This window comes from Dermacentor variabilis, chromosome 2 (genome assembly GCF_050947875.1).
Source record: "Dermacentor variabilis isolate Ectoservices chromosome 2, ASM5094787v1, whole genome shotgun sequence".
NCBI classification, from domain to species: Eukaryota; Metazoa; Arthropoda; class Arachnida; order Ixodida; family Ixodidae; genus Dermacentor; species Dermacentor variabilis.
The window spans coordinates 243,620,772-243,764,950 of record NC_134569.1 but is presented as its reverse complement, the minus strand read 5'-3'; the positions used below and the strand labels follow the sequence as shown (position 1 = coordinate 243,764,950).

The window sequence follows — 144,179 nt, the reverse complement described above, 5'->3', positions numbered from 1 at the left end:
CAGATACAATGAACGGGTTAAACTCTGCAAACTTGGCAAACATAGCCTGCACAATTTCAGTCGTTTCATTCTGCAAAAAGGCATAACACACAGGTCTCCCACGACCTCCACCATCTTCAACCAATATAGAGTACAAGATATAGCCTTCAATGTTTACTTTATATGTTCCATCAATAAATAAAATCTCTGGGTACTTTTCCAAAATCTCACGCATGTGCGTTGTCTGAAGTAACACAAATTGCAGGTTATTACTTTGATTCTTTTCATAGTGAATGACCCAGTTTGGATTATTTGCTAACAAGGTGTCTATTTTTTCCAAAACCATTTCTCCGTGAGCCTGCTCGTTGCGAATAGGAATAGAAAACCTTTGCTTGTAATTGTTAACATCTTTTGTAGTTAATTTCTTGCCCGTTTTCTGTTCGACCAAACTTTTAAAATACTTTGGGCCAATATTACATTTGGCAAAATCAAAGAATTCTACCTTCTCTGCATCGTTTAGAAGCCTGCTTTGAGGATACAAGTCATAATACTTCGTGGCGTGGTTATGCTTAGCTTGCAGCTTGGTTATTTTGTAGTGAAGAGTAGGTGATTTGCACAGGCTTACTGAAACTGCCATTTCACAACCAGTACCATTGTATGCTTGCTTGGGTCGCTTTCCTGTGCCTCTTGGTTTTATAGCACGACCATGAACACAGCTATATGAAATCCTAATATACTCAAACTCTTTAGATTCTGTTGCAAATGGACTTCTATGAGACCTACTTATTGTGACTATGTGCTTGCCCTCCCTGCACCATTCATCAAAGCTTTGCCTGAAAGAAATAAAATTATCAAATGTTGCATTTAAATAAACTTTGCTGCCTCCACCATGCAATAAAGTGACAGTGTTAGGAACTCTGGTTGTGTTAGCACCAGCTCCTTCACAAACAGCCTGGGCATCAGAGCTGGCAGGCCTGCAGCTGGATGTCAAAGCAGCCTCACAACACCTACGTCGCGTGGGAGCAATGCACGCAGCTTTGTCAAGGTCACCAGCCTCTGTGCCAGGATTGCTCGTCATCTGCCCTCCATCTTGCATTGTTTCTGACCTACAGCATTTGCAGACAATGACCTCATTTGGAACACCATTTATGACAGGTCTGCACTCAGCCATAGCAACTACCAAGCAGTCTTTATTCTGCCTGCTAGCCACATGCTGCACCTTGCCAAAACTATCACAAATGGCGTCATGAGGGGCACTGGCTTGTCCTTCAAGCTTGCTACCAGAGACAGCAGAAGGAGCAGACTCAGACTTTATACTGTTAATGCATGTCTGTTTCTGGCTAACAACTGCTTTCAAAGGTGAAGCGAACTTCAAGAACTTGGCAGCTGTCACAGCAAGAACTTTGCCTTTCCTGTCTGCAGCCAGGTCACAGCTCCATTCTTGCTTGTGCAGTGCTGCAGCCTTCCGCCTCCTCCTCGATACTACCACTTTCCACTCCCTGTCGCCACAGTGGGAGACAGCCTCTGGCACAGCTGCTTCTTGAGCACTGGCCTCTCCTTCCCCCACAGGTGAGCACACAACAGGAGCACTCTCATGCTTTTGTGTGGCTCTCCTAGTTTTCCAGACACAAGTGGTGCTTGCACCTCGACCAGGGATCATTGGCTCAGCAGACCTCCCCTCGGCTTTTCCCCTACTTGGTACACTTGTGCCATGGAAAGTGGGGGAAGGCAGGCTGTCCCAGGTGAACCAAGCCTTGCTTCCCTTGCAACGGACACGGACACCGCCAACAAGTGAAAATCCAGCACCTTGAAGGGTTCTGGTAGGCTGGTTGGTGCCGTGCCGCTGCAAGGGAGCAGTGCTGGCTTTCCAGACAGGAGCTGGTGCTGTGGAAGGTCCACTTGCTGCATGCGAAGAAATTAAAATATGCAAACCAAGCGGGGGAAAGTCAGCCTCGGAGATGGCAGGGATGCTGTCCTGCAGAGTCCAACTGGTCCATGAAGAAGGTGCCTGGGTCTCCTTGTAGGACTGCTGGATGCGGCTTCTCTCCAGATGGATGGACAGGGTGCAGGCCCCCTGGTACAGGAAGTCTGCCAGCACCTTGTTGCCAAAGCGGCTCGGGTGGACACCATCTCTGCTCAGGCAACTGGGCCAGTTGTCCACGAGACCACCCAGGAATGTGTAGCCGCACTCGTGGCAGTACTGCATCAGGGCACTGTTAATCCTTTTGTAGTTACCATTCAGGTCATGCAACCATGAGGACTGAGCTTCCCATGAGCTGTACTGATTCTGCCCCCGAGGAAGAATGGCAGAAAAAGCTACATGCACCATGGGATTTCTCTCAATGATCCCCTGAGCGAGCTGGCGATACTTGTCCATGCACACGCTGACACTGTCAACAGTGTTGTTAGTGCCAACGTGCACAATGACAACATCAAAACCAGCTAGCTTGTCAGCAATCATTGACAGCAAATGCTCAATCCTTACTCCTCTATGCGCGGCAACACTGACTGACAAACTACGACGCGATGGGAAATACTGGTCCGCGTATTTCACCATCGAGTCACCGGCAACCAAAACACGTGTCATGTTGCAAGCAGTGCAATCTAAAATGACACCTAGAAGAAAAAAAAAGACTGCGAGAAAATAAATCTGAGCTTTTTAACAAACCAAAGGAGGCTACCTTCTAGTCAGCACTATATATACGTTGAATCAGGGAAATCCGCGCTAGGGTTGAACAAAGCAAGAGGTCGCGAACAAGGACAGCAAGATCGGCAAATACGCGACTAACACAATCAAAATACCATCAAAATACTTATTAGAATAGATATATATAACGTTAGCAAATATAAGATAACCCTGCAAAGCAGCTTTCGCGCATATAAAAGGATGATGTCAAAGGCTTGCGAGAATGCAGCAGAACCAGGCCTTGGGTCCAGCACCAGCGGCAGCAGAAAAGCACGACCCGCAAGCGCGGCTGACGGGATGCGTACTGAATGTCACGTGCGATGCGAACAAACAATCAAACCACGCGCCCTCGAAAAAACGGAAATACGCGTGCATGTGACGTTGACATTTAGTGACGTCACTTCCGTGCGTTGCAGGAGTCGATTCTGTGTGGGGTCGTCTGGGGAGCACCGCGTTGCAGCAGTCTTTGCCAAAAAAAATCTGCCTTGAAACTTGACGTGGTGACGCGGCAAATTGTGAGTATATGATTGAAAATAATTGCTATAGTGTGTTCGTGTATGAGTAAGCTTCTCAAAAGGAGTTTCAAGTGTTTCCATGGTATGGTAAGCTTATATCTTGATTCCTCAAGTTTTTTTTTTATTCATATAGGTCAATTATGTTTAAAAAGCGAATTGGAAATCCCAATGGTTTTGTTTTTACCGGGGGAACACAGAGTTGAGCCACTGTTTTGAAACAAACTTTTATTTAAAGTAGTTACAAGTAACACCGACACCCTCGCTCATAACAAAACAACTTTCACTCACTGTGTCCAGACACTTGGTTCAAGTTGCATGTAATGCTTCATCTCCAAGCTTTGCGTGGTTTCTTAAAGGCATTGTGAAATCTACACGGTGTTTTTATTTTACACCTCCTCATCTCATAGTACAAGATCTGAAATGCGTGAACAAGAAGAATCAGGCCAGCACATATTCACAGAAATGAACTCTTCACAGTGCAGTTGACAAGTGCAAAAATTACAGCAGAAACTGCCAGTCACATGATATGAGCAAAACATAACTGTTCTTTTTGCGGGAAAGCCTCCGTCCCATGCCGACATTAACCCATATGGTGGTCATCACTGGCAATGTTTGAAAGATTTTCATAAAATAGAGACTGAATGTCTGTAGTATTTATCATAAGGGAAGTAGAAACTCGCACGTCTTCTAAGCAGCCCTTTGCAGTGCTAAATGTATGCTGGCTATTGATAGTAATAAATAGTATGACTGTTACAACTGTTAAACAAGACAAAAGCTCACAGGAATATGAAGGCTTGAAGTGATAAACAGTGTTTGGAGGGAGAATGTAGCTGGAGTGAACCTTTTGACAAAGATTTGTCTTCGTCAGTGCCGCAATTAAGTTCGGCACAGCAATCTTTATGCACCTTTAGCTCACTTTCCCACACCCTCAATGTAGGATGAAGAGGAGAATAAGATAGTGCGTAGAATGAAGTTGAAGTGTAGAAAAGAAATGGGGATAGAGAAGGTAGGAGCACTGTTGTAGATTATTCTTCCAAGGTTACTCTTCCAAAAGAAAGAAAGAAAAATATTAAATGTGTAAGGAAGCATTGCCAATTGTTATTATGCCTACTCAAGTAAGAGATGCACCATAAGGGATGCAATATAAAACTGATCTGATATGTAGGGTGGCCTAAAGCTTTCTGCATAGTCTTTACAATCATTATGACACTGTCGGCTGCAGCTAAATATGCAGAAGTTTTAATTGAGTGCTCATGACCAGAGCAACTTATCCAGACTGCACACAATACCATTGCATATGCCCTCTATTTTGGTAATCTGAAAAATAAAAGTTTATTCAAATGGGCAATAAGAACATCACATGGAACACAAAATCTAGATCGAATTATGAGGCATGCCACAGTGCGGGACTCAGTATTATTTTTGACCACCTTGGGTTTTGTGATGTGCACTTAAATTCAACTACACACTTTTTTTTTTTTCATTTCACCACCACTGAAATGCAGCCACCTTTGCTGGGATTGAACCCGCAAGCTCGAGCTCAGCAATGCAACATCATAACTACTGCGCTACTGAGTGTTTACACAAATTTATAAGTAGCAAAACACATTGGAGGCTTTTGCACACTGAAGCACTACACACCATCCAATGCACTTCCTTACATCTATGTACAGACATACTTACCAACGGTTCATATGACAAGCATGGAGGCGTGCTCTAACACACTACCATCCAACAGCTGCCACATACCAGAGATGACAACTGGGTTTGTACCTATTTTCACAGAACACTTACCAGCAGCTCATACAACAAGCATGGTGGCCTCTCTCGTGCTCTAACACACATACCATCCAGCTGTGACATATGGCTGCACACCACAGACAAAAACAGACGGGCTAATCATCAGAGACCACATGTCATGATTTGTTAACATGCGAGCCCTCAACCTGCTTCAATAAGGCATGACAGCACAGCACTACTGCACCACTTCGCTCTTCCTAACTGCACTGGAGGCTTGTTACCAGTAATCGTGCCCTGCTGACGTGGTTATCTCTTCAGTTTCTATGTTGCTGTCCCTAAGCTGTTATTTAAGGACTTCCTTTTGAGCTTCAGTGGGCCTTGAAAGGCTAGATGATGGCTGCCACAATCTAGGGTTTTTTGTAGAGTGAAACCTTAACAGGCGCACAACTTTTTTGTTGGCTGGTTTATTTGAATGGTCTGGCATCTTTCTTTTTGGGTCACTTTCACTTTCAACAAGCATGAAAACTGGCTCAAACAAATTGTTTGCCTTCTCAGCCACACCCTCAGAGACTTCACCATCTGATATTTCCTGTCTGACTGAGTCCATTTTTGCTCTTAAGAGTGCTGAGCTGGACACTGCTTTGGCTGCTTCCAGCTTTGTTATACTCTGTACAATGTGCAATGCCCGACTTGCCTCACATGCTTCTTCGGGTGAGCTCTCATGGGCCTTGTTGCTGCTAGTTGGATTAGCGTTGACCACAAAGTGAATGTGCTTGCACACTGTAAAGTGTATAAGATGGTCATAGCAAGTGCACATATAAGTATGCACACACACTGCGCATTCCTTGCACCTCAAAGGACAGCAAGCACCATCTCCCACTTTTGACACTTTATATGAGAGCCCTTTAATAGACTGAGATGGCACAGCCCATATGCCATCTTCATTTAATTTGGCACAAGCTGCCATCTCACTGCCAGACCTGTAGTTCTTCTGAATTCTGCTCAGCTTCTTACCCTTTGCGCCTTTCATCATCTGGATAGCCCTTTTCATTAAAAAATGATTTGTCAAGTCCATGAGGACAGAAATTAGTTTGTCACCATGCTTATTCTGTTTTCTCTCCAGCATAGTATGCTTTAACGTCCTGTGCTTGCTCTCAACGTGCATGTTAGTGTTGACAGCTGCTCTAGTCCTAAAGCAATAGGCCCACTCTTGCGGCCTAACTGCATAGTGGTCATTGAAGTACTTCAGGAAGTCCCTCAGTTTTTCTTCCTCACTAGAAAGGAATTGCTTAAAATAATCTTCAAATGCCTTTTCCGCGAGGAACTCTAAGAGTAGCCACACACTATGGTAAACATGTGGCCTTAGCTGTTTCTCTACACACTCGAGTATCTTCTTACGCCAATTGTTATCCACATGCCAGGCACAGAGAAGTTTCTGTTGTGCAGCACCCATGACCATGGACCATGCTTTGTAGAATTGCGACGCATCATCAGATATCAATGTCTTAGCAGCCACTTTTTTGGCCATGGCTGACTCCAGATATTTGAAGAATGCTGTCAAAGTTTGCTCGTTCATCCGGTTGCAGATGAAATAAGCTATAGCTACACCTGATCCTACTTTATCTAGCACCAGAAGAGTGGTCAGCTCAAACTGGTACTCTGTAGTTCCATGTGTGGATTCAAGACATACAGTACCTGCAGGGCCCAATTTTTCTAGTAGCTCCTTCTGAGGCTCTGTCATCAGAACAAGAGCAAAGTCTGCTGAAGGAAATGTACCACTTGGGTCCACTGCACCTTGTGCCTTGTACAGGCGGACAAGTGTTTCACCTTTTTCTTTCATCACAAGCACCCACGTGTCTACACTGATAGCGTCATTAGTGTGACAATGTTATGGAGCAGCAATGTTAAACTGCTGTTTGATGTTATGCAGGGTTGAGCACTCTGCCAAGTGCACTGGCCTCAGCTTGGATGCCACAGATGTTCTTACTCGCTTTAGAATGGTTTTCATGGGCACACCCCTTTCTAGGTTCTCTGCTACGCTGGCCTTTTCCTTGTCGCTCATTCTCAAGTGCTGAATTTCTGGCTTATGACCGTAATGGTTTCTTTGATACCCGACTTTTATGGTGGTGCCTTCAGGTGTCGGACTCTGAGTATTGTCCATTGTGACGGTAATAAATGAAAGACATATCTTACCAGACCTACAGCTCCCCCGACTTTTCTCCCGACGGTCACTATGACCTTCCTTTTTCCTTGCCTCGCCTGATCTATTACAGTGATAGTGGATCCTTGTCCCTCCACTGGCCAGCTTTTCGGAGCCCGTGCGCAAAATGACCCAGCAGTTCTGGCTACTCTCTTCTTCTGCTTTCCATTCATGAAATTCTGTAATAAACGCACAAAATAACATTAGATAGTGACAAGTACCTTGGGGAGAGAGATACAAACAAAAATAATCACATTGAAGGTCTTGGACATGGGCTAATGTAGCATTTATTTTACTCCCTCACCTTCAATTCGACCGTGTCATGAGGTCATCCTTGATATTGCTTAAGTTTCTGTTGTAATTGAATTTCAAACGCGGTGCACCATAACTTCAAAAAATTTATCATATTAGTTTTGTTTTAATAAGAAACAAATATGAAACTTAAGCATGATCTATGCTCACTCCTTCCTCAATATTGAATAAGACTGTACATTCACAGCAATGCTGTTACAATAAGACAAAGACGAACTGAGAGCACGTGGTGCAAGCTACGCCCCAGAACAGTGTGAATCCCTTCCCTCAGTTTCTTCTTGAAAAGCTCCTTCTTTTCAAGAAGAGCTTGATTTTTTACTGTACATAGGGGCTTGGCGAGGGAGTGTTCCATCGTCACGCGGTTATGATCTGGCTTGGGCATGCGCCTGGTTCGAAGAGGCAGCATTATGTGCCATTTCAATAAACCAGTTGCTAGTCTGCGTTCTTCCTGTCTTCTTGTACGTTGGTGTCTTTTCCCAAGCGCAGTTTACGTTCACAAAAAGATGTCTTACCAAGTAACCTCTCCTAACACACTCTTCTTAAAGAAAAAAGGATTGCGCGTGCGTCAAATTTCGCTCTACCTTATGAAATCTACAACCAGAGTCCTTCAATTGAAGGACTGTGGTACTACTAAAGAATTTTCCCAAAGTACGCCGGGAGACCAAGCCGCTGACAGCCGCAATTGCAAGTGTGGTCCTGGACCTACGTCGGCCTGCATTCGGACCTATTGCGGCCTGCACTGAGGCGAAGACTACACCACGCACGCAAGTAGCGCAGAGCAACGTCAGAACGCAGAGCAAATTCCTCCTCTTGTTTAAGTAAAAAAAAAAGGGGGGGGGGGTTGCGCGAGCGTCACATTTCGCTCTATTCTATGAAATGTACTGCTAAAGAGCTTGCCCACAATACGCTGGGAAACCATCCCGGCGACATCCGCAAATTCAACTGTGGTCCCGGTTCTGCGTCTCTGCCGCATTGCGACGTGCATTGAGGCGAAGACTAGGCCACGCACGCACGTGGCACAAAGCAACGTCAGAAAGCAAAACAGCTTACTCCTGTCGCTTAAAAAAATATGTACAAACGTCAAATTTCACTCCACTTGCTGTGCAGAAAAGCAGACCATGCCAAACGTATGTGTTGTAGTGCATCGCGGAGAGCGCGCACACGACTAACTAGAGATGGATAAACAAAGAATTAAATTATATTTAACGAGGATACAAACTTCAATATGCCCCAAGGAAATAGATTAGGCACCTGCGCAAAAGCTGCTCTTCGCGAAACAGATGGAGAGAGAGAAAACAAAGGCGCAAGGCATAACCAACTACTTTTTAGAGGCACACTGCGCAACAAGAAATTAAAAAAAAGTCCGAGATATAATATTGCGTTTCAACATCATTTGCTCACGATGAATGAGAATAAACTTAATAAAACTGTTCCTCACCCTTATCGTTCCGGAACACCAGGTGCACGTACTCAGCATCGAAGCTGTGCGCTGCGATATGGTGCTCCGAATACTTCTCCATTGTAGGCAGGGAAGTGCCACATACGTCGCATTTCATCAATTTCTTGACATCCACGGCCATTTTGTGAACATTCCTGATGTGTTGCAGCATGTTCTTCCTCTGTATGAATAGTTTGCTGCAAAATTCGCAGCGACGATCGTCATCGCCGATGGCAGCTCGATCACAGACCTGCGCCACGTGGTTTCCGTGTCATTGCACGCACGTGGGTTGTTGTATATTCCGGCGGCAATACAGGGAAGAAGCCTCCCCAATCACTTGACACACTAGGTATTCTGTGGCCTCATAGGGACATTTGGAAACCGACTTAGGGAACCAACATCCGGGAACGCAGGGTCACGTGGATGCTGCCTTCTATTGTTCACCGGCCTCAGCCGGCCTGCGGGGAGACGCTCGTGAACACACTGCCCCTATTCTAGACCTGAACATCGCCCCCGAGGGCTCCGTGGTCGCTGCGCATGCGTGAGCTGAGAGAAGGTGGAAAGGAGAACAACTCTTTTTCGCAAGATGTGACGTCACATTGTTGCTTGTTTTTAGTTTTCTGAAAGAGCTACTCTCGAACGTAGATTAGCCATTGCCTTCGTGTCGGCTGCAAGACGTTCTGCGCGCGCTTGGCGTGCTTTTGTGCGTGTCGAAAGCGTATAACGTGCGCGATATTCGTGCGAGCGCAGTTTGACTTCAGCAATCGTGGGCTTGGACTCCGTGACATTTGCTTTCGTCATATGCGACTTAGGGGCTTGCCGACAGGTAAACCGCCGCTGTATTTAGGTGCATACCTTGTTTTTCGTGGTCCTGAAATAAATAGCGCGTCGCTGCGATGGTGACTTCAATCGAGTGCGGTAATTGCTGTGCATTACGGGCGATTTAATTGCACAATACGTGCTGCATTAGCGGTGCAGACAGAGAAAACTTATGTTGTGAGCCTTACTTCCGTCAGTCAGTCGGTTAGATGTCTCGCTCTTATTTCTTTATATTCACTAACGATCTGCTTCAAATATCGACAAAGTGTCTATTGATTGTGCAGATGTTTTTTTTTTTATTATTCACACAACTGGCGATGGGCAGCAGCGTTACGGCCGTGAGTTTTCCTTTCGAGCAAACCTTTTCAAATTGAAGTTTTCGCTCCTGTTCGCGAGATAGCAAATTTAAATGTTACACCCGCTGCTGTATTTTTCGATTCCATGTGGCCTAGATTTAAGCTGCCTCAGGTTGTATTAACGCGCGCAGAGGCTTTTAGAAGAATAGTTGTCACCTGAGAAATCAATGCAGTGTGCCAGTTCTTTTGGAATGGTGCATGCTATTTGTGAAATTGATTATATTTCCCTAGTAATGCTCAACTACTTACTGGTCAGATGCTTGAACTTCCGAAGAAGTATTTGTAAAGTTTCCCTTCCAACTCAGCATTGTAACCGACGCTTCTCGGAAGTATGAGTGGTATTTGCCCCTGCAACACTGCCATGAGTTCAAGTTCAAATTGTGCCCACCGACTGTCTATCCGTGTGCCACTAGAAAGCAAAGAACTCAATTGTCGCAACATTTCTTTTTCATTGCATCTTCAAGAAATTTGTTTACTTCTTTTCCTGGTCATTGTGGATTTGCACACATTGAAGTTTCCGATAGTTTGGCAAAAGCATTGCATAGTGGGCCTGTAGGTTTTTTTGTATTTAGCGCATTGCCCTTCTGACTGGACAAATTAAGTAACTGCATTACAAATATTTCACTTCCTTGGAATGTCTGTTCCATGTGCCTCATAACAGTACACGGTTGAATTCGGCGCATGCACCTTCATATGACCAAGTGTAGGTTTGCATTGCAATGGAAATAAGAACATGAGTGCTTCTTCAATTGTCTTCATCACATTGCTTATGGCTTCTTCAATGTGTGAAAATGGCTTGTAACAATATTGCTGTGTTTCATGCGAGGATATGGAATAGAATAACTTTCTTCTTTTATGCTGAAGGTATTCACCCCTTTTGCCTGTTGGGCTTCAAATCTTGTAGAACATGGTGTGAGCAGCCTGGGGTGTGCCTGAAGAGTAATGCTAGTTTGTGCATGATCATACTGTTGCTGCTGGGAAGATGACATCTTAGGCACATTTTTTTTTCATACAATTAACACAAGTGTTTCCATCTTTCCCCTTGTGGCTCAATCGTAGTAGACCTGTTCGTTTTTCAGTTACTTTGTTGTTTATTTTTGTTACATATCAGTATTACCTACTATCAAGTTAGTGGGAATATAAAGCTATTTGATGTTGTATTCATGGGGAATCCTAGCCGATCCCTCGTCATGGGTATGTGCCATATGTCACAGGCAACAGTCATTCTAGTCTCTCTTCTTGTGGTAAAAGTATCCCAAAGCTTATTTTGTATGCTTGCAGATGAGTTGAGATTTACACATCAATGCCAGCTCACAAAGCATCTAATACGGCAATCAGCCAGCCACCTCCGCAGATGGAGAATTCTGCAGTTTCCAATCATACTGTTTCTGTTGTCCTTGGCAGAGATGTTGATTGTACACAGAGGGCATATACTGTAGGACAATAAAAATAACTTGTCATGACAAGGGCCATATATGGTAGAAATTATAGTAGACTATGACCAGCATTAGCGCAAGCCCTGTGGTATCTAAAAAATGAGTAGTGCTGGTTTTCATATGCTATAGCTGCTGTGTGCATTAAACTCAAAACTCCCTTCTTGGCAACATCACCCAGGAATGCCCACTCCAAACACTCTGTCACATGCACTTTGACAGCATCTGCTTTGATCTACCTAATTGCATATCAGCAAAGATGGGTCTAGTTCACTAAAGACTGACAATGCTGCATTCGAATGAAACCAAACTGTTCTCGAAAAGTTCTTGAAACTAGTCAAGCAGGTTGTTGAGAACTTTTAATCTGGCAAAATGACAAAATGAAAGTTATTTGAAATAAGTGATGCAATGCTGATGAGGTTTGGGCATGCATTTCAAGGTGCTCAGTAAACCTGCCAAATTGGCAAGGGTCTTGAATTAATTCTTCACTAGGCCCAACTATTTTGTTGCTGTCCTATATTGTCTCTATAGGAAGAGTGCACAACAAAAATCTTGTGGCTTCCTGTTATCATAACACCCTATAACTTCCTTAGATGTAGGGCCATTTGATATTCACCAATAAATACTTACACAGGATTTAGATAATGCCTTTAAAGATGTGTCCCTCATGCTTACATGTAAAGGAGCACTGACATTAAACTTTTGGACTGAATTTTTTAATATTAATCTGGTTCCAAATGGCAGCTTTTATGACCACACCATGCCACTGAAAGCTGCATGTGCTTTGAGCGACTCTTAATGTGTGCTAAGACTTGCTTCACTAAATAAATTTTCTTATGTTCTCAAACGTCTAAACTAAATTTAATTCTAGTGTTCTATAAGTCACAACTACGATACGATTACGAGGCATGCCATAGTTGCAGACTCCGGCTTAACTTTAATCGCCTGAGGTTTTTAACATGCACCCACTCCACAGTGTGCACCAAGACAGAAAGACCAATGTTGTGCTGCACAGTGGTCCTAACATGCTCAGTTTTCAATGACCTAATAATGGCATGGCTTACTCATGAACAACTGCAGCATGCATCATTTGTTTGTGACCTACCACGCAATGTTGTCACCAGGTTATAGGGCCACACTGCCTTTGGCACATGTTTAAATGTTTGTGTTAAGGATATATTTGTTGCACATAGAAGGAATTTGAAGTTTTGTAGTGTAGTTAACTTAATGACAGCTACACAAGCATAAGAAAAAAATTGTGCCAGGACTACTTAAACTCTGCAGTATTTGAGTTTGACCAATTCTTGCGATTTTACACATTTCGGATGACTGCAGGTCATTCATTACAGTTCTACCAGCTTTTGTACTTTTTTGACATGCTGTTTGCCCCGGTTTTATACAGTGATCATAGATAGCCACACCACACCATGTTGGTAGAAGAATTCAGAATTTTAATAAAATCAGGTTGCTCCATGTTGAGGTGCACCAGCATGTCATAGTAAATGGAAGCCAGAAGCAGCAGCATTTTAAGGTATTGTGCCGCACCATGTAAAGTCAAATTATTGTGCCCCCCTCCACTCTCGCTGGCAAAACCTGCTGGTGAAGCATTGTGAGGAAGCTTTCGAGGTACGCTGCGCTCTTTCCAAAACAGCGTCCGAGGCAGCCATCTATTTTGCCTACAGAACGAAAAGTCCCTGGCCAGGAGTGCATCAGACATACGGAAATAGCTGTCAATTGTGCTGCTGAACTTCTAGAAATTTATAGTTTTGACCTCAGGTTGCAGAACACAGCAATGCTATAGCAAGCAGTGTGGTGAACGCTGTTTCACGGCTCTACCACGGCATAGCCAGCACTGCATGCATATACTATACACAAGCATGAGGTTTTAGCAGCAATACTTAACAGTAAATTGTATTTGTACAACTTCACTCTGTCTTTAACACTGTCAGGCTTTAAAATACATGAGAAGAGGTCACTGCCTTTCATTTGAGGTGTTTATACAAAAAAAAGTGTGTGCATGGAAGGGGTTAAGGTTCCTTTGTCAAGCCAAAATGCTTCCTGGCATGATAAAGTGAAGCCTTGTGCATTTCAGTCTGCAGTTGCTCACTGCACTTTCAAAAGTGCAATCAGCACAGAGAGCACAGGAAAACACACAAGCAATACTTCAGCAATTTATTTGAAACAAATGCAACTTTGTTTTACAGAAAGACCACATTCCAAAAAAGCAACCACATGCTATATATGCAGACAATACAGCCAACTTATGTTAATTGTAGAGATGTTAACATGCCCTACCTTTATATGTGGAAATGTTTCAAGTCTCAAAGTGTGCCCCTACTTTGTAGCTTGTTCTTGGAACAATGGATGATTCAAACAAATGCTAAATTTAGCACCATTGCCACACTGATAGAAGAAAACTACATATTAAAATGGCAACTTCTTGGAGAACAGAAAACGGTGTATAGTAAACTTCCAATAATCTGAATCCGGTTAATTTAATTTTTTCAGTTAATTCGATCCTGGCTGACCCCCATCATTTTTATGGGATTAAACATTCATCATTTCGATCCTAAAACTGGCATTCGCCGGATAATGCGAACTTGACCAGACCCCAATAATGACCCCTTCTAGTGGCAGCGTATGTCTCAGTAGAGCTTAGGGGACAGTGAATGCATTAAACAAATGCCATCTCCTCTCTGAAATGCCTATTTTTTACCCACCCGAGAAAGATTTTCAAGCAGTAACAGTAGCTGACAATGTCCGATTGTGGTACTTACCTGATTCTAACGAACACTTTTTGTTTTTGAAAGACATTGAGACAAAAGTTGCCTAGCTGTGCAATTGATTGCGAAACTAAAACCGTGGTTGTAGCATTCATATGCTTTACCACATATCATGGCTGTAATACGGCGAAGCTGGCTTTAGAAAATCAGCTGCCATTCTAAAAAATGAGGTACGCGTAGGTTTCTACTTTGGTTTGGAGTTAAGTCATTTCTACTTTAGTATTTTACTGTGGACAAATAGAAATTTGATGCACGTTCGTTTCAGAGGCGTGTTACTCAAGCACATATTGCCAAATGAATCAACGGTGCTTCAGCAGGTTTTTGCATCTTAATTCGACCCGTCATTCTCGTGAGGGTAGAATTAATCGAAGCTGACTGTATAAACTGCGTGATGAAGCACCAAGAAAGTTACCTTGCTCAGGTAGTGAAAAAACATGGAAAAAGTGCGTCACACAACATCCACCGATGTTCTGTTGCAGATGCAAAAGCTGCCTCCCTTATCTGGAACAGAATAAATTCCTTTCAAAGGCAAAATAAAAAACAGAAAGAGAAGTCATCAAGGCATTCCACATCCATCTTATTCAGTCGTTACAGTGTTGCTACATCACCATTTGCTTAGCCTCCTATGCCAAAAAAGGTTGTCAAAAATAAAACGACCTCATACCCGTGTTTTTCACCATCCAAGCAGTGTTTACTGTCAATTATTACTGCTTTCTGTAACCTCACCTGTAAATACTGTATGTTAACCTGTATGTTAACACTGAGCTATATGATACGCTTAGTGAAAGTTAAAAAAGAATACTGGGTGTTCATTTCTATTTTTCTTTAGACATAAGAAGGGGTGCTTAAAAGCGAGCTGCATTTGCAAAATGCTTGAATAAATAGCAACTACCCCGGTCATGCGCTAATTGTGGCCATGCTGTCCCTGCAAACTTCTTAATCTCATCCGCCCACCTAACTTTCTGCTGCCCCCTGCTACGCTTCCCCTCTGTTGGAATCCAGTCCATACCCCTTAATGACCATCGGTTACCTTCCCTCCTCATTACATGCCCTGCCCATGCCCATTTTTCTTGATTTCAAGTAAGATATCATTAACTCGCGTTTGTTCCCTCACCCCATCTGCTCTCATCTTATCCCCTTAACGGTACACCCATCATTCTTCTTTCCATAGCTCGATGTGTCGTCCTCAGTTTAAGTAGAACCCTTTTTCTAAGCCTCCAGGTTTCTGCCCCGTAGGTGAGTACTGGTAAGACACACCAGTTATACACTTTTCTCTTCAGGCATAGTGGCAACCTGTTGTTCATGATCTGAGAATGCTTGCCAAACGCACCCCAGCCCAGTCTTATTCTTCTGATTATTTCGGTCTCATGATCCGGACTCGCAGTCACTGCCTGCCCTAAGTAGATGTATTCCCTTAACACTTCCAGTGCCTCACTACCTATCGTAAACTGCTGTTCTTTTCCAAGACTGTTAAACATTACTTTAGTTTTCTGCAGATTAATTTTTAGACCCACTCTTCTGCTTTGCCTCTCCAGGTGAGTGAGCATGCATTGCAATTGGTCCCCTGAGTTACTAAGCAAGGCAATATCATCAGCGAGTCGCAAATTACTAAGGTATTCTCCATTAACTCTTATCCCCAATTCTTCCCAATCCAGGTCTCTGAATACCTCCTGTAAACATGCTGTGAATAGCATTGGAGAGTTCGTATCTTCCTGCCTGACGCCCTCCTTTATTGGGATTTTGTTGCTTTCTTTATGAAGTACTACGGTGGCTGTGGAGCCGTTGTAGATATCTTTCAGTATTTTTGCATACGGCTCGTCTACACCCCAATTCCATAATGCCGGCATGACTGCTGAGGTTTCGACTGAATCAAACACTTTCTTGTAATCAATGAAAGCTATGTATAAGGGTTGGTATTAAAATTAGATCTTTCGTCTCCTGCGATAGCTTACTGGTATCTTGTCTAACGAAGTTACAACCGACTTCTGTTGCATACTCCTTAATGATGCCCATAAGATTTTCGTTCATTGCTTCAACACTAAGGTTCTCTTCCTGAGTTAAAGCCCTATACCTCTTCTGTAGCTTGATCCGAAATTCCTCTATTTTCCTTCTTACCACTAACTCATTGATCGGCTTCTTATGTACAAGTTTTTTCCATTCCTTCCTCAAGTCTAGGCTAATTCGAGATCTTACCATCCTATGGTCACTGCAGCGCACCTTGCCGAGCACGTACACATATTGTATGATGTCAGGGTTAGCACAGGGTATGAGGTCTATTTCATTTCTAGTCTCGCCATTAGGGCTCCTCCATGTCCACTTTCGGTTATCCCGCTTGCAGAAGAAGGTATTCATTGTCCGCAAATCATTCTGTTCTGCAAACTCTACTAATAACTCTCCCCTACTATTCCTAGAACCTTTGCCATATTCCCCCACTGACTTTTCTCCAGCCTGCTTCTTGCCTACTCTGGCATTGAAGTCGCCCATCAGTATAGTGTATTTTGTTTCGACTTTACCTATCGCCAATTCCACGTCTTCATAGAAGCTTTCGACTTCCTGGTTATCATGACTAGATGTAGGGGCGTAGACCTGTATGACCTTCAATTTGTACCTCTTATTAAGTTTCACAACAAAACCTGCCACCCTCTCGTTAATGCTATACAATTCCTGTATGTTACCAGCTATATACATATTAAACAGGAATTCGACTCCTAGTTCTCATCTCTCCGCTAAGCCCTGGTGGCACAGGATGTGCCCGCTTTTTAGCACTGTATATGCTTCATTTGTCCTCCCAACCTCACTGAGCTCTATTATATCCCATTTAATGCCTGCTAATTCCTCCAATAGCACTGTTAGACTCTCCTCACTAGAAAACGTTCTAGCGTTAAACATTGCCAGGTTCAGATTCCAATGGCGGCCTGTCCGGATCCAGAGTTTCTTAGCACCCTCTACTGCGTCACAGGTCTGACCGCCGCAATGGTCAGTTGCTTTGTAGCTGCTGGGGACTGAGGGCCGGGGTTTGATTGTTCTATCCATATAGAAGGTTGTCGCCAAGTACTGCACCAAGGTGGCCAATCCTGCTCTGGTCAGGGAGTGCATAACTGCTTCTGGTCACCGGGATCAGGCCACCAGGCCTGTTTATACAGCTGTATCAAGATGTGGATTTTTTTTATCCAGTGGAAAATTGCGTGGCACCGGGATTTGAACCACAGTCCTTTTGCACATGAGGCAGATGCTCTACCTCAACGCTATCGCATTGGGGCGCAAGTAGTAAGCAATTATACAGAAAGCATTTTATTTACTGTAATTGGAGGATTGGAGTAGATTAGTTCGACCACTCAAGGAGTGGGAATGGTTCAACTGTCAGAACTCCGACGAGATAAAAGGACTGGAATCACATAAACCACAACTCTGAAGGAATGAAGTGGGAATAGAGTGGAGCGCCCCCACTCTGCAATTCTGCACCATGCCGATATATCCTGTTCTTGGGCAATGCCAGTGCACCTCTAGAACCACAAAGACGACCGCACTACCAGGGCGAAACACATCGAAGGCCTGTCAGCTGCTGCACGAGCACGTGCTGCCAACGAGCAATCCTGCACAACACACACACACACACACACACACATATATATATATACACACACACACACACACACACACACACATACATACACACATACATACATACATACATACATACATACATACATACATACACACGCAGTGCACAGACTGGTACCCTAGGTAGGGGCTAGGACTCGCAAAAACTAGTGTTCTCCACAACTGTGACGAGTACCAGGCCACCGAACTCCTTGCCCTGTTCACGTTGCTGTCTATCTTCATGAGTCTAGATCCTGTTGCAACCACTGGTGCCACGCTGCTATTTTGAAAGGCCACCACTAGGTGAAGCGCCAGGGACCGCCCAGGCCAGGGGACATCGGCTTGGTCCGATACACAATCGACAGTAAACTTCGCATTGACAGGACTATGAATTGGATAAGTAAATTCTTAGCTAACCGGTACCAATTCGTAACTACTAATTAACTTTCTTCTCCGCGATCGCTAGTAAGACCTGGTGTGCTACAAAGCTCTGTATTGGGACCAATTTTCTTCCACCACAAACATGGCTCCACACAATAGTTTTGTTTGAAAAGATATGTGAGTGCATATGCCTGTATCGGACAGTGAGAATAATTAAGAGTCAGTAAGCAATGTCAAATACATGCAATCTGGCTTACAAAACAAAAGGAACTAGTCACCATTTAGTAATAGTTTTCCTTTGTGTGAAACAACTTCACCCTTGAAAATTTCCTCATTCTACAAAGGTTTATATAGTGAAATATAAAAATATTTGGGTGTATATGAGTTACCACCTGGCCCAAGGAACTTCTAGTGGCAGCCTGTCTCGATCTCGCAATTCCTGGCACTGCCCAATATACAGCATGCCTGACTGCTGCAGTGGTCAAGTGCTCTGCAGCTGTAGGAAACCGAGGGTTAAGGGTTGATTGCACAATTTATGGCATTTCCAAATTTTTAACTTAGTACCATCTCTATACTATGTCGACACTATGCCACAAGACCATTGCTGTGCTGCAGTCATCATAATATTAATTACTCATCGTATACACAATCTATACAACTGTTTAGGCAAAATTTTAAACTGCGCGAGGAAGACAGGACATGAACTGAAACATAGACGCACACAAAACACAGGCTTACAGGCTTCCAACTGGTTTTATTTCGTGAAAGCAAAGAATATATAAGGTACTTCAATATAGCAAAACAAGGTGCAATTGCAAATAATTTGTGCACGAGGCATTGACGAAAAATATCAAGGCCATGTATGCATTAAGAGTGCAGGAGAGTCTTAATGTGCCCATCTAAGACTTAAATTCTTTCCTTGAGAATCTCCTCTTGCAGTGCAGGAGCTGCGACAGCAAAAGCTGCCTGCTTTATGAGGAACAGAATAAATTCCTTTCGAAGGCAAACTCAAGAACAGAAAGAGAAGTCATCAAGGCATTCCACATCGCTAGAAGGTGTGACAACTAAGTTAGCTCACCTTCTTGATCCCTATCAAGGAAAGAAATAGAATTCTTAGATGGCCACATTGGGACTCTACTGCGCTCTTAATGCACAGGTGGCCTTGCTATTTTTCGTCACTGCCTCGTGCACAATTTCTTTGCGAATGTTCTTTGTTTTGCCATTTTGAAAAACCTTACAAACTCTCTGCCTTCACCAAACAAAGCCAGTCAAAAGTCTATACTCTTTGTCCATGCATCTATGTTTTTGTTCATGTCCTGTCTTCCTCGCAAGTTTAAAATTTTGCTGAAGCTACGAGCTGACTAGCCCAAAACATGCCTTACTTCAATGTACAGCTGGGCTTGTCGGTAAAGCTACACAATGCCAGTAAAGCTACACAATGCTAGCTCAAGTGACCACCGTGTGTGTCTGCTCTTCCGTGTTCTGATGATGTGGCTCAGCCTTGAGTGCATGTGTAGTTTCAATACTGGCTACTATATTTTAACGACTAATATAATTTCTGTCTTCAACTTCCAGCCAGACAGAGTACCTCATACTACATTCTGAACATTGCTGCAGTGTAGCAGGATTTCTGTCTAATGCATTGGCCTCTACCACCAAATGCCTAAGAAATTAAAAAAAATTATGTAGATTCCAAGCACAGTGGGGATTCATGTTACAGGAGGCATACTGCAGGTAAATGGCTAAATAGTGTTGGCTCGGGTTCTTCCAAACATTGCAGTGTTGACCAATGTGTTTGCGCATGAGCCTGCTCCGGGCCCCTTGAGAATGGCGTGTTCTTCTTTTTGATCTGTCAAAGGCCGAGCAATGTTGGCAAGGTTTTTGATGAAACGATGAAAGTAAGAACGCAGGCCGAAGAAGCAGCGCACGTCAGAAGCAGAATGTGGCACAGGGAAACTGCGTATGGCACGAACTTTTTCCGAATCTGGTTGGACATCGGATGCGTGAATGAGCTGCCCAACACGGTTATCTGACGGCGCCCAAATTGACACTTCGTGGAGTTGGAGGCCGGCTTTTCAGAAGACCGCAATAATGGCAGTGAGTCGTGTAAGGCGGCTGCCGAACATGGGAGAAAATACAGCTTCGTCAAAGTAACAAAGACAGGTGGTCCATTTGTAGCATTGCAGAAGAGAGTCCATCACAAGTTCAAATGTCGCAGGAGCATTGCATAGGCAAAAGGGCATGACTTTGAATTGATATAAGCCATCCAGTGTGATGAAGGCTGTCTTCTCCAACCATTTCATCAACCGAAATCTGCCAGTAGCTGGATCGAAGATCGATGGACGATAAGTATTTAGCTCTGTGCAAGCAGTCCAAGGCGTCATCGATGCATGGTAGTGGGTAGAAGTCTTTTGCGTGATCTCATTTAAGTGGCAATAATCGACGAAAATATGCCAGGCACCATCTTTCTTTTTTCACACGGACGACAGGCGAAGGGCTGGCTGATGGCTCGATGACCCCTTTGCGGAGCGTTTTGCCCACTTCTGATTGGATGACTCGACGTTCAGCATGCGATGCACGATAGGGATGCTGACAAATAGGATTTGTGTCTCCAGTGCTTATATGGTAGTGAACAACAGATGTTCAGCCTAAAGGCCTGTTACCGAAATCAAAGATTCCACTGTACGATTCAAGCAGGAGACGTATGTCCCTGGCCTGTGCAGAGGTGAGGTTAAGTGCAGTCATTTTCGCAAAGTCGTCCATTAAGGAACCAGAGCTGGGCGCTGCGATTGGCACTAATAAACCACCCTCAGAATTCAGACTCTCAATATCAAATTCAGAACCACTAGAAACGCTGTCCAAGAAGATGCTGGCCGGAATCACTTGAGGGCACAGGCTGAAATTCAGAAGAGGTAAAATGATGTCATTATTAGTAACCGTGATCGGTTCAAAGCACATTGATGATGGGGTGAAGCACATATTCACCATCAGGAACCTGTGGCTGGGTGGTCAAAGTGACGTAAGTAACTGCTTCGGGTGACAGACGCACATCACGAAGCGAGCGCAAGTGCGGTGGGGCGGTGCTCGGAGCATCGGTGAGTTGAGGCAGTTGTAACTGAAGAACGCCGGCCGTGCAGTCGAGGAGAGCAGAATGAGTGGATAAAAAGTCAAATCCTAGGATAACGTTGTGAGGGAAGATGTTGCTCACAGCAAAGAGAACAGAAGTAAGGTGGCCAGCTATACTTGCAGTACACATTCCAAGAACCAGCATTCCACCGTAAGCCATATGAAGCACTCGGGCAGCTGCTGGGGTGAGGAGCTTCTTTAAACGACTACGCAGGCTAGCACTCATCACAGGTATGTGGGCTCCACTGTCAATGAGTGCTTGGACAGCTATGCTGTCTATTTTAACGCCAATTACACTTCTCCTTGTGTGCATAGACAGAGGATCTGCTGCAGCATTAGGCAATGCAGCACCACCTCCGAGGGCTGCATTTCTTAGTTTTACGAACGGGTGTGGCCAAACGCCACAGGGGACGAAAGGCGACGTAGCTGTGGCGAACGCGAAGATGGGCGACGTGTTTGCGGTGAACGAGACTGGTGTCCGTGCGGCGATGGTGAGTGACTGTACCACATGTTCCTAGCAGAGTTGGCGCTGTTAGATTCAGCGGTTGGCAAAACATTGCGGGCATTTTCATCAAAACGGCCCAGGTTGGTTGGCATGCAAAGTGTTAAGGGCCACGAGTTGTGACAGTAACAGGCGACATGAACAATGCGGCAGCAGGTGAAACATATCGGCTGGTCATCCGCAGTTCTCTACTCAGTCGGGTTGCGATAACGCGGAGAGAAGCGTCGGGGTGGAGCGAAAATAGTAGAAGGGCGTTTGTTAGCTCTGGGATTGGCAACAGCAGACAGGACGTAAGCCAATGTTTTCAAGTTCCTGGTGAATGATGGCTTGTAAGAAGGGGACTGAAAATGTTGTAGCATCCGGGATAGGTGAACAGAAATGCAGGAGCCATCGCATCCAGTTCACGTCAACGATTCGCACCACATCCTCCGATGGCGAGGCATGCTGCTGTGTGGGTTGATCTTCACACGTCGGTGTTGCAGCAGTAGTGGGAAGTCTGGCGAATGGTTGCAAGACGCATCGGCTTTTGGCGTGCTGGAATTGTCGGCACTCTTTAAAGATAACATCAACTGTAGAGCAGCTTTTGCACATGAGCAGATTAAAGGTGTTGTCAGCAATGCCCTTAAGCACATGCCGGACCTTCTCAGCTTCTGTCATGTCGTGATCGGGTTTGCTTTACGACAATGTGCCAGCATGTCTAGGATGTACAAGAGATAGGACTCCGTGGGGAATCGGGCACAGGAGGCCTGTTCCTGTTTTGAGTCAATTTTACGGCCGGCTGGTTTGCCCACAACTCTGTCAACTTCTCTTTGCATTGGTCCCAGCTGGTTAGCTCCTCTTCGTGGTTTTCATACCACACCTTTGCCGTGCCTCTTAGGTAGAACAACAGGTTAACTAGCACACGCGTGGGGTCCCATGTGTTGATTCCACTCACAGGTTCGTACATAGCCACCCACTTTTCAACATCGGTGCCATTGGTCCCACAGAAAGTTCCAGGATCCTTGGTTTGCACAACCACAACCTTGGCTATGCCCGATGACAAGGTACAGCAAGATGCTACTTTACCCCCAGATGTCACCTCTTATGACATTTCAAGGCAGCGAGACTGAGACTGCACTGTATTCAGCGGCACTCACAACCATGATGTAGAGGATTGACTTTCCCCCTATGTACAACACATCAGCAGAATAAGAACAAGGAAATGCCCCACACAGGTGCATGGCACTAAACTGGACGCACTACCTACTGTATGCAAGAGAGAATGAGGAAGAATGAGCTTCCCGTTACTCCTGAGAACCTACCTACAACTGTTTTTATGGGCATAGCATTGAAGCTGCAATTGAGGTAATGCCTAACACCACATGATATACAAAGCACAATACATCAACACAGAGAAACCAAAACAACTGCACACACTTCTCACCAAAATAGACACAACACCTGCTTTGTTGCATCTGACCTGAAACGGGTGAATCCCAAACTCTGTGTCACATAACATCTGAAAAAATTAGCTGCTACGAGAGAACCAATGAGATTAATCTTGCGTGCTATGCATGCATCTTTAGCCTAATGGGTAAAGAATTGGGCTGCTGCACTAAGGACCCAGATTAACGACCCACCATCAGGCACATTACTAACTATTATTGAGCCTATCTGACTGTATGTACGAAGAAGCCAGGAGACAGCTCATGATAATGCTTTGCATAAGAGACAATGAAGCTGAACTCACGTTTTCTGCCTTGTGCTTGCAATGCTCTACCAAGTGAGCTTCAACGGCAGTTGTCCTAATGTCAATTTTCTTGGATAGCTGCGCATATGTACTGAGCATAGCCGTGGGAGTGCTAGGCAGCAGCACTCACAGTTATGATGGCAGACGTGTAGTATCCTTTAAAACACCCACATTACAAAGCACATGATCTTAGAAGCTGGCAACTGGCTAATAAACACTCGTTTTCTACCATGAGGCCCCAAGGCAGCCGAAATCAAAACATTTGTATCTTATGAGAGAGAAAAATCAGGGGAATAATGCAGCTCAATTTTTTGTTTATAACAAGCATGTGATGGCAACAGACAATGAAGCAACAGTGACTATATAGAAAAATGGGTTAGAGCTGACGACAATCATTGGCAGCTCATACTATAATGCTTTCTCTACAATTTATTGTCTCAAGACATCTGGCAGCAAATCCTCTGGATTCTTCTTCTACTATGTCTTTTGCAACTGAAATTTTAAGTGTGTGTAATACTTCATGGCAACTTAAAACACTTAAATGGTTAAGCATCTCCATACCTTAAATTTGTGGACCAGCTTTGTCACCTTTCTAGAACAATAACTCTCTGGTGTCATACATCACTCAAACCAACTAATTCTCGCTCAAACCACTACTTATTAAATCTACCTTTAGATGAGCAGTACCTGCATTAGACGCAGCTGCATACCCTTTTAGCATATAGATATACATACCACGCTCAGACTGAGCAAACCAAACAAACCAACAGCAACAAGTACTTGTGTCCATTTGTCTTTAACGAGGCAGAGACAGGCCAGGTCCCGATAAACAACAAATGTAAGGTGCAGGCAGAGGAAATAAGCAGAAGCTGTAAAGACAGCAAATTAGACAAGTTTGCACACAGTCAGCGATCTGGGCCGAGGACAATTCACAACGTTACTGCCACAATTAGAAGCAAATGTTCCTCATGCAACAAGAAAAAACACGTTTTAGCTGTAAACAGCACGACTGCGCGGAGTTGGTTGATATTCTAAAAACAGCACAGACAACAATTAAATCAGACACATTACTTGTGTCATCTGTCTTCTTACTGTTTTTACAATATCGGTCACGGTTGCAAAGCTACGCACATGATCTATGAACGAAAGCAACGGACGTGCATATAAAGCTTGGTGAGCCGATTCATACTAATATATATATACGTTTAATTTTGAAAGTTCCCGTAAAAGTGATAGTAGCAGCAGCAGTAAAGTGGTTTCGTTTACCAGCTCGCTCAAACGTACGCATTGTATAATTTAACTCCACGGCTCGCAAAGGAGCTACTAAGAAGCTTTAAGTGAAGGAAATACACTTTCGTTATCTCACTGCAACGAATGAAAGCCTCTGACGCCCATACCGCGGTCAGCAGTAAGAAAGGTAATTAAATGCAGCAATGCGCTGCATGGGTAAATAAGAAGGGCATAGCGTAGCCATCCTATAGAGATGGAGAAAAATAGACTTAAGAACGCGATAAACATCATAGGACGACATCCACGCTAGTTGAGTGCATGCATTTCTGGCGCGTGGAAGATGTCGCTGTTTTTTTTTTTCACTTTTTACATCGGTGCAACGCGTAGTAACTGCAGTGTTGAAGGCACGAACGAATAAATTATACTGCGATCACTGCGGGACCTGCGACAACCGTTTCGTGTTCCTCCGAATTTCGAGATCGCATCGACCACAGCTCGAATGCGCAACCGGTTTTTTTTACGTGTCAGCAAGAGAGCGGGTAATCGCACAACACTTACCGTTGCTCCAAGTACGTCGCGGTAGCACCAGCAGCTGGGCAACAAATGTCATCAAGCCCTGGCCCACCGCAGTGTCCGCAACTTGAAGCTTCTAAGCATTCGCCAAAAACTAAAAGCGGACCACATCCATACGTACGCGCGCGAACGAGACGCGAGCCATGCCGTCTGAGTTCGAGAGTAGTTATTTCATAAAAGCAAAAACAAACACTGTGACGTCACATCTGGCAAAGTCAACTTGTCCTCCTTTCTCACCTTCTCTCAGCTAACGCATGCGCAGCGACCACGGAGCCCTCGGGGGCGATGTTCAGGTTGCAGTGCGCGCGCGCATCCCGCATTGCTTGCTGGGATTGCACCCCGGCGCACCGCCGATTTTCTCGGTGCGAGACGGGGCAACAGAAAACCGCTCCAACACGGTGCGCTTCCGGTGATCGAGGATGGTCGGTGCGCACCGGTGCGGTTTATCGAGGATGAAAGCATAGAGTTACTATACTGACTCTAGAGGACAAGCTACCCATAGGGCCCATGCATTGAAATCGGGAACCGCAAGAGCGCCGCCATGTTGCTACGCGCCGAGGTTGCCAGCTCCTGAGACGCTTGCTAGACTTGGTGACAGTAGTCAGTTTTAATCCGGCAACCGTAGCAGCGTAGCAGCATGGCGTCTCGCTTGTAGTGTCGTGACGTGTGGGTGCAGCCGTGCGTTTGGGCTTTATAAGTTGGTTCTTTATTCTATGTTGCGGGGCTGTGTGGGTGTGGTCCATGTTGACCGTACAGGTGGCAGTTATGCAACCGAGGGATGATCTTGTTGAAGTTTCCGGCGGTATGCGGTTTTCAGCGGTCACGCCTGTTGCAGGAGTGTCACTCGACGAGGTTACGAGCTCGGAGCTGTGGTCAGATTCCTCGTTGGCATTCCGTAATTCTCTTCGCACGGGCGCGGTACGTTGCAAAAGCCGCTTTCGCGATCTATCGTCGCGACGATAGATCGGGCTTTTTTATTATTATAAGCACTGATCCAGTTGGGGTAGGGCACATGTAACCTACAAACGGAAGTCTCAGGAGAGCACCTGAGATTATAATAAAGCAGGCGGCGCAGGAACTCCAGGGCACCCAAGGGACAGTGGGGGGATCAAAGCTCGAAGCAGAACGGTACGTAGGTTGGGGCCGCCGAGGCAGGTGTGTGCCAGGGAGTGTTCGCACGGACAGCTCCCCTGGCACGCGCAGCAGAGCCTCGCAAGGTCGAGATACCTTAAAGGCACCTGCGCCCATGATCTTTCTTTTGCCTCGGTGCAGTGAGCACGATCAACGAGAATAATATGGAGGGCATCCGGTGCAGTCGCGAATGGGTCATGACAAATGTAGCTCGCGTCGCCTGGCGTGTGCAGTAATATCAGAGTTGGTTGTGTGAACTTTATGCATAATACGCTTTGTTACGGTACCTTAACGCAATGGGTCTAGAGGACGGTGTTGGTACATTTTTTCGTACCGCCCTAATCCTATACCCCCTACTACAAACACACACACACATACCCCCCTCTTTTTTATGTATACATACAATTCCTTGCCATGATGGATCCATAGCCTCCTTTATTTTTGAAAAATAGAGGAGGCTATGGACCAATTGACCAGTTCAAGTTGTCAACTTGTCAGTAACTGTCATAGGAATCACTGTATTAAACACAATTCCACGATTGGATTGTTTACTTTCATTTTTTGTTGTAACACTGAGGACTACATAGAACTTTATTTTGTATATGTGAGAGAAGTATGTGGATATCACGAGCTTAAGCCAATGTGCGATACACAGACAAAGCAGCTGCTACAACATGAACTGCATTGAGGGCCACACAACACATACGTAATTAAAGGTGCAAAATATAGGGGGAAGCTTCAAAATACGCTCTGTAGCACTGCAAAGTGTAACATATATTGTATGTGTACAATAAATGTTCAAAAATACAATGCATCAATGTCCCATTTGCCTTCAAGTTTATTATCAAGTTCAAGTTTACTGAAGTTTATTATGAGCATATGTACAACAGGAATCTACTGACACACCCGCAGTCAAGGTGGCTGTTCGAGGTGTGCTGGCTGTCTCAGTGTAAGAAAAAGAAATTGGGTGAATGTCGACACCAGTGCCATTGCTTCTTGCCTCTGACCTGCACGTGCCTCCGCGGCATCTTTGTGCACAAGTGTCCTGGCGTGGCGAGGCGTAGGAGTCATCCGAGAGAAAGAGTATCGTTTACATGGAGAAGTGGCTGTTCACATTGCCTGCCGCTTTCCCTCAAATGTTTCCTTTACGACTAGGGTGGCACACCCACAGTCAAGGTGGCTGTTCGAGGTGTGCCGGCTGCCTAAACGAAAGAAAAAGAAAGAAAGTAGATGAATGTCGACACCAGTGCTATTGCTTCTTGCCTCTTACCTGCATTTGCCTCCACGGCCTCTTGGCTTGCGGAGTCTGTATGAGGGAGCTGCTGTGGCTAGGCGTAGGCATTGTCTAAACAAAAAGAAAAGGCCATTCAAATGGGAAATTATTGAAATCAATGCAGTTATGTCTGCTTCTTGCATTCTTCTTGCCCAAAAATTTTCAAACATGGTGTCCAGTACACACCAGGACTTTGACTGCTTCTGCTTTTTACCTGCAGGTGTTGCTGCGAGATCCTTAGTATGGCTGCGTGCAGCATTGTAACACTTGGTGGAGGCATTTGAAGTGGTAGCCAAAAGTATAAAGAATCATCCTTGTCTGCACAAATGCTTTCAATTTCTAAATGCAGTGGTAACTATCACTATTAGTGCAAGGCCCCCCACATCTATGCGGCAAGTTCCATAGCTCGAAACTGAATTTTTCCTTTCGTGTTTCACAAGGCGTCTGATATGTCCACATTAGATGTGATGTGTTTATTTTTATTTATCCCAGTGTGGAGAGAGAGCATCATTAAACTGTTTTTTTTATTTTTGCTTGTCTTGTTTTCTTGGTTTATTTCTGAATTTATCAAGCACCAGTCTCATGATGCTAAAATGACTTATGTAATGACAATCATAGCTTTTGTTTTGCAGAAAAACAACGCATTTCCTGACCCATTGTTTGACATCCCCTCACTCGCATAATCTTGCAGAATATTCTACCTATATTGACTTGCTTGACCTCCACTAAAGAGTTGCAATTGCAAATACGACTCTTTCCTTAAAACCATTCGACACTTCTCATAATTTCTGTACCTTGGGCTTCGATACTCTGCATTAATCATTTTTGCTTGTTTCTGACTAAAAATGTCTTTTTTAATTTAGAGCTTAAATTTTACCTTTGGAACACACGGAAGGGCTTGCCATTGCATATCTGCATAAAAGGGAAACATGTTTCATTAAACATTTGTAAAATCCAATTGAAGATTGATGAATGCAGCTTGCAGTGTGATATGACTGAATGAGCCATAAAAGTAACTCATCTCACTTGGTAAATTAAAGCACATATTAGTGTGATGTGCAAGATACGTTACACTAACGTGGTGGGTTCTCTTGCTTATACAGCAAAATAATCGGTGCGCGAGAAAAAAATTATCTTTGCATACCCCTTGTACATACTGATTTAAGGAGAATGAGCTGGAGCTGTCCACATGATCTACTTATTTTACCTGCGAGTATGGTCAACAAAAATGTGTCCCAGCTGCTTAGTGGTACTCGGGATTATGTCAGTATTGCATATGTGCCTGTTGTCTAAAATAATTGAATTTTGAAAATGCTCGCAGGGATCCGATGTGCATATCTTCAGTTTATGGATACATGTAAAAGACTCAGCATCAAGTGCAAGTGAACGTTCCCGCAGGCCCGGAGTCAATCATGCAAATAGATTCGCTGCACAAATTTGTGACCAGAAAAGATATTCCACATGAAATGGCATGCAAGGAAGTGTTGAAAATATTGCACAGTTAATAAAACGCCTACGCTATTAATATGTGGGTTGATGCACTCGTTATGCAAAACGGAGGTGAGGCGTGCAGTCAGGACACAAGAGTAGAGTATTTACAAGCAAACAACACGAGCGCCGCCCACTTCTCTACTCTTGTGTCGTCTGCACGCCTCACCTCTGTTTTGCATAATGAATCCTTACCAAGTAGCTGAGCTTTCTGCCGTTCTAAGTCTCGATGCACTCGATTTCGTCCGCATTAGGCACTCGCCTCTTGATTACTTCGTGGCAGAGAAATACTCAGCATCAGACTGTTTGTCTGCTGTGGCCTTTGTAGAAGCATGATTGTTCAAAGTGCAACAATTAAACAGATTCTTTGAGTTGCTTGCGACTTCGTCAGTACAATTCCGGTGCGCTGGTCCGCCTGTCCAGCAATTTCCTACTGGAGGGAAACCTGCAAATAAAAACACTGCTCCGCATGCAGAAAAATGCTCTACTGTGACGCTTCTCAAACGATTGTGATGCACCACAAGAGCTGCCTACTCGCGTGATATTCTCAACAAGGAGATACATTCGTTTACTTACATGTGAAGGTATATGCCAGAGCACTTCGGTGGCACACAAGGCACGAGTGTGTGTGCCATAGCGTCCGATGTCGACGCGCGATCGCATGTCAAACCTAAACTGTACGAAACTACTACGCATCCAAAAAACAGATTCGAAACCGAAATTCGTGTCATCCTTTATTGCAAGAATGCGTACATCGTGATTTACATAAGTCGCGGACTTAGCGATCGCTTTCTGTAAACTTAATATTAACGTACCACCTTCATAAAGCCATCAGGTATGCGTCTTTAGATGAGAAAGCATAAGGTGACCTGTACTTGCTTTCAGCTCTTTCAATAGTAATTGCGCTGGCCACATTGACCAGTAGCAACAGGGCGGCGCCCTAGAGGTTCCCACTTTTCCGGCCCAGCTTTTCCTCTAGAGTTGTTCTACTAACTCTATGGATGAAAGTACGCACCAAGGCGCCCCGGTGCGGGTTATTCCAGGACGCTATTAGTTTACTTCCTCCGTGGTAGGAAACTCTGTGGCACCCACCCGTGTGGCAGTGACCTCTACCGGCCATCGTGGGCATTCATTGCAGGCGGCGCCACGCTAGTCCATTGAAAAGAGCGGGTGCACGGCACACTAACCAGTACATATTCTAGGCACTACAGCGGCCCCGCACACTCTCAAGTTCAACAAATGGCCACAGAGGGCGAAAGATCAATCGAGGCGTCACAGAGTTAGCAGAACAACTATACCAACTCTATGCGAGGCGTGTTTCACCGTAAGCGCGCAAGTGGAGCTACTGTAATTTGGTCGAATACTTTAATTTGTGCTTTTTCTGCTAGGGGCGCTGAACATTCTGAATTTTTTACTTTAAACAAACCATTGACATAAACAATCGAGGTGTCTAAGGATGTTTTTTACCTCAGGCAAATAGGAAGTTGATTTTTTTTAAATTTTATTGTTGAAGCTGCTTTTTAGTCATAGCGTCAAGGTTTTTGTACTTGATTAACCACCGACAGCCTATTGGTATCGATGTGTTTCCTGGCCGTTGGCGTTCGAATATACTACGGCGGTAAAAGTTTCGTCTGCAAGTCATTACATAGACTTGCTGTCTATGGCAAAAAATAGTGCCTCATTTTGTTTAGGCGTTGATTATCATAATGAATGCGGCGGAGGTTGAGGGAGTACGCTTGAAGGTACGTTTTATTGCCGTTGATCTCCATAACACCGTAAGTACGCAAACCGATGTCACAGAACACCCGATTCATCATTGTGTGTTCTCAGTCATCGCTTGTTTGCTGTACGCCTACTAATTCTTCACTTCTTCAAGTGTTGCATCCTCCTTTTGTCCTTGTTCTCTTGTGCTTCACTTACAGTATGTCGTTCCGTCAGCTGTAATGCGCATTTGCAAAACCAATACGTTTGATAAGACGCAGTGGTTATCATAATTTCACTACACATGTATTAAGCTGGCACATATGGTTCAGATACAGATGCCTGTTTGCGGACTTGCACGACGTTGATGCGGAGATTAGGATAATTATGACACCCGTAAGGAAGAGGCAGCTGACGGCCGTAAGCTGTTGCGTTCTTTCCGCCAAACTACCCGGCCTGGTAGTGCTGTAAAGATGCTGTACAAAAGTGACACGCGGTGACAGGGAAATTATTATACTTAGCAGCCGACCTAACGTTTTGTAGCTTAGGTCTTCTTTCTTGTGCGCTTGTGCTACCCTTATTAATGAGCCATTTCTTGACTATGTTCTTGAATATGTAACCGCGTTTGTGTGGATGCGTAGACGTGTGCTCTTTGTTGTACTTATATAATGCAAATAAAATATTTTCAGGCTTACTCAATCTTTGGTGTCGTGTGCGTTTATTCCAGTCGAGGCCATCGTGCCACCGGAAACCGCATTCTGTCAGTAGCCCTACAGGAAATGCAACAGCTGGAGCGCGGCGGCACAACTCGGGGTAACGGCGGCGTAATAAACGAAAACCAGCTCGGGATGCCCTTAAAAGTCAGTTCAGAGTGTGCCTCGACTCGATATGACTCAGCGCTACATGTATTCTGCTGCGCCTCGATCGTGCTACCGCCAGTTTGGTTGCTGTGTGGCAAACGTAGCGCCTACATATATATGTAGGCGCTACGTCTGCCACACAGCAACTAAACTGGCGGGTGCACCACAGAACACCTATACAAACTTAGAGAAGGGAAACTGTACCTTCCACAGTGCTACGGAAATAAGCGTAGCGGTGGCGTCGTGAACTAAAGTATGCGACCACGGGTGGCGCTGTACAACAGGAAACGGAAACGGGGTTTTGCACAGTTTACCAGGTGTTCTGTGGCTTTACTGGGTTTCTGGCTGCTGCGCCTTGATCGTGCTCCCGCGAGTTTAATTGCTGTGTGGCAAACGTAACGCCTACATATATAAGTAGGTGCTACGTTTGCCACACAGCAACCAAACTGGCGGGAACACGATCGAGGCGCAGCAGAATACATGTAGCGCTGAGTCATATCGAGTTAAGGCACACTCTCAACTGACTTTTAAGGGCATCCCGAGCGGTTTTTCGTTTACGCCGCCGTTACCCCGAGTTGTGCCGCCGCGCTCCAGCTGTTGCATTTCGTGTAGGGCTACTGACAGAATGCGGTTTCCAGGTGGCACGATGGCCTCGACTGGAATAAACGCACACGACACCAAAGATTGAGTAAGCCTGAAAATATTTTATTTGCATTTTACAAGTACAACAAAGAGCACACGTCTACGCATCCACACAAACGCGGTTACATAGTCAAGAACATAGTCAAGAAATGGCTCATTAATAAGGGTAGCACAAAAGCACAAGAAAGAAGACCTAAGCTACAAAACGTGCGGTCGGCTGCTAAGTATAATAATTTCCCTGTCACCGCGTGTCACTTTTATACAGCATCTTTACAGCACTACCAGGCCCTGTAGTTTGGCGGAAAGAACGCAACAGCTTACGGCCGTCAGCTGAATCTTCCTTACGGGTGTCATAATTATCCTAATCTCCGCATCAACGTCGTGCAAGTCCGCATACAGGTATCTGTATCTGAACCACATGTGCCAGCTTAATACATGTGTAGTGAAATTATGATAACCACTGCGTCTTATCAAACGTATTGGTTTTGCAAATGCGCATTACAGCTGACGGAACGACATACTGTAAGTGAAGCACAAGAGAACAAGGACAAAAGGAGGATGCAACACTTGAAGAAGAAGTGAAGAATTAGTAGGCGTACAGCAAACAAGCGATGACTGAGAACACACAATGATGAATCGGGTGTTCTGTGACATCGGTTTGCGTACTTACGGTGTTATGGAGATCAACGGCATAAAAACGTACCTTCAAGCGTATTCCGTCAACCTCCGCCGCATTCATTATGATAATCAACGCCTAAACAAAATGAGGCACTATGTTTTGCGAAGAGTAGACCTCTTTACAGCAAGTCTGTGTAATGACTCGCAGACGAAACCAGCATGCTTTCGAAAATGTTTTACCGCCGTAGTATTCGAACGCCAACGGCCAGGAAACGCTGTCGGTGGTTAATCAAGTACAAAAACCTTGACGCTATGACTAAAAAGCAGCTTCAACAATCAAATTTAAAAAAAAATCAACTGCCTACTTGCCTGAGGTAAAAAAACATCCTTAGACACCTCGATTGTTCATGTCAATGGTTTGTGTAAATTTAAAAAATCAGCTGTTCAGCGCCCCTAGCAGAGAAAGCACAAATTAAAGTATTCGACCAAATTACAGTAGCTCCACTTGCGCGCTTACGCTGAAACGCGCCTCGATTGATTTTTCGCCCTCTGTGGCCATTTGTTGAACTTGAGAGTGTGCGAGGCCTGGGTGCACGATCGAGGCGCAGCAGCCAGAAACCCAGTAAAGCTACAGAACACCTGGTAAAGCCAACGGCCATACTGTGCAAAACCCCGTTTCCGGATGGATGGATGGATGTTATGAGCGTCCCCTTTGGAACGGGGCGGTGGCTTGCGCCACCAAGCTCTTGCTACTATGCTGCCTAATATCCTACCAAGGTTAACCAATGAGAAACAAAAATAAAAGACACTATGAACTACCACGTCGAAATTTTCTGATACCCTATTGCGAACTGTGCTTTTGTACGTCTCCGTCTTTTGTCGTTTCCCTACTTTTCTTCCACCAATCCTCCAATCGCCTCTTACTGATGTCTATTGCGGACCTGTTTGCTTTACCATTGCTCCCGCTGAACCCAAGGGCTTCAAGGAGGCCAGTGGTGCCTAAATCGACCGCTGGATAGACGTCTTCACATTCTAATAAAATATGCTCCGTCGTTTCCCTAGCTTTACCGCAGCAAGCACATGCTTCTTCTTCCTTCTTATATCTCGCTTTATAGGTGCATGTTCTAAGGCATCCCGATCTCGCTTCGAAAAGTAATGAGCTTCCCTTTGAGTTATCATAAATGGTTTCTTTCCTAATTTCGTTTTTTCCCATTAAGTAGTTACTCATGGCAGGTTTCTTTTCCATTGCCGCCACCCATGAGATTAATTCAGCCTCTCTGACTTTCCGCTTGACCTTCTTTGTTGTTGTGTTGCCCACCCCACAGGCCGCATACTTGCTGGTAAGCTTCCTAGTTCTTTTCCTCCACTGTGAATCAATGTTTTGCCTGTACAGATACCTGAACACTCTCCCAGCCCATTTACTTTCCTCCATATTCCTCAGCCGTTCTTCATACTCAATTTTACTGCGAGCTTCCCTCACTTCAAAACTAGTCCAGCCCATATCCCCTTGCACAGCTTCATTTGTAGTCTTCCCGTGAGCGCCCAATGCGAGGCGACCCACTGACCTATGGTTCCCGTCGAGTCCTGATTGTACCACTGATTTAAAGCAAACAACCGCATTTCCAAAAGTGAGTCCTGGAACCATTACCCCTTTCCACATACCTCGGAGGACCTCGTACCTATTGTATCCCCATAGCGCTCTGTGCTTCATTATGGCTGCATTTCTCTTCCCCTTGACTGTTATGGTTTTTTCCTGTGTTTCCATATATCCGTTGCCTTCGTTTATCCATATACCAAGGTATTTATATTCTGTTACCCGAGGTATTTCTTGGCCCTGTATCTCCACTGTCTGTTCACTGTTTTCATTGAATACAATAACACCTGATTTTCTAACACTAAATTTCAAACCTAAATTGTTGGCTTCCTGTCCACAGATATTAGCCAGACGTTGCAAATCACTTTGCTTGTTTGCGAGCAACACAATGTCGTCCGCATAAAATAAACCTGGGAGTTGCTGCTCTATTACTGTACCTGCCTGTTTGTATGATAGATTAAACCCGATATTACTTCCTTCTAGCGCCCTCTCCATCCTCACCATGTACATCATAAACAGCAGTGGGGATAAAGGGCACCCCTGCCTCAGTCCCTTGTTGATATGAACTTTATCCGCGCTCCTCATCCCTTCCCATTCAATGCAAACAGTATTTTCTAGGTAAATCTCTCTCAAAAGCTGTATACAATCGTTACCTAAGCCTTCCCCTTCCAGGATATCCCACAAAATGCTGCAGTCTACGTTGTCGTATGCTCCTGTAATGTCCAAAAAGGCCACATGCAACGGTCTGCTTTCTGCTTTTGATATTTCAATACACTGAGTAAGAACAAACAAGTTATCATCCAAACGCCTACCTATTCTAAAGCCATTCTGAAGCTCTCCCAAAATGCCATTATTTTCTGCCCATGCTTGAAGCTTTAATTTGATTGCCTGCATTGCTAGCCTGTACATTACCGATGTAATGGTCAACGGTCTATACGAGTGAATTCTGTCTGTCTCCCCCTTACCTTTATAAATTAAATTCATTCTACTTTGTCGCCAACTGTCTGGTATTCGTCTATCTTTTAAAGTTTTTTCAACTGCTTTCACGAGAGCTTCCTTACTTTTTAGTCCCAGTTCATTTCCCAGTTCAGACGAGGTCCCAGATGGGAACCTCGTCTAGCCCTGTGGCTGTGCGCTTAGGAATTTTCTCTTCCGCTTTCTTCCAGTTTAAATTTGTAAGCACTAGCTCCTTTCCCCCTTGGGTCTCTTTCATGCTCTTTTTTTCTTCAAATACAACCTCGTCCTTGCCTTTGAAAGATTCGGCTGTTACTTTTTGGATGTAATTTATTGCTGCTTCTCCTTCCAGTCTGTTTTCATCTTCGTCTAGGATATGTTGTTGTATTGTTGTTGACTTCCTGCCTAATAATTTTATGTGATTCCAAAATATTCTAGGTGCGGCCTTCTTTTTCTCACGTATTTCTGACAACCAACTTTCACTTTCACCTTTTAATTTTGCTTGCACCAGTATTTGAACCATAGACTTTTTCTCCCGGTATATTTCCCATTTACTGGTTACTTCATCCTGTGGCAACTGCGCCTTCTTTGCCTGCCTGTGCTCTCGAGATGCCTTCTGTCGTTCGGCGATCGCTTCTCGTATCTCCTTGTTCCACCAGCTTTTCGGTTTCTTTTTTCCTTTCCAATGAACATGTTGTTTCTCTTTCCGTATTTCTGTCGTTACTACACTTAGAAGCTCACCATATTCCCACCCCTTACTTGGCAACTTGCCAATTTCTTCCTCCACTCTAGTGACTATATTTGCTATTTGTTCAGCGTTCAAATTTGGACTGGCCATTTTGCTTTCGTTGCTCTCTTTCCCAACTACATATCCCATTTTCAAAATGATGCGTTTATGGTCACTCCCTATGCTGCTAAACCCTTCCTCATCGATGACCATTTCTCTCAACTTATCATGAATTCCTTCTGTCATCAGACAGTAATCAATGGTCGATTGCCGGTTTCCCACTTCCCACGTTATCTGTCCTTCACACTTAGGCCCTGTATTCACGATCACGAGGTTATGTTGCTCGCAAAGGTCTAGCATTGATTTCCCGTTATTGTCGGTATAGCCATCTAAATCCTGTATGTGGGCATTCATGTCACCTAATAGGACTATCTCAGCACCATTCCCGAAACCCCTAATATCAGCGCTTATGCATTCCACTAACTCTTTATTCTTCTCTGTGCAATTTATACCGGTCCACAAATACGTAACTCCAAGCCAAGTTTCTTTCCCACTCATTGTACCTGATAACCAAAGATGCTCTTGACATTGTGAATTTACTCTTTTCCATTTGGCTCCCTGATGGATGAGCATTCCGACTCCCCCTCCCTTTCTTTCCGACTTAGTTCTGTTGCACCCTTCCCATACATAATTCTCAATAACTGGCGGCTCTTCTGAGTCTCTAAGGTGCGTTTCTGTAACCGCATACACCCCTATTTGTTCTCTATGTAACTGCTCCTCAATCTCTGCCCACTTTTCCTTTCTTCTACCGCCCTGCATGTTTATGTAGCCTATTGCATGGCGAGCTCTTGTTCTTGCTTTCCTCCTTTTTCTGTTTTCGACGGCGATGCTCTTCTGATGTTCCCCTAGGGGACCTTCTTTATTACTACCTACTCTGACCTCCTGAGCGCCCGCGGGCCCCCTAAAAAAGCAACAGCGCGACCCCCAAGTCGCCAGCCCACTTCTCGTGCTAGCCTGTAATTGAAGTGGATCCCATCTCGTTTAAAACCACCACAACTTCTCACTTCCCTGTTTACTTCGACAACCTCGAAGCCTTTCTCTCGGCTCATTTTCCATATTGTCTCATTGGCAGCCATTACGGCTCTTTGTACGTGACTGTCACGCACAGGCACCTCCGGCACCGTGCACACCACGATCTGCACCTGAGGGGATAGCTCGCGCAAGTCGTCCACCCCCTTCGCCAAGCGCTGGGCTAGTCCTGGCCCTTTCCTGTTCAGGACGTCATTTAGCCCACCTGCTACTACGACAAGGTTGCGCACGTGGGCATTTTCCGTGAGCTTTTCTTTTGCTCGTTCCATGACAGAACCCAGTGTCTGTCCTGGAAATGTCCCTACCGCCACTCTTTTGTCGCCTTTCACCCTCTCCACAATTGCTTTTGAGCACCCAGCCATGTTTGAGTCGCCAGCGATAATCACCCTTTCGCTCTCTCCTACCTCTCCCTGCTTCCCGGCTTCCTGTGGCTGCAGCGTCGCCTCACTCGGGGCGTGTTGCGCTGCTTCGCTATAGCTACGCCGATTCACCGGCGGCGAGCTGGCGACCGCTTGCTTTGGCTCCCTGCCTCCCACTTCGCCCTCGCTTTGGTGTCCTGACCCGACATTATCCGCTGCCCGAGTCTCAAGAGCGTCGAGCCGCCTTTGCAGTTCGGCGCTCCTTTCCTTCGCCTCCCCAAGCTCGGCCACAGTCCTCACCAACTGCGCGGCCTGGGCCGCCTCCACCTTGACGAAATTTTCAACCTTCGCCTGCAGTGCTACCCGCTTCTCCTGCTCCTCCCTCAGGTTTGCCTTAAGCTCTTCAAACTTAGCCGCCCAATTCTCTTCCAGTTTTTGGACGGCTTCCCTGACGCCCTCGCACGACCTGCACGTGAAGCTAGACCCCACCGCGTCTGCTAAATTCTGAAATTTAGTCTCGTCGAGGAAGCACCAGCGCAGGCACTCGTCGCACTGCACTTGCTCCCCGTCCCCCGCGGCCTTCACGTTTTTCGATTTCATCGCTAGGCCTACGTCCCTAGGCCCAACGAGCAAGTTCGCCAAATCACTCACGCAAACCCGACCTCGACCGCTATCCCAAACAAAACCAAAGAATTATCACTCCCTACTCCATGTGAGAATCCGAAGAGCTAGCTGAAAGAACTACCCCCTAGGTCTAACGGGGGAGCCGCCAGACCTAGACAAAGCCGGTACGTTTCCTACTCCTACCAAAAATTCAAAATTTGCGCCCCTACTCCATGCAAAAGAAAACACTTCAAAACACTAGCTAATAAAGATAAAAGCAATGCCTCCTTTACTAGATGCCTGCCGCGTGAGCCGAGAAGCTGGTTCCTGCCCCTTTCCTCTTTACTCTTCCCCACCCGGGTTAACCCGGGTCGGCTGCGAGCGCTAGCTGCGGTGGCCGCTGCAAACCTAAATCACGTAGCCATGCCTCCGAGATTTTAGCGGCGTCTGATGCGATCCCGGAGGCACAGGACCCACAGTCTCTGGTCAAGCCATTGGTCGAGCGCGCGCCAGCCTAGTAATCGTCACTTCCTCCGCAACAGGAAGTGGGTCGGCTGCGAGCGCCGTCTCTCCGCGACTACCCTGAACTACGGGAACCTCCGCTCCAATAGGAAGACTAGCGACGCGGCAGGCATCTAGTAAAGGAGGCATTGGATAAAAGAGTACTTAGCTACGAACGAAGTCACTGAAGCCTCGTCCACAGGAGCGTCCGCGAGCCACGACCGTTCCCAACGCGCACCAAGACGAAAAGCCGTTTCCTGTTGTACAGCGCCACCTGTGGTCGCATACTTTAGTTCACGACGCCACCGCTACGCTTATTTCCGTAGCACTGTGGAAGGTACAGTTTCCCTTCTCTAAGTTTGTATAGGTGTTCTGTGCTACAGCTGCGAAGCGCGCGTATTTTGCAGCAGCTCGCTCGGTTTACGGCCCTAGCTTAGGTTCTAAGCTCTAGCTGGTCGCCCGTACTGCTCGGACAAACGCTGGCGCTCCCTTCTACCGGAAGCATGACGGATAACAGCTACGCTGTCCAGCATTTTGGCGTCTCGCCCAAGAATATTGTTGACTGTGGTAAGATGTCTTTGGCACGTAAAACCCATAATTTTTTTACTGTGGTAAGGTGGTAACATTTGCTCAAAACGCTGCAGTCGATGCAGTTTGTTTGCGGGCGCCGTCGTACAACTTGCAGCCGAAGATTACTGTGTAGTTTTCTTTGATAGTGGCGTCGCGTAAGGTGTATGATCGTACTGGGTCGGAGCTTATGATGTGAAGGCGTGGAGCAATTGCTCACGATGCGATAACGTCATTGCTTTTGCAACGATGGCTTACCGAGCTTATCAAAGTTGAATCTGATACTTAGTTCCCGTTCCGCGTGCTGCAAATCTGTGTGATAGCTCCCCCCCTCCTTGTTTTATTGGTAAAACCGGCAAAGTCGTCCTGCTAACGCCCGTCTCTTCCAATTCGTATTTTTAGGACAAAATGAGCCTTCTCACGATTGCGGCAGCCAACGCCGAGACTGTCGTATCTTTTCACCGTGTCTGCCTATACCCGTGCATCAATGGGAAGAAGGGGAAAATGAAAGCTCGAATTTTTTGTTAGACACAACCGCATGATGCCAAAAAAATGAAATGTCGACAGTTGAGCGAGTTGGTGACCAATCATCTTAACAAGTGAGGCACCGCGCAGGAACATGACAAAGAAGCAGAATGAACCGACAAGACAACCGCTGCACTCGTACCTACGTTTTATTTCGAAAGAGCAACGGTAATATGTATATATGCACGAGCGCAACACCGTGCAACAGTAAATGGAACTATTTAACAAGATACCAAGAACAAAACAATCTTATTTGAAAGCCATCCTATCATGTCGCTTTATGAACACACAGTTGTCGCAACACAAAAGGTCACTTAAGAGGGACATTCATTCGCATATAATAGAGGCTCATCATTCAAAATGTGGTCGCTTGCTGCTTTTGAGTGAAACCACAATTCTTTTGAACCATAGGGATCAACTAACTAGAACAAACATAGAGGCATTTCATATTGCAAGATGAAAAGACGTGTGTTAGCCAACCATCTGTGATGCTAAGTAAGTGCGAATTGTCATTTTGGAAAGCCAGCAAAAACATGGTGAGATTGTTTTCAAACAGGAATGTTTTGATCCTGTTGTTAAATAGTGCCATTCACTGTTGCACAGTGGTTACTGTCACATAGTGGTGTGTTGGTGCATATGTATATTAAACTACTTCTTTCAAAATAGAACATAGTTGCGATTGTGTGCAGTGGTTACACCCCTGGCACATGGAGGCGTTGGCAAGCCCCAAACCTGTGGACCATTTCGGATTCCAGCTGTGATTCCAGTTGTGTGCTAGAGGCGTCACCAAAGTGTAATTAATAATGACACATTGTTGCAATGTGGAAAAAAAAAAACGAAAATTATGAAATTCAAGAAATAAAAGCACACCGGCCATGAGGCATCAGCTTGCACAGCGACAAACTTGTGACGCTAAGTTCAGTGCTACCACTTCGAGCATATCTTTGTTTCATGCATACACATGCATGAAAATTTATAATATGCTCAGAGTGATGAATATCTTATAGAAAAGTAGGAGTGAACATAAAATGTTTAGAAAATGGAACAAAATATCGCACAGCAGCAGAGTTAAACATATGGCGAATAAGGCGTTGAAAACAGAATAAATGTATAGTATGGAGAACGTTCATTGCAGGATTAAGTTATCATTTGTAAGTAAGTACTTGTGTTGTAATATCTATTGTGTTGTACTCATTATTTTAGTGCTATATTTTCACCATGTACAGTACAGTCACATTGTTGCCTGTGTGAGACATTCCTGAAAAGAGTGGAATCGCTTATACCTGTCAATAATTCAGGCACTTTATTCTATTTCCTGAAAACATGGGAGAAAGGGGAGATTGTGCTGGCACCTACAGTAAGCAGAAAAAGAAAAAACGGGGCCAGATCAAGAGAGGTCAGAGTGATTCTGCAGTTTTCTGAGAGCAGTTTTCTAAATTGTCAAACTATGGGTTGCGGGGCTTTTGGCCACAGTCTTGCGTCATTGCTATAGCAAATATCTTGACATGCTGCATTGCATGATAAATTGCACAAACATATGTGTGCACACTCCCCATTTTCAACTTCAAAGTAGCCTGCACTCGTTCTTCCAAGAGAGTGCTGTTTGCGTGGAGTGTTCTTTGCAAGTCCTTTGTTACTTACTAATACAGGGTGTCTACCAACCGGGAAAACCGGGAATTCTCGGGGATTTTTAGTAGTCTGGAAAAACTCAGGGAATTTGTGCCTCTATCAGGGAAAATTAGCTGTAATTTTATTGAAAGGGTCGAAAGTCGCGGTAATGCTGGCTTGAGTAACAGAGGGGAATCGTAATGAATCGTCTTTGACGCCCTGTCGTCGGCTAGAGGAGTTGCCAGTGTAGAGTCAACGACCGACTTTCAAGATTCTCGATCATTTGAACGGCTTCGCGGCACCACCACGTACCCCATAGAGTCAATGTATCAGAACGTCTGAAGTTTCGGACGCAAGAACTCTTTGCCGTCCGATTTTCCGGACGGTCTGCACGACCGCAGGTCCGAAACGGCATTAATCAAAGCCACCACCGCTGCCATTTTGATTACCTCGCCGCCTCGAACCGGCGCTATCGCACGCAGATCCGCTAGCAGCCGTAGCCACCACTGCGGCAACGCTACGCCTAGCTGCTTCGACGTTCGCTATTAAGCTTCTTTACGTTCGGTGCCGTGTTTCTGCATTTCTCTGTTGTCAGCAATAATTTTGGCTTCGAAGCTCGGAAAGCACGGCGCATTCCACATGCTGGTTCCCGAAAGTTAGTTTCGCCTCGGTACAGTTGTATGGCGCGGTGAATCATTAGCAAAAGTATTGCGGTGGAGCTTAACAAGCGTAGGAAGGGGCAATTGTCACGGGACACAGAAAGTATTCCTTAGTTTTACACGCGTGCGCCCGCCCTCTACTGTCACAGTAGGAGCACCGCTATGCCTAATAAGTGTACTGACAAGCATTAAGAGCTTTTCCAGACGTGCCTGTGTCGATTTGAGCCCTTAAGAGCAGTAAAAGGCATACATTTGTTTCGGACTGCCTGATTTTTCGGAAGTTTTCGCGGCCCCGAGGGGGTGCGAAAAATTGGACGTTTTACTGTAAACTGACCACGAGTATGCTTCAAATGGTCCGTAGTGCGAACGCGCGGCAAAAGGAGCACGAGAACAGAAAGGACCGACGCATTGAGGAACGAAGTATGCGAGCGCTTCATTGAAAGAGCCTGAGCTCAAATAACACTCTTGGCTGACGCCGAGATGCAGGTGTCCCTCATACAGACCAAAATAAACTCTTTAAAGCAGTGAAACACAACACTGAGGCGTCGTGCGCGGGCTGAGAGTATATGTCGGGACAGTTAAGGTTGACTTACGAGCTGTTGAGAGAAACTCTCAATTGTGACAAAATTCGGGCCTCATACCACTGAGCTTACAATCAATTAGTATAAATAGCTCAGACTCGAAAATATTTGCTTCTGTATGCATCTCTTCTTTATTAGTATTTGAGAATGGCTGACTCGATTTGCAATTTCTTTCGAAGACATTTTATTTGCTGTGCATTTTACTAACCTCTCCCTTCTATTCTTTTTTTGAATAACATAAACACTACTCCTTAGTATTCAAATTGGATTAAGTCGGTTCTTTTAAAAACATTTTTTCATATGCTTACTAAAGAGTGACAGCATCGGGCGATATGGTTGCAGCCTGTCTTGACATAAAACATAGTTGTGCATCACTCAGGGAATTTCGCAAAGGCACTCGGGGAAAACCTAGAAAACTCAGGGAATTAGGAAATGTCAACTTGGTAGACACCCTGTAATAGTTAGTATTTATATTTCATTTGTGTGGAAAATGTTTCGAATAGTGGGCAAGGCCATACCTGCTACGATGCCACTCAATGAGGGGCCCATCACAGATATATTTTTCACTTAAGAGGCAGGACCTGTAGAGAGCCCTGCCTTTGCTGTTAGTTTATGGTGAAAGACTGTGGGAATTATTGCGTCATCACATTTGCATGTCTGACCTGTCCGATCATACTTCAGTCGGAAGTTCAGTGTGTGCTGTGCTTATTTCTAATCCTTCATCAATTTCCGTGGTGCTGAAGTGTAGTGGATGTGCTAATCTGTGAAACCAACACCTTACGATAAGGCCAGAGAACCGCCAGTAGATCTGTTGCCAAATCACATGCAGCATTTGACTAATATGTATCATCTTGAGCATTTACAGCATGCATTGTAATTTTGGGGAGTGCCCACTTGATCATTTCGTCCAACAACCTGGTGTGGCACCTGACCTAATGAGTGGCTTAGTCGGCATGTGGTTTTTATTTGCTTGGTGTCAGCAGGTGGTGTAGCTCTTTTTCTTTCCTTTTTTTTTCTAGTCTATAATATCTGGTTTGACTACACAGAGAAATGCCTGGATGACCTCAAGACCGCATTACAGGACAAGGTGAGAGATTGCTTCTTATGGTCTTCAATAATCTAAGTGCAGTTGATATCTGCTCACCATGGAATTTAGCGAGCATAAATTTATCTTGTAGTTATCAAAAGTCATCAAAAGTTCAAATCTTGTGAAGTTGAAAAATATGCAGCACAAGAGTACTTTACGTGCGCGCGCGCGCGCGCGCGCACGCACACACACACACACACACACACACACACACACACACACACACACACACACACACACACACACACACACACACACACACACACACACACACACACGCACGCACGCACGCACGCACGCACGCACGCACGCACGCACGCACGCACGCACACACACACACACACACACACACACACACACACACACACACACACACACACAAAAAAAAAAAAAAAGCTTCCATCCACTTGGCAGCAACAGAATGCTTCAAAGCGACCCTTTCTTGTGTTCTTGAAAAGTAAACATCTCATTTCAGTGAAAATTTGTCCTGTTCTGGGGCTTCAACCTGGCACTGCTGCCTTTCTGGGTCAGTCTGTCTGCTATCTGAGCTAACCAGGAGGCACGGAGCAAGAAACATTTAGGAGTGGAAACTCCGCTCTTTGCGGCGACCAGAAAAGGTCACAAGCCCAAGGAGCCACAATCATGCTGGCAGCCGAGAAAGAAATTACCGCTGTTTCGGTCGCCAAGGCAACCGGTCGCATGTGTTGCTCGCATTCAGCTGCTTGCCTGGCACAAGATTCTATTGAGGGCACTCACGCATGCATCTTTAGTGCTGGTAACGTGGACAGCAATTGGTGCTACACTTCATCCATTTGAGCAGAGTAAAAAAGTAACATGCATTCCTTTCGATGACCACTATAATAAGGCGATCTGTAATTTCCAGTTGTACGAGGCCCTATTGTTTGATGCCCACACGATGGCTGCTGGCATTCACTGAAGGCAAACATGCCCTCAATTTCTTCGAGTATGTGACTAAGTTGATTTTCCTCAAGCTCATGGACCTCACACACTGTGTGAACATCGCTTTCATTCACCGTCGTTCATATTCTTGACTTGTTGTATACACTCATTCTTGATCTTTTAACGGAGCATGACTGATATTCGATGATGCTTCCCGGGGAGTCTGCTTCTTGTTCGGGGATGTCACATATGCTGGAGACGAAAGAAAGATGTACGGAACAGCCTCTGGACACAGTCAAGGTTTTTTTCGGTTGGTCCAGGATTATCTTGCTTCTAAGCTCACCATAGTATTTATCCCGTTAGTAAAGCAATGAAGGGGGTAGTTGGTGGACGTTCATGATTATGTTGCACTTAGTGTTACACTGACGATTTAAGTGAAGGACGTGGACATACGTAGCGCAAACTACCAACTGTTTAATACTGTTAAATAAGGCGCTTATATACAAGGACATACGGCATGGGGGGGGGGGGGGGTATAAAAAGACATGACAAGGTGACGACATGTGATCATACTTTGGGCCAGGACAAATCGTCGGTGTAACACTAAGCGCAACATAATCATGAAGTATTTATCCTGTCTCATCATGTTGCTCGTGAAGTGCTTCTCGCAGACGTAATCTCTCGATGGTGAGCTGACGGCCGTCCTCAGGAATCGCAGCAGTCCGTGCTTGCAGACGTTCAGGATCATTCAGAGCCCTAAAGATGCTCACTCTTTTCCTGCAAGACTTGTACCTGCTTTTGCAGCTTTCAACGAAATATCTGCGGTCGCATCTTAGTCTAGCAAATTCAGAAGGGAATTTGCGCCTAGCAGCGCTGTTAGCATTACGGCCTTCTAACAGATACCGATAAGAAATGTTGCTGTTTGCCTTGAGGGTGCACAAATACAATGTTACAGCATGCCTGCTGAAGCAAACGTCCGTGTCGTCTGCTTGTCATCTGCTTTGAGCGGAAGACACGGGTGCCGCCGAACGGAGTTCGCCTGAGCTGCGTGCTTAGGTGTCTGCGTTTTTTTTTTTTTTTTTCACTGCGGCTTGCATGACACGCTGCAAGGTGCTGCCACTGCATGCACCTCTGTCAGCGCATATTTTTGTGACGTTATCAGGTCGCACATGCTGACTGGAGTTTCAACTCATAAATATTCTTCCTCCATGCCAGGAGGCTGGCAAATGACAGTGCAAAGCATAATAAGCAACTCAAATCACTTGATGTTTGAAACAAATGAGTCCAGTTGCAAGTTGTTCAGTAGGAAAATAAAATAAATTGGCTAAACTGCACTATCTTTCATATTCAAATGCAGTACAGCTACTGTTGCTTACTGTTGCTCACTAATCATTAAAGACATAAAATGTCCTCGGCGGCTGGTACCATTCTAGTGTAACAGTAGTGGCACCCACCCATGACAGAAATGTGTCTCACGTGTGAATCACCTCCTGGTCTTGGTAAATGTGATGGGCCCAAGTCCATGCACTCTATGTACAACGGCACACAGGACTAGACCTACAGCAATATGAGCTGAGTTTTTTCTCAGAATGCAGTGAAATATGTAACTGAACGTTGCAAAATGAGAGCACAATATGTTCACCTCTGTGAACTTCCATGCAAGTCGAAATAATAATTTTGTGCTTTTAGAAAAAAAAATGTCACTCAGGCAATTGTTGTCTGTCTCATTAGCAGGCCTCTGCACAGCAAGACAGGTCAATGTAGGTACGTGTTTCTTGTTGCCATTAGGTGGGATCTTCAGACACGTGTAATGTTAGGTGTGCTGTTGTGCCAGTGTAAAAGTAGTGTGCCCGCTCATTTCTGAGCACTGCAGCTGCCAGCATTGTGCTGAGCCATAGCGCCAGGTTAGTCCACCAAGATTGTTTCTCTTGCTCTCCAGGCGTCCGGCCGCATTCCTCCTGATGAGCTGGAAGCAAGTGTGGAGTCCATCTTTCAAGAAATGGTCACTGAATTTAACAAGAATGCTGACAAGTTAGAGGTGGGTACCGTGCTAATGAGGTGACGCAGTAACTGTGCAAGGTAGCGAGCATTTGAAAGAAAAGGAAGCGATAAAATGAAAAAAGCACAGGTAGCATTGGTGATGGTATTCTTTTCAGCTCTTTTGAGGAGATTGTGTCATTCAGCAGCATTCATAGTGGCTTTCAGCTAGTCAAGTTATGCGACACATTACATTTCTTTATCGACTCCTTAAATTGTTCAGCACTGTTCCCCATTTTACAGCTGTAGTCAATAGGGCTGAAAGCTTGTAGTAGTTTCTTGGAACCAAAGCTCTCCATGTTGTTAGTGGCACTTGTCACTTCACTTAATTTAGAACCCTTTCTTGTCTGCATTTCTTTCTTTTTGTCAATAATGCGAAAATATGTCGTACGTCTGAACGACAAACTGGGAAAACGAAGCAAACATTCTCACTGGCGCTTTTGGTAATAAATCGAAGTTTCTTCTTGTGAACTGCCAACAAATCAACAACTAAGCAGCATGTGGTTCTTCAGACTAAGATATTTTGCACAATCATAATGGTGCTGCAAGATATGACTGTACCCGTTGTGGTCGCTTTGTGGCTATGGCATTGGGCTGCTAAACATGAGGTCGCGGAATCAAATCTCTGCCACGGCGGCCGCATTTTGATAGGAGTGAAATGCGAAAACACCTCCGTGCTTAGATTTAGGTGCACACTTAAAGAACCCCAGGTAGTCCGAATTTCTGGGAACATTTTTGTGCCATCCATTGCAGGTGATATGCCGTAGGTTGCAGGCTCCAAAGATGCGCACCAGTCCTAATCTCAGTGACACAACATATAGACATTTGTGAAATATGTAGAAGGGGGGCTATATTTACCTGTGGGTGAAAGTCAACAAATTATGTTATTGGCATTGTTGACACACATATATAAGAATGGTTTCGCTGCTTCTTGTCCGATATTTATTTCAAAACATTGATTCTTTGCACAAATCATTGACCTTGAAAGGGTTAAGTGCAGCTATCTGCTTTCAAGTAAGACCCAGATGCATCATTCTGGTATCAGTAATGGGGGTACTACTTGCTTGATGCTATCACAAGTCAAAGCATTGGGCAATGTCTGTTATGCATTTGGAAGTGGTAGCTGAAGACAAACTGATGCTAGTGAAATTTGAATTCATTTTTCTTGACGTACACCAATTGTGTTCCTTTTGAAGATAACTGTGGCAAGGAGGAACTGACTTAACAAGCGTTCATGACAAGCTGGAAATAAATTAGTCCTTCAAATGAAGAAATATATTTGGATCTTTACCATATTCTGTGTGAGCAAAAGATAAAGCAAGTGCAAATGTGATCCGAGATTAGCAGCATGCACACACTTCAGTGCATTTTTTTTACGAGCAAGTGCCTCTGCACTTTTGTCTTCGGCTGTTTGCTTGATGATTCTGCAATTCTGAAAGCTATAAATTTTTGTTTCATCTCCTACGAAATCACTTGCATGCGAAGCTTTCTTTGCCAATGTGCATTCTGTTTGTTAAAAATCTATGAGCAGTACTGTTGGTGTCAAAATTCCGACAGGGTGTGCAAACAATGAGCGAACTGCATTGGTGCGTCATCTAGTGACAAGCTCCTGCTGTGTATCCTCCCTTGGTGGCAACTGTTGCACTAGTGCACTAAGCTGAAATGTCCCGCCACCTCCCTTTGCTGTGGCCATGCCTGGAGCTCTTACATTGACATCACACAGGCCTCCCCTGAACTGCTTATGCAGGAGTTCATGCAGTACAACATCACACATGTGCCATCGCATGTGCTGCTCCCTGAAGATGACGTGCATCGGCAGTTGCCTGACGAGAGGAGACCGAGCGTGTCCTCCCTTAGGGCACAGCTCGGGTCGCTGCACAGGCGCATTGCTCAGGTAAGGCAATGCAGCCACATTATCTAGATTGCTTGCACAAACATGGTGCTGTCTAGCAATTGATTTATTGCACAGGGAAGACTGGCCTAAATTCACCGTGATGGCTCAGTGGCGCTCGCGTGGCACTGGTACGCACGAAGTCGTGGGTTCGATCTCGGCCGTGGCAGCCACAGTCTAATGAGGGTGGAATACAAAAATGCTAGTGTGCCATGCCTGAGGCGCACATTTAAGAACCCCAGCTGGTCGAAATAATCTGAAGCCGTTCACTACAGCGTCCCTTATAGCGCACTGTGCAGTTTAGAGGTGCTAAACCCCATAACGTAAACTTAATTTTAAAAAAAATTCCGAGCCATTTCACTCTGTGTAGGTGGATGACCAGCGAAGCAGTTTAGCACACGATATAGAGGTGACTTGGAATTTTGAACAAAGGTACGAACATATTTATTGTCATATGTTTTGTCATATTGTCATATGTTTATTCAACATACATATTTAACATATTCCTCTCTCTCCCTCCAGCCTTCATCTTTCTCTCACTTTCCACATTTCCTGTCTTCTCCTGGCTTCCCTTTACTTCCAATTTTCCAGGCAGAAAGGGTTAACCTTGTGTGAATAGCCAACCTAGGTTATTTCATATTTGGTTAAAGTGATGACGTACAGCTGGCGTTCACAGGACCTGTTCATACAGTCCCTGTAGCGTCCCCTTGTAGGGCTCCAAGGTGGGTGGCTGGCGTTATTGCCAAAATTTAAATTTGTCTATGGCTAGCTCCCTTCCTCGCCTTCCCGATCGCCCTCAGAAAAGAGGGCGCACCGAAGATGTTTTCCAGTTCTTTGGACGCCAAAGCCCGAACTTCCCATGGTACCATGTGATCCATTCAGAAAAATCCGATAAACAAGTACGAAACAGTTCTCTTTTTCTAGTTTCCAAGTCCTTAAATGATGTCCTTGGTCCAGGCTACAAGGTATCAAGGCTGGCAAGTGGTGATCCCCTGTTAGAGCTGCATGATCGGAAACAATACGAAAAGTTGCCCAGTCTAGTATCATTTGGGGATGTTGCATTGACAGTAACTCCACACCGCACTCTGAACACCACCCGCGGCGTTGCGTTGTCTCGGATGATGATTTGCTCCACCTGACAGAGGCTGAGCTCCGGGAGGGCTTCAGTGAGCAGAATGTTGTCAATGTGAGAAAAATTAAGATGAGAAGGGATGGAAAAGAAATTCAAACGAAGCACTTAACACTCATATTTGGTTCAAGTATTCTGCCCGAGTCTGCAGAGGCTGGGTACATCAAGCTCCATGTCAGACCATATGTGCCGAATCCCCTAACATGTTTCAAATGGCAGCGTTTCGGCCACAGTTCGCAGAGCTGCCGGGGCTGCCAAACATGTGCGAAATGCAGTGCCCCTGAACACGCCACTGAAGCTTGTAAGAACTCTCTCCACTGTGTAAACTGTGACGGGGATCACGCCGCATACTCGCAGTCGTGCCCCTCCTGGAAGAAGGAAAAAGAAATTGTAACGATAAAAGTAAAAGATAATATATCGTTCAAAGAGGCACAAAGGCGGGTAGCATACCTGCCAAAGAAAAGCTTTGTCGAAGTGGCGCGTCAGGGGGCAGCGTCACAACGGCCTCCGGCGGCTGTCCAACCCACAAGCAGTGAGTCGGCAGTTATGCCATTTGCCCCCACGGTGGTCACAGTTAGCGCTGCTCCACCAACCGAGCAGAAGGGACCATCAACCCCGAAGGTGGGCGCAGCCGAGACTGCCCCAACCTCCCGGGCCTCTTCCAGCGCTGGCAACAGCCGGCGCAGCCAAATCTCTCAGGGAGCCCCGTTGACCTCCGGGCTGGTGGGCGCAGGGGTCTTGCCCTCCAAGGCGGGACTCTATTGGGAAACTTCTCACTCGCAAGAGCACGTGTCCGGCGCCTCACAAGAAGCAATGGACACTACACCTATCCTCAAGGCACACCAAGTGCCTAGAGAGTGGCGAGGCTCCCTCGAACGCTTCAAAAAGGGCAAAACCCCGGTTACAGGGCCTCGAAAGAACTCTGTAATCTAATCTCTGAAATCTCTGTAATTAATACTTCTGTTTCCGTATACACAGCACCTATTTACTTCCAATATGCATGCACAAATAATTCAATGGAACGTCAGAGGTCTTCTTAGGAACCTTGATGACGTGCAAGAGCTTATCCAAAAACACAATCCAAAAGTGCTGTGTCTACAGGAAACACACGTAAAACCACAATACACAAACTTTCTCCGACCGTATGTCAAGTTTCGCAAAGATTGCAATGATGCTGTCGTATCATCAGGCGATGTTGCCATTTTTATTCATAAAAGTATTTCGTGTCAGCGTTTACAGCTACAAACGCCCCTTGAAGCAGTGGCGGTTCGAGCTGTTCTTCTAAATAAACTTGTCACCATTTGCTCGCTTTACGTACCCCCACGCTACAAATTAAACAAACATGAATTTCAGTCATTTATAGACGAATTGCCAGAACCTTATGTAGTTCTTGGCGATTTCGATGCGCACAGCTGCCTGTGGGGCGACTCTCGTATAGGCACGCGAGGTCGTCTTGTTGAACAGTACCTTTTTTCTTCAGGTGCGTGCTTGCTGAATAAGAAGTAACCAACATATTACTCTCTAGCAAGAACCTTTTCTTCAATAGATCTTAGTATAGTTTGCCACAGGTGGGAACCAGTATAGTTTGCCACTTGCCACAGGTGGGAACCGAACCCACAACCTTTGCAAGGTTGTGGGTTCGGTTCCCACCTGCGGCAAGTTGTTTTTTCATCCACTTTAATTTCCAATAATTTATCGTCTCTTTATTTCATTTAATAAGCACAAGTAATTTCCCCTGTGTTGTCCTTGGTTTCAGTGCTCGTTGGCTTCTTATGATATGATAAATAAAAATCAGGCCCCTCGGTTAACCCCCTTTCTTCTCGTAGGTGGAAGATAGACACAGCCGACTGGGAGAAATTTCGAACTCTCACTAGCATCTCATGAGCTGACATGTCTTTTTTAGAAATTGATGCTGCTCTGGAGTATCTTACAGCATTCATAATAGATGCCGCATCAAAATGCATATCCGAAGAAAGTGGTTTGGCATGCAAACGATGTGTACCGTGGTGGAACAGCGAATGTAGGATCGCCCGTAAGAATCGGAACAAGGCGTGGGGGTTGCTACGTGCTTCTCCGACTGCAGATAATCTTATCAACATTAAAAAAGTAATGTCCCAAGGCAGGCGAACCCACCGACAGGCCAGAAGAGAAAGTTGGCACAAGTTTTTATCGAGTATTAACCAAAGCCTGGAACAGGGCTAATAGGATTAGAGGGCGGCAAACATATTCACTCCCTCTGCTAAACACACAGGGCGATACACTGCAAGACCAGGCAGAATCACATGGGGAGTATTTTAAGTGCGTGTCAAGTTCAGCAATTATTCACAATCCTTTCTCAAATACAAACAAATAGAAGCCTGTAAGCCTTTCATCAGAAAATGTCATCAGAATGAACCATACAACCGTCCTTTTAGTATTGCAGAGTTTAGAGCTGCCTTGAGCGCATGCAAGAGCTCTGCACCTGGATCTGACAGAATAATGTATGAAATGATCAAAAACCTACACAATGACACGCAAGTTACAATACTCACTTTTTAACACTATTTGGGCTGTGGGATACCTTCCAATTGATTTAAAATCAATCCTAATAAAAGTTCTTGTGTTCTTCTTACACGACATAGAGGCCTGGTCCCGGATGCTTGCTTAGAACTGTGTTCACAACAAATTCCTATCAACAGAGAGCACAAATTCCTAGGTATTATACTTGACAATATACTCACTTTCATTCCACACATCAAATATCTGAGAAAAAGAGGTCTAAAAACAATGAACTTAATGAAACTTCTATCTAAGACTACGTGGGGTAGTGACAGAAAGTGTCTAATGAATCTCTACAAGAGCCTAATACGGTCACGATTGGATTATGGGGCTGTGGTGTATAACTCTGCCGCCACGAGCGCTCTAAGGATGCTGGATCCTGTCCATCATCTAGGTATCCGCCTAGCCACTGGCGCTTTCAGAACAAGCCTGATCGAAAGCTTATATGCCGAATCGAATGAGTGGCCGCTCCACTTGCAGAGATCATACATCAGCTTTACATATTTCCTTAAAGTGCACTCCAATCCTGAACACCCATGTTTTAATACCGTTACCGATATGACGTGTGCTACACTTTTCCGCAATCGTCCGTCTATACGACAGCCTTTCTCTCTGCATGTGAAGGAGCTTAGTGGTGAAATGCATGTCCCACTCCTCGAGCTTCCCTTAATGCACCTAAGCAAGCTCTTACCCCTTTGGGAGTGGCAGGTGATAGAATGTGACGTATCCTTTCTAAAAGTCGCAAAACACGCTCCAGAGGTCGAAATAAGAATGCATTTCCTACAACTTCAGTACAAGCACTCGTGCACACACAGACGCTTCTAGGTCACATGCCGGAGTGTCCTATGCAGCCGTCGGTCCATCCTTCTCGGAATCTGATGTACTACATCCAGAAGCAAGTATCTTTACGGCAGAGGCCTACGCATTATGGGGTCGGCTGTAAAGCATATACGGAAATCAAAACTCCAAAAAGCCATAATATATACAGACTCCCTAAGTGTGGTGAAGGCCTTAATGCCACCCTACAAAAAGAAAAATCCTGTACTTACTGAGGTCTATTCCGACCTGCGCAAAGCTTATCTAGCCAGCATATCATCATATGCTGGGTACCTGGCCACAGGGGAATCGAAGGTAACGTTCTGGCAGACGAGATGGCTGCGTCAATTGCACCCCCTGCTATTAATAATACTGCTTTCGTGCCTCTCACAGATCTGAAACCTTACATACGAAAAAAACTGCGAAACCACTGGCAACGCATGTGGGACGCAGAAATAAATAATAAACTGCATGTTATAAAGCCACAGTTAGGTTTCTGGCCCTCCCCAACAAAATCTCGGCGAACAGATGTCCTATTCTGTCACCTCAGAATAGGACACACATTTGGGACTCGTCATTTTCTACTTACTGGAAGTGAACCTCCGACCTGTGATAGATGCGGTGAGAGGCTGATCGTCCTCCATGTCCTCTTGGAGTGTCGGAAAGCCGAACCTGAAAGAAACATTTTCCGCTTGCATACCTTTATTACATCCCTCTACTCCCGGCTATGTTTCTTGGTAAGGAACCGCTTTTTAACACCAAGGCAGTCCTCGACTTCTTAAAGGATGTAGTTCTACACATTATAAGCCCATTAAATTCGTAGAGCATCCTCGCTCCAGAGGATGCTGCTGGGATAATTGTTTTGAATTGCACATGCCTCCAGGCCCTTGTGTTTCAAGGGCTCTAAGGAGGCAGTAGTGCTCTAGCATATCTTATATAACCTGATAAATTTCTAGACATCATATCATTCTTTTTAAATGCGTCTTAATGTTCATAGTACACGTCATAAGTCATCGCCATAACCTTATACAGATTTTACGCACTTTAGCACGACCATTTTTAAGGCCCCTCTACAGCCACGTCGCACCAACTTCATAGAACTCATGATTACACTGCAAATTCATTAACACGGACATGGCGCTCTTTGGCCGTACTTGGCCCTTGTGCCATAATACATCAAACATTCCTTCATATTTATTGTCCTAATCTGTGGTCATCATGGCGACATAGGTATGGCCGCACATTCCCACATCACCTCTGTTATTAAATTTGTCCGTCACATAAGACAATGAATGGCTCATACCTCCTTAAGCAATGGCTCATATCCCCGTAAACGTGGCCTTACAGCGACCGAAAGAGAAGTGAAATTCTACACTGAAAAGATGAGCGGCAACGGAGCCAGCTGTGGAAGACAGCAACGCTTTAGCCATTGCGGATGATAATTTTTTTTCACAACGGAGGCAGTTGTAGAAGAAGACAATGAACGCACGAGCAGTGGCACTAGCACGTTTTGCGCGGTTGGTGCCAAGAATGTTCCAGCAGTCCTTTTTGAAAAAGTTGTATAAAACATTTTTTTCAAAAGCATCTGTTCTTACCCTTGTGTCTGGGACCTGTTTGGATTCCACGTATGACAAAGGTAGTTAAAGGGCATGTTACAGGTCCGTGATCCTACAGGGGTATGTGCCATTGAGCTTGGATCCTTTCTGCACTATCATCAAGATCAGCCCACATGATGATTTGTTTTTGTCATCTCGGACATATTTTTTCCCAGATCCTAGCCATAGACAGCTTCGCTGTAAAATTGTTTAATTTTTCAAACAAGAGCCATAGCAGTTAGTGCAAGAGCTGGCATGCCCTCCCTGTGACAACGCGGTGCCTTGGTGTTAATAAACGAGTGCTGATAACTGGCAGTTGATGCGTTGTGGAAATAGTGCGCTCACTGGTTCTTGTGCAATGTGTTTGAGGGTGCTGCTTTTTGATGCAGGCAGATGGTTAGTCACATGGTATTTTTAATTTTCTTGTGGTTTTTTTTATCAGCCGGAAAAAATAATGGGGCAAAAGTGCCTGGCTGGAAACATGCCAATTCTAAGTTTCTTCAAATTTCATATGAATTCTTCATTGACAGCATGCCATTTGGAGCAGTAATTAAAAAAATATATATCAATCCAATTCTAATATCTAATTGCAATTAATATGTTGAATGACATCAACAACAAAATTATTGGTGGCTGCGCTACTCGACTGTGAACAATATGTACTTGGTTCTATTTGCGTAGAATGACAAAGGCTTTGATGATCTCCTTAATAAGCCCATCAGCACTCTTTCATAATACATTGCAGTCATGATACACTGGCCTACAACCACACTTCTGGCATTGCATCGCCGGATGGCCATCCATACTCATTCTATTCAGGGAACATTTGCACTTAATCACTACGGCAATTACACAAGGCCCACTTCCTGGAAACAAAAATGAAAACAGCTCCTGTGTGATTGCGAAGGTGCATTTGCTATTCTCTAAGCAGTGGTCCCCTCCGGGCAGTCGCAAGTTAGCCATTATATTTCAATAGAACAGCGAAATGTGAAAGGGCCCCTGAAACGGTTGGGAAAAATTTTGTAGATGTGTCGGGTACAGCTTAAGTTAATAATTCACACCACAATTTGTGTGAAACGTCTCATATTAAGAGAGCTAGGGATGATTACAAGTTACCCTCCTCCATAGTCATGCATTTTCTCCTCAACTCATTCACCGAGTGATCGGGGCCTTCACTGGCTCTGCGTCATGGCGGCACGTCGTGTCGCCAACTTCCGGTTCTCTAGAAGCTAGCGGGCTAGCATGCGAAGCCTCCAAACTCTCCGCCAGCTGCTTGGCAGCCGACCCCAAGTGAGAGATATTGAACCAGCGTGCGTTGTGAGCATTCTGTCGCAGCGCTGAACGTGTCTGGTATTCCAGTAACCACAGGCAAGCCGGGCGTTTTGACGGATGGCTGGAGGCATAAACTCAAGCTGATGAAGGAACTGTAGCATAGACGTACGTGAGCGGCCTGATCGGTCCAGCCACCTGTTGGCGCAGAGCTTACCAAACAAAGTGCTAATATTGCTCTAACCAAGTGTAAAACATTTTGAACATTTACAAAAACAATGTGTTAATGATTATACTCATGCAAAAAATTTATGCCAGCAGCAAAGAATACATTCCATTACTGCTACTGTGTGTGGTTGAGCTCTGGGCAACAAGGTGGCTGCACCGTGCATACCATTCACAATTGCAATTGCGTTTACCCTAATACCGGACTTGCGAAACGTTATTGCGTTAGTAATCTTCCTGTGTAAAGTGACAGCTGCAAACGCACAAATCCTGGCGCCGATCAGATAGCAGTAGTCCGATGCGCTGCAGCCAGTCTGCTCTGTAACGTGCCAAGGGAGACGATGCTTACAGCAGCATGGTCAGTGCAGGAAAGAACGAAGGTTTATTGAGAGCGTGGCTTATAAAGACATGAATGCAGCGCGCTGTACACACTGCGCATCACCGATGCGCATCCGCGCTGATATAATCAGTACACATGTCCGATACATCCTCCCTCGGGCAACAAACAAAAGAGACTTAGATACATATACACATTTGCCAAAACTTATGACACTTGCTGAAAATGTTCATCATAATTAAACTTCTGGGGAGGCCGGACGACACGAGTCGACCTTGTAGTAGCATGCGTCGGTTGGATGCCAGGTGAAGGATCGCAGTCACTTGCTGGTAGCATTGATCCTACGGCTGTTTCTATAGATGACGCCTCGGAGGCTTGCGCTGTTGGTTCAGCTGGTGCTGCAGGCACCGGCGCACGGGAGCTTTCACATGGTGGAATCTCCTCACAGTCATCATCACTTTCACCGCTATACTGTTCACCCGTCCTAAGTAGATGTCGGCGATTGCGCCGCAGAACACGCTGATCTTGCGTTTGTATCAAATAGGAACGTGGAGCAGTTTCACCAACGACCTTCGCTTTTGGGGACCATGCAGTCGCATCCTGAAGCCTCACCTTTGTGCCTCTGCTCAGTATTGGCAAAGGCTTCCCGGCCTTGGCTTGGTGGTGCTTCCTCACAGGGGTCCGGGACACCCTACCGAAGTCAGGAAGGTTAGAACGAAGTCGGCTTTTTTTTTTTAAGAAGCTCACCCAGAGAATGCCCATCTTCCAATGGTGTTGAGCGATAGGCTAGTAAACCCAGCCAGAAGTCCTCCCTCGCCTCTAGAGTCTTTTTCAAGATGCGTTTTACGATTTGCACACCTTTCTCAGCCAAGTCGTTCGACTGCGGGTAACGGGGGCTGGAGTTTACATGGTTGAAGTCGTATGTTTTGGCAAATCTGGCAAATTCATGACTTGAAAACTGGGGTCTGTTATCCGTGCAAACTTCTAGAGGTACGCCGTACCTGGCGAACATGGCGCTAAGGGCTGCGATCGTAGTTGCTGCAGTTGTGTCGTCAAGTTTCTCAACCTCAGGGAAATTTGAAAAGGCGTCATAAGCAACCGCGTACGAATTTCCAGCATAAGAAAAGATATCTACGCCGACCCTATACCAAGCACATTTTGGAACTGGCCGCATTTGAAGTGGTTCATGCGGTTGCCTGTACGCGTACTTTCGGCAGGTTGCGTAGCTTTCTACTAGCACAGCAATTTCGCCGTTCAGACTGGGCCGAAATACAAGAGTTCGGGCCCTCTCTTTGCACTTTTGCAACCCGAGGTGGCCCGCATGTATCCTGTTCCGGATGCTTTGTCGCATACTCTTCGGTATTACAACTTTCGAGCCCTTCAGCATTATTCCATTAACGACTGACAGTTCTTTCGCAAAAGGCTTGAGTTCCACGTTCACCGGCTGCCCGCTTGTAGAGCTCTTCCTCACAGCCTGTAGGTATACGTCACTAGATATTTCTTGCTGCAGTAACCGCTGCGTTTCGGAAGTGACCATGTAGCCAAAGGACTGCACCGCATGGATCTCCACGTCGTCTGTGGTACCAGAAGTAGTGCCAACTTGATCTTTGCCCTGGTCAGCCGTTGAGCGTGACATGTCAGCGAGAACCAACTGTTTCCCCGGAATGTACTGCAAGACAAAGTTGTATTTTAGTAGCCGCAAAAGTATCTTCGCACTCAATGGCATGTCGGCGATTTCCTTTTGCGCGGTCGCTATAAGCGGCTTATGGTCTGTTTCGATAAGCACTTTTCTTCCGTACACAAACTCGTGAAACCTTTCACTGCCAAAACCAATTCCGAGTGCCTCCTTTTCAATTTGTGCATAGCTTTGCTCGGCTCGGGTTAATACACGAGATGCATACGCTACCGGTCGCCATTCACCATTGGAGCCTTGCAATAATGCTGCACCGACACCTTCCTTTGATGCGTTGCACGTCATCTTAGTTTCTCGTTGCGGATCAAAGTTTGCAAGCAGGGGGGCGGTAGTCAAAACTTGCGTTAAGATTTGCCACTATTTCGCGTGGTTTGCTGTCCATTGGAACTCTGCGCGGGACTTGATAGGCTCTCGTAAAAGCGTCGTTCGCTCGGACAACTGTGGCACAAATTTGCTGAAACAGTTCAGCACTCCCAGCATCCGCTGGACGTCAGTCTTGGACGTTGGTGTCGGCATATTCGCCAATCTTTCGATAAGCTTTGGGTCAGGCGATATGCTCGTTCGGCTTATGAAGTCACCAAGGAATTTGTCTGATTTCACACCGAACTTGCATTTCTGCACGTTGAAAGTCAATCCTGCTTTCTTGGAAGCCTTAAGCACTTCCGTTAACTGTTCATCGTGTTCTTTTTTACTGGAACCCCAAACTAAAATGTCATAAATGTATACCAGCACCCCAGGTAGGCCCTCGAATACTTGACTCATGGTTTGTTGAAATACCTCTGGTGCGGACGAAATGCTGAAGGGCAGACGCAGAAAACGGTATCTCCCAAACGGTGAAGAGAAAGTGCAGATCTTAGATGTGCGCTCGTCAAGCGGTATCTGATGATAGCCAGAGTTCGCGTCAAGACAGCTGAAGTACGCGGCATTGGTTAAGTGGGCTTCCAAATCCTTGCGCCTAGGAAGCAGAAAATGCTGCCACTTTATGTACTTGTTAACAGCTCTGGGTTCCATGCACACCCGTAGTGTGCCATCTTTCTTTTTTGCCAGAACTAAAGGACTGGCCCAGTCGGTAGGCTCGTTCACTTTAACAATTATGCCAGCACGTACCATTATTTCAAGTTCCTTCTTTAGAGGCTCTTCCAGTGCCAAAGGAACTTGTCGAGCTGGTTGCACGACTGGCACCGCTTCAGGTTGCAGGACCATGCTGTATGCCTGCTGCAAACAACCTAGGCCCTCGAAGACATGCCTGAAATTCTTGAGACGTCCGTCGTTGGAAATCTTGTCTACAGCGCCTACTTTACGCTGGACCAGCCCCAAAGCCTCACTAGCTTCTAGCCCAAGTATAGCCTGACGGCCATTTTTCACAACAAAAAATGTGACCGTAGCAGAAGTATTACGAAGCCTTACTTCCTGCGTAGACGTTCCATAGCACGATATGGTACCGTTGTTATACGCCCTCAGCACCAAATTCGTTTGCTTCAACTCTTCAGCTCCCCTCAGTTGGCGGTAAATTGACATGGGAAACAGGCTTGCCTGCGACCCTGTGTCCACTTTAAAGCTTATCTTGCGATTGCGAACTTGGGCTTTAACCGTCCAATCCCTTTCGTGACTAGATGTCATGATCTCAAGAACGTCGAAGTCCTCGTCTTGCTGACTACCGCTGACGCGCAACTACTTGCAGAGTGGTTCAGCTTGTGGCACAAACGACACCTCTTTCCAAACGCTCATTTGTTCACCATAAAGGTGAAAAAATTATCGATGACGTGCTCTGAGCAGCCATTCGAATAGCTTGCCCTACTGAAGTCACTTGGGTGATTTACGGCATATGGGTAGGGGCGGCTGAAAATTCTGCCGAGCAGTGTGCTTTGATCGGCAGCGATGTAAATTTCTAAAACCTTTTAATAAGTTACACGCCTTATGCAGAGCACTTAGATGCGTCAATTAATAATCAGAAGGACTTACTCTAACGACTTAATATGTTTGTACAAAATCGTCAAAATTGTTTTAGGGTCCCTTTAAGCAAGTTCGTAGGGATTCCTGTTTCTAAAATGGGTTACAAAGATGTACACAGGCAGGAACTTAAGGGTATCACAGATGCCAACTGTCAATTGAAAGGGTGCACAATAGCAGAAAAGGTAGAACATAGTCTGTGTTTTCCTTCTCTTTCCACTGCTGTGCATCCTTTCAGTTGATAGTTGGCATTTGTGATGCCCTTAAGTTCCTTCTTGTGTACATCTTTGCACACCTGGCTTTCAGTCATTTCTATGCTTGAAAGTTTTACTCCCTTTAGGGTATAATGTTGCCACAACAATAATTACAATCAATTATGGCATGTGCGTTTTTTTCTCAGTAACAGTGCACACCTGGTACTTTCATGTTGGGAGCACCACGTGTGCCTCATTGCCCCAGTGTCATTGACAGGAAAAAGAACAGGCTCAGCGCAATAATCAGACTCTACAACACACTCGGGCAGCATCAATAACACTGTAAAACAATGGTGATACTGTGCATTCGATACAATTAAAAGTGTGATAAATTAGAAAATTGAATTCTATCATTTTATGTGCCAAAACCGCAATTTCATTATGAGGCACGTCATAGTACACGACTTCTGATTAGTTTTGACTACCTGGAATTCTTCATTGTGACGTAAATCTGAGTACACAGGCATTTCTGCATTTGGTCCCCATTGAAATGCAGTTGCCATGGCTGAGATCAGACCTCCGACCTCAAGCTGTAATGATTGTATGTATATGAATGTAATGTGCAATCTGTGTCCATGTAGCATTTTGAGCACTGCATGAAAACTGCAAAATCATGTTTTACAGCCAGATAATTATGATCTAGGTAGCAAAATAAATGACACAAAATAAGCTTTACAACAGGTCACAGATGAGGCCTGGCCACGAGGTCACATTTTTCAGCTGTTTGCTTTCATTGTCAGTGCTCTAGCAATTACAGGTGTGGCCGCCATTTCATTACAAATTCTACACTTTTGCATTGCCACAGAGAATGCTTAATTATGACTTACTCTGGACAAGAGAGACAAGTAGTACACGCAAACATGGACTCAACTGTATATACCGCAGGGTGCCGCTTCTGTGTGAAACATGAGTGAGTTGTCACACTGAATGGCTGGCATTGGCAATGCCATCAAGCACGGAAGACTCGTGCAAGCATTATATTTCGTAGTTAGCACTGGTGCCGTACTTGTTGGCTGTACTGAAAACTTGGTTTGAACTATATTTGACAACATTGGTACTCCCCACAATGCAATAGAAATTCTTGGGGATCACTAAACATGGTTTCTGAGCACCCATCTAGTGCCCAAAAACTATGTTTAGTAGTGTCCAAAAGCCATTTTTAATATCCCCTCTACTTGGCCTGTTTTCAAGTGAAACTGTTATACAGATTGGTTCTGCAGTAGACTTCCCTTAACTCGACTCTGGTTATTTCGATTTTTCGGTTGGTTTGATCCTGACCAAAAGTCCCAGGCCAGCAGCAATGCATTTCTATGGGCCCAAAGTTATGTTACGTTAATCCTAAAATTGGCCTTTCCTGCATAATTAGAACTTGACCAGTCAGCACGCACGTGCCATGGGCCGTTAATGGTGACCCCATTAGTGACCTTGCTAGTGTCAGTGTGTCTCAGCGAAGCTCAGCAGACGATGAATGCGTTGAAGTATGACACGTCATCTGCCGTTGAAAACGCCTATTTTCGGCCTGCCCTAAGGCTGCATTCACACTTGGTGTTGATTGCGGGCGAAAGCAGAAAAAAAAACAAGAAATCCGCCTGCTTTTCCACCTATGCAGGTGGAAAACTAGGCGGTGAGCCGGATCGCTCTCCAAACAATTTTTTCGCATCGGCGAAAGTGAAAAGTCGTTCAGCATTGCCGGAAGCTGCACTGGCATGGGAACGTTGAACTTGGCGACCTAAGTGTGAGCAGTGATGCAGTTCGACATAATCAAAAGTTTCCCTGTGCTGTATGATAAAACTCACAGCCTCTACAACAGCGAGATTTGGATGAAGATTGCTGAGGAGATTGTGATTAGCAGAAGGTGCAGCTGCAAAGCATTGCTGTCTCCCAACTTCTCACAATGTTGCAGAGCTGGATGAGTCTATCGCCGCCTCTTTTGGGGCATCCACTTCTTCAGCTGCTCTTTGTGCATCTTCAGAAAACAGACTAAGTTGACTAAAACTGTTTATTTGTCTGTTATATTCATAGTTACATACCTGCCAACCCTCCCGATTCGCACGGGAGGCTCCCGATTTTTTACTGAATTTCTGATTGTACGATCACTGACTTATATCTCCCGAAAAGTTGTCTCTTTTCTCGCCATAATGGTTTTTCCTAAACCGGCACTGCGGAATCTACAGCCACATCGTAATCATCAGCATCATGAACAACGGCTGCACTAGCGCCATCGGTATCATCGACTAAGCAGCCGACTATGGTGCCTAGTAAGCCGACCAAAGCCAGAGCCAATGTAGCTCTTGCGTTTCATGCATGCATTCCTCCATGGTGCATTGTTACGGCTGTTTGTGTGTATGATTAGTGTTGGCTAGGTTGTGTGTGTGGTGCACCATGTAAAGTTAGAAACCTCGTGTGCTTGATGCCATGGCGCTATCAAAGCCCAAGAAAACGTATTTGCAGAAGTTTTTGCAATCTTACACTTCTGAGAGAACATTTTGCGTTTTGTGCAACGTGTGGAGGCGACGTCAGCGTGCCTCACGGCGGCAAAGGCGACTTCAACAAAACTGCACATTTCTACGGCGAAGCATCAAAGCTATGTTCGCACGGCTGGGCAGCAAGACAACATAGTGAACTTTCTCCGGAACAACTGCGACGACAGTGTCATAGGTGTGGAATGCCTGTTTACGGCATTCCTTGCCCAACACAACCTATCCCTTAGTGTCAGCGACGCCGTTAGGCCTCTTCTACGAAAAATGTTTCCAAAATGTGACGAGGCGAAGAGTTATGGATGTGGACACAACTCTGAAAAAAGTGGAGGTGGCCAACTTGAAATTTGTTTCACAGGCATCGCTTTTGAGTCTTCGTTTCTTTATTCAGAGTTTCCCTCAGCTGCTCCCTCAGAGTTTCCCTCAGCTGCAGGAGATTCCAATGAATCTCCTGAAGATGCTTTAGATGCTCTGGAAGCTGAGTTTGCCATTCTACAGGTGTACAGTCTTCCAGAGGACCTCGTGAATGAAGAAAAGCGGGATGTGCATTGGTCTGTGGTTGGAAAAAGGAAGAACACTGATAGAAAACATGTTTCACTGAGTTGCTAACGTAATGTTGGATTTAATCGTGATACCACATAGCTACGCAATGTGTGAGAGTATTTTTAGCACGGCGTGAAAAACTAGGACTAAATTCCACTCATCAATGTGCAACACAACCCTCCAACACCTGCTCCTAGTGAAGGGCCGTCAGTCTGGATCATGTTTTGAGCAAAGCTACGCCGACCAATTTTTGAAGGGAGCAAAGTCTGCTACTGCGAGGCCCCTGCAAAAGGACTTGCCAAACACTGCCTGAAAGTCTGAACACCCCCCCCCCCCCCCATTGGTACAAATAAAAAGTCTCCCAATTTTTGATCTTGCCAGGTTGGCAGGTATGTAGTAGTTAAAATCAGTGCAGGTGAAGTTGTTCGCAATCAGAGGTATGCAACCACTCCTTTTGATGACCAATAGATCAATGAATGCTCATATTGCTTAAAATGGCATGGTGACAAGCGCCACCACGCGGAGGTAGATTTGGCAAGAGAAGCAGTGGCTGTGGCAAAACAAATGTGAACATTTTATACCTGTGTGTGAAAGAATTTCTGCCTGCATCGATGTTTCCATTCTCTTTTCGCTTCCCAAGTGTGAGCAAAGCCAAGAGGAATTTCAAGCAATAACCGTTGCGCACAATGTCTTATTACAGTAGAGTAAAATTCTGTTAATTTGACTCCAGTTATTTAGATTTTTCGTTGTAATTCGATCTCGGCCGACGGTCCCGGCAAACGCCCCTGCATTTATGTGGGCCCAAACATTCTTTAGTTAGATTCTGAAACTGGTCTTTGCCGAATTTGTGAACATAATGCTGCACACGCATATGCTTGCCTATGATCGGATTAGTCCGCATCTCGACCATTGTGGTGCTGTCACCACAGATAGATGAAACTACACCCAATGCTTGCACCGAATATTCAATCCCTGGCAACATAACAGGGCTGTGATTTTGTGCGATGCCTTTTCTGTGCCACTTCTTTTCGCCAGTGGTAAGAGGGGCCCTCCGATTCTACCCTAGGCACAACAATGGTGGCCTAGCGGTAGAGTGTCCGCCTCACATGCGGGAGGCACTGGGTTGAAATCCCGGTGCTGCTGGAAACTCACCGTTTCTTTTTCTAATGAGCGGAGATGGTCTCCTGGTCTGGTGCTCGGCTCCTTGTGGGGGTTCACACCTCTGAAGGGGACCCAGTAGACCCTTTTCGCGGACAGGGTTGCTCAAGAGGTATGAGATGGGACTTTCGGTGGTGCGCCGCCTTGTTGCCTCGGCAAAAGCACTGGAACACAAAACCGTTAATGCTTCCTCGCTGTTACTGTGCGATCAGCTGTCGGAAATCCAACTGGGTGTTCGTTAATGCACTGTGCTCCATTCATGCTGCAAAATGCACAGTTAGAGGGAAGACGTGTGCTGTAATTGGCTGCAAAATAGTGACTAGCGTATTAAGGAATGGAATGAACTTGTGTGACCAAGACCATAGATTGCTGCTACATAAGGACTGCCTGTATTGCTGGGTCTTCATGATGCACGCCTTTCCTCAAGGATAAAGAAAAATCACTCATCTGCCAGCTTAGTATTGCTAATCTCCAAAGAAAAGACTTCCACCCCAGAACCCCCGCAGGGGCGTCTGCGTGAGCAGGCGTTTGATGCGTTGCGACACCACGTACCTGAGCACACGAGGGTTCGACCCTCCCGCATTTAACCATGCGCAGCTTAGCCGTGTCTGGGGAAAGGGGGATCCTGGGGGTTGAACTGATGCTGGGTGTTTGGACCTTTAAGGCCCCCCGGCGGAGGCAGCACACACCTTTGACCTCTGCTTCACATAGACGGCGCCCCCGGACTGACCCACCCGGCGGAAATCGGTAGTTGCCTTTTCCTGTCTCTCTCTCCCTCCAGCCTTCATCTTTCTCTCACTTTCCACCTTTCCGGTCTTCTCCTGGCTTCCCTTTACTTCCAATTTTCCAGGCAGCAAGGGTTAACCTTGTGTGGATAGCCAACCTAGGTTATTTCATATTTGGTTATAGTGATGACGTACAGCTGGCGTTCACAGGACCTATTCATACAGTCCCTGTAGCGTCCCCTTGTAGGGCTTCAAGGTGGGTGGCTGGCGTTATTGCCGAAATTTAAATTTGTCTATGGCTAGCTCCTTTCCTCGCCTTCCCGATCGCCCTCAGAAAAGAGGGCGCACCGAAGATGTTTTCCAGTTCTTTAGACGCCAAAGCCCGAACTTCCCACGGTACCATGTGATCCATTCAGAAAAATCCTAAAAAACAAGTATGAAACATTTCCCCTTTTCTAGTTTCCAAGTCGTTAACTGATGTCCTTGGTCCAGGCTACAAGGTATCAAGGCTGGCAAGTGGTGATCTCCTTTTAGAGCTGCGTGATCAGAAGCAATACGAAAAGCTGCCCAGTCTAGTATCATTTGGGGATGTTCCATTGACAGTAACTCCACACCGCACTCTGAACACCACCCGCAGCGTTGCGTTGTCTCGGATGATGATTTGCTCCACCTGACAGAGGCTGAGCTCCGGGAGGGCTTCAGTGAGCAGAATGTTGTCAATGTGAGAAAAATTAAGATGAGAAGGGATGGAAAAGAAATTCAAACGAAGCACTTAACACTCATATTTGGTTCAAGTATTCTGCCCGAGTCTGTAGAGGCCGGGTACATAAAGCTCCATGTCAGACCATATGTGCCGAATCCCCTAAGATGTTTCAAATGCCAGCGTTTCGGCCACAGTTCGCAGAGCTGCCAGGGCTGCCAAACATGTGCGAAATGCAGTGCCCCTGAACACGCCACTGAAGCTTGTAAGAACTCTCTCCACTGTGTAAACTGTGACGGGGATCACGCCGCATACTCGCAGTCGTGCCCCTCCTGGAAGAAGGAAAAAGAAATTGTAACGATAAAAGTAAAAGAGAATATATCGTTCAAAGAGGCACGAAGGCGGGTAGCATACCTGCCAAAGGAAAGCTTTGCCGAAGTGGCGAGTCAGGGGGCAGCGTCACAACGGCCTCCGGCGGCTGTCCGACCCACAAGCAGTGAGTCGGCAGTTACGCCATCTGCCCCCACGGTGGTCGCAGTTAGCGCTGCTCTACCAACCGAGCAGAAGGGACTATCAACCCTGAAGGTGGGCGCAGCCGAGACTGCCCCAACCTCCCGGGCCTCTTCCAGCGCTGGCAATAGCCGGCGCAGCCAAATCCCTCAGGGAGCCCCGTTGACCTCCGGGCTGGTGGGCGCAGGGGTCTTGCCCTCCAAGGCGGGACTCTATTGGGAAACTTCTCACTCGCAAGAGCACGTGTCCGGCGCCTCACAAGAAGCAATGGACACTACACCTATCCTCAAGGCACACCAAGTGCCTAAAGAGTGGCGAGGCTCCCTCGAACGCTTCAAAAAGGGCAAAACCCCGGTTACAGGGCCTCGAAAGAACTCTGTAATCTAATCTCTGAAATCTCTGTAATTAATACTTCTGTTTTTGTATACACAGCACCTATGTACTTCCAATATGGATACACAAATAATTCAATGAAACGTCAGAGGTCTTAGGAACCTTGATGACGTGCAAGAGCTTATCCAAAAACACAATCCAAAAGTGCTGTGTCTACAGGAAACACACTTAAAACCACAACACACAAGCTTTCTCCGACTGTATGTCAAGTTTCGCAAAGATCGCGATGATGCTGTCGTATCATCAGGCGGTGTTGCCATTTTTATTCGTAAAAGTATTTAGTGTCAGCGTTTACAGCTACAAACGCCCCTTGAAGCAGTGGCGGTTCGAGCTGTTCTTCTAAATAATCTCATCACCATTTGCTCGCTTTACGTATCCCCACACTACAAATTAAACAAACATGAATTTCCGTCATATATAGACGAATTGCCAGAACCTTATGTTGTTCTTGGCGATTTCAATGCGCACAGCTGCCTGTAGGGCGAATCTCGTATAGACGCCCGAGGTCGTCTTGTTGAACAGTACCTTTTTCCTTTAGGTGCGTGCTTGCTGAATAAGAAGGAACCCACATATTACTCTCTATCAAAGAGAACCTTTTCTTCAATAGATCTTAGTATAGTTTCCCCGTCCATACTGCCCGAACTCGAATGGGAAGTTATGAACAATCTTTACGGGAGCGACCACTTCCCCATACTGATAAGAACATCTAAAGAAAACAAATATCCTCCACAAGCTCCTAGGTGGAAGATAGACACAGCCGACTGGGAGAAATTTTGAACTCTCACTAGCATCTCATGGGCTGACATGTCTTTTTTAGAAATTGATGCTGCTCTGGAGTATCTTACAGCATTCATAATAGATGCCGCATCAAAATGCATATCCGAAGTGAGTGGTTTGGCAGGCAAACAATGTGTACCGTGGTGGAACAGCGAATCTAGGATTGCCCGTAAGAATCGGAAGAAGGCGTGGGGGTTGCTACGCGCTTCTCCCACTGCTGAGAACCTTGTCAACATTAAAAAAATAAAGTCAAAAGGCAGGCGAACCCGCCGACAGGCCAGAAGAGAAAGTTGGCACAAGTTTTTATCGAGTATTAACTCGTTTAGAGATGAGGCCATAGCCTGGAACAGGGTTAATAGGATTAGAGGGCGGCAAACATATTCACTCCCTCTGGTAAACACACAGGGCGATACACTGCAAGACCAGGCAGACTCACTTGGAGAGTATTTTGAGAGCGTGTCAAATCCACCAAATTATTCACAATCCTTTCTCAAATACAAACAAATAGAACGTAAGCCATTAACAAGAAAAAGTCGAGAAAATGAGCCTTACAACCGTCCTTTTAGTATTGCCGTATTGAGAGCTGCCTTGAGCGCATGCAAGAGCTCCGTACCAGGATCTGATAAAATCAGGTATGAAATGCTCAAAAACATACACAACGATACGCAAGTTACACACACACACTTTTCAACACCATCTGGGATGCAGGGTACCTTCCAACCACATGGAAGGAAGCCATTGTGGTCCCTGTTTTGAAACAAGGGAAAGACCCTTCCTCAGTTCCAAGTTACCGCCCGATAGCCCTCACAAGTTGCATTTGTAAGGTGTTTGAAAAAATGATAAATCGGCGACTCATTCATTTCCTTGAACAGAGCAAAATGCTTGATCCTTATCAGTGCGGCTTTCGAGAAGGGCGCTCCACAACCGATCATCTCGTACATGTTGAAGGAAATATCTGGGACGCATTTATACATAAACAGTTCTTCCTATCGATATTTCTCGTTAAGGAAAAGGCGTATGATACGTGGCATTACGGAATCTTCAGAGACTTGTTAGAAATGGGCATCCATGGTAGTATGCTTAACCTAATGGAAGCTATCTATCCAATCGTACCTTCCGGGTAAAAGTTGGCAATGTACTTTCACGTCCTTTTACGCAAGAAACAGGTGTACCCCAAGGAGGCGTGCTCAGCTGCACGCTCTTTCTCATGAAGATGGACACACTTCATGCTTCATTACCACTGGCCATCTTTTACTCTGTCTACATGGACGACATTCAAATAGCTTTCAAATCTTGTAACCTCGCAGTCTGCGAGAGACAGGTACAGCATGGCTTGAACAAAGTGTCAATGTGGGCAGACAAAAATGGATTTAGGATCAATCCTAACAAAAGTTCTTGTGTTCTTTTTACAAGAAAGAGAGGCCTGATCCCAGATCCTTGCTTAGAACTATGTGGACAACAGATGCCTGTAAACGAAGAACACAAATTTCTAGGTGTTATACTTGACTGTAGACTCACTTTCGTCCCCCACATTAAACATCTTAAAGAAAAATGTCTGAAAACAATGAACCTAATGAAACTTCTATCCCAGACTACGTGGGGTAGTGACAGGAAGTGCCTAATGAATATCTATAAGAGCCTGATTCATTCACGATTAGATTATGGTGCCGTGATCTATCATTCTGCCGCCCCAAGTGCGCTAAAGATGCTAGACCCTGTTCACCATCTAGGTATCCGCTTAGCCACGGGTGCTTTCAGGACAAGTCCCGTTGAAAGTTTATACGCAGAATCGAATGAGTGGTCACTTCATTTCCAGAGAACATACATCCACCAAACATATTTTCTGAAAGTCCACTCTAATCCTCAACATCCGTGTTATAATACCGTTAACGAAATGACATATGCTACACTCTTTCATAATCGTCCCTCCGTAAGACAGCCTTTCTCATTGCATGTGAGGGAGCTTAGTCATGAAATGCATGTTCCACTCCTCGAGCTTCGCCTAATGCATCCAGCCAAGCTGCTACCTCCTTGGGAGTGGCAGCTGATGCAATGCAAAATATGTTTCATGCAAGTTACGAAACACGCTCCAGAGATTGAAACCCAAATGCATTTCCGGGAACTCCAGTATAAACACTCCTGCACGGAGTTCTACACAGACGCATCGAAGTCACATGACGGGGTGTCCTATGCAGCCGTCGGTCCATTCTTCTCGGAAACTGATGCACTGCATCCGGAAACTAGTATTTTTACGGCTGAGCCCTACGCACTGCTGTCGGCCGTAAGGTATATAAATAAGTCAGAACTCCAGAAATCAGTTATATATACGGACTCCCTTAGTGTTGTGAAGGCCTTGATGTCTTTCTGTAACCACAAAAATCTGGTAATTAATGAACTCTACTCCGTACTGTGTAAAGCATATATATCTAACCAACATTTGATTATATGCTGGGTGCCTGGACATAGGGACATCGAGGGTAACATTCTAGCGGACCAGATGGCCACATCAATTTCATTGCATGCAGATAGTCCTACTGCTTTGGTCCCTGTCACTGACCTGAAGCCTTTCTTAAGAAGGAAACTGCAAAACCACTGGCAACGTATGTGGGACGCAGAAGTAAATAACAAACTGCATGTGATAAAGCCACAGTTAGGTTCTTGGCCCTCCGTAACAAGATCACGGCGAACAGATGTCCTATTCTGTCGCCTCAGAATAGGACACACATTTGGGACCATCATTTTCTGCTTACTGGAAGGGAACCTCCAACCTGTGGTAGATGCGGGGAGAGGCTGACCGTCCTCCATGTCCTCTTGGAATGTCGAAAAGCCGAACCTGAAAGAAACATTTTCCGCTTGCATACCGTTATTACATCCCTCTACACCCAGCTATGTTTCTTGGTAAGGGACCGCTTTTTAACACCAAGGCAGTCCTCGACTTCTTAAAGGATATAGTTCTACACTTTATAAGTCCATTAAATTCGTAGAGCATTCTCGCTCTAGAGGATGCCGCTGCGATAACAGTTTTGCATAGCACATACCTCCAGGCCCTTGTTATTCAAGGGCTCTAAGAAGGCAGTAGTGCTCTAGCATATCTTATATAACCTGATATATTTTTAGACATCGTATCATTCTTTTTAAATGCATCTTAATGTTTATAGTACACGCCATAAGTCATCGCCATAATCTTATTATACAGATTTTACGCACTTTAGCGAGACCATTTTTAAGGCCCCTCTACAGCCACGTCACACCAACTTCATAGAACTCATGATTACACTGCAAACTCATTAACGCGGACATGGTGCTCTTTGGCCATGCTTGGCCCTTGTGCCATAAAACATCAAACATTCATTCATTCATTCCACCCCAGTACGTTGGAATTGGTGAGAAACGCTGTTTACACAGTGACAAAAGCAGTAGTGGTGCATCCTGGCATAGTAAGTTTCTTCTACGTTATCTGTACCCAACCGCCCCAACTCACATGCAAACTTACGCCCGCTCTATCGCCAACGTATCAAGAAATGGCTTGTGGGCGTATACTTGAATCTATGCGTCAAAGCAAGGGTGACGGTGACTACTCTGTGAAGGCGGAACCGCATGGCACGATTTCAGACGCGATTGACATGCGGATGGTGGGACGTGTGCATCATTTTGACGCGTGCCCAGCATGTTCCATCACGAAATCGCGCCGCCGTGTGCTGCTGCTCGGAGTAGAGAAAAACGCGTCGCGCAGTGCGTCCGCCAAGAAGAGTTGAGGTAAGTCGCGTGGTGTTTAGTTACATGGCATTTTGGTTTTTGGTTTTGCCACTAGATGGCCCTGCTCTCTGCGCATCTTTTTTTCTCGGCAGAACTGGCGCACGCGTCGAAGGAAACACGTGCGACTGCGATGCGGAAGGTACATAGTCGCAGTTTCACACACAATCCTACAATCTTGCTGTTTGCAATGAAGCTTGATAAATACATTTCGGATAAAATGTCGCTGTCTAATTACTCGAGGACTGTTTTATTGTAATGTTCTGTAAGTTTAAGGGCATATAATATATGCAGTCAAAAAGACAGTTCATGTCGTTGGGAGTTAGGTTGTCTGGCAACCCGGAAAACACGGCGTGAAAGCACCGCTCCGTTTTTTCTGACGGGTGCCGGCACTTCGCGTTTTTCGCGAGCGAAACTCGACGTGCCGGCCCCAAATGCACCTCAACAGGTGCATTTGGGGCACTGGTTGGGAAATTTCTGCTATGGGTGCGGCCCAAACCTTCTTTCTTTTGTGGTCGCTCAAGAACATCTTAAAGAAGTACAAAGTATTTTGGTGTGACTGTGCTTTGTTTTAAAACAATCACAGTATGTTCTGTATGTCTTAAACCACACCTAAATGTTACACTTATTGACTTAGGATCACTTCTAAAACAACTACCAGAGTCGTACCTTCTTGTTGGGGACTTTAGGGTGGCGGTCCCACTCCGGCGGCATGAGCCCCCCGTTTTTAGTACTTTTGGAGCAACCGTAGCAGCTCTTAGGATATAAAGTTGATGTATATACCATAAAAAAGCTTCATTCTTGTAGATTCCAACTATATAACTTGATTAATGTGATTTAGAAATAGATGTTCAAGAACAAGCATGAGATACATGGTTTTTGCCAACTCTGTCTCAGTTGTGACCATATTTAGAAGAAACTACTGCATTTACTGCATTGCGGCTTCTCTGTAGCTTTAGGACATATTTATCTCTTTCCTAGACCCAGCAAAATAATGTTGAATTTTTACATTTTGGATAATTTGCTTTTGAAGATTGCCAATTATTGCAACTTCTGTTGTAAACAGCTCGCCAACTACACTCTCATGGAAGCTAAATTTTGAATACATTAGTAGAGTTCGAGGAATTTCCATTTAGGGCGCAAGATTTCATTCATGTACCTTTATTAGTTTTCCTAATAATGTGACTGAAATTAAGCAATATTTAGAATTCTGGTCGTCCTTTTGCCCATTTTTGCGGGAAGGTACTAAAGCTACGAAGCTGCGGTTTTGGATGAGACAATTATAAGTCTGAATTCAAAATCTCAACGCATACGTTTCCAATAAGGCAAAAAGAAATGCTGTACGGGATGCGTGAATTATACTATTTTTTTCCCACTGGTAACGTCGATAAAGTTGATGCAATCTTCAAACCATACCTAAATCTAAGAACTCGTATCTCAAACATTATCAGCTGTGATCATTTGTTGTTGTAATATGCTATAATCACAGCAACAAACTGCAAAGAAAGGAAGAAATTTATAGTATTTTCGCACTTCCATGCTAAAGAGGGGAAAAAGCAGGCTGGTGAACAAGCACTTGGCAACTACGGCGTAAATTCTAGGAACGCTAGAGGAGAGATGCTGCTAGAATTCGCAGAGAGGAATAAGCTGCTTCGAATAATGAACACCTTTTTGAGGAAGCGTAACAACAGAAAGTGGACCTGAAAAAGCCCTAATGGTGAAACGAGAAATTAAATTGATTTCATACTTTCTGCCGATCCCAGCATAGTGCAGGATGTACAAGTGATAGGTAGGGTAAAGTGCAGGGATCATAGGTTAGTGAGGGCTACGATTCACCTCAGTTTGAAGAGAGAAAGAGTGAAATTGGTCAAGAAGAAACAGGTCACGCTAGAGGCAGTAAGGGTAAAAGCAGACAAATTCAGGCTGGTACTTGCAAGCAAATATGCAGCCTTAGAACATAGAGATGATGACATAGAGCTAATGAATGAAACTGTAAATAGGTTGACTTCAGAGGCAGCAATTGAAGTGGGAGGCCAGGCACCAAGGCGACCAGTAGGCAAGCTCTCCCAAGTAACAAAGGACCTAATAAAGAAACAACAAAAAACTGAAAGTGTCCAACTCAAGAGAAAGACTGAAGAAGCCGTAAAAAATGGACGCACGAATGCAGCTTGAAATCAGTGAGAAAGAAACTTGGCATAGGACAAACCAAGATGCATGCACTAAAGGATAAGCAGGGTAATATCAGCAATCTCGAAAGTATAATAAAAGCAGTGGAAGAATTCTATACTGACCTGTACAGTACCCAGAGGACCCAGGAGTACTCTATTCGAAACAATGAACAGTATACAGAAACTCCTCCCATAACTAGAGATGAGGTCAGAAGGGCCTTACTAGGCATGAAACAGGGAAAAGCGGCAGGAGAGGGTGGAATAACAGTCAATTTATTCCAATATGGAGGAGACATAATGCTAGGAAAACTGGCGGCTCTCTATACGAAGTGTCTATCTACTGCAAGGGTTCCAGAAAACTGGAAGAATGCAAACCTTGCACTAATCCACAAAAAGGGAGATGTTAAAGAACTGAAAAATTATAGGCCCATTAGCTAACTCCCAGTATTATATAAAATATTTACCAAAACAATCTCCAATAGAATGAGGGCAACACTGCACTTTAGTCAGCCAAGGGAGCAAGTGGGCTTCAGGAAGGGATACTCTGCAATGGATCACATCCATGTCATTAATCAGGTTATCGAGAAATCTGCAGAGTACAATAAGCCTCTCTATATGGCTTTCATAGATTATGAAAAAGCACTTGATTCAGTAGAGACACCAGCAAGTCATAGAGGCATTGCGTAATCAAGGAGTACAAACTGCTTACGTAAACACCCTGAAAAATATCTACAGATATTCCACAGCCACCTTTATTCTACACAAGAAAAGTAGGAAGATACCTATAAAGAAAGGGGTCAGACAAGGAGACAAAATTTCTGCAATTCTATTCACTGCATGTTTGAAAGAAGTATTCAAGCTATTAAACTGGGAAGGCTTAGGAGTAAGGATCGACGGCAAATACCTCAGCAACCTTCGGTTTGCCGACGACATTGCTCTATTCAGCAACACTGTGGAAGAGCTACAACAAATGATTGAGGACGTTAAACAGGGAGAGTGTAAGAGGGGTTGAAGATTAATATGCAGAAGACGAAGATAATGATAAATAACCGGGCAAGATAACAAGAGTTCAAGATCGCAAGCCAGCCTCTAGAGTCTGTGAAGGAGTATGTTTACCTAGGTCAATTGATCACAGGGAACCCTGACCATGAGAAGGAAATTCATAGCAGAATAAAATAGGGTTAGAATGCATACAGCAGGCATTGCCAAATCCTAAATGGGAGCTTACCACTGTCGTTGAAAAGAAAAGTGAACAATCATTGCATTCTACCGGTGCTTACATGTGGGGCAGGGACTTGGATACTGACAAACAAGCTTGAGAACAAGTTAACGACCGCGCAAAGAGCGGTGGCACAAAGACTGCTAGGCATAGCTTTAAGAGATAGAAAGAGCGGTTTGGATCAGAGAGCAAATGGGTATAGACAATATTCTAATAGACATTAAGAGAAAAAAAAATGGCGCTGGGCTGGTCATGTTGGACCATTAGAGTGGCAGAATGGGTAACAAGAGAAGGGAAGCGCAGTAGAGGATGGCAGAAGACTAGGTGGTGCGACGAAATTAGGAAATTTGCGGGTGCTAGTTGGAATCGGTTGGCGGAGGAGAGGGGTAATTGGAGATTGCAGGGAGAGGTCTTCGTCTTGAAGTGGACATGAAACAGGCTGATGATGATGATGATAAATAGTTTTGAAAAGCGTTGCCTTTGAAATTTGCTTTCGTTTTTCTGAAACTCCAAGTTTGCCATCTATGGAAGGTGTCATTTGAGGGTCCCTAAAATGATTTTTGTCGTACGCCTAGGCACAAAGAATACCTCTCAAGAATTCCGTATCAGCATGCTGTAATAACACTAGTTCAAGTGGTTAAATGTGACCCTCCCCGCAAGCCATGGCATTTCACCTAAGCTTTTACACCGTGCAGCCATCGCCATGTCCTGCCTCCTTCAAGCAGTGATGCAAGTCTTGTCTACTTGCGGTTGACTTGAAATGAGCATGTTCCCACATCTCTTTCCTAAGCCGTTTTTTGCCCTATGCCTGGGCTACATGCATAACGCCGAATTTAAGGACAAACTGCGCAGTCCGTATAGAGACACAGCGACACTAAGCACTATGTTCGATGGCTATCTTTTTTTTATTATTATTTTACGGGGAGCAAAAACAGACGGATGTTGCCGTGGGAGTCTGCTGCATTGCTGTGAGCCTATATGCAATGTATACACTATATAGTAGCTGTTTCTGGTATTCACTTTGATAATCACTCAATAACATGAAAATATCTAATACGATTGTTTCTATATTGCACTTGTAAGATTTCGTTGTAGCCGTCAGCAGAAAAAGAAAGTACTGCTTCCAGCTTGTGAATGTGGTGGAATTATCCATTTGTGAAACTTTCACTGCTCTAGAATAAAAAAAAGAAAGAAATTGAGGAGGAAAGCAAAACAAAATTATATTATGGCAGAACTAATCTGATCATGTCATTCGACGGTAATGAAAATAGCAGTCAGGCAATGTGGCGACAGACCTTATTCCTGAAGTACTGCTTATTTGACGCTTGTAATGGTGAGACTTCCTCGCTGAAACTCGCTGAGACTTCCGTTGTCTCGGCTGTATGCCACATACTCTGATGTTATCCCACTTTGCTATGGCACTTGCTTGCCTATGGCTTCCATGCCCATGCCTCCACTCCCATGAGCATGGAAGCATGACAATGACAGTGATGCTACTACTGCGCCAATTGCTCCGAACTGCCCTGAGAGGCAACTTCTTCTACATCCTTCTAAATTTCAGCAAAATGTGAGAAATCTGTGCCCACTCTGCACCAAAAGGGTTGCTCACGCTTTAAAAAAGAAAGGAGGAACTATGTCCTTAAGTGCTGTTTTACTGCACCATGTAAAGTAGCGTCGCCTTGACCAACGGCTGCACTCCGCAGTGGCCCGAGTCAAGGGATTCTACTGATGTTTCTCCCGTGGGTTGCTATCTATATTCAATACCTTCCAACCCGATTCATGAGGGTTACTCAGGCAATGGGACAACCTCGATTTTCTGGCAGCAGCAAGCAATCGTGTTGGCGCCGAGCCAGGCCACGCACTTCTGTATGACCAATGTAAAATCGTGACCAAAGTTTCGGACGGTGTGTGGAGTCTCGCTCGACTTTTCCAACATAACCCGCACATTGGCGTGCACATGGCAGCCATGAACAACTTTGCCGCTCTTCAATTTGTCGCCTGTTCGCCGCTTTTCTTGGAGTGGCGATTTCACGGCGTAAGAATGGTGTACAGCTGCTGCCGAGAACTTGGTCGACTCGGCACCAAACAGCAACTTTCACCGTTGGGTAATGACGAAGCGCCGTCGGCTCAACCTTGCTGTATTTTATACGGCCGTGACAAAATCCGCTGCCAGCTGACACAGTGTCAGGCGGGTCATTCCGGTGAAATGACCTCCACTTTGTTTGAACCACTAAACCACTTTGTTGATTGGGTGTGAGATCGCGGGTTCAACTGGTGTTCGGAAGCCGAGAGTTAGGCCACGAGTGACAGGCTGGCAATTGCAGCAAGCACTTTCGCAAAGTTGCTTTTGCGCTTACTGGACAGAATGGTGAAAGTTGGCGTGTAGCCAGAAAGCATTAAACTGAATTCACTAATCGCAGCCTAATCTGACAGCATTGCAGTGCACAGTTAAAGGTCATGCGCATATGTGTGCACTTTGCGACGGGGTGCAGCGCACATCGAGCTGCATGACGAGCAAAAGTGAACTGCTCCAGCAGTGTCGACCATCGCAGTATTTCGTGTAGATGGTTGTCAATGAATCGCAGCACAGGGAAAAATAAGTAAATATTTCATACCGCTGGCAGTGCCTTTTCTCAAAAGAGTGCTCCATCCTAAAGAATACATTTATAGGAGCAAGATCATGCTGAAGGTTATTGAAATGCTTCTGAATTCTGCATGTAGCACGTCCAAGTGCTTCCATGCTTTTTTAAGCACATCTTGGGACACCACCGCTCATCGCAGTCCACAGCAAGTACTGTCATAAAAAGAAGAGGGGGGGGGGTCATTTTTACTGTTTGAATTTATGAATAAGTGACAACTTACTGCTTTTGTGTGCATTGTCAGTGTAAAAGCCTAATATAATATAGTTTGCAATCACTTTCGTAAACCTGCTCTGAAAGTAAATTTTAATGCTCCGAAATGCATTTTTGGCTGCTCCATAAGCTGCTCCGAAATGGGTTGGGCCAGTAGCATAACTGCAATGACTGAATGAGACTGATGCAGTGATGATGGAATGAGGAAAAAAAAGATGATATTTATGGAACGACGAAGGCATATAATGACGGCAATGGGATGACGACGAAAGTGTGACATAGACGGTATGACAGCTGCTGGATGAAGAAACAAAAATGACGATCACATGACCGAGACGGCATGATGATAACGGTATGACAATGGTTGCATGATAGCGTCTGTGTGACCATGACACAATGACGATGGCATGACAATGACAGCAAAAATCACAATTGAATGACGGCAGCATGATTACAATGAAATGCAAACAAGGAATGACATCAATTTATTAGCGAAGATGGTATGAGGACGATGGCATGATGACAATGAGGTGACAATACTGAAGTGACAATGATGATGAAATGACATGATGACGATGGCATGACAACAACGGTATGACAACGTTGCAGGGACGATGATGGCAAGACAACAGCATGAGGACAATGGGATGACAAGTGCATAAATGGGATGACAAGTGTATGATGACTGTATCATGAAACCTGTATGGCGAAGATTGCTTGACGGCGATATAACGAGAGAAGAATAATATGGCTAGAGTGATGATGATGGCACAACCATGACAGCATCACTACGATGGTCTGATCATGACGGCATGACTAAGGCGCCATAATCATTGTTTAATGATGACAGTATGATTACAAACCAGTTATGAAGAAAGATTGACGTTGATAGAGAAATGAAGGTGGCATGATAATGGGATGACGTTACAGAAGTGATGTCACTGATAAAACGACAGCATGACGACTACGACATTGTGAAGACAAGGGCATGGCAAGAGTCAGATGGCAAAGCTGGAATGATGATGGTGCAATGATCACGACAGCATCTTGACCCTGAACACATACCTAGCGACCCAAGCTATTGGACCATTGGGTCAAAGTAGAACGTGTGACGATTAGAGCGTGACAAGAGTCAGATCACAAAGCTGGAATGATGATGATTATGACCATGATAAAATCACTACGGCAGTGTGGCAACGAATCATGACGACTGTGCGACGACTATGACGATGACAGCAAGACGAGTGTTGGATGACAAAGCTGGAATGGCTACAACAGCGTCACAACCAGGAAGCCATACTTACTGGCCAAGCTATTAGACAACTTGGGCCATTGGGTCAGCATAGAAGGCATGACAACGATGGCATGACAAGAGTAAAATCATGCAGCTGGAATGATGCAATGGAACAACCATAACGGCATCACGACCAAGAGCACATAACTAGCAAGCAGCCCAAGCAGGTAACAAACTTGGGACACTGAGTCGGCGTAAAAGTATAGATAGATAGACGGACGGGCGGACGGGCGGACGGGCGGGCTCAAAACAGCTGAAGTAGGCAAAGAATGCCATTAGCATTCAAGAAAGAACATCCATTGTCAATTGAACCCACACTTTCTATGTGGAACCCACACTTTCTACGGAGACATTACTACTACACCGCTCTTTCTTTTTTTTTTCATTGCCTGCATTTGCTCAGAATGCAGTTATATAGGAACCGCTTTATTCCTGCCGCACTCGTCTACTACCACGAGGCTCAAGCTGTGCTGCTGGTAATGATATATACAGATGAAGAAAATGTACATTGGATGATGATATGTGAAGATGGTGAAGTTGAAAGTCAGGCATGTGTTGCGCCCACAATAATTCCCTCTCGCTGTGGAAGCGGCCGCCTGGCCATGTGGAAGTATTATGAAATGCGGTATGTGGTTTTAAGCGAGAGACATGCACCATCTCTGTCTCACGGCAACGGGAATCGGGCAGCGTTCTAAGGGGCGAGACGCGGTAATTGAAAGCTGATGTCTGCTCAATGACTGCGTGAGGTCCAATAAAACGCATGAGAAATTTTTTGCATAAGCTGGGAATGCACACAGGAGTCCAAAGAACTTCATCGCCAGGAGAAAAACTCGCAGCACGGTGGGTCGAGTCGTAGCAAAACTTGTGAGCGTCCTAGGAGATGCTGGTGTTAAGGCGGGCAAGGTGACAACGGTCCGCGAGGCAAGACACAAACTGGTCTGAGAAAGGAGCTTCTGGGGGTACAGGAGTCGAAAGGAAGGATGCATCAAGAACGAAACTTGGTGAACGGCCATAGACAAGGAAAAAAGGTGAAAAACCGGTGTTGCGTTGCGTAGTCACGTTATAGCCGAATGTCATGAACGGCAGGATTGCATCCCAGTTCGTGTGGTCGGGGCAGATGTACATCGCAATCATGTCAGAGAGGGTACAATGAAAACGCTCCATCAAGCCATTGGTCTGCGGATGCTAACTGGAAGTCGTCTTGTGAATTGTGTTAGAGGTGCGCAGAACTTCGGTAAGGATAGAAGAGAGGAAGACTCTGCCTGTGGTCACTGAGAACGCGCGGAGCACCATGGCATAAGAAAATGTTTTGTAGAAACAAATCGGCCACTTCAGCAGCAGACCCGGATGGTAGAGATGCTGTCTCTGCATGGCGTGTTAGATGGTCTATGGCCATTACAATCCAATGATTGCCATGTAAGGTCATGGGAAGAGGACCCTACAAGTATATTCCAACTACTTCGAAAGGCGAAGCGGGACAAGGTAGAGGTTGTAAAGAGCCAGAAGGAGCTGTTGTCAGTTGTTTCTGGCTTTGACAATAAATGCAGGATGCAACGTAGTTCACAACGGTTGAAGGCAGGCCAGGCCAGGAGCAGCGACTTAGTATACTGTCGTAAGTCTTGTGGTAGCCTAGATGACCGGCCATCAGATGATTCTGAAAGGCTTCGAGCACCTCACGTTGCAGAGAACATGGTATGACCAGGACTCATTTGTAGCCATTGTGAGGTGATAAATGTAGCAATGTAAAGCCTAATTGTGCAGCTTGAATTGATTAAGTTGTCGACGAAGTCGAGCATTTGGAGGTGACGAAGGACCTTCCATGCGTTGGAGAATAGTTCAGCAGTATGGGTCGATATGTTGGTGGGACACAAGGACAGATGGGCTGTCGGGTCTTAGCCAACCGACGGTAGTGATGGGTAAAGCTGATGAAGAGGTCTCGGGACGTATGCTAGTACGGAGAGGCGATGGTGAATCGTCATGATTCGGCAGAGGGTAGCGAGATAGTGCAGCGGCGTCTTGAAGCTTCTTTCCAGCCCTGTAGGTGACACCGAAATCGTACTCTTGTAGGCGAAGCACCCAGCGACCCAGGCGACCTGATAAATTCTTTAGCGATGAAAGCCAGCACAGTGCATTATGGTCGGTAACGACTGTGAAATAGCAGCCGTGAAGATCTAAGCAAAATTGTCGCACTGCCCAAACAACAGCAAGGCACTTCTTCTCGGTTATACAGTAGTGTAAGTCTTCTCTGCTGTGGTTAGTGTACGACTAGCATGAGCAATTACTTGTTCATGGAAGGTGTTATCACGTTGCAGGAGAATGGCACCGAGACCATAACTGCTTGTGTCAGTGTGAAGGATGGTGGGGGTGCTCGGATCGAAGTGGCACAGTACTGGGTCTGAAGTAAGGGCATGTTTCCAAGCCAGGAAAGCATGTTCACATTCTTCGGACCAAATGAAGGGCGCATTACTGGCGAGGAGTTGATGGAGCGAAGACGCAAGCTCAGTGAAGTTGCGTATGAAGCGCCGGAAGTAAAAAGCAAGTCCAAAAAAAAAACGCAGTTCTTTTAACACAGTAGACAGCAAAATTCGAGGACGGCGGCAAGCTTCTCAGGGTCCGGTCGAATACCTTCTTTGCTGAATATGTGCCCCAGAACTTTGATGGTCTTACTGGCAAAACCGCATTTTTTTGTGTTGAGCTGTAGGCCAGGGTTTTCTAGACAGGCAAGGACTTCAAGACATTGCAAATGTTGTGAGAATGTGGCTGAAAACACTACAATGTCGTCGAGATAGCACAAACAGGTTTGCGATTTCAAACCATGCAAGACGTTATCGGTCATGCATTCGAAGGTGGCAGGCGCATTGCGGAGTCCAAAAGGCATCATATTGAACTCAGAGTCCATCAAAGGTAGCAAACGCCGTTTTTCTTAGTCAGATTCGGACATCGGTATTTGCCAGTAGCCTGATCTAAGGTCAAGGCTAGAAAAATATTCGGCACCATGGAGCAAATCTAGCGCATTGTCGATCCGTGGCAGGGGGTAAACATCTTTATGGGTGATTTTGTTCAGCGCATGGTAATCAACGCAAAAACTCACTGAGCTGTCTTTCTTCTACACTAGAACAACTGGGGAAGACCAGGGACTCGAGGAAGGACCTATGATATTTCGTCTAAGCATGGCTGATATGTTTTCCTCGATGATCTTGCACTCTGTAATGGACACGCAATATGGGTGCCGCTGAACAATGCGGGAGCCATCAATCACTATTCGGTGATTAACGGAGGTAGTCATACGGAGGACGGGTGAATTGATGTCGAACAAGGAACGGTGTTTGTTCAATAATGCGAGGAGATCTTGACTCCGGGCAGGCGTTACGTCAGGGCTTATGGTTGCCAAGAATGGTGTGGAAGAGGCATTACTTGGCAGCGACCCTGACTCAGGTGGCACTGTTGAAATACTGACACTGACTGGTGATAAAAGGAGCAGTAAGATGCATGCTGATAGCCCAATGTTGGATGGGCGCTTTTACGTTCCTCGGGAGCCTCGCCGCGTTGCTCATCCTATTGACGCCTTCGACAAAATCGGGAGATGTGTCCTCGATAGCCACAGTAGTAGCAAGTGGGCCTAGCTGGACGTGGAGCATAGTAACGCTGTACACGCACTGGCAGGGACAACAAAGCCACAGGAGGGTGGTCTCCTGGTGTAGGCAAAGGTGCGGTGATGGCTGGAGAGAGCGCCGCAACGTCGGCATATGTTGGTACCTGATGAGCGCAGGGGCCGTCGGAGCACGGTAGACGCGATGCGGACGTGATCTCCTGCCGAATGATGTCATGCAAGGCAGTCAGTAGAGAAGGGATGGTACTTTGTGGAGTGCAGAAAGAGCATCGCCCATGAAGCTCTTTACAGACAATGTTGCGGATAAGCATTCACAAGTCCATAGTCCAAGGGAGATGAACGTTTGAGGTATCGGTGCATAGCCAAAGGGGCTGGTGCTCCTCAAGTCGCTAGCAAGTAGTTAGCACATCCTGGATGGTAGCAGAATTTAGCATAACAAGGACATTGAAGGCGATGGTGCTTATGCCTTTAATAATGTGGCGTATTCGGTTACTCTGCCTTTAATAATGTGGCGTATTCGGTTACTCTGGGACATGGTGGCATTCACACGCTTGCACAATGCAAGCACATCCTCAGCGTACGACCTGTACAATTCCCCAGCGAATTTGATGCGCTCACCAAGCTGCTTCTTCGTGGCCCCAGCACGAACAGCTGGGGCACCGAAAATCTGCCAAAGCTGTTGCGTGTACGTCACCCAGTCAGAAAGATCGGGCTCATGGTTCCAAAACCAGGTTTTTGCGACATCGGACAGGTAGACCGGGATGTTCCGTAACTTCTGTGAACTGTCCCACTTGTTCAAGTCACTGACGAGGTCGTAGTTTTTGAGCCAGTCCTTTATGTCATGCCCGCGTAGACCACTGAAGATATGGGGATCGCGCTCGCGACTGTTGATGGTCACGACGGAAGGCAAAGGCTTCTGTGGAGCAGTGGCCTCGGAGTGCTCGGATTCGATGAAGCGAGCATGGCCAGAGGTGTTATGCGGCGACCCGAGCGGAGCTCCAGTGAGAACGTGCGACAGGCCTTGGGGAATGAAAAGCGCTGTCCACCACTTCTAAGGAACCGCTTTTTTCCAGCCGAGCTCGTGCTACTACTACAAGGATCAAGCTGTGCTGCTGGTGATGATATATACAGATGAAGAAGATGTACAGTGGATGATATGTGGAGACGATGAAGTTGAAAGTCAGGCATGTGTTACGCTCACAATATTTACAATATTGTGAAATGCTCGAAGTAGAACCTCTGTGAAGATAAGAAAAAGACGACGACCGAGAGTTGGGGTGCAGGAAGAGAAGAGGAAGTTCATTAAAATGGCAGACTAAACAGGCCGTCTCACTCTTATTTCCTTACAAATATAATGAGACATTTACACATGCAGCCAATCATTGTTTTATTCCGAAGTTTCAAAATTTTTTTAAGCATTCAAGCAAGATCTTTTGAAATATATAGATAGCAAAATGTGTACCAAAATGGTGGCTCAACCACTTGGAGTCACTACACCGAAGTCTAACTCAAGATTGCGGCTTTCTGATGGATGTTTTGACACGTGATAAAACACAAGCAATCTCCTTTGCATTTTTTGTATATCGGCTTGTTAGGGCGTTTCTCAGCTATCATTCTTGGCAAATTGTCTACAAAACTTGGCTCTGACAAATGCAGAACCTGTGGTTACTGCTGAAAGCACCTTTCTTTTCAAAGCTGCAGGTGACCACTATGTTGACTAAGTAGTTGATGTTCAGCAGCGTAGCTTTTTGGGCTTGTTGGTGCATGATTTGAATAGCATTGAATAGCGTGCAGAGTTAGGGAGAGTAAAAATTCAGACATACACTTACAGTATGAGCGCTAGCTTCCAGCAAATTCTATTTTTCACATACATCACTTTTATATGCCCGAAGAATGACCTATCGCTTATACAACCGGTATCAGTGTCTCGGAAACGTTAGCTCTTTATCGCAAAGGAAAATAGGTGTGCTCACACATGTTCGTCCTGCTCTTTTTATCTTTTCAGCTTCAATGATTTCTCAAGTTACCCTGTCTTTGCTCCTTCCTATGACAACACATTTATCAAGGAAAGGCTTGTACATCTTTGACTAACAGGAGAGGATGTGATCAGCAAGTATTTCCCCTCATCCATACCTGATATTGCGAGCATGTTCCATAAGGCGTTCGTTCAAGCACTTAGCAGTTTGTCCGATATAGTGGTTCCCACATGACAAGGGAATTCGGTACACGACACCTTCATCGCAAGTGACGTAAAGTTTCTGATGCTTGACCATGCATTCCGCACTTTTGTCAGCCTTTCCTATCTTGCACAATGTGGCAAGTTTCTTCAAGGCTGAGAATACGACGGTTGCATTCGCCCATTGTCCAGTTCTTTTCAGATTGTGGGAAATCTTATGCATGTAAGGCAATACAACAAAATGCTTCTGTTCACGAAGCACCGGATTCAGATGACATTGTATTTCTGACTTTAGTTTCCTGAGAAGCTTCTCGGCAACAGACACTTGAACATGCGTGGGGTAACCAGCATTAGTCAGCCTCTTCGACTGCTGTTTAAAACTGTTCATCATAATGTGTGTGCATGATTTTCGAAGAGAAATTTTGGAAACACATGCTGACAATAGCTCTTTTTACAAGTTTTGAGTGCGCGGAATGATATGGCAGAACAGGTTTGTTAGTTTGTGGCTGGTAGGTCCAGCAAATGCGATTAGTGTGAAGGTGAAGTTCAATTGATGTTGACCTTGACGGGCAGCGCTCTAGTCTTCTACACCATGTAGTCACTGCACTTAACTCCTTGTACATACCTGCAGTGCAAGTCTACATAATACAGCGCTGCTACCATTCACGTTCCTGCTCCCAAAGAAGACATTGCTGCTACTACCTTCATGTGAAAACCCCTTCGTGCTGCCCCATTGCCAGAGCAATAGCAGACGAGCTGCAAGGAACGTCTAGGATTATTACATTTGTTTGCTTATTTTTAAGGGCACATAAATTACTATGCGTATGTGTACTATTAAAGATGAGTTTAAAGCAGCATGTCTCAAACATTCCCAATGATGCAACTTGGTTAGCCAATCTAATAGCTCGCTCGACTGACGTCTCTACAAAGCAGGCAATGGGGTGGCTGAAAACTCCCAAGAGTGGCACTGTTGTGATTGGTTAGCGATGCACATTTTTAAAACCCTATAATAAATTACATGCTTTATGCGGAGCGCTTCGATGTCTCACTTAATGATCAGAAGGACCTACCCTAATGACTCTGTACGTTTGCACAATATTGTGAAAATCATTTCAGGATTACTTTAAGCAACACATATACTATAGCTTTATTGACTGAACTCTGTGCATTCACAACTGACTTACATTCGCTGTGTGAATTTTTTTTTTAACATTTTGTAACATTGTGACATTTGTGACATTCATTTGTAATGTAGCAGTGTAACACATATTCCCATAGTTGGAAACTACTGACGTTTGTCGGGAACTACACTTTTTGTAGCACTAATGCACGCAGGCATGTGCAGTGCACTTTTGCAGGCAGACAATATTTATTTGTAGTTTTTAGGTTGTAACTGACTAGTATAGGCATTGTGTGATCGCTTGGCTCACTCACTGCTGCTGTAGCTCTCCAAGTGCGTTGTCAGACACGTGTAGTGTAATAACATCAGGGATGTAGTCCATTATGTGGCTAGGGTTGGTTGGTTAGGCTTGTGCAAGTGGGTCGGGACCACGTGCTGTAACCATGGTACAGCACGCCGACATATTTACTTACTTTGATCGTCCCACACACAGGTTTTGCCTGCCTCGAGGCACAACGACGTCGACTGTCACTTGGGGGCTTCACGGCTGCATCTGCATGGGATTGTTCCCGTTTTGCCACATCATACCATCTTCGGTTGGGTGGCATACGCAGTTACGGCTGACGTAGCTTTCTGAGTGAAATCAGCACCCTGTGACCTTTGACTGGCACTTCCCCTGGCTATAAAGGACCTGCATCTTCTACCTGACCGGCACTTTGGCAGCAGTGGCGGCGGAGCCAACATATTTACTTACTTTGATCGTCCTACACACAGGTTTTGCCTCGAGGCGCAAAACTGTCGACTGCCACTTGGGGGCTTCACGGCTGCGTCTGCGCGCGATCGTTCCCATTTTGCCACATCATACACTCTTCGGTTTGGTGGCATATGCACTTATGGCTGACATAGCTTTTTGAGTGAAATCAGCGCCCCGTGACTTTTGACTGGCACTGCCCCCGGCTATAAAGGACCTGCATCTTCTACCTGGCCGGTACTTTGGCAGCAGTGGCGGCGGAGCTGACATATTTACTTACTTTGATCATCCTACGCACAGGTTTTATGCTGAATCTTGTATCATAGTACCTTGCTGGTGAAGCAGCGCACAAACACGGACACAGTGGAGACAAGCAGGAATAGACGACACTCGCTGCACTCGCAACTATTTTATTTCAGAACACATACTTCAAGTTTATATACCTGCGCACCCTCAGGCGTCAACGCAAATCATGGCAAGATTAGAGGCTCTTTAATATATATACATATCGTTTGCCCGCTCATACTCGGGCGTCAAAGGCATTGCACTTATCTATCACGGTGTGCAATCCTATCGTAATTTGTTGCAACCCTAACAACCATTTTTTATTACACATTTTCTTTTCTCTTCTTTTTAGTGTACTTCCAAAAACGCAACCTCACCATGGCTTAGATGGACAGATGGCTGACTGATACAACCCTCTCCCCTCTTGTGAATATGAAAGGCTTCGATTATTTCCCTGGTTAGTTGATCCTTATGGTGTGATAAAACTGTGGCATCATTGTAAAGCGGCCAGCACCCATGTTGTGAGCAGTGCCCCTTAATATGGGAATAAATGTTTCCCCCCAGTGACCTTTTGTGCTCTAAAAGTCTCGTGTTTACACAACGACCTGTTTGGCCGATGTATACTTTCCCACACGATATGGGCAAACAGTAGACTACAGAAGACCTGCACTCGACAAGTTTTTCTTTGTGCTTGACTGTGCACTTACGTCCATTTTCTTTTACTTTTGTTGAAACTCTACGATCCAGTCCGGCACATATTTTTCCGAGTTTGTTAGGCGCTGAAAAAACTACTCGTAGACCGTATCTGCCACCTACGTTTTTTAAGTTATGCGCAATTTTGTGCGCATATGGTAGTGACACAATTTTTTTGCTGTCAATCTCTAGTCTGTTGCGCTCTTTCTGATAGCCATTGCGCACATAACGGATCAACCCATACGCTGATGTACAGAGTACATGTTTTTCATACCCTGCATTCTTTAGATTGACAGCAAAAAAGTTGTGTCACTACCATATGCGCACAAAATTGCGCATAACTTAAAAAACGTAGGTGGCAGATACGGTCTACGAGTAGTTTTTTCAGCGCCTAACAAACTCGGAAAAATATGTGCCGGACTGGATCGTAGAGTTTCAACAAAAGTAAAAGAAAATGGACGTAAGTGCACAGTCAAGCACAAAGAAAAACTTGTCGAGTGCAGGTCTTCTGTAGTCTACTGTTTGCCCATATCGTGTGGGAAAGTATACATCGGCCAAACAGGTCGTTGTGTAAACACGAGACTTTTAGAGCACAAAAGGTCACTGGGGGGAAACATTTATTCCCATATTAAGGGGCACTGCTCACAACATGGGTGCTGGCCGCTTTACAATGATGCCACAGTTTTATCACACCATAAGGATCAACTAACCAGGGAAATAATCGAAGCCTTTCATATTCACAAGAGGGGAGAGGGTTGTATCAGTCAGCCATCTGTCCATCTAAGCCATGGTGAGGTTGCGTTTTTGGAAGTACACTAAAAAGAAGAGAAAAGAAAATGTGTAATAAAAAATGGTTGTTAGGGTTGCAACAAATTACGATAGGATTGCACACCGTGATAGATAAGTGCAATGCCTTTGACGCCCGAGTATGAGCGGGCAAACGATGTGTATATATATTAAAAAGCCTCTAATCTTGCCATGATTTGCGTTGACGCCTGAGGGTGCGCAGGCATATAAACTTGAAGTATGTGTTTTGAAATAAAATAGTTGCGAGTGCAGCGAGTGTCGTCTATTCCTGCTTGTCTCCACTGTGTCCGTGTTTGTGCGCTGCTTCACCAGCAAGGTATTATGATCACTCACCAACTAGCCCAACTTTCCACGTTACTGAATCTTGTATGTTTCCTTTTCTTACTTACTCCGTCGCTGCTGCCAAACGTGAAGTGTAAATGTCCGGTACTAAAGTGATGCCTGAACTAACCAAGTTCCTAAAAGACATTCGGCAAGAAATGCATGACATGCGAAGTGCTATTGAAAAAGAACTCCGAAAGGAATTCAAAGATATGAAGCATTCTATTGATTTCTTCAGCAACCAGTTTCATGCAATGACACGGTGTGCTGCAATTGAAAAAGATAACGCTTCTTTAAAAAACGAAAACACTGCTTTGGCAGCCAAATGTCAGGAACTCGGAGAGCAAGTGTCTGGCCTTGAGGAGAGGGTGACAATCCAGGAACAGCACTCAAGAAACAGAAACGTAGAAATTAAAGGTGTGCCATTCTCTGAAAATGAAAATCTTTTTACAGTGGTAGCGAAGCTCGGCAGCCTGGTCAGAGGTCGATGTTTGTCACCATGTGCTGCCGAAAGACGGTGGCTGTCTGAATATTGTCTTTCAGTTTCGTTCGCATTCAAAGTGTGATGGGCTCATTGAAAACGCGCGAAAAAAGTGTATATCCGCCACTGATCTCGGTCAGTCTGGTCATGCTTCTATTTTCGTAAATGAGCACCTGTGCCCAACACTAAAGAAGCTTCTTGGGCAAGTTGTTGCACGAAAGAAAGATAAACAGTGGAAGTACGCATGGACTCAGGATGATAAAATTTTCGTGCGGAAAACTGACACGTCACGGGCACTACGCATATCTGCAGTTCAAGACCTTGATAAAATGGAGTAAGCACTTGCAAGTGTGCATTGGACGTCGTCCTTACTGCAACAGTTAGACATGGCTGAAAGACTGTTCACACCAACCGACGTTGGTGAAATATTTTCTAAGAAAAATTAGGGCACATTCTTTTTTACATTTAACACGCAATCTGCACGCAACAAGGACGATGATCTCAATGCATTGCTGTCTTTTGTTTTTTTTATTTGACATTGTCATGCTGTGCGAAACACGGTATCGCAACAAAGAAGCGCAGCAAATATCAGACTGTCTCTCATTATCTGAATTGGTGCAATAAAAAGTGCAGCAGTGTTCTGTTGCTTACTAGGACTAACTTGCGTTGTGAATTGTTGAAAGACTTTACTCAAGTTACTGCTGACTTTGAAATTTTGACTGTTCTTCATGGTCGCAGCATTTTTTCTGTGGTATATCGCCCACCGGGAGGGAATGTGGTTAATTTTCTTAAATACATCGACAATCTGCAATCCTAGGTTAACGATAACGACTACAGTTTAGTTTTGGGTGGCGATAATAATATCAACATTTTACACGATAGCCCACTTCACAGAGACACATTGCGGGTACTTCAATCAAATGCTTGCATTAATACAATTACTGCTCCTACTCGTATTCAAGGTTCGAATCCCGGCCACGGCGGCCGCATTTCGATGGGGGCGAAATGCGAAAACACCCGTGTGCTTAGATTTAGGTGCACGTTACAGAACCCCAGGTGGTCAAAATTTCCGGAGTCCTCCACTACGGCGTGCCTCATAATCAGAAAGTGGTTTTGGCACGTAAAACCCCAAATATTATTATTATTATCGTATTCAAGGTGACTGCCAAAGTTTACTCTATGTTTTTGTTACGAATTTCGGCACAAAACATTGAATAAGGCGTCATCGCTGCTCACGTCAGTGACCACTTGCCTACCTTTCTACTTGTTAATTCACCTGTGTTGCCCTTGCGTCTTTCTAAAGATCAACACTTCACATTTCAGGATATTAACCCATTCACACTTGAGAAATTTCAGAACGAAATATTGCGCATAAACTGGCAAGACGAGTAAATGAAAAAGACTGTGGTAAAGCGTACGAGTTTTTTTATCCTTTTTTCAGAGCGCTTGCAGAAAGTCATTTAAAGGCAAAACAACAAAAGTGAAAAAAGCAAGGAAACCTTGGATTACTGACAGTAGGTTGAAGTTGATGAAACAGAGATGCTCTTTTCAAGCAATTCCTAGGCACAAGGGATGCAAAGATTTAACAGAATTCAAAAAATTCTGGAATAATGTTAATGGTACTGAAGGGTAGCAAAATCGCAATATTTCGAGAAATTATTTCATGAAGAAACAATTATCCGAACCGATATCACCTGGAAAAAACTAAACGGTTTACTTCGTGTAAACAATCAGCCAGAGAATGCAGCAGAGTTACAAATAAATAATCAGCTGACATCTGGCATGGCATTGGCTGACGCTTTTAACAATCATTTTGTATCGCTAGTGAATAGCCCCTACGATCCTCGTTGCACAGAATACGTAAAACCAAAAGTCGTCGAAAATGCATTCCTAAGCCCCACTGATACTCGTGAAATCTACAGCACGTTTCTTAGCCTTCCAAATAGCAAAAGTTGCGATATCGATGATTTGCAGATTCGCCCAGCTAAGCATGTTCTAGGCCTAATCTGTCTTGTCTTAGAGCATGTGTACAATCTTTCATTGGTGAATGGTATATTTCCTCGGCGCATGCAGATATAGCAATGGTAACAGCACTTTCCAAATCTGGCGACAGGAACGAGCTCTCAAATTGTAGGCCAATATCGATCCTGCCTATTTTTTCTAAATGTCTCGAGAAATTGATTAATGCAAGAGTGACCTCTTTTTGTAAAAAGCACAATGTAATTACAGATTACCAGTATGGGTTTAGAAAAGGTTGTTCAACAGAAATAGCTTTACTGATGCAAAAAGAGATAATTTTGCGAGGCTTTGAAGACGATGTAGTTACTCTCGGTGTCTTTATTGATTTTTCAAAGGCTTTTGACACCCTTAATCATAATACTCTACTAACAAAACTTGACATTTATGGCTTTAGGGGAACTTTCCTGAACTTAATTAGAAGTTATTTGCAGTACAGGTATCAGACCATTGTCGTAGGTAACAACTGTTCAAAAAGGTTGCCTATATTCACTGGAGTTCCTCAAGGAAGCATACTAGGACCACTATTGTTTAACCTGTATGTAAATGACATAACTAATATCATTACCAGCGCACAATTTATCTATGCCGACGACACTAGTTTATTCATAACTTCTAAGGACGTGAAAGAATTGCTATGTGTTGCTAATGAAACACAAGCTGAAATAAACAAGTGGAGCTTATTCAACTCATTAACTATTAATACTACCAAAACAAAAGGCGTGCTTTTTCAGCCAGAAAACAAAAGGCATAGCATTGACGGACATCTAAGAATAGGTGCTTCTTTCATGGACATAGTACCATCGGTTAAAAGCTTAGGTGTCATATTTCAAGAGAATATGCTGTGGAATGACCATGTTAACATTATTGCTAACAAACTTGCACGAGTTATTAGAATATTGATAAGATTACGCTTCCTTTTACCATTAAGAGTGAAGCTCCTACTTTATAATTCTCTTTTTTTATCTCATGTTAACTAATGTCACTTCGTATGGAGCAACGCGACTAACAATAACGTCAACCTTCTATATTTATTGCAAAAGAAAGCCATCTGTGCAATTTCAAGCTCTTCATTTGATGCACATACCGATCCTTCTTTGTCAATTAGATATAGCGCCAATAAAATCGGTCTACAATACAATTTTGCTAAAATGCTTTTTAACAGAACGGTAGCACTAATTTTCTCGAGGACATGTCAAGGCTAACATTAAATACAAGCAGTTTCAGTACACGTCACAGAGAAACTTGGCACATTCCGCACTCAAGAACCAACTACGGGAATCAAATGCTGCACCATGAACTACCATTTCTACTTAACCCTCTTCATTAATCGCCATACTTATTATCATTTCAATTAGGTGCCAAACTTGCCACTCATATTGTCATTCACGTGTATGCTTAGTGCTTTTCTTTGTGTTTTGTTCTGATGTGCACGCATTCTAAGCTGTAATTGCACAATGACTTATTTAGTTTTGTATTTCTGTGAATTTTACCTGTAAATGAAAAGTGATTCATGTTGTCTGCATTTTGTTGTTTTCCTGTTACTGTTTTTCATAATTTGTATGACAATTACAATTGTAGCAATTCATGTCAATTTTTCGCCGCTGTGCGAAAGTACCTAACTTTGTATAAACAGTCCCGTTTATCCACACATTGTTTATATTGTAATGAAGAAGGATAGCACAGGAACAATGCCAGCCAGATTGTCTCTTCCATGCCTGCTGTGCAACCAGTGGGCCAGCCGGATCGCCAGTGCTTGGCACGAGTGTGAGTCGTTCGAGCTACCAGCTGTTCCTGCTCTGCGTCACCTGCCTCCTCGGTTACGAAGAGACGTTACCATCGGAACTGTTCAGTGCACCCATTACAATTGGTGGAGGTGCGGGGTAATTACAGCTGCACATAAGCCTCGGTCGACATCGACATGTTCGCATCAGAACAGCGCAAGGATCCTTGGGTGGCCTCTCTTTTGGATCTCCTTTCTGGCTCGCCTGCATCTCCCATCTCCCGCTCCCTGCGTCGCCAGGCTGTCCATTTTGCTGTCCGGGATAAACTCTTGTATCGACGGAACTACCAGCCTGATGGTCGCTAGTGGCTCCTGGTTATCCCTAAGACTTTGCGTTCCAACATGTGCGCGTCTTTCCATACTGACCCACAATGTGCACACGCAGGCGTTTTGAAGACGTATGAGCGCCTGCGACAACGTTACTACTGGCGCGGAATGTTTACTTTTGTCCAAAAGTTTGTCCGCTCGTGCCCGCAATCATCCAGCCCACGGATTATTGCAGCCGCTTCCGTGCCCTGCTCGTGCCTTCGACCGTGTGGGAATTGACCTGTACGGGCCGCTACCACTGACACCCACTGGAAAACGATGGATTATTGTCGCAGTTGACCACCTTACACGCTATGCCGAAACCGCTGCTCTACCTGCAGCGACCGCCAGTGACGTTGCATCCTTTCTGCTCCATCGTTTCATTCTTCGTCATGACCCACCTCGGGAGCTGCTGAGTGATGGAGGCCGTGTGTTTCTGTCACAGGTGGTTGAAGCTCTGCTTGCTCAATGCCGCATAGTTCACCGGACCACCACGGCGTACCATCCTCAAACTAACGGACTTACAGAGCGTTTCAATCGCACCCTTGGTGATATGCTCGCCATGTACGTTTCATCGGAGCATACAAACTGAGACATCATCCTCCCATTTGTCACGTACGCATATAATACGGCTACACAAAGTACCACAGGATTTTCTCCATACTTTCTTCTCTACGGTCGCGATCCTTCCCATACCATCGATACGGTTTTGCCTTATACACCAGACGCGTCAGAATGTGCTCCCGTTTCAGCCGTCGCCCGATATGCCGAGGAATGCCGTCAATTAGCCCGAAAGTTCACCTCCGCTGACCAACAACGACAAAAAGCCAATCGTGATGGCGACGCTACGAATCCGAACTTCGCTCCCGGCGCCCTTGTCTTGTTGTCCGTGCCTTCTACCACGCCTGGACTTTCGACAGAACTTCTCTCGCAGTATGATGGACCATACCGCATCGTCGAACAGACCTCTCCCGTCAACTATGTCATAGAGCCGCTTACATCGACATCCGACAAGCGCCGCCGTGGACGGGATGTTGTTCACGTGCGCCGCCTGAAACAATTCTATGACCCGCTCGTCTCCACGTCGTAAGTCGCCAGGATGGCTCCGCTTTTGCACCAGGGGTAATTGTAATGAAGAAGAAGAGCACAGGAACAAGGCCAGCCAGATCGTCTCTTCCATGCCTGCTGTGCAACCAGTGGGCCAGCCGGATCGCCAGTGCTTGGCACGAGTGTGAGCCGTTCGAGCTACCAGCTGTTCCTGCTCTGCGTCACCTGCCTCCTCGGTTACGAAGAGACGTTACCATCGGAACAGTTCAGTGCACCCATTACAATATTTATATTGTTTTTCCAATGCATCTGTTCATCTTGTATTTATGCACGCATTGCTACGTGATGCCAAAAGAAACCAATAAGGGACACAGACCTAGTCAAGCTGATTTTATGGCTTTTTGTCTGTGCCCCTGTCATCTGTACGTTGCATAGATACAAAAATAAAATTCAAGTTCAACCGTACGTTACCATACTTTGTGACATCATGGTACATCTTTCAACAACATGCGTATTTCTACACGTGCTGTTAAGTTACTTGGATTCATCACTCGGGGTGATGGACAGCTGTTGTAGCACTCTGCATGGAGCAGAAGCAGTGTCACATATTGGAACTACCTAGCTCTTTGTTGTTCACATGCGAAACATCTTTATTTTGTTTTCATTTAAAAAAAGAAAACTGTAAGGCACTAATGCTAATGGAGAAATGATTTTTCTTGAAAAGCAGTGTACTTTTGAGTGAATGTGAGTTCGTGTGACGTGTAAACCTACTTCACCATATTTCACCTTTAGGTCAATTCAGGTAGGCAACTTATAGCGTGTAACGTCCTCACATCTACAGCGATGAAAGAGGGCAAATTGACAAAGCAAGGCACAAGTGTTGAAGGAAGCTCAAGCTTGACAGTTGATCACTGCTGCTGGGCTGTCGGTGCATCATGAAGGGCTGTTGTCTAATGCTGATAGATAGGGGCACTATGCACATTGGAATCCCTGCACATAGGCATTTCCATGCTCCACCCCCAGTTGCAAGCCAAATATACATCGCTCTCCACCTTGTGCTTCACAGTATACTGATTTGTGCGCTAAGCCATTGCCTTTTCTCCAGCTATCTCTTGCCACGTTGATTCAGCCACACCTCTTGCCTTTTGTCATGCCTAGGTAAACAGTGCGGTGATGTGCTCTGTCTGTGTGCAAGTGTTTGTGGGGTTCGCAGCAGTCCTGGTTTCATTTAACCCTTTCAAGGCCAATGACTTAAATATAAGGCGCCACAAACATGTCCAAAATGGTCGATGCCGTATACTTACGGCACCGTCTGTACATTTAAAGAGCGTGCCAATTTCCTTTTTTCTTTTCTGGCATATGCTGCGACTATGTGGGAATAAAGAGAATTTTTTTCTTGCGCCTCCCTCGGTTTTCGTTGCATGGTTTGTTTTATTGGCGCGTGCGCGGGTGGGCGTCAGTTTGGGTTTTGTCCCGCGGGCAGTTTCGGCTTCTTGCGCTTGCAAAACTTATAGCTATCTCGTTACTAATCTCTCAAAGGGTGACCGCCTGTTTCTCGCTCGTTTAGTGCTCACAGGGGTGCTCATAGGAAGAATGCCACCGTGCATGCTTTTCCTTTTATTTTTTTTGAGACTCTCAAAAACAAATCACCTCTGGTTGTTGATAGGATGGTCACACATATTGCATTTTTGACAGGCGCACAACCACAGTTTTCTTGAGTGCATTCACCTACCCAGTTTGATTACACTATGGACGTAAATGTTATGTAAGAGCAGCAACATTTGACATTTGCGAAATATTCTTGTGTGCGCATTTTCTAAGCCTTGAACTATATGTATAACAATGCATCAAATTTTTAATTCTTATAAGTTTATTTCCTTTCTTTATTGTTTTTATTCATGAATAAACAGTACACATATACCAACGAAAAATTTTTTTTTTTCACTTTACGGTCGCCCCAGAAAAATTACGGTAAATTTTTTTCCGAAATAGGTCCCTCAGAATTGGAATCTGCAATAAAAAATATCGACCCTGGGTGGTTACATGTGGCGAGAGGTTTACCCTGAAAGGGTTGAATGGCCTTGAAAGCCTTTATTGAGCCTTTATGAAGTGCTTAAAAGCCACAAATTTCATTTCCAGCTAAGCCTCTTGGACTTTGTCTATCCACAAGGTCATTGCGTTTGAAGGGTCAAGCCAATCCAATTTAGTTATTAGCTTTGTGTTTGTTGGTGGTCTATTGCTTGCTAAGCCTTCTTCATTTAAGGTATGAGGAAACACAAAATTTTAATGCACATGTAGTAGATAAAATTATGGTACTGGTGTCCCTTGTCAGAAAGACTGTTTTAATGCTATTTATGCATTTAAAGTTCTGAAAAAAAAAATGTCATTTTTTATTTCGATTTCATTCTTAAAAGGTGCCAAAAAATTGTCCAGCACTTGAGCATTCGTACCTTTGAAACCAATTGCTCTATCCCAAAATGCTTTAGAGTTAATTAAGGACTACCTATGGGAGCTGTGCAGTAAACCAGAATAAAAAACATGTGATGCATATTTGTGGAATTATCGAAAAAAAAAAACTGAAAACACAAAGGAAAACTGCCTTTTCTCAAGGCAATGCTTTGAGAAAACTGGCAATAATATAAAATGAGTGGAATTTAATAATCCTAGTTGATCACTTACCATGATACATAAGACAGCTTGCCAAGTTTCCTCAGCAAATTTTCCTTAAGTAAAGGTCCATAAATGATATAGCAGTGCAAAAATTGTCAAATTTTCGTTTTCAAGAAAAACAAGAATAAGAATTATAAGTTGCATTATAGGAATGAAAGCAAAGTGCCTGAGGACTAATACTCTTTAGAGATGTAACAAGGCTCTTCTTGAGCATCCTCCTCGTCGTGTTTTACCCATTTATAACCTCATATATTTTTCTGGGCTGCTTTGCTCAATCAGACATCTGACAAGATGCCTTCATGAAAAGAAAGTGGAGCTCAATTCAATTTCCTGGAAGACATCTGAAGTTGTGTGGTTTCTGCTGTTAAAGTGGCAGATATATGGGGCGGGGGGGGGGGGGGGTGAGGTTATGCGACAAATATTCACCTAGCCTACTTGATCTAAACAGGTTTTACATCTACCACAGTCTAGTATATTGCCTATCTTGATTTTTTCTTTCTACTCTAAACCTATATACAAATTTTAGCTACTTGTGCCTGTAACGATTCTGGTTCTGTCCATCTCTTTCCTCCTTTCCCCCATCAATACTCTAAACCATCTCTTGCTTATGTCAACTGCTCACCAGTAAATGCTTCCATATGCTCTGATTGCTGGCGCTTCTGAAATGTGGACTGTTCCTACGGCTATTGCCAGATCAGGCCAGTGAAGTGCCTTCTTATGTGAAATTTAAAGGGTCCCTCACCAGGCCACACGGCAAACTTCGGTTATACGCTGCAAGTTGTTACGTGTCCTCTAGGGAGCGTTCTGCCGCAAAAATTTTTCCAATCGGCTCATTAATGCCTAGATAGAAATAGTTCAGCGCCACGAACCCATGATTTCAAGAAGCGAGCTTCACTGCAAAAATATACGCTCTCTTCACTTGCCTCGTCTAGCCTCTGCAAGCGAAATTCTTTCCCTGCGTTTTCCTATACCGGAGCTCGAGGATTGTGCGACGCACACGTCACGGGCCCCGCCTTCATTTTTTTTTCACCTCGCTTTTTTGTGGTGCAGTGCACTTCCACTGACAACATCGTGCATGAGCTGTTGTGATTGTCTCGTTTCGTGCAGTGCACAGTCTTGCGCGCTGTGCATGAGCACACCTGACTAGTGGTATGAGTCAGTGCTACACGAACACTGAGGCAGACATAAGCGAATCACAGAGCATGATCCCATGCTGGAACACGCTAGAAAAGGACAGTTTCGGCGTCTGCATGCGCGACGTCGGAACAAGCAGACGAAACGGAAGTGCATCTCTCTTGCTGCGATGCGAAGTAAAACAAGAACATGCAGACATTTAGTTTACATATTTTGTTATTTCGCTAAGCATAAATTCATCTGTTCAAGCAACATATTACTCAAATAACAGATGTTGCCTTGAATAATTCTCGAAGTGTCACCATGAGGGATGTCAGAGCTCAAACATATGTACGTAGGTGCACTAGCACGTGTACGTCATCCTCTGGCTTGGAGCACGGCGACCACGAGGAAAAGGAAAAATGGTGTTCGGCTTGAAATTTCAGGCCTTTCCATGGTGCTTAGCGATGTAATACTTTGCAGATGATCGTTATCGTGCATTGCTCTTTGCTTGTCAGCTCAAAATGGCCAGACCTAGTGAGGGGTCTGGCCATGCAATGTGAAGGATGTGTGTTTGGCCCCTAGCTTTGGCAAGATTTCTTTTTGGCAAGCCACTTTTATGTCACTTCACTTTATTGTTTATACATTTAATTTAAACATACCAATTAATGTCTACTATGGCTTCCGTGGATCTTTGTCACTTCATATTGTTGCGATAAACAAAAATCGAGTCTCTCAGATCCCAATCCCATTATTCTCATTCATTGCAACTAAACATAATTTTATACACTTCTCTGACATGGCATACTATACTTCTTTGTGTGCCTTAATAACACCTGTCAAGTCTTCATGTTTACTTCAAGTGTTCTGAATGGAAGTGCATCTCTTTCGTAACTTACTGCTAACTGTAAACAAGTTGACCTCAGATCGACTGCTTACTTTTTTTAAGTCTATGTGACAAAGAGTGAATGTAAGGTATGCCCGTGACATTATGTTCTCCTTGCGCTGTTTGCTTGGTGCTACTTTTGCATGAACTAGACGATGTGGTGTAGTAGTACTCTTTTCCCACATCCACAGGCAGTGGCAACGACAGAGAAACACGCTTGTAATTAAACGCACAATCTTGCTGGTTCATTCTGTTCTACCAATGTTCATTCTGCGCACATGACTTACTCAAGGGACTTGAGGCAGGATGCAGCTATACCGTTTTTATAACTTTTGAATGCTTAGAGAAAAAAATTGTGCAGTGATTAGATGATCTCTGCGAGTAATGCCAGAATGCTAGATAGTCCATGAACATCATGGTAATATCTAGAAACAATGCTATTTTGCTTGTGTATTTTCTGAGTGAATTTCTTTTTTCCGCAAATACTGCTATGAATTCTGTGTGTACACTCAGGAGACTGCACGACAGCAGGCCCTTAAGGAAGAGCTGGCCCGACAAGATGTTTTGCGAGAACAACTAAAAGCCAAGCTGCGGAGCATTGAGGAGGTGGCTCAGCAAGCAGCTGAAATGAGCAACAAGACCACCATGGTGCCAGCAGAGGGTGTTGCCCGTTTGCACCCGGACACTCAAGATGTGCCGGGACTGTGCAGAGAAGCTGAAGGTCTCTCGGGAGCCACTGGACAGTGCGGAGACACGTAGATGCTTCGATACGGAAGTGCAAGGGATTTTGTAACTGTTGCTCCCTTTGTAACATTTGTCATTACACATCAAAATAATGTGTAGTATAGAGTGCCTTCGAGAATATTATGAAACAGGGGAAAAAAAATATTGTATTAGTCAAGTGATACCTAAACAAATAATTGAGGAATAGTCAGGTCTTGCTTATTGCTTATTATTCATTAACCCTTACATAGTACAGCACAGTCATAGTGAATGAGACAGAGAGAAAGAAATAAGCGCTGCTTCTTGATATACTCAACAAACAACTACAAATTTTGCTAATGATTATTTTCTGTCCTTTTCTTACTGCAATTTGCCAAGGGAGGTACATTACATGATTACTTATATTTGTACATATCATTGTATAGACATTTGATGGACCAGAAACTGCATAATAAAATACAATAGAATTCCGTTAATTCGACTCTGGTTCATTTGAAATTCGATCCAGGCCGAAGGTCCCAGCCAGCGCCCATGCATTTCACTGGCCCAATCTTTCGTTAGTTCGATCCTAAAATTGGCCTTTGCCAGATAATTGAAACTTGACCTATCAACACACACACCCGCCTTATCCCTAGTAACCCCAGTGGCAACACCAGTCTCGACGGAGCTTAGAGGAAAGTAAATGCATTCAACACATGTATCATCAAAAACACCTATTTTAAGCCTTAGCTCACAATGTCTGACTACGCTATTTACCCCATTCTCGCATGCACCTTTCCTTCTCTAGAAAATTGGGCCTAAAATTAGATATGCGGTGCAGATGGATGCACTCACACACACAAAAAAAAAAAACCCTGCTTTGCGGCGTTCGTGTGCTTTACTGCATGATGAAATGCGGCGCTTTATGAAACGAATTGCCATTGTGTAATGCATATTATAACCTTGCCTATATTACTTGATAAAAAGTTAGGTGTGCATTTGATGTCAGCTTTATTTAGGAGCTTGAATGTCATATTTATGTTTGTTTTTATACTTTGGGCACATAGAAAGTGGGTGCGCGTTTGATTCGGGGGCGTTAGAATCGGGCCAATACTGCTAGATAAATCAAAGGTGTTTTCTGGCATCTGTATTACTCCAGCGGCAGCTGCGTATAACGTGGCTGAGCACTGCCACGCGAGCCCTATCTTGAAAGCAATCTGTAATGGTGACAGATTAGTGTAGGTGCACTGCGGGCTTGTAGCTTCTTGTACGCTGTGTTGTTGCTGCTTAGTTCACATTAAAGCGAGAGACAGCGCAAAGGTCAATTCGCTCGCTGCTGCTGCCTCTCCTGAGCGAGTGTCCGCACTTATCGAGTGACATGTGTTTATGTCTGTGTGCACATGGCACCATGCTTGTTAATTTAGTTAGTAAGCGAATGTTTGCGAATTTATATGGCCGATAAAGCTACTATCCTTACTTTGTATAGCTGTCTACTAATTTGGCATCACAATTGATGCTTCACCTGTTAACTGAGACTGCAACATTTTTTCGCCAGATAATTCGATCAGTTTCATTGGTCCTGTCGGGGTCCAATTAGTGGAAGTCAAGTGTATTTCAAGCAGGGTGCAGCATCTTCCTTTATGGTGCCTAAAGTGTAAAGGTGACAGCATTGTTTATGTAGTGGAATAATAGTCGGTGCTCATCTAGCAACCGCATGCTGCAGTACAAGAGCAAACAGCTGAGTAAAAAAAAAAAAAATACATTGGCAGAAAATTCACAACTAGTTTGATATTAGAAGCCCACTTAACTGTGCTTCACTAGTACCGAGTAATGCAGATGTTGAAATTTGTGAGCAACATTCAAGATTCTCACACCCTTTTAACTGAACAATTATGATTGTATGTCATGCTGGGCTAAGTAGAGAAGAGTCAATCTAAACAAGTGTTTTAAACATTAGAAATAAGGTGTTAAAGTGGGCTATCTGGTGCATCTTGGAGCCAAAAACAGCGTAAAAGTATGACACGAAGCAAGATGAACAACAGAGCAACGACCTGCAGTTGATGTTTATTGCGTGCTACATGTGGAGTATGCATCCATTGGGTGCAGGAGCTGGCCGACGGTAAGGTGGACTTTAAGAATGAAAGATTTATTTACTTTAAGCACAGGACTTGGAAACAAGTAAAATAAAAGTGAACAGTCATCATCGGCCGGCAGCAAATCGTCCGCTGCGCCCTGCGGCAAGGAGCATGTTTCTGAACGTCTCTCCCTTTCCAATGGTTCACTGGCTTATAACCCCTTCAGTCCGTCGGGGTCACGTCACTTTCAGCCAATCGTCAAGCCAGTACAGGTCTCTTCATTTTTGTCCAATTGGCAAGCCCGTACAGGTGTCATCACGTTCAGCCAATGGGGAGACTCACTGGGCTCTTACCCTCCGATGACTGCACCCGTCCTACACTGCCTCCTCATCTGTTCATCCCCGAACGACTTTCAGTGCTGTGCAGCAACTTTTCTCGCGACTAAGGTAAACCACCTTGAAACATGCCGAACTACATGTGCACTTTCGGGGAATCGCCACATAGGTGGGCAGACTCCCCGCATGACACACGAGGACAGACTAACCAGCCTGTCTGGCGGGTCTGGTAACACGGCTGACGCGCACCTGCGCACCACAATTGGTAAACGTCAGCGAGAGGTTGCACTCGCAGAACTTGACTGAAGCTGAGAAATGGTCGGTACTTTATCAAACAAGATTGGAAAGGAGGGCGACACAAGGCAATGGCAATTTTTGAGAAGGGGATTAGATTCAATTCTAAGTCCAAAAATGTGGCCAATTTGTTGAACAGATTTACTGAAGGGATGCAAACACATGCTATGTTTTTCTTTGTTATCATGTGCACTTGATAAAGGATAACATAAACATTCTATGACAGTCTAAAAACCAGAGACCGAATGGCATACGCTAAGCATGCAGGATAACAAATAAAGGCACAAGATGGGTTAGCACAACTTAATCTGTTTGATAAAGAGGCCAAACTTTTGGATGTTGGCGGCGAGGAGTTACGGAGTCGCCATCTATCGGAAGCGCTTCGCTGGCGTAGTATGAGGGATCACGCGGCGCGCTCCTCATAGATTTTGCTGTCAGCGCTCACTGAAAACACCACACGCGAGCTCTCCCGGACATTTCTGTAAGTACTTTCGAAACGAGAGAAGTTGTTTACTGTCTAAATAATAATATTGGGCAAACTGAAAGCACACAATCGTTTACAGACGCTATCTCTTTACCGAATACGTACAGTGAACTCCACTGCGCGCGGTCGCCGCGATGGAGTCTCCCGAACCGGCTTCTTGCGTGAAAGGTAGGTAAACGCTGAGAGCAAACTATGTGAAATGTGTTCTTATAGTGTTTGTATAACTAAATGGAGCGTAATACAAAGAAGCCTCAATGCAGCGATCGCGCAGATTCGCAGCGACCGACTGCGCGTCTGCATGCTTGTCCGCGCACTGTTTCGCTTTCTCCGCGCGCGCGTTCTCGCACCGTGCCATGAGCTTTATGCCGCAGAATATGAGCATTTGACAGTATACAAGCAACCATTGTTGCGTGGGAGCTATCAGAGCTGTAAAAAAATAATTTCATTGTAGAGACTTCGACGCCTACAGGGAGTATGATGTGCCGTCGCGACGTTTCAATCTTTTTTTTTCTTCTAAATTCTTTGAACTTTCAATATTATTTCTCGAGTTGCGTCGCACTGTATGTTTATCGGTGTTCTCAGCGTGCAATTTCCCGATGCTCCTTTTTTTGTAATCCAGTGTATTCATAACACGAACATGACCATATGCCATGCTTTTTTTAAATGTGCTTCTTACCGCTGCCTTTCCACTCCACCGAACTTGCCAGTATCTGTAACATCGACAAGTTGATAGACCAAACCGTCATGACATTATAGTCGTGCAGCAGACTCGGGCGAGCGTCTCACTCAGTGCGCGTCTTCAGAACATCGCAGACCAGGCGCCGTAGCAGAAATCTTCCTCGCGTCTGTGCTTGCTGCATACCCGAGTTGTAGCCGATGACTGTTTGCCGGTTTTATGTTTCGCGAGCCAAGCTTCACGTAGCTTCTTGTCCTGCGGCTACGTGTGAATAAGGCTGACACCGGCCTCCGTTACGTGCGTCCGGCCCTGCGGCACCGAGCAGTAGCCTACCATGTTGCGCGCCTTCAAATGCAGCCGTTACCTATTGTAGTGCGTCCAAGCGTTGTAAAGGAGACACTCGAAGCGGGAAAATTTCGCCACTAAATGAAGACCGCAGCATACGAGGGAATTCAAACTCGTTTTCAGCTCGCTTCAGCGCTCCCGAAGCAGCCGACGCGGCCGCTATGTCCACGTGATCCCTCCTAGCACGTCAGGCCGACGGTGGCGCCAGCTTTTCCAGTGGTGGAGCTCGAGGCCAGTACTATTTCGAATGTCACAGCTAGCTTAGTGGCATTTTATATGGAATCACATGTGCAGATTGTCCTTCCACTTGTCTAGCCCACTTTTCAATGTAAATGTATATTCTCTACACAATGCTCAATAAACATTAGCCACAGGTCAACACTGTGTTGTCCGTCTTTTTGCTTCATCCCCTGTTTTTGCACTGTTTTGACTTCAAAGTCTGCGAGTTAAGGCTGTGCGTAATGTATCTGTGAAGCATGTGTGTGTCACTCTGTAAAGGGTACACCTGTGTATTTATGTAATATCATGTTCGGTATGAGTATCAAGTTGTGGCTGGTGTGCTCTCCTGGTTGAGCTAGTAATAACGAGTAACACAATCAAGGAGCAAGTGGAGATGGTTCTGCCATTCCAACAAAGCACATGAAACCCTGTGCATTCTGTCGTCTGCTTTCCATCGATGTGGCATGTGTATCGTGAAGCGATAATAGTATAAATGGCCAACCCCGAGGATAGACTTCCTTAGTGACCCACTGCATTCCTTAATCTTGTTAGATTAAGGGCGCTCCACATCCAAAGAAAGCAGACAGTAGAAGATGCAAGGGTTCATGTATATTGCTGGGGCGGCAAAAGCGTTTTCAATCTTTTTTCCTGTTGCATCGCTTGTTAGCGTCACCATCTCATCTTAGAGAGCAGCCTGGCCATTGCTTGCACTCGCACATTACTAAACACGACAACTTATCAGTAGTCGCTCCCAATAGCTGCATGCTGCTATACTGGTTCGTATATTGGAATGCTAGTGTCGGTTACTTTTGAGCGTCGGACTTTGAAGCTGGACCACATGTAGGTGCACATGTGGCACACAATGGGAAGAAAATCATTATGGAAATGCTGGCTGCTCCAGCAGCTGCATCACTCTGTTTACAATTCAAGAAGTGTCTTGTCATATTCATGCCTGTGGAGGTACTACATCTAAATTATACCACATATTCTAAGCTTTTGTGTTGTAACATTTTCTTTTCTTGAATTTGTTGTGTACTTTTTCTTCATGAAACTGAAGTTACATATCCTCGAAGCTCCATTACTCGAATTGCGCTGTATCTAAGCCTGACTGGATGGTCAATCAATCACCTACTCCTGTTTAGGAAAAAAAAAAAAAGAATCTCTAAGTGTAGCTGAATCTTGATCTTATGAAAGCTCAATTTTTTTTTTGTCAGCAAACATACCAACACACAGAGCCATATACTTTAATGTGAAACATTTCTTGCCTCTTCCGGTGGTTTTGGAGTATCTGGTTATATGTCTTGCACGGATTACCACACTGAAAGGCAGTAGAAGCTACGCATGCTTCCATCAATAGCAGCGGAGTGCAGTCGTATAGCAGAGAGTTCCCTGTGGTGTTGCCCTCTGTGCATTTTGGAGCACATCGATGACATTATTTCTTTCGTACAAGTGCTCTCACATAGGCAGTAGTGCTGCAGAGCAGTCATTTGTTCAGTTCTGTCGTTAAACCTTAACTAAACAAACTTAGAAAGAACAAATGAAAAAAATTGTGTTGGCACTTGCATGTGACAAATATTGGATATAATGAAGGCATGTCTATGTGACTTAGTTACAATGAGCTTTGACTGTATACAGTTAAAAGGACCAACAGCCACCCTGAACGTATCATGGGATTTTGGTGGAAATTAAAGGACCCTGGTTTATAGTGATAGAATCGGCCATGGTTCTCAATTTATTTAGATATTATAATTTTACATTGCCACAGAAAGTCTCGATAAAGAGTACATGGTGCATACTGGCAGTGAAACTTTAGTACTTGAGATGTATGCAATCAAATTACTGTACATAAGTTGGCTTTTGTTAAGTTCATCATACTAATTGATGTACTAATACATGTACATCATGCTAATTGTTGGTTTATTCTATGCATATCACGAGCCAAAAAAGTTCATGCTAGCAAGCTGTGCTGCATTTGTGGCAAAGAGTAGAATGGCACAGCCGCAGCGTCCTTCATTGCGTAGTGGCGCACAGGAGTGTCTTTGCACACGCGCATGTGTGCGAGGGAGTAGCCCAAGTCCTGTGGTCTCTCTGTGAGATACAATATGCCATCCATTGATTCCCAGAAACGCGCAGACATCCTAGGGATGTTTGATGGATGTCCCTGTAAGGATGCTGAGAAGATCCTAGGGATGTTCCTAAAATGTCCTACGCTAATCCAGAAAAACCTTCCATGTGAAAAACTGAAACATGTCCTATGGAGGTCCCGGTGGGGTCTTTTTCGGATCTTATCTGGATGCGGGATGGAGGTTGCATCCCAGGCTCATGACATAATATGGATGTTGTTAGTCAGGCTTGTTCTATGCACATGGTAACCTTTGTATGCAAATTAGCAGAGCGACCTCGTAAAACTTGCACAGCTTTAATTTATTGCAAATCGTCATCGGGCGACCTAAGTGGATGAGTATTGCAAACACTCAGGAGGCCCCTAGGAGAAGGGAAGAAAAAAATCGAAAAAATATTTAAGAAGCAAAACCAAAGTACATTACACGGGCACTGTTGGAAATTTGTATTGAATAACAAAAGCTTCGAATGATGAAATGTAGGCCAGCATGTCACTGAACACTCTTTTATGTGCAAAAAATGTCGAGTGCATTTTTTCGCCCAGACAAAATTTTAAAATTCGTCTGTGGCAGCTAGTGTAATTCTAGTAGTTGTGCTGGATTACTGAAAGCGGCGGACATTACTTCCACACAAAATCTAAATGCATAATCAACTGAAGAAAAATTCACTAATTGCAATATTAACTAAATCACAGCATCTGTTGCAATTTCCGAGTTATAGCCAGTGAGTTCAAGAGACGAATCCACATAGAATGAAGTTTCAGATTGACGCCACAATACATTGGCCTTCTGTAATTTTTGTGCTTCAGTGTACAAAACAAGATTTTCTCAAAAGAGTGGAACAGTGCATTTTTACCTGAAGTTTAACGGTGCATATCTCAAAGCCAGTGCCATCCTCGCTATTTGCTCTGAGTAGATATGCCTTGCAGATATGATGGCTATAATTTCTAAATTACAATATGTGCCATAAAGTGATTAGTTTAAGAGAGTATTTTGCTAATTAGTTGGCTAGGCATTTCAATTTATTTATTTATTTATTTGTTTGTTTATTTATTGTCATAGTCTCAAGGCCCGGGGGCATGACAGAGAGGAGTGGTGATTATTACAAATTTGTTAATATTCTTGAAGTTTGTGACGTCAGAAATGGCAGTGATGGAGACAGGGAGGCGGTTCCAGTCATTCGTCGTTCTTGGTAAAAAGGAATCAAAATAAACGTTGGTGCAACAAGTTGCAACTTCAACCTTAAAACGATGATCCGTGCGTGACGATATGTACGATGGCGGGGAGATTAGTTCATACGTAAGTGTTTCGTTAGTGTAATAAATCTTGTGAAAAAGGCATAGGCAATAGTATTTACGATGTAACTCTAGGTTAGGCAAGTCAACGGTTAGTTTCATTGACGAGACACTTGCATGACGAGAATAATTCGAAAGAATAAAACGAGCAGCTCTGTTTTGAATGGATTCGATGGCATTTTTTAGCTTTAGAGCAGTAGGGTCGAAAATAGAGCATGCATGTTCAAGTTTAGGCCTCATTAAGGATTTGTACAGAAGTAACTTGACAGCTGCAGTTGCTGATGAAAAATTACGCCGTAAAAACCCAAGCAAGATTTATTGGGCAAGTCCACAGCTCCGAGCAGCCCAGATCAAGGAATACAACTGTAATATCCGCCGTGGGCAATTTTTGAAAATTCCGTTCTAGAACATGAAAAGTACACCCGGTCTGCTTTTTCAGTTATTCAAGTTAAAAGCAAGATACTTAAAGAGAGAATAAAGAAATCTGTGAGTGAGCATATGCACTGTCAATTTTGCACGAAACGACCACGGTGACTCAATTTGAAACACCTCGCAATCCAGAAATTAATAGAATTCAGCCTCTCTTTGACCATGTTATATACAACTGAAAATTACATATGTCCCAAAACAATGGAAATTCATGAGGTTTAGGTTTCTTGATGATCTTCAAAGTTGCCATCGGCAAAGCATTGATGAAGAGAGTAGCATTCCAAGACCAAAAAAGGCCTTAAGAAGGCATCAGAAATTTAATGAATGAGAGTATATGAGAGCCTGTAGCTAAGGTAATCCTTCATCTAAAATGCAACACCTTGAATTACGTCAAAAGCAAGAAGTAACCAGGTCTGTAGGAAAGCACGCACTTGCAGCTGAGTAAAAAGCAGCTGCTGCTCCTTCCTTCTCCAGTGCAGCTGCTTGCTCGGATGCATGATGAAGCCACGAGGTTGTACGTTTTGCTATTTCTTTGATAGTTGTGGTTGCTTGAGGTCACACCTGCCATCTCTGAGTGTGGCTGCAAATGAAAAAAAAAAAAACAAAAACAAAGAAAAGGCAAGTGAATTCGTGCTAACTTCATCACAGGGACAAGAACAGTTTTAGTTATAAATGTACTAGGCGAAAGTTCAACGCAAGGCCAACCCTGCAAATTGCTAGACATGCCACTTTGAGTTAGTGGAAAAGTTTTGAGTCATGTGACATTAATTTTGTTTGAACCCTGAAATTATTCAGCTAGCAAACAAGTCAAATACCATTATAAAGCACTCGAGCTGACATTTCGCACATCCTTAGACATATATGATTTATCTAAATGTTTGGGCAGCATGTTCACCCACTATATAACCTTCCACGGTGGCCACATTCTGATGGCAGCAGAATGCAAAATGCTCTTTAAAAATCACCAGGTGGTTAAAGCGACACTAAAAGCAAATAGTAAACTGTTGGTGCAGTGCAAAGTGGGACAGGGGACACAGGAAAAAACGAGCACAAGCGCTTACTGCCAACTGAAATTTTAATGTCTTATACAAGGTGTTATATAGAAAAAAAAAAACAGAGGGAAAACGACCTAAAAAATAAGAGTTTCAGAATGCCATTAGCTCAGTATTTCACTCATGTACTGGCGTGAATTTATTGAAAGTGAAGACTAGGGCGAAGCAAATTTGCCAGGATTTAGAATTACATGCCTTGGAAAAACAAATCAAGAAAAGCAAGAAGGCTGGTTTGCGGTGTCCTTTTCGGCAAAAAACTCAAAGATCTGTCCTCGCAGGGGCGTCTGCGTAAGCAGGCGTTTGGTGTGTTGTGACACCACGTACCCGAGCACACGAGGGTTGGAGCCTCCTGCGTGTAGCCGTGCGCGGCTTAGCCGTGTATGGGGAAAGGGGGATCCTGGGGGTTGAGCTGATGCTGGGTGTTTGGACCTTTAAGGCCCCCGGGCGAAGGCAACACACCCCTTTGGCCTCTACTTCACATAGACGGCACCCCCGGACTGACCCACCCGGGGGAAATCTGTAGTTGCCTTTTCCTGTCTCTCTCTCCCTCCAGCCTTCGTCTTTCTCTCACTTTCCACCTTTCCTGTCTTCTCCAAGCTTCTTTTTACTTCCAATTTTCCAGGCAGCAAGGGTTAACCTTGTGTGAATAGCCAACCTAGGTTATTTCATATTTTGTTATAGTGGTAATGTACAGCTGGCGTTTGCAGGCCGTGTTTCACAGGTCCTGCAACGTCCCCTTGTAGGACTCCACGGTGGGTGGCTGGCGTTACTGCCGAAATTACAATCTCTTATGGCTTCTTCTTTCCCCCCATTACCTGATCGCTTCCCTGAAGAGGGGGCGCACCGATGATGTCTTCGAATTTTTCGCCCGTCAAAAAGAAACTTTTCCTCGTTTCCACGTAGTGCACTCCGAAACACCAGACAAGCCCGGGCGAACAATCTCACCATTCCTCGTGTCCAAGTTTTTGGTACAGGTTACAGAGCATCCAGGATGGCAAGCGGCGATCTCCTCTTGGAACTCCGCAACCAGAAGCAATATGAAAAGCTACCCAATCTAGTTTCATTTGGTGACGCCAAAGTAAGAGTAACTCCTCATCGTACCATGAATACCACGCGTGGCATAGTTTCCAATGATGATCTCTTGGAGCTGACTGAGGCTGAGCTCTTGGAGGGCTTCAGTGAGCAGAACGTCATCAACATTAAGCGAATTAAGATGAGGCGTGACAACAAGGAAATACAGACCAAACACCTGATACTTACTTTTGGCACAAGTGTTCTGCCCGAGTCCATTGAGGCCGGGTATATCAAGCTCCGTGTTCGGCCATACATCCCCAATCCCCTGCGTTGCTTCAAATGCCAGCGTTTCAGTGATAGTTCACAGAGCTGCCGAGGCCGTCAAACCTGCGCGAAATGCAGTGCTCATGAGCACACTTCTGAATCTTGTGAAAACTCTCTCCACTGCGTAAACTGTGAAGGCAAGCACGCTGCATACTCGCGGTCGTGCCCATCGTGGAAGAAAGAAACGAAAATAGTTACAATTAAAGTAAAAGAAAACATAAGTTTCAAAGAGGCACGCAGGCGGGTATCCTTCCTGCCAAAGCACACCTTTGCTGATGTGGCGCGTCAGGGGGCAGCGCCACAACGGTCTCCGGCAGCTGTCCGACCCACACGGCAGTGACGCCATCCGCCCCCTCGGCGGCTGCAGCTAACGCTGCTACGCCAACACAGCAGACGGGGCCATCGACCTCGAAGGTGGGCGCAGCCGAGGTTACCCCAACCTCCCCGGCCCCATCCAGCGCTGGCAACAGCCAGAGCGGCCAGGTCCCTCAGGGAGCTCCATCGACCTCCGGGCTGGTGGGCGCAGGGGTCTTTCCTTCCGAGGCAGGACCCTCACAGAAAACTTCTCGCTCGCAAGAGCATGTGTCCGGCGCCTCACAAGAGGCAATGGACACTACACCTGTCCTCACGGCGCACCAAGCGCCTCAGGAGCGGCGAGGCTCCCTCGAACGCTCCAGAAAGGGCAAAACCCCGATTACAGGGCCTCGAAAGAGCTCTGTAATCTAAGGCATAACTTCCATTTCCGTACACACAGCACCTATTGACTTCCAATATGGATACACCAATAATTCAATGGAACGTCAGAGGTCTTCTTAGAAACCTTGATGATGTGCAGGAACTCATCCAAAACACAATCCAAAAGTGCTGTGTTTACAGAAAACACACTTAAAATACAAACACACGAACTTTCTCCGACAGTATATAACTTTTTGCAAAGATCGCGATGATGCTGTCGCATCATCGGGCGGTGTCGCCATTGTTATCCACAAGAGCATTGCGTGTCAACTCTTACAGCTACAAACACCTCTCGAAGCAGTGGCGGTTTGAGCTGTTCTCCTAAACAAACTCATCACCATTAGCTCTGTTTACATACCCCCACATTACAAATTAACGAAACATGAATTTAAATCCTATATAGATCAATTACCAGAACCTTATGTTGTTCTTGGCGATTTCAATGCGCACAGCTTCCTGTGGGGCGATTCTTGTATAGATGCGCGAGGTCGTCTTCTTGAACAGTTCCTTTTTTCTTCTGGTGCTTGCCTTCTGAATAAGAAGAAACCCACATATTACTGTCTTGCAAACAATACCTTTTCTTCAATTGATCTGAGCATAGTTTCTCCGTCCATACTGCCTGAACTCGAATGCGAAGTTACGAACAGTCCTTACGGAAGCGACCACTTCCCCATACTATTAAGAACACTTAAAGAAAACGAATATCCACCACAGGCTCCTAGGTGGAAGATTGACACAGCAGACTGGGAGAAATTCCGAAACTTAACTAGTATATCATAGGATGACATGTCCTCGTTAGAAATTGATGCTGCTGTGCAGTATTTTACAGCCGTCATAATAGATGCCGCATCTAAATGCATACGTGAAGTAAGTGGCTCGGCATGCAAACGGCATGTCCCGTGGTGGAACGATGAATGCAGAATCGCACGTAGGAATCGGAACAAAGCGTGGGGGTTGCTATGCGCTTCGCCCACTGCAGAGAATCTTGTCAACTTTAAAAAAGTAAAGTCCCAAAGTAGGAGAACCCGCCGACAGGCCAGAAGAGAAAGTTGGCAGAAGTTTTTATCGAGTATTAGCTCGTTTACAGATCAGGCGAAAGTCTGGAACAGGGTAGATAGAATTAGAGGGCGACAAACATATTCACTCCCTCTAGTAAATACACTGGGCGATACACTGCAAGATCAGGCTGACTCACTTGGGGAGCACTTTGAGCGTGTATCAAGTTCAAACCATTATTCGCAATCCTTCCTGAAATATAAACAAATAGAAGAATGCAAGCCACTCACCAGAAAATGTCGATAGAATGAACCGTACAACTGTCCTTTTAGTGCTGCCGAGTTGAGAGCTGCCTTGAGCGCATGCAAGAGCTCTGCACTGGGATTTGATAGAATCAGGTATGAAATGCTTAAAAACTTACACAATGACACGGAAATTGCACTACTCACACTTATTCAACACCATCTGGGATGCAGGGTACCTTCCAACCGCATGGAAGGAAGCCATTGGAGTCCCTGTTTTAAAACAAGGCAAAGACCCTTCCTCAGTGGCAAGCTACCGCCCGATAGCATTCACAAGTTGCATTTGTAAGGTATTTGAAAAAATGATAAATCGGCGACTCATTCATTTCCTTGAACAGAGCAAAATGCTTGATCCTTATCAGTGCGGCTTCCGAGAAGGGCGCTCCACAACTGACCATCTTGTACGTGTAGAAGCAAATATCCGGGACGCATTTGTAGACAAACAGTTTTTGTTATCCATATTCCTCGATATGGAGAAGGCATACGATACAACTTGGCGTTGCGGAATCTTAAGAGACTGGTCAGAAATGGGCATTCATGGGAATATGCTAAACCTAAAAGAAAGCTATCTGTCCGATCGTACCTTCCGGTTAAAAGTCGGCAATGTACTTTCACGTCCATTTACACAAGAAACTGGTGTACCTCAGGGAGGCGTGCTCAGTTGCACACTCTTTATTGTTAAGATGACAACGCTTCGTGCTTCCTTACCACCGGCCATCTTTTATTCTGTCTACGTGGACGACATACAAATAGCTTTCAAATCCTGTAACCTCGCAGTGTGCGAGAGACAGGTACAGCATGGCCTGAACAAAGTGTCAATGTGGGCAGACAAGAATGGATTTAAGATCAATCCTAACAAAAGCTCTTGTGTTCTTTTTGCAAGAAAGAGAGGACTTATCCCAGATCCTTGTATAGAACTGCGTGGACAACAGATACCTGTAAACAAAGAACACAAATTTCTAGATGTTATACTTGACTACAGACTTACTTAAAAATGTCTAAAAACAATGAAAATAATGAAACTCCTATCCCAGACTACATGGGGTAGTGACAGGAAGTGTTTAATGAATTTCTATAAAAGCCTCATTCGATCACGACTAGACTATGGTGCCGTGATTTATCACTCTGCCACCCCGAGCGCACGAAAGATGCTAGACCCAGTCCACCATCTAGGAATCCGACTGGCCACTGGCGCTTTCAGAACGAGTCCCATACAAAGTTTATATGCAGAATCGAATGAGTGGTCACTTCATCTGCAGAGAACATACATCAGCCAAACATACTTTCTGAAAGTCCACTCTAATACTCAACATCCGTGTTTTAATACCGTTAATAACATGACATCTGCTACACTCTTTCGCAATCGTCCCTCCGTAAGACAGCCTTTCTCGCTGCGTGTGAGGGAGCTTAGTGAAGAAATGCATGTTCCACTCCTCGAGCTTCGCCTAATGCATCCAGCCAAGCTGCTACCTCCTTGGGAGTGGCAGCTGATACAATGCGACACATCTTTCACTCAAGTTACAAAGCACGCTCCAGAGATTGAAATCCAAATGCATTTCCGGGAACTCCAGTATAAACACTCCTGCACGGAGTTCTACACAGACGCATCGAAGTCACATGACGGGGTGTCCTATGCAGCCGTCGGTCCATCCTTCTCAGAAACCGATGTGCTGCATCCGGAAACTAGCATCTTTACGGCTGAGGCCTATGCACTGTTGTCGGCTGTAAAGCATATAAAGAAATCAAAACTCCAGAAATCAGTTATTTATACGGACTCCCTTAGTGTTGTGAAGGCCTTGATGTCATTCTGTAACCACAAAAATCTGGTAATCATTGAACTCTACTCCATGCTATGTAAAGCATGTATATCTAATCAACATGTGATTATATGCTGGGTGCCTGGACATACGGGCATCGAGGGTAACATTCTAGCGGACCAGATGGCCACATCAATTTCATTGCATGTAGTTAGTCCTACTGCTTCGGTCCCTGTCACAGACCTGAAGCCTTTCTTAAGAAGAAAACTGCGAAACCACTGGCAACGTATGTGGGACGCAGAAGTAAATAACAAACTGCACGTGATAAAGCCACAGTTAGGTTCTTGGCCCTCCGTAACAAAATCACGGCGAACAGATGTCCTATTGTGTCGCCTCAGAATAGGACACACATTTGGCACGCATAACTTTCTACTCACTGAAAATGATCCTCCAACCTGCGGTAGATGCGGGGAGAGGCTGACCATCCTCCACGTCCTCCTGGAGTGTCGGGCAGCCGAATCTGAAAGAAGGAAACATTTTTCCCTAGCATACCGGCAGCACATCCCCCTACATCCCGTAATGCTACTCGGCCCAGAACCTTTATTTGACACCAACGCAGTCCTAAGTTTTCTGAAAGATGTTGTCTTGCATGTTTTAGCGCCACGTCACACCAACTTCATAGTAATCATAATTACACTGCAAACTCATTACCACAGACATGGCGCTCTTTGGCCATACCTGGCCCTTGCGCCATAAAACCCCATACATCATCATCAAAGATCTGTTGTTCTCTTCCGCATCATCGTTTCAGAAAGAGGAGCATGGTAGAAAGAATTAGGGCTGTTCCTGCAACAAAATCTGAAGTACTTATCCACAGAAAACCTGTTTTTGATTAATTTCCTTAAGCTTAATGAATGTGGTAAGCTTGTTGCACTCTCGATCGACATTAAGGGCCTTTACTACTCGTTCCCACACAGTAGGCTGTTTGGAATGCTTCAGCGAATGCACTGAAGATTTCGGTAAGGTTGACTTTCAAAACCGAGCAGGGTTAAGCACAGGAAATTTCCTCAGTCTGGTGCAGTTTTACCTTGAATCCACATACGTGGAATGCAATGCCAAAATATATCTTCAGAACAAAGGAGTGTCCGTCAGGTTGTGTATTGTGCCTTTGTTGAGTGACCTGTTTTTGGCAAAATCAGACAGAGCTTTGCAACAACAATTGGAAGGAACTAAGGTTCTCAGAATCTTCAGATATGTGAATGACTTACTGGTAGTTTTACAGTGTGGTGTCTCGGAGTTCTCCACTTCATCACAACTGGATGGTATATTTGAAGAATGTCTATCCGCCCTGGTCTTAACAGATGAAATGCCACAAGATGATTCCCTTTGTTTCCTCGACCTCAAGGTTCTGTGTTCTAATGATCATGTTTGCTGGACATAACCCCGCGTGCACAAGCCACTCCTGCCCTTCTCAACAGCACACAGTAAACTGGTAAAGGGGTCTGTTGTTCAGGCCTGCTTCTCTAATGCATTAGACCAGTCCTGCCACCACAAACACCTGAAAGCTCTGGGCTATCGTGATGGATTACTCGTCTCAGTAGCTGAGGCAATCCACAGAAAAAGAAGAAAACCTGACAGAGAAGCCATGGTCACTGAAGAGCAGCCCACAGAAAAGGAATGTAAGGTTGGGGTGATTCCATACAAGCATCAAATCGCCCATCGACTTAATAAAATTGGTGAGTGGGTTGGTGTATGTGCAGTGCTTTCTGCCCCATGCAAGCTTTGTTTGCTATTGAAGAAAAGCACCCCTATCAACAAAGAAAAAGCCCAGTGTGAAGTCAAGCACCACAACCGTTACGTGGATCGCGTGCTGAGGGTTGCGTACGGAATCCCCTTGAAATGTGGTGCATCCTTCATTGGTCAGAAAGGCAGGTGTCCGAACGATCATCTGCGTGAACATGCGAATAATGTTAAGAATGGAAAGGAAGGTTTTTCAGCCCTGCATTGCAGCACATGCTGATGTACCCCTCTGTTTGGAAAAACAAAAGTAACCTTCACCGATATGGGCAATCAAATGTCAATCATCGTTGAATCAGCTAGCATGGCACGTGAAGTATGCCCGTGCATAAGTAAGCCATCAGTTGGCATTCTTAGACAATGGCAGCGCGAACAGTGAGCGGTGATGGCATCATTATATTTTTCATCTTCATTGTTTGTTTTTTTACATATATATTTTGATGTCGTTTCCCCTGTTTTTTCTATATGACACCTTGTATCAGACAATAAAATTTCAGTAGGCAGTAAGCGCTTTGTCCTCATTTTTTCCTGTGTCCCCTGTCCCGCTTCACACTGCACCACACAATCTAAACTGGAAAACCAACTAGCCCAGACCATCACCCTCCTAAGTTGCAAATAGTAAGTGAAGCTAAAGTGATATATTAGTGCTCGGAAATCTCTAAGGTGTCACTGTTATCTCGAACAGATCCTTACTAATCGAGAAATTTAGCTAAATACAAGACACAATGAGACTCCCCTGGGGACATTCAGGCACGACTTACTGAACTCTAGACCTGCACAAATCTCCCTGATCTAGTTCACCCCTCTTGCCGCCAGGTACAGAACATACGAGCAGAGTGGCATTAGTTGTAACCTGTTCGTTGTCTGCTTCAGCAATCCGTACCAGCGCTCATGCTGCTATTTTGGCACGTCTTTAACCGCTTGTTTAGTCGTAGATCGCGAATGAAAAACACCATTTATCACATCGTGTGTGCATAATTATGCAGACCCTCGACCACCAAGCAAAAAGCCCTTCACAGGCATGTCTGTGGCCTTATCAGTACGCTTGTTATGACACGCTGATATTTGGAGGTTATATTGGTGCCACACATACACTTCTCATCGCGATTAGGACCGATCCGCACCGAAATTCTCGACTGCGACTGGCTGTCGCGCATTTTGTGCAAAGGAGCCAATCACGACCGAGAAATTCGATCTGGATCGGGCTTGATCGCGATCAAATGTGCACCGTGTGACACCCTTATTAAATAATAAGAGGCCAACAAATGCTAACACCAATGACAACACAGGGGAAATTAATTGTGCTTAATAAATTAAATAGAGAAACGACAAATTATTGGATATGAAAGTGGATGAAAAAATAACTTGCCCACCTACGTTCCCCACCAAACAAGTTCCCCCACTGATCTGTACTATAGGGGGTTTTTATAGTGGAGATCAGTGAGTTCCCCACCTGCGACAAGTTGTTTTTTCATCCACCTTCATTTCCATGAATTTGTCGTCTCCTTATATTATTTATTAAGCACAAGTAATTTCCGCTATGTTGTCCTTGGTGTCAGTGTTCGTTGGCTTTTTATGATATGACTAATAAAAATCGGGCCCCTCGATTAACCCCAACGTTGGATAACCCACTCTGCCGCATGGGCTGATGGCAAGGGTGCGAGCTGATTTTGGCCACTTTGTGTCATAGAGTTGCCTTGCGTAGCTCGTCAGTTCGTGGAGAAGCAGCTGACCAGTAGTGAAGTAGCAGTGAGTAACAGCAGTCATGGTAAATTGCACGGTTTATGGATGCAGCAATAGGTCAAGGCGAAAAAACAGCGGGAATACAAATGAGGTTAAGTTATATGGAGTGCCTTCAGTCATCTACAACGAATGCAGCAGAATGCAAGAATTGCTAGAAAGGCGTCGCGCTGAGTGGTTTCGCCGCATTTGTCGCGCTGACGTTGACAAAAATTATCCCAACTACAAAGTGTGCAGTGTTCATCTCATTTGTGGTAAGTGCGAGTTTACATTCTAAACGTTGCAGTTACGCGTATTTTATGCTTGAGCACGAGTGTGCTTGTTGTCGCGTCACCAAGATGCTTCCAAGGGCAGGGTTCTGACTGGTGTGGTAGTAGTCTGTTGCCAGCTTTGCGGGTCAATGTTGCCAGACTGCCTCCCAAATTTGACGGGGAAAACAGCGTCAAATGTAGCGAATGCAACGACGCTGTCAGAGTTACATCACACGCGTGCAGGCTCCCAGCTCCCGACAGTACCGGAAAGTGGCTGCATAACCTGCGCACTTTCGAATCGCTTGCTTGTTGCAGGCCCTGTTCTATGACAGCACGAAGCGCTTTTCTTCGCTGCGCACGCTGTGGCTGGTCCGCGCGGGACAAGGCTTTCGCTGGATCTGAAACTGAGACGCATTGAATAACACTCGGGGCGCTATATATCGCTGCGCTTTCTCGCTACAACGGTAAATGGTTGCATCGCCTTGCTTCGCACAAGCACATTCCTGGGGCTTATATACGCTGCTCGCAATACACTTTTCGGAAACTGAGGCGCGTCGCATAACACTCGGGGCGCTTTATATCGTTGCGTGCTTTCGCTGCAACGGTAGAAAAGGGTTGCATCGCCTTGCTTTGCACAGACAGTCTCCAGGGGCTTACGTCGGTCGCAATAAAGACTTTTCGGAAACAGACGTGTCGCATAACACTCGGGACGCTTTATATCGCTGCGCGTTCTCGCTGCAACGGTAGAAAACGGTTGCATCGCCTTGCTTTTCACAAACACTCTCCAGGGGATAACGCCGGACACAAGACTTTTCTGAAACTGAAAGGTGTCGCATAAAACTAGGGGCGCATTATATCACTGAGCTCTCTCGCTGTAACGGTAGAAAAGGGTTGCATCGCCTTGCTTTGCACAGGCACTCTCCTGGGGCTTACGCTGGACGCAATAAAGACTTTTCTGAAACTGAGACGTGTCGAATAGCACTCGGGGCGCATTGTATCGCTGCGCTCTCTCGCTGCAACGGTAGAAAAGGGTTTCATCGCCATCCTTTTCCCAGGCACTCTCTTAAGGCTTACGCCGGACGCAATAAAGACTTTTCTGAAAGTAAGACGTGTCGCATAGCCCAGGTAGCACACAAAGTCTTGAAAACGTCGTATTAAGGGATTCAACGTCTGAAACGGATTTTTGACCAAAATCGACGCATCAAAGACGTTTCGAACAAGATAGCTTAAAAACGAGGGGTGAATACGTTTTGATAACGTTGGAAGCCAGACAGCTTAAAAACGAGGGGTGAATACGTTTTGCAAACGACTCAAAACGCCACCGCCACGCCACGGCACGTCAGCCTCTTTAGCGGCTTCTACAATATTCAACAACCCACCAACGCGATCCAACCTTGCGCAAGGTGGCGATACCATCGTCAAATCATGTGACCAAAGTGGCCACGTGATTCGTAATGCCGGGCAGCCGGGCGAGCCGGGAATAGTCGCGTCGTCATGGCGTCGTCGCGTCACCGCACTCGCATTGCGCTGTGGTGTGTTTGCGGCTGTTCTAAACGTGCTGCCGCTGCCCTTTGCTATGTAAGTGTTGCAGTGTTTTGCTGTCAAGAAAACGATATTCTGTGATCAGTTTGGGTTGTGCGATATGTTTGTGTGGTTTTAATTTGGAAATCAGTAGTGTTTTCAATTGTTATGTGATCAAGGCGGCCACGTTATTCGTGAAGCCGGGCATAGTTACGTTATCGCACTCGCATGGCACTATGGTCTGTTTGCGACTGTTCTGAATGTGCTGCCGCTGCCCTTTGTCGTGTAAGTGTTGCAGTGCTTTGCTGTCAAGAAAACGACATTCTGTGATTAGTTTGGGTTGTGCGATCTGTTTGAGCCGGGCATAATAGCGTTATCGCACTTGCATTGCGCTGTGGTATGATAGCGCCTGTTCTGAATGTGCTGCCGCTGCCCTTTGTCATGTGAGTGTTGCAGGGTTTTGCCGTCAAGAAAACGACGTTCTGTGATTAGTTTGGGTTGTGCGATCTGTTTGTGTAGTTTAATTTGGAAATCAGTAGTGTTTTCAATTGGAGGGCGCGGAGTGGAGGGCACTAATCAGCTCTTCAAGTTCATTGTCATGTTATGTGAGGCGCCTTTTCACTGACGCTGTAATTAAGGCGTTAAGGGCAGTATAAGGACGAAAGTTAGAGGGACGAAATCGTGCCTGTGTGTCGGTAGCGTCGGGGTCGGCCGCTATGCGTGATCCTAACAAGAAAGCATTTTGCAGAATGCGAAGAAAGGCGGCAAAATTTCTGTCTGTGCGCACCTTGCCGATCTCCGCAATAGAGCCATCATCGTGGTATTTTAGTCTCCCGTTTAGCAGGAGTGTTGCAGACAAGGGAACTGGTTCAAACAGGCTTTTTTTAATGATTCACTACTAGTGCGGTATCCCAAAAGTTAGGTCAAGTGCTCGCCCTACTTTCTTCCCTCGCGCTAAAGCGCACTGACAGAATTTTGCGTGCACCATACCGTGCTTTTATCGTTTGCGCTTCAGGTTCTCGATTGTGTTTTCGCCCCTTTACCCACGTGATGGGTATTTCATGATATTACCGGGTACCACATGTGTCCATATATTGTGTCCAATATATGAAACGGCCAAATTCGATTTTATTTGACGCCTCAAATGGTAGTAATGTATTGAGTCCCTTGTAGCTTTGTGCTTGTTATCAATTTTACTATTTGGCGAATGGATACAGCATGTACGCTGCATATCTCGCTTGTGCATACTGCATACGTGAGTCGAGTATGCCCTTGGTATAAAATTAATTGCATGCTTTAGGTAGTACGATTGTTTGCAGTTTGGGACATGTGTCGGAATGTACGCTGTGCGCCCTTCGCGCTTTACGGCGGCCTGCCGAGTTCGTGCGGGTGCCATGTGTGCGCATGGAGTTCGCGAAGCGCTCTCGCAGTTTTTTTTATATATATATATATATATATATATACACGTGTTCTGTTCGCGCGCTTCGCACAACAGGGCATGTCGCAGTTCTTTGTCCTTGTGCAACACATTTTCCTAGCGTATGTCTGTGCATTATTTGATACCGGTTTCACACGGGGCTCTTTTAGCCGCTATCCAGTCCGTTACAAATCGAATTTCTCGGTCGTGATGGCTCCTCTGCGCAAGCTACGAGAGTGAGCCAGTCGCATCGATAATTTCGATCCGGATCGGGCTTGATCGCGATCGAGAGTGGTCGTGTGACACCGGTTTTACACATGGCTCCCACATAGGGAACACTTTAAGTTCAATGCTACTGAGTGAAGAGCAAGTGCATATATATGCCAGTGGTGGTATGTGGGCAAGTGTTTCTGGTGAAGTCAATACTTGTGCATTCAAAACATTTCAATTACCAGCGTAGTGCATCAATGTGTCTACTTCGACAAAATGGAGCACCAGTGCAGATATCTGAACATACCTGTCCAGGGCAGCAAGTGTGTCTACATTGAAACCACTACCAGCATGTGCGGCAGTGCTATTTCCAGCAGCGGGACTGCACAATAATCAGTAGGGTGCTCTCAAGCTGTTTATCTATGAAGCTCTGCCTGGACTGTGTGCCAAATATTTTTGGACGTGAAAGTGGGGGTGAATTGGTAAACATCAGTGGAACTGCGCCTGGACTTTGTGGCAAATGTTTTTGGATGTGAAAGTGTGACTGAACTGGCAAAGAATTTGCTCTGGGCTACATGTGTTAAACGTTTTTCTCATTCAGAGTGCTTTTTTTTTACTTTAGGAGACTGGAGATGTGCGCAAAGTGTGACATGTCAGTGTGCTAATTAATGTATTTGCTGGTTTGCAAATTATTCGTTGCAACTTTATTTTTGCCAGAGAGGTACAACTTTGCCTCTTGTAAAGGGCTTTTTAGATAAAACACTTACTATTTATTATGACCATTACTTCCTTTGTTACACAAATGCAGCTTCCAGTGCATTCCAGTTTATTTCCATGTTTATCTAAGTTTCTAATATGAGGCTTGCATATTCATTTCTCACGTTCTGGAGTGGCAAGATGCAGCATTACTGTCTCATCGTTCGCTGTACTACAGTAGCGTTCACTTGTTACACTGAATCCCCCGTTTAAGTATTCTGTACTAATTTCACTTTATTGCTTTTTTGTTGTATGGTTATTTTTTCTCGCCATTACCTTCTTTGATATATCCTAAAGGCAATATTTCCAATTTTGCATTGTTCCCATTTTTTTTATTTCTGTCACAGAATTGTTTTATGATGGTATGCGGTGGTATTTCTTTTTGTGCTCTTTTCAAGCTTCTAGATGATTGGTAACATTGCTTGGAGGCAGTTACCATCCAATTCATACTCTTGCATTTTTCAGTCTACTTCTTCCATTCGCTCCGATGTCACTTCTCCATAACTCTAGTCCATCTAATAGCACGCGCACTTTACTATGATAAATTAGACACTTTAGTACACTCCAGGTTTTTCTGTTCATTTTTGTATGTGTACTTGGAATTTTGTTTATGTGCTAGTGAATGTTCACTTTCGAGTTCATTACGAATCCTTTCTGCGACTTTTGTCATTGTTGATGTACTTTTATTTCTATTTGCATTTCTCACACACTTTGTTCGAACCTTGCATAAGCATTACATTTTAATAAAGTGTTCTTGCTTTGTCACAATGTTCTCATTTCATGCACTTTTGGCATGAAGGGCTTGGTCTGGCCACCTGCCAAGACGTGGCCATTTGTTCTTTGCAGGACGTCATTCCCATTGTGGTTGTAAGCATCGTAGCTTACTAAAGGCGGTATTAAGGATTTATTATTCCTAACAGGCTCATTTTCGTGCGACTTGGTAGAGGATGCGCCGGCCATGCGGGGAACAGTGCTTGGCACTGCGCCATGGCTCTTACAGTCAACACCGACGCTTCTACTCATCTGGGGCGCGATTGGAGATCGTTGTTCGAAACGTCCAATCAGTTTCACCTCACGCGATTGGCCTAGGCCGTGCCAACGGGTGCGGCTGACGACGTCTGCGCGGCATAGGCCAGTCGCGTGAGGCGAAACTAAACGCGTGTTTTGAACAACGATGTCTGATCGCGCCCGTCACCCGCGAAAATTAGCTTCAGATGATCGTAAACCTTTCAAGACCGCTTCTAGACGAGCTTTTTGATAACGTCCTAAAAACGTTTAGAAATTGGTTACGAATAGTTTTGGCAAAGGGATTACTTGTGTCTTTCCCAATCCTATTTCTAGACCAGCTTTTCGAATACGTCTTGCAGACCTGTTCTAGATCGTCTCAAGAAAATAATTAAGCCGGACATTAGCAGAGATATACGACGTTTTCCCGCCGAAGTTCTCTCATTCGTGTCTTCTTTAACCCGTTTTTATCGTCTTGGATAAACGCTACGAAAACGTTACGTATCTCTTTTTTGCTACCTGGGAACACTCGGGGCGAATTATATCGCTGCGCGCTCTTGCTGGACGGTAGAAAAGGGTTGCATCGCCTTGCTTTGCACAGACAGTCTCCAGGGGCTTACGTCGGTCGCAATAAAGACTTCGGAAACAGACGTGTCGCATAACACTCGGGACGCTTTATATCGCTGCGCGCTCTCGCTGCAACGGTAGAAAACGGTTGCATCGCCTTGCTTTTCACAAACACTCTCCAGGGGCTTACGCCGGACACAAAACTTTTCTGAAACTGTAAGGTGTCGCATAAAACTAGGGGCGCATTATATCACTGAGCTCTCTCGCTGTAACGGTAAAAAAGGGTTGCATCACCTTGCTTTGCACAGGCACTCTCCTGGGGCTTACGCCGGACGCAATAAAGACTTTTCTGAAACTGAGACGTGTAGCATAACACTCGGGGCGCATTATATCGCTGCGCTCTCTGGCTGCAACGGTAGAAAAGGGTTGCATCGCCTTGCTTTGCACAGGCACTCTCCTGGGGCTTACGCCGGACGCAATAAGGAGTTTTCGGAAACTGAGACGTGTCGCATAAAAATCGGGACGCTTTACATCGCTGCGCGCTCTCGCTGGAACGGTAGAAAAGGGTTGCATCGCCTTGCTTTGCAAAGGCACTCTCCTGGGGCTTACGCCGGACGCAATAAAGACTTCTGAAACTGAGAGGTGCCGCATAACACTCATGCGCATCATATCGCGGAACTCTCGCGCTGCAACGGTAGTAAAGGGTTGCATCGCCTTGCTTTGCACAGGCACTCTCCTGGGGCTTACGCCGGACGCAATAAAGACTTCTGAAACTGAGAGGTGCCGCATAACACTCATGCGCATCATATCGCGGAACTCTCGCGCTGCAACGATAGAAAACGGTTGCATCGCCTTGCTTTGCACAGGCCCTCTTCTGGGGCTTACGCCGGACGCAATAAAGACTTTTCTGAAACTGAGACGTGTCGCATAGCACTCGGGTCGCATTATATCGCTGCGCTCTCTGGCTGCAACGGTAGAAAAGGGTTGCATCGCTTTGGTTTGCACAGGCACTCTCCAGGGGCTTACGCCGGACACAAGACTTTTCTGAAACTGAAAGGTGTCGCATAAAACTAGGGGCGCATTATATCACTGAGCTCTCTCGCTGTAACGGTAGAAAAGGGTTGCATCGCCTTGCTTTGCACAGGCACTCTCCTGGGGCTTACGCCGGACGTAATAAAGACTTTCCGGAAACTGAGACGTGTCATGTCGCATAACACTCGGGACGCTTTATATCGCTGCGCGGTCTCGCTGCAACAGTAGAAAACGGTTGCATCGCCTTGCTTTGCACAGGCACTCTCCAGGGGCTTACGCCGGACGCAATAAAGACTTTTCGGAAACTGAGACGTGTCGCATAACATCCAGGACGATTTATATTACTGCGCACTCTCGCTGCAACGGTAGAAAAGGGATGCATCGCCTTGCTTTGCACAGGCACTCTCCTGGGGCTTACGCCGGACGCAATAAGGACTTCTGAAACTGGGAGGTGCCGCACAACACTCTGGGCGCATCATATTGCTGCGCTGTCTCGCTGCAACGGTTTAAAATGGTTGCATCACCTTGCTTTGCACAGGCACTCTCCTGGGGCTTACGCCGGACGTAATAAAGACTTTTCTGAAAGTAAGACGTGTCGCATAACACTCGGGGCGCATTATATCTTCGCTGCGCTCTCTGGCTGCAACGGTAGAAAAGGGTTGCATCGCTTTGCTTTGCACAGGCACTCTCCTGGGGCTTACGCCGGACGCAATAAAGACTTTTCGGAAACTGAGATGTGTCGCATAACATCCAGGACGATTTATATTACTGCGCGCTCTCGCTATAACGGTAGAAAAGGGTTGCATCGCTTTGGTTTGCACAGGCACTCTCCTGGGGCTTACGCCGGACGCAATAAAGACTTTTCGTGAACTGAGACCTGTCGCATAACACTGGGGGCGTATTACATCGCTGCGCTCTCTCACTGCAACGGTAGAAAACGGTTGCATCGCCTTGCTTTGCACAGGCCCTCTTCTGGGGCTTACGCCGGACGCAATAAAGACTTTTCTGAAACTGAGACGTGTCGCATAGCACTCGGGGTGCATTATATCGCTGCGCTCTCTGGCTGCAACGGTAGAAAAGGGTTGCATCGCTTTGGTTTGCACAGGCACTCTCCTGGGGCTTACGCCAGACGCAATAAAGACTTCTGAAACTGAGAGGTGCCGCATAACACTCATGCGCATCATATCTCGGAACTCTCGCGCTGCAACGGTAGTAAAGGGTTGCATCGCCTTGCTTTGCACAGACAGTCTCCAGGGGCTTACGTCGGTCGCAATAAAGACTTCGGAAACAGACGTGTCGCATAACACTCGGGACGCTTTATATCGCTGCGCGCTCTCGCTGCAACGGTAGAAAACGGTTGCATCGCCTTGCTTTTCACAAATACTCTCCAGGGGCTTACGCCGGACACAAAACTTTTCTGAAACTGAGAGGTGTCGCATAAAACTAGGGGCGCATTATATCACTGAGCTCTCTCGCTGTAACGGTAAAAAAGGGTTGCATCACCTTGCTTTGCACAGGCACTCTCCTGGGGCTTACGCCGGACGCAATAAAGACTTTTCTGAAACTGAGACGTGTAGCATAACACTCGGGGCGCATTATATCGCTGCGCTCTCTGGCTGCAACGGTAGAAAAGGGTTGCATCGCCTTGCTTTGCACAGGCACTCTCCTGGGGCTTACGCCGGACGCAATAAGGAGTTTTCGGAAACTGAGACGTGTCGCATAAAAATCGGGACGCTTTACATCGCTGCGCGCTCTCGCTGGAACGGTAGAAAAGGGTTGCATCGCCTTGCTTTGCAAAGGCACTCTCCTGGGGCTTACGCCGGACGCAATAAAGACTTCTGAAACTGAGAGGTGCCGCATAACACTCATGCGCATCATATCGCGGAACTCTCGCGCTGCAACGGTAGTAAAGGGTTGCATCGCCTTGCTTTGCACAGGCCCTCTTCTGGGGCTTACGCCGGACGCAATAAAGACTTTTCTGAAACTGAGACGTGTCGCATAGCACTCGGGTCGCATTATATCGCTGCGCTCTCTGGCTGCAACGGTAGAAAAGGGTTGCATCGCTTTGGTTTGCACAGGCACTCTCCAGGGGCTTACGCCGGACACAAGACTTTTCTGAAACTGAAAGGTGTCGCATAAAACTAGGGGCGCATTATATCACTGAGCTCTCTCGCTGTAACGGTAGAAAAGGGTTGCATCGCCTTGCTTTGCACAGGCACTCTCCTGGGGCTTACGCCGGACGTAATAAAGACTTTCCGGAAACTGAGACGTGTCATGTCGCATAACACTCGGGACGCTTTATATCGCTGCGCTCTCTGGCTGCAACGGTAGAAAAGGGTTGCATCGCTTTGGTTTGCACAGGCACTCTCCAGGGGCTTACGCCGGACACAAGACTTTTCTGAAACTGAAAGGTGTCGCATAAAACTAGGGGCGCATTATATCACTGAGCTCTCTCGCTGTAACGGTAAAAAAGGGTTGCATCACCTTGCTTTGCACAGGCACTCTCCTGGGGCTTACGCCGGACGCAATAAAGACTTTTCTGAAACTGAGACGTGTAGCATAACACTCGGGGCGCATTATATCGCTGCGCTCTCTGGCTGCAACGGTAGAAAAGGGTTGCATCGCCTTGCTTTGCACAGGCACTCTCCTGGGGCTTACGCCGGACGCAATAAGGAGTTTTCGGAAACTGAGACGTGTCGCATAAAAATCGGGACGCTTTACATCGCTGCGCGCTCTCGCTGGAACGGTAGAAAAGGGTTGCATCGCCTTGCTTTGCAAAGGCACTCTCCTGGGGCTTACGCCGGACGCAATAAAGACTTCTGAAACTGAGAGGTGCCGCATAACACTCATGCGCATCATATCGCGGAACTCTCGCGCTGCAACGGTAGAAAACGGTTGCATCGCCTTGCTTTGCACAGGCCCTCTTCTGGGGCTTACGCCGGACGCAATAAAGACTTTTCTGAAACTGAGACGTGTCGCATAGCACTCGGGTCGCATTATATCGCTGCGCTCTCTGGCTGCAACGGTAGAAAAGGGTTGCATCGCTTTGGTTTGCACAGGCACTCTCCAGGGGCTTACGCCGGACACAAGACTTTTCTGAAACTGAAAGGTGTCGCATAAAACTAGGGGCGCATTATATCACTGAGCTCTCTCGCTGTAACGGTAGAAAAGGGTTGCATCGCCTTGCTTTGCACAGGCACTCTCCTGGGGCTTACGCCGGACGTAATAAAGACTTTCCGGAAACTGAGACGTGTCATGTCGCATAACACTCGGGACGCTTTATATCGCTGCGCGCTCTCGCTGCAACAGTAGAAAACGGTTGCATCGCCTTGCTTTGCACAGGCACTCTCCAGGGGCTTACGCCGGACGCAATAAAGACTTTTCGGAAACTGAGACGTGTCGCATAAAATCCAGGACGATTTATATTACTGCGCACTCTCGCTGCAACGGTAGAAAAGGGATGCATCGCCTTGCTTTGCACAGGCACTCTCCTGGGGCTTACGCCGGACGCAATAAGGACTTCTGAAACTGGGAGGTGCCGCATAACACTCTGGGCGCATCATATTGCTGCGCTGTCTCGCTGCAACGGTTTAAAATGGTTGCATCACCTTGCTTTGCACAGGCACTCTCCTGGGGCTTACGCCGGACGTAATAAAGACTTTTCTGAAAGTAAGACGTGTCGCATAACACTCGGGGCGCATTATATCTTCGCTGCGCTCTCTGGCTGCAACGGTAGAAAAGGGTTGCATCGCTTTGCTTTGCACAGGCACTCTCCTGGGGCTTACGCCGGACGCAATAAAGACTTTTCGGAAACTGAGATGTGTCGCATAACATCCAGGACGATTTATATTACTGCGCGCTCTCGCTATAACGGTAGAAAAGGGTTGCATCGCTTTGGTTTGCACAGGCACTCTCCTGGGGCTTACGCCGGACGCAATAAAGACTTTTCGTGAACTGAGACCTGTCGCATAACACTGGGGGCGTATTACATCGCTGCGCTCTCTCACTGCAACGGTAGAAAACGGTTGCATCGCCTTGCTTTGCACAGGCCCTCTTCTGGGGCTTACGCCGGACGCAATAAAGACTTTTCTGAAACTGAGACGTGTCGCATAGCACTCGGGGTGCATTATATCGCTGCGCTCTCTGGCTGCAACGGTAGAAAAGGGTTGCATCGCTTTGGTTTGCACAGGCACTCTCCTGGGGCTTACGCCAGACGCAATAAAGACTTCTGAAACTGAGAGGTGCCGCATAACACTCATGCGCATCATATCTCGGAACTCTCGCGCTGCAACGGTAGTAAAGGGTTGCATCGCCTTGCTTTGCACAGGCACTCTCCTGGGGCTTACGCCGGACGCAATAAAGACTTTTCTGAAAGTAAGACGTGTCGCATAACACTCGGGGCGCATTATATCTTCGCTGCGCTCTCTGGCTGCAACGGTAGAAAAGGGTTGCATCGCTTTGCTATGCACAGGCACTCTCCTGGGGCTTACGCCGGACGCAATAAAGACTTTTCGGAAACTGAGATGTGTCGCTTAACATCCAGGACGATTTATATTACTGCGCGCTCTCGCTATAACGGTAGAAAAGGGTTGCATCGCTTTGGTTTGCACAGGCACTCTCCTGGGGCTTACGCCGGACGCAATAAAGACTTTTCGTGAACTGAGACCTGTCGCATAACACTGGGGGCGTATTATATCGCTGCGCTCTCTCACTGCAACGGTAGAAAACGGTTGCATCGCCTTGCTTTGCACAGGCCCTCTTGTGGGGCTTACGCCGGACGCAATAAAGACTTTTCTGAAACTGAGACGTGTCGCATAGCACTCGGGGCGCATTATATCGCTGCGCTCTCTGGCTGCAACGGTAGAAAAGGGTTGCATCGCTTTGGTTTGCACAGGCACTCTCCTGGGGCTTACGCCGGACGCAATAAAGACTTTTCGGAAACTGAGACGTGTCGCATAACACCCAGGACGATTTATATAAATGCGCGCTCTCGCTATAACGGTAGAAAAGGGTTGCATCGCTTTGGTTTGCACAGGCACTCTCCTGGGGCTTACGCCGGACGCAATAAAGACTTTTCGGAAACTGAGACGTGTCGCATAACACCCAGGACGATTTATATTACTGCGCGCTCTCGCTATAACGGTAGAAAAGGGTTGCATCGCTTTGGTTTGCACAGGCACTCTCCTGGGGCTTACGCCGGACGCAATAAAGACTTTTCTGAAACTGAGACGTGTCGCATAGCACTCGGGGCGCATTATATCGCTGCGCTCTCTGGCTGCAACGGTAGAAAAGGGTTGCATCGCTTTGGTTTGCACAGGCACTCTCCTGGGGCTTACGCCGGACGCAATAAAGACTTTTCGGAAACTGAGACGTGTCGCATAACACCCAGGACGATTTATATAAATGCGCGCTCTCGCTATAACGGTAGAAAAGGGTTGCATCGCTTTGGTTTGCACAGGCACTCTCCTGGGGCTTACGCCGGACGCAATAAAGACTTTTCGGAAACTGAGATGTGTCGCTTAACATCCAGGACGATTTATATTACTGCGCGCTCTCGCTATAACGGTAGAAAAGGGTTGCATCGCTTTGGTTTGCACAGGCACTCTCCTGGGGCTTACGCCGGACGCAATAAAGACTTTTCGTGAACTGAGACCTGTCGCATAACACTGGGGGCGTATTATATCGCTGCGCTCTCTCACTGCAACGGTAGAAAACGGTTGCATCGCCTTGCTTTGCACAGGCCCTCTTGTGGGGCTTACGCCGGACGCAATAAAGACTTTTCTGAAACTGAGACGTGTCGCATAGCACTCGGGGCGCATTATATCGCTGCGCTCTCTGGCTGCAACGGTAGAAAAGGGTTGCATCGCTTTGGTTTGCACAGGCACTCTCCTGGGGCTTACGCCGGACGCAATAAAGACTTTTCGGAAACTGAGACGTGTCGCATAACACCCAGGACGATTTATATAAATGCGCGCTCTCGCTATAACGGTAGAAAAGGGTTGCATCGCTTTGGTTTGCACAGGCACTCTCCTGGGGCTTACGCCGGACGCAATAAAGACTTTTCGTGAACTGAGACCTGTCGCATAACACTGGGGGCGTATTATATCGCTGCGCTCTCTCACTGCAACGGTAGAAAACGGTTGCATCGCCTTGCTTTGCACAGGCCCTCTTGTGGGGCTTACGCCGGACGCAATAAAGACTTTTCTGAAACTGAGACGTGTCGCATAGCACTCGGGGCGCATTATATCGCTGCGCTCTCTGGCTGCAACGGTAGAAAAGGGTTGCATCGCTTTGGTTTGCACAGGCACTCTCCTGGGGCTTACGCCGGACGCAATAAAGACTTTTCGGAAACTGAGACGTGTCGTATAACACTCAGGATGATTTATATCGCTGCGCGCTCTCGCTACAACGGTAGAAAAGGGTTGCCTGACCTTGCTTTGCACAGGCACTCTCCTAGGTCTTACGCCGGACGCAATAAAGACTTTCCGGAAACTGAGACGTGTCATGTCGCATAACACTCGGGATGCTTTATATCGCTGCGCACTCTCGCTGCAACGGTAGAAAAGGGATGCATAGCCTTGCTTTGCAGAGGCATTCTCCTGGGGCTTACGCTGGACGCAATAAAGACTTTTCTGAAACCCTTTTCTGAAAATGAAGCGTCTCTACCTCGAGACGCTTCATTTCCAAAGCGTGTTGACGGTCGCGCTCTTCTCTTTCTTTCTCTTTTTGTTCTTTTCGTTCGCGCTCATCTTTCTCTTTCTGTTCTTTTCGTTCGCACTCATCTTTCTCTTTCTGTTCTTTAAGTTCGCGCTCCTGTTTCTCTTTTTGCTCTTTAAGTTCGCACTCCTGTCTTTTTGCAGTCTCCCTCTCCTCAATGGTCTCAAGGCATTCCGACAGCTCGTCATCCTCAGCTTCTAACTCAAGAATAGCCCTTAGCAGTTCTGGTTTTCTGAGTTTGTCTGAGACATCCAGACCCAACTCTCTTGCAAGCTCCAGCAATTTCGGTTTGCGCAACGACTTTAAATCCATGGCTGCTCTGAATGCTGCTTTCTCTACTGCCTACTATTGTCTTGCCGCAAACTAACCCGGCAGCAACGACAACCACAATTACCAGCTCTGTTTCTGACACTAACAAAAGCCTGGAAAAACTCAGAAGAAGAAAGTCCCGCACTCACCAAACCTCGCAGCCAAGAATTCAGCGCAGTCGTTCCGCTGCAGGCAACCAGTCATCACACAGGGATCGTTGCACTGCTCCCGGATGGTCGTTGTGCTGCTCAGCATACAGTGAACCGCATATCTTCGCTGCTGGCCTCCGTTGTCGCGATCTCACCGCTGGCAGACAGTTGTTGGAATCTCAGCGCTGACGCCCGTTGTTGCAATCGCACCGCTGGCACGAGTTGTTGCATCTGGGTCGCAAGCCCCAAGGGTAGCGTTGGCCTGGCGGCCTGGGGCACAACTGGAAGCATCCGAAGGTCCGAGCAAAGCATGAGTCGACTGCTAACAGAACAACTTGTTTATTCTAGCATTGCAAAAGAGCGGCCGGTCAGGTCGACCGAAATGGAGAGACGGGAGAGCACGTTAAGCCTGTTTCACATGCTGCGACTGCAACGACGAAAATCGGTGCTGTCGCACGCGTCGCAATGCGATTTTTAGAGGGCTCATTTCACATGATTGCGATTTCAACAATGCGACTGGTGCGACGCCCAGGGTTGCTTACTGCCAGGTTTCGTGGCACACGCTGCATAATTACTTTATTGTAGTGAATAAAATGTTTACACTCTAATATTATTGACTTATCTTGATTAGAAGCAAATAATATGTACGTTTACTAATTTAAAACCATTAGTTAAGATTTGTCTTGGGAGTGCGCGACGGCGGTTTCTGTAGTTCAGTGCGACATCGCGCACGTAAACAGCTGTTTGCAGGTGGTTCAGCGATTCTTTATTCTATGGTTCAGCGCTGTGTGTTGTCTTATCTACCTTCTATGACCGTTTCGTTTTGCCTGCGCTACAACAATCTACAAGATGGCCGGCCTATCGACAAGTTCATATAGCTGCCCTCACCGTATATGCAGTATTCGGAATTCGGAAGTTGTGTCAGCCCAACAAGATCCTCGCGCTACCCGTGCTAGGCGTCAGCTTCTGGAGAAATGATGCGTGTGTATTGCCCGTCATTGCGCATATGTGGTGCCTGCTCCTAGCCATATTATTACGCCAAACGCATCAAGAAGCACCAACCCGAACGCCCGCGTGTGCCCCTGAACGAAGCCTCAAACGATCTGTGTGATTACGACGTGGAATGAAAATTGTGTTGTGAAATTCAACCTTAGCGCTAGCCTGGTTCGCCCATCGCCGTGCTTGCGCTGCGAATATGGGAGCCCTCTATAAATATTTCTAAAGGCGCAAAAGCCAACGCATCAAATGTTTCGAGCAGTTACCGTCACTTTTGTAGAAACCTGTACGTTGTAACATAGCATTCTAAAAGACACGCTTCTCGTCCACTTGTCCCGTGTCTCGCGCTGGTAGTATACTCGGAACTTCTAACAAGAAGACCATATCAGTACGCGTTATTCATAATGCAGGATCGTAGGCCCACGACAGGCGCACTTGCCGTAGAATTTTTCAGCTTTCTGCTCAGCCTCGCACGCCTCTCACGGTTAGCCTGTTCTGTGGAAATAAATATTATTATTATATTATTAATGTTATTAGATATTATAGTTTCTTCACTGTAATTTATAGCAATCTTCCAGATTTCTTAAGCTAGAAAGAGCGTAGGTAAGGGCGTGTTAGCTAGTCATGCATTTAACCTGTATTAGATCAACATTGTTACGACATGCTTGTGGGAGTCATTTCAAACTACATTGCTCAGCCAGAGGAAGTACAAATGCAAGCCTCAATGTTTGTTCCAATTTGGTATTCCTAAACAGATTATATTGGCAGAATTTTGTGTCTGCTTGCATTTCCTGCAATTCAATGTTCAGAGCTGGAAAAACTGATTCCTTTTCTTGCTGTCGAAAGGCTGCTTCAATGTCGATAGCAAGCTATAATTATTCATTTCGAAAGTGTTAAGCAATGACTATATGTCTAAGCTTATCAATGCATTCTTATTCCACGAACACAATCAAGTTTTCTCTCTCCGTCTCATTGACAGCCATGGAATGAAACCGTTCACTTTCATAAGTACCAGGATGCAAACATTCTGGAGTTTGTCCTGAGCATTTGTCTGCATCCTATAGTGTGCATGTTTGTATCAAGTTCTGGTGTTACAATCTATAGTAATTAACTATAGTGCAACAGAAATACGATGGACAGGAACGAAGTGAACACACAGAGCGCTTCGTTCTTGTCTGTTGTCAATCTGTTGCACTTTAGTTAATAATGAATACACAGAAACTCATCTAGTTTTCAGTTATTATGTCGGGCTTATAAGCCCGCTTGTGTCCTGGAATATCTGCACGGCTATGTATCCTGTAATTTAATTTCTGGCCATGTGCTTGCAAGTCACGTGTCAATCTCCTGATTTTCCTGACAATCTTGTGTGATGTGCAGGCCCAAATAGTTTCTGGTGAATCCATGCAGGGTGTTGTGCAAGGTGTAATCTGCACTACAAGTGCTGCTTTGATATCTTTCAGTTCAGCTTTTCTAGGTGTAGGATGACCTGGAATGGTACTCACTTATATGGGGTTTAGCTTTATGTAGTGTCATACTACTGTTACACTGCTATTGCCATGCCATATGTGCCTTATGTTTGCTTGCAGCTTCATGATTAGCAACCTCCTCTGTGTGTTTGGCAGTTGCATATAGTCTCCTGGCCTAATTGTTTGCCCCCATATTCCACGGTATGGGCCTGTTGTGTTTCAAGTTCAGGCACTCCCGAGGTTGTGTTTCTGAAGGGAGGGGTAGTCGTCTTTGCATCTCATATGCTAGCTGGCATAGTATCTTGGGACGAGGTTCTGAGCTCTTGAGACAAAGAATTTGTGCTGCAGGCTGCAACTCTACTGTCTAGGTGCTTGTTCGTTAGCTCTTTCTCATAGAGGTCTTCAAGCATGGTAAAGTTGGAAAGACCTGTTATTACTACCCGATGCCTGTATTCGATGAGTTGTCTTTTTTGTGTGCTGCTGGTAATTAATACCGTACCATACCTTGGACACAAGCACAGCATCTGCGATTTTCTATAGTATCCACTTGTCCACCCCCATTATTTCGAGATTATTCTTTTCACCAGGTGTGGAAGTTGCGTCCAGGCATTGCATAATTGTTTCATCCACGTGCTGGCTCTGCCGTCATGGGCTTACACTAGCTGAGGATTTGTGGATGTTGACTTGTGGGCATATTTGTCCAGCTATGTGGATCACAATGTGCAATCTGGGGTAGTTCTTGATTCCAGTTTTTCTTTTTTTCCGACGTTGATATGAGCTGACTTATCAGAAAGCGAGAGGCCAGACTGGCCAAGAAAGTTTGCAGTGTTGTCGAGGGCTTGTTGCATCATTCTTGATTTCTGTATAAGATAGCTTTCCCATAGACTGTAATACACCATAGGCTGTAGTGTTTCTTGTAGTATGCCCGTGCTGTTGGTGTGTGTGGGCCAAATGTACCTCCAATTCTCACCTGGAATTTTCTGCCTTTCAGAAAGTTACCGTTTAAGTGCTCTACCAGAAATGTTTTTGCTCATCATTCCTCTTATTAGAGCAGCATGAGGTACTGCTGTTAAAAGCCTCTTCACTCTCAATTCTTTCATAAGCGGTATTACACAATGTCCTGCAATAAAGTTTCTGCTGCTTATGGCCCACTCATATCTGCCAGAAGGGACAACTCTTGAAAAAGGTTTTCTTTGTGCTATGTGTGCGACATATATGTAGTATGAGCATTCATGCCTTGACATTATACATCTGTAGAACCAGCTTCCTGACAGAGTACTTGCTATACCTGATCATGCTTATTTGTGCAGTGCTGTTGAACAATACATATTGATGCAATGAATATTTACACACTTGAATTATCACGAAACATGGTTGTTTTACAATTCTGCCCTTTGCTTTCTATTGGTGTTAGATTTTGCATAAGCATGCCCCCTATGCAATAGTATTTTGAAGTGTAAGGGTTCAATAAAAGGTGATGAACTAAGTCTAAGTGCAAGAGCTTTTTTTATCACCTATGACTCCCATCGAAATGCGACTTCCATGGCTGGCAAAACAACCCCTCGCCTTGTGTTAGCAGCAGAATGCTATAGCCACAGTGGCAGGTGAACAAATTGAAGAACAATATTTCTGTCGATAATTTTTTTTTCTTGCCTGTATGTAAGTAAAGTTTGCAATAAGTTTGTCATTGCAAAAAAGCCCAGTTTGTGTTCTTTTATTGAATAAACCACATATTGTGCATAATTGAAATGCAGAAATTTGTTCTAAAATCCTCGGGTTATATATGTTCTTGCAAGTAGCATGGTATTTAATTACTTATAAAGATAGTAATCGCAGCCGATATCATTATATGGTTTTACACACTAATATATGTGATCACAAACTTATTAGAAACTTACTAGAAACATGTAAGGCATGAATGTTTCTGCACACTTAATCAGCCGTGAACGTGCAAGAACTGCTTGTACTGGCTGACTTCACTGCACAGTTTTGATTTACTTTTCTTCAGCGTGTCGTTTTATACTGTTTTATCCCCACAAGAACAGGCCGTTTGCCTACTTTTCGCATTGTTGCACGAGTTCTATATGATTGTGCAGGAGGGTACGTTGTCGCTGTGCCACTATAGCAAGCAATTTACTTAATCTACTAGCTGTACAGTTAATTACCTTGCAGAGCAAGTGTTCACACAGATGCAGTAAGGATACAAAGTCCGCAACATAGTCAATGTTTATTGGTTTCTGTGCAAGAAAAAAAAATTATCCAGAGAAGAGGTGCAACTTAACGTGCATGTCATGTTTTATTCAAGCCACGGATTTAATGCTAACGTAGCAAATTCATTACGATAGCCTACACTTTCGCTCTGTCAAATTTAATAAGAGGCAAGATAAGCTTTCAAGATGCATCGGGAAATTCATGCTTGAAAACCGACAAGAAAATGCAACTGAACGGTACCGCGTTCAGCGCAACGTTGAAACTTCGGGTACTTTGCTGTCTTGTCATTTGCCCTTGCCAAGGTTGAAATAATTCAAGCTGCTCCGTAAGCGCGATTTCTGCATGCTACTCGGCAAAAGAAAATTGTGACGACCTCGTCGTCTGCTGGGGATCGAACACCTCCTAGCACAGACAACTCGCAAGGCGTACGAAGCAAACGTTAAAATGCACTGCATTTACTGTGTAGTGTGTCAACAAACGCATAGAAATCGGAGAATGCAATCTGCGGTACAAGTTTTTTATTCTTTCTTCGCGTACGTACCGAATTTGACGATCCACGTCTCCGCGCATTGCACTTGTCGTGCGAGACGCCATTTTCCAAAATAAACCGGCGAAATAGCTCCGTTGACAGCTCTCCGCGCAATTTCGACGGAAAATCGCAGCGATCGGTGCGACGGTGCGACTGTGCGACCAACCGGTTGGTCGCAGCCGAAAATCGGGGGGTCGGCACTGCGACTGCGATTTTCATCGCAAACGACGGAAATCGCACTTCCGGTGCGACGAAAATCGCATCATGTGAAACAGGCTTTACTCGACGGAAGAAATCGGAGCCTCTCTCTTGGCGTCCGGGGGCAGCTGCTTTTTTACTCTCGCAGTTGAGGGCAAGAAGGAACGTCTCGTCAGAGGCGCACGTGACGCGGGGCACGGACATGCTGAGAGACACGTTGAGACGAGTAGGTGACGCATCCGCCGGGCCGGCGCCGCTCAGACCTCCTCGCTTCACAGTTGGGGGAGCTCCTTTCCCCGGCTGCCGCGCTTTGACAAGCGTGGGCACCAACATGCACACACACACACACGCACACACGAAGACACGTGGCATTGGAACATGCCTGGACGCGCTTGGCGGGGAGGCGTAGCGGCGGCGCCGAACGGGCCAAAATGTCCGCCGCTTTGAACGAAGCCCCGGCGTCCGCTGCATCCGCGCCGGCTATACCGCGCGTCGTAGGCGAAACGTAACAGACCGCGCCGCCGGGGGAAGGAGATCCCGATGGTCAGGGGACTGCATCCGCTGTCCGGAGGGATGTTGCTCGATGATGCTCACAACCGAAGTCGGTCGTCCCTCGGCGTTTCTTGAGCGCAGCGCACCGAGAAGGCCTCGTTCTCACGTTCAGGTTCACACAGGACACTGCAAAGTGACTTCGGGAGAGTTGCCATTTTTGTTTCTCGTTCACAGCAAGCGTTAGAACTACGCCGAAACTCAACCGCTTAGTCAGCAAGCACGGCACAACCCTCACTAAACCCTGCCAGGCTCTTTCCCCTTTTATACCACTGCCTAGTTCCTTACAGTAGTCTAGCAGCACTCAGAACACGTCCACAAATTGGAAAATTGCACTAGAAAGCACGTCATCACTTTGAAACACTAAACAAAAGCAATATGTTAAATATCCTGCCTCAGGAAGAAAAACATCAGTAACAAACAACTCTGAGGCTGATTCCTACGTTAGGGGCTTCGACTTAAGCCATCGGCGTTACCGTTGAGACTCCCCTTTCTGTAACGCACCTCAAAGGAATATCGTTGCAAAGCGAGGCTCCCGCGCAGGAGGCGGCCATTTTTGGGAGAGATGGTCTGCAGCCATTGGAGAGGGCAGTGATCCGTCTCAATGATAAACCTCGAGCCGGCTAGGTAGCATGACAATTTCTGAACGGCCCACACGAGACACGCACACTCTTTTTCGGTGGCGCTGTACGCCTGCTCACGACTGGTCAGCTTACGACTAGCATACAGGACGGGGTGTTCCACTTCTCCATTTTCCCGTTGCCACAGTACAACGCCCATGCCTCGCTCACTAGCATCGCACTGAGCAACGAACCCTTTTGTGTAGTCTGGCGATCGTAGCACAGGCTGGCTTGTTAGGGCACTTTTTAGGGCGCTAAAAGCTCTTTCCCTTGTCTCGTCCCAGACTACTGTTTGGGGCTCTGTTTTTCTTAGAGCATCCGTCAGGGGAGCCGCGATATCAGAGTACCGGGGGATGTACCGCTGATAGTAGCCGGCGACACCTAAGAACGACCGAATATCGGTCTTCGTGCGCGGTTGCGCGAAGTCTCGCACAGCGGCCACCTTTATTTCAGAGGGGCGGCGACGACCCCGTCCAATCACGTGACCGAGGTAGACAACCTCGGCCTGTGCTAACTGGCACTTGGGAGCCTTGACTGTCAAGCCCGCTTCGCGCAGGCGGGTTAGCACTGCCCGCAAGTGTGCCATATGCTCAGACCAGGATGCGGAGAATATCGCTACGTCGTCTAGATACGGTAAAGTGAATTCTTGCTGTCCCCGAAACACTTTATCCATGAGGCTTGAAAAGCAGTATGGCGCGTTCTTCAAACCAAAACTCAACACTTTAGGACGGAATGTTCCCATTGGTGAAATGAACGCCGCATGCCTACTAGCCTCTTCTGTAAGTGGAACCTGCCAATAACCCCTGACAAGATCTAGGGTGGAAATAAACTGAGCGCTACTAACTTTCTCAAGGCGCTCCTCAATGTTACGGATCGGATAAATTTGATCCTTAGTGATGAAATTAAGCCTGCGGTAGTCGACGCAAGGACGAGGTTCCTTGCCCGGTACCTCAACTAAAATCAAAGGGGAGGTATAATCACTCTCACCCGCCTCAATAACACCGAGCTGTAGCATTTTCTTTACCTCAGCCTCCATAATATCGTGCTGGCGGGGTGACACCCGGTACGCCTTGGATCGTACTGGCTCTGGGGAGGTAAGTTCTATATCATGAGTAAGGACAGAAGTCCTACCAGGCCTCTCAGAGAACTGACCTTGAAACTCTTGTAAGAGCTGGTGTAGTTCGGTTTTCTGCTCAGGCGACAGCGGTGCTTTACTGATTAAGTCACTAATGACTTGATCGGTGTCTTCCCTGTTCGTCACTGAGCCTAGTCCCGGAAGCTCGACCGGAAGCTCTTCGGGAACGTTTACCATCATACACACCATTGCTTCCCGTTGCTTATAGGGTTTGAGCAGATTACAGTGGTAAACTTGCTGTGCTTTCCGTTTTCCTGGCAGACTCACCACGTAGTTGACGTCCGACAGTTTTTGAACAATTCGTGCAGGGTCCTCCCACTGCACGTCGAGTTTGTTCTTTAGCGATGTGCGCAATATCATGACCTCATCGCCCACCTCAAAACGACGGGCCCTGGCTGTCCGATCATAATAAACCTTGACCCTCTGCTGGGCCTTTGCCATTGCTTCACCTGACAACTCCTGTGCCCTTGTTAAGCGTTCGAGGAGCCTAAGCACGTACTCCACCACGACTGGGTCGTCGCCCCTGCCTTCCCACGATTCTCGAAGCATGCGAAGCGGAGACCGAAGCGAGCGACCGTACACCAGCTCAGCTGGCGAAAACCCCGTAGCCGCATGCGGCGCGGTCCTTAATGCAAACATCACCCCAGGCAGACACAGCTCCCAGTCCGTTTGTTGTTCAAAACACAATGCTCTCAACACGCGCTTCATGACGGAGTGGAGCTTCTCAACGGAATTCGACTGTGGGTGGTACACTGAGCTGTGTAACAGCTTTACCCCACACCTTTCGAGAAAAGTTGTCGTCAAAGCGCTAGTAAACACTGTGCCCTGATGTGATTGGATTTCCGCAGGAAAACCAACTCGCGCAAATATGGACAGTAGTGCATTGACTATCTCAACTGAGCTGAGTTCTTTAAGCGGCACTGCTTCAGGGAACTTTGTTGCTGGGCAGATCACAGTCAAAATGTGTCTGTACCCCGTGGTTGTTACCGGCAGAGGTCCCACTGTATCAATAACGAGCCGTCTAAAAGGCTCCGTAATGATAGGTACCAACTTCAACGGCGCCCTCGATTTGTCCCCTGGTTTGCCCACCCGCTGACAGGTGTCACATGTCCTCACGAAGTGGTCTGCGTCCCGAAAACACCCTGGCCAATAGTACTCTTGCAAGAGACGGTCCTTAGTTTTCTTAACTCCTAGGTGTCCGGACCACGAACCCCCGTGCGACAAGCGCAACAGATCCTGACGGTAGCACTGAGGAACGATCAGCTGATCGAACTCGACTCCCCTGCGGTCTAGATACTTCTGGTACAGGACCCCACCTCTTTCCACAAAACGAGCATTTTTCTTGGCGATACCTTCCTTGACAATGCAGCGTATGTTTTCTAGGCTGCCATCCTTTTTTCGCTCGGCTATCAAAGCCGACCGGCTGACTTTTAGCAACCTATTAAGTCCGTCTGACGTAGGCGCGATGAGCAAATCTGCAGATAGCTCTTCTAACTTTTCCGTGTCGGGCATTTCCTCTCCAGTATCTGGTGCCTTCAACGCTACAGGCTCAATTTTATTCAGTTCGGACGTGCTCTGAATATCAGCTTGCTGCGCCTCTGACCCTTTCTCATTGTTCGACAACGTCGGCCCCGCAACTACCGCCTTTGCAGCGAGCTCCCGAACCTTCGATCTGGTTAAGGCCTGAACGCTAGCCTCACCATACAAAAGCCCCTTCTCGCGCAGGAGGTGATCGGACCTGTTCGAAAATAGGTACGGGTACTGGGGGGGGGGGGGGCAGCATAGATGACGCTGCGGCCTCCGTCCCAAGTGCTCCGAAAGGTCCTTCAATAAGCACTTTTGCTACGGGCAGACACACGCTATGAGCTTCCACGGCTTGCTTGATCCATGCGCACTCGCCCGTGAACATATCGGGTTCTACGTAAGAGGGGTGAACTACATCCATCGTAGCTGCGGAATCGCGAAGCACTCGGCACTCTTTCCCGTTCACGAGGAGGTCTCGCATGTAAGGCTCGAGAAGTTTCATGTTCTCGTCAGTGCTGCATAATGACAAAAACACGACTTTTGTTTTTGTTTCCGGACACTGCGCCGAAAAGTGACCCGGCTTCTGGCACGTATAACACACGCGCGCTTGCCTCGTCTCGAACCGCTTTCTGCGTTCGGCTTCGGCTGCCGCCGTCTCCTTAGGTTCGGTCGGACTTTCACTCGCATCCGCACTACGTGTGTCCCCCCTTGCTCTCATGGGTGTGAACTTCGGCCTCTCAGACTTGGAGCCAAATTCCCCCTTTTGACCGTCCTTAGCTCCGCGAGCCCGACGCGTCACGAACTCCTCGGCTAGCTCGGCGGCTTTAGCCACCGTACTAACGTCTGCCCTATCCAAGACCCAGTACCGCACGTTCTCAGGTAACCGACTATAGAACTGTTCCAGCCCGAAACACTGCAGAACTTTCTCGTGGTCACCAAACGCTTTCTCTTCTTTGAGCCACTCCTGCATGTTTGACATAAGCCTGTAGGCAAACTGTGTATATGACTCACTTTTGACTTTCTCATTTTCCCGAAACTTCCGACGGAACGCCTCCGCTGGCAGCCTGTACTTTTTTTAGCGGACTCGATTTCACTTTGTCGAAATCCTCTGCCTCCTCTCTCTTCAAGCGAGCGACTACGTCGGCCGCCTCGCCGGGTAACAAAGTGAGCAAGCGCTGTGGCCACGTTTCCCGAGAGAACCCCTGCTTCTCGCACGTTCGCTCAAAGTTAACCAGGAACAAACCAATGTCCTCTCCAAGCTTAAACGGCCGCATCAGGTCAGTCATTTTGAACGATACTCGTTCTCCTCCACCGTGTGCCTGACTTCCATTACCAGCGCGTTCCATCTCTACCTCGAGACGCTTCATTTCCAAAGCGTGGTGACGGTCGCGCTCTTCTCTTTCTTTCTCTTTTTGTTCTTTTCGTTCGCGCTCATCTTTCTCTTTCTGTTCTTTTCGTTCGCGCTCATCTTTCTCTTTCTGTTCTTTAAGTTCGCGCTCCTGTTTCTCTTTTTCCTCTTTAAATTCGCACTCCTGTCTTTTTGCCGTCTCCCTCTCCTCAATGGTCTCAAGGCATTCCGACAGCTCGTCATCCTCAGCTTCTAACTCAAGAATAGCCCTTAGCAGTTCTGGTTTTCTGAGTTTGTCTGAGACATCCAGACCCAACTCTCTTGCAAGCTCCAGCAATTTTGGTTTGCGCAACGACTTTAAATCCATGGCTGCTCTGAATGCTGCTTTCTCTACTGCCTACTATTGTCTTGCCGGAAACTAAACCGGCAGCAACGACAACCACAATTACCAGCTCTGTTTCTGACACTAACAAAAGCCTGGCAAAACTCAGAAGAAGAAAGTCCCGCACTCACCAAACCTCGCAGCCAAGAATTCAGCGCAGTCGTTCCGCTGCAGGCAACCAGTCATCACACAGGGCTCGTTGCACTGCTCCCGGATGGTCGTTGTGCTGCTCAGCATACAGTGAACCGCATATTTTCGCTGCTGGCCTCCGTTGTCGCGATCTCACCGCTGGCAGGCAGTTGTTGGAATCTCAGCGCTGACGCCCGTTGTTGCAATCGCACCGCTGGCACGAGTTGTTGCATCTGGGTCGCAAGCCCCAAGGGTAGCGTTGGCCTGGCGGCCTGGGGCACAACTGGAAGCATCCGAAGGTCCGAGCAAAGCATGAGTCGACTGCTAACAGAACAACTTGTTTATTCTAGCATTGCAAAAGAGCGGCCGGTCAGGTCGACCGAAATGGAGAGACGGGAGAGCACGTTACTCGACGGAAGAAATCGGAGCCTCTCTCTTGGCGTCCGGGGGCAGCTGCTTTTATACTCTCGCAGTTGAGGGCAAGAAGGAACGTCTCGTCAGAGGCGCACGTGACGCGGGGCACGGACATGCTGAGAGACACGTTGAGACGAGTAGGTGACGCATCCGCCGGGCCGGCGCCGTTCAGACCTCCTCGCTTCACAGTTGGGGGAGCTCCTTTCCCCGGCTGCCGCGCTTTGACAAGCGTGGGCACCAACATGCACACACACACACACGCACACACGAAGACACGTGGCATTGGAACATGCCTGGACGCGCTTGGCGGGGAGGCGTAGCGGCGGCGCCGAACGGGCCAAAATGTCCGCCGCTTTGAACGAAGCCCCGGCGTCCGCTGCATCCGCGCCGGCTAATACCGCGCGTCGTAGGCGAAACGTAACAATGCGCACCTGTCCATAAAAACGACAGCGAAGAATTTTTCGAATCAGTGACAACAGATGCGGAAGGCAGGCTTAAAGAAGCACGTGAGATCGCGGACGTGTAGTATTACATTTAAATGCAAGTCAAAGTATAAGACGATGCACTTCGCATAACGTTCGTCGTTGTCTGTCGTTGGTACTAGCTGGAACAACTTTTATAACATGGATAATGACACCAGGCTGCATGGAGATGAACAAGTGACACAATGCTGACGCTTACTTACACAAGCCCTAGTGGAGTTTCTGAGTGAATTGTTTTCTTTAATAATGACTTATGGACCCGCAACGTTCATGAAGGCGCACCTGTCTATTAAAACGAGAGCGACCAATTTTTCGAATCAGTGACGCCTGATGC

At 45.7% G+C, this 144,179-nt stretch overlaps 2 protein-coding genes and 1 long non-coding RNA gene across 4 annotated transcripts in view; 1 reads left to right on the top strand and 2 right to left on the bottom strand.

Annotated features, from left to right (window-relative positions):
- Positions 1-2,925, bottom strand: part of LOC142570741 (uncharacterized) — a 6,390-nt gene extending 3,465 nt beyond the window's left edge. The window contains exon 1 of the mRNA XM_075679084.1: positions 1,912-2,925. Within this exon, the coding sequence (XP_075535199.1) occupies positions 1,912-2,566 (655 nt within the window). The 5' untranslated portion in view covers positions 2,567-2,925. The remainder of the gene's footprint in view (positions 1-1,911) is intronic.
- Positions 2,926-3,385: 460 nt separating this feature from the next.
- On the bottom strand, positions 3,386-9,106 carry LOC142573204 (uncharacterized). The gene is made up of 2 exons (XR_012826242.1): positions 8,871-9,106; positions 3,386-7,299 (listed from the first exon to the last, which is right to left on the bottom strand). It is a non-coding gene; the product is annotated as an uncharacterized LOC142573204 (long non-coding RNA).
- Positions 9,107-39,268: 30,162 nt separating this feature from the next.
- On the top strand, positions 39,269-100,436 carry LOC142573200 (protein MIS12 homolog). 2 transcript variants are annotated; one of them, XM_075682789.1, is made up of 5 exons: positions 39,269-39,509; positions 43,902-43,969; positions 46,809-46,907; positions 48,654-48,800; positions 84,788-84,891. In XM_075682789.1, exons 1-5 carry the CDS (start codon positions 39,446-39,448, stop codon positions 84,794-84,796), a joined length of 387 nt encoding a protein of 128 aa, XP_075538904.1. In that variant the 5' UTR covers positions 39,269-39,445; the 3' UTR covers positions 84,797-84,891. The 2 variants fall into 2 exon arrangements, with proteins under 2 accessions (XP_075538904.1, XP_075538903.1); XM_075682788.1 differs by lacking the exon at positions 84,788-84,891 and adding an exon at positions 99,751-100,436 and having other exon boundaries at positions 39,273-39,509.
- Positions 100,437-144,179: the final 43,743 nt, after the last annotated feature.

Bases quoted from the DNA above. Each gene is read 5' to 3' on its own strand.
- LOC142573200 (XM_075682788.1), top strand. From the start codon at position 39,446: ATGACGGATAACAGCTACGCTGTCCAGCATTTTGGCGTCTCGCCCAAG. The intron at 39,510-43,901 runs GTAAGATGTCTT...TTTTTTTTCTAG, and splicing joins CAAGAATATTGTTGACTGTG to TCTATAATATCTGGTTTGAC. The intron at 48,801-99,750 runs GTAAGGCAATGC...GTGTACACTCAG, and splicing joins TGCACAGGCGCATTGCTCAG to GAGACTGCACGACAGCAGGC.